At 38.7% G+C, this 144,179-nt stretch overlaps 2 protein-coding genes across 2 annotated transcripts in view; both read right to left on the bottom strand.

Moving 5' to 3' along the window:
• The window catches only part of msmo1 (methylsterol monooxygenase 1), a 17,427-nt gene extending 1,560 nt beyond the window's left edge, over positions 1-15,867 (bottom strand). Inside the window, exons 1-5 of the mRNA XM_028805000.2 lie at positions 15,613-15,867; positions 13,901-14,049; positions 7,823-7,949; positions 5,400-5,554; positions 1-330 (exon numbers count right to left, since the gene is read on the bottom strand). The exon at positions 1-330 is cut by the window's left edge and continues 1,560 nt beyond it. Coding sequence (XP_028660833.1) covers positions 141-330; positions 5,400-5,554; positions 7,823-7,949; positions 13,901-14,049; positions 15,613-15,867 — 876 coding nt within the window. The 3' untranslated portion in view covers positions 1-140. The remainder of the gene's footprint in view (positions 331-5,399; positions 5,555-7,822; positions 7,950-13,900; positions 14,050-15,612) is intronic.
• Positions 15,868-34,217: 18,350 nt separating this feature from the next.
• klhl2 (kelch-like family member 2) lies at positions 34,218-138,829 on the bottom strand. Its single transcript, XM_028805002.2, has 15 exons — positions 138,403-138,829; positions 97,221-97,346; positions 90,175-90,281; positions 87,161-87,282; positions 69,377-69,539; positions 63,724-63,833; positions 63,348-63,464; positions 58,186-58,335; positions 55,355-55,472; positions 53,026-53,223; positions 47,247-47,348; positions 44,543-44,671; positions 42,481-42,621; positions 40,312-40,455; positions 34,218-35,375 (listed from the first exon to the last, which is right to left on the bottom strand). The coding sequence occupies exons 1-15, from the start codon at positions 138,462-138,464 to the stop codon at positions 35,347-35,349; spliced, it is 1,818 nt and encodes a 605-aa protein (XP_028660835.1). The 5' UTR covers positions 138,465-138,829; the 3' UTR covers positions 34,218-35,346.
• Positions 138,830-144,179: the final 5,350 nt, after the last annotated feature.

Genomic DNA, 144,179 nt, shown 5'->3' with positions numbered 1-144,179 from the left:
AGCAGGATTCTATAAACGTTCGATTTTCTTCTTCTTATATTTCCTTCCACTCGGTGAGCAATCAGTGCATCATCAAGAGTTGCATGTGCATTTAAAATGCATTAGACAAGTATTAAAACTTACAAAGTCTTAAAGAATGCTCACTCCATCTTCTTCTGTTCACATTTTTCTTGATAGGACTTGTACTGAGAATCTGTGCTGAAGATTTTATCCCACCAAGTAAAGCTAGAAGAGTAGTTCCCAACAAAATTCATGTGGTGAAAATCATGGAAGCGGGCCCCAGCATAGAAAGGCACAAGATGCAGTGGATTCATGGGGATATCATAGCCACTAAATCCAAAAACAAAACAATAATTAGTACTTTTAAAGCTGCACTATATACCATTCATATGTTCAGTGTACAAACCCACTTACTATAATACAGGGCGGCGCAGGGAAACGAGAAATTTTCAATTAACATTCAATGCACGAATAAACACATTACAAAATATATTTAATGATGAAATGTATTGTACAGGACATGCAATTAATGATGGTAATAAATATTAATTTTATGTTTTGAAGAAAACATCATGAAGGTGTTGTCCATTTCTCCATACACATTCTGACAGCCAGTTGTGAAAATTTTACATTTGAGGCATTTCATTTTGTTCAATTCTGGAACATTTCTTAAACACACATGGTAAATATTAGAAAGGCTTGTATTTTTATTACATTATGAATATATAGAAAGAATGAAAAATCTTTACAACTTCAAAATGTTAAAATTACTGCATACAGTGATGATCGGTATTTTTTGTCATTATGCAAAAGTTTTCAAAATCAAAACCTCTGAAAGTGAAATTGTATGAAATGAAAATCAGCAACCACAAGTGTCTCTCTTACCCACCAAAAAGACATTCTGGTGCTATTTCTCTAAAGGATGCCTCTCTTCTGGAAAGGTCTATTCTACCAGACAAGATATGAAATGAAAACTGTGGTGTGACGTTTCAGCCAGGGTTCCCCATGAACCTGGGGTTCAGAGGTCTCTTTAATGTCTTTTTTGTTCACTGCTATGTTCTGTGTGCGCCCCAAGAAGCAGGTCCAGTTTCCTTAGATTTATGTTTGCTAAAAGGACTGCCTTTTTTTAAGGCATTGCTGTATGCATCCTTTGTGCTCCTCTGAGTTTCTTGTTTGAAAACATTTTTGTAATAAATCAATTTATTTATAAAGATTACACATTTGTCCTTTTTCTAACTAGCCTGTGTCTAATGGTCTTGCTCCCTCTAATGGGCATTTTGAGTCATTGTTCCGAACTATGTGCTTACAAAATCTTTAGTTCGTAACATGTGGTAAGCTTATTATAGGTTTTCCCAATTATATTAGCAGAAGCCACTGTACATCTTTTTAAGATATGGATGGCAAAGGAAACCAAAATCAGTAGAGAAGAGGGGTATCTGGCTTTAAAATGCATTACCATTCAATACATTTATTATATTTACTGACTATACTGTTTCCATAGTTTAAAATAAAATATATAAAATGCACTATTCATGTCATGCTAATGATATATTCAAGAAACTGACAGCCTTAATAGTCAGCATTTCAGTCTACCCTCATATATACAGTATATATATATATATATATATATATATATACAGTATATATATATATATATATATATATATATATATACACACACACACAATATATATATATATATATATATATATATTATATATATACTGTATACAGTATATAATATATACTATATATACAGTATATATACATCCATCCATTTTCCAACCCACTGAATCCGAACACAGGGTCATGGGGGTCTGCTGGAGCCAATCCCAGCCAACACAGGGCACAAGGCAGGGAACCAATCCCGGGCAGGGTGCCAACCCACCGCAGGACACACACAAACACACCCACACACCAAGCACACACTAGGGCCAATTTAGAATCGCCAATCCACCTAACCTGTATGTCTTTGGACTGTGGGAGGAAACCGGAGTGCCCAGAGGAAACCCACGAAGACACGGGGAGAACATGCAAACTCCACGCAGGGTGGACCCGGGAAGTGAACCCGGGTCTCCTAACTGCGAGGCAGCAGCGCTACCACTGCGCCACCGTGCCGCCCAGTATATATACAGTATATATATATATATATATATATATATATATATATATATATATATATATATATATATATATATATATATATATATATATATATATTTTATATATACACATATACACACACACACATACATACTGTGGTACCCGGATGAGGGTGGTACAAGGCCGGGACACCCGAGAAGACCGGAGGAGGGCTTGTGCTTCCTCCAGACCTCGAGGGGGTGACAGCCCTGGGGGCCACGGGTACAGAGCTGGGAAGCTCGGCCCTGTAGAGGCCCGTGGTCACCGCCAGGGGGCACCCCAGTACCTGGAGGACCCTGGACCTCAGCACTTCCACCACACCAGGAAGTCCTGGGGGGAAGAGGAACAGGGACACCCAGAGTGCTGGCGGGGAGACAGCCGGCACTTCCGCCACACTGGGGCGTGTCGATGGGAGATTGCCGGGAACACACCTGGAGCACATGCGGGTGCTTATTTAAAGGGGCCGCCTCCCTTCAGAGATGGACTTGAGTCGGGAGAGTAGTGTGGATGAGGTATCTGGAGGGGAGAAGAAGGCGGTCTGAAGAAAAGAAGGCATTGTGTGTTGGCCAAGGGGGATATTGGGGGCTTGTGAGCTGAGTTTGTAAATATGGAAGACCACAATAAACGTGTGTGGGGAACTTACAACGTGTCTGCCTGTCGGTGTCCTGGTCATATTCCACAATACATACATACACAGTCATATGAAAAAGTTTGGGAACCCCTCTCAGCCTGCATAATAATTGACTCTCCTTTCAACAAAAAAGATAACAGTGGTATGCCTTTCATTTCCTACGAACATCTGAGTACTGCGGTGTTTTCCAAACAAAGATTTTTAGTGAAGCAGTATTTAGTTGTATGAAATTAAATCAAATGTGAAAAACTGGCTGTGCACAAATGTGGGTCCCCTTGTAATTTTGCTGATTTGAATTCATGTAACTGCTCAATGCTGATTAGTTGTAACACCAAATTGGTCAGATGAGCTCGTTAAGCCTTGAACTTCATAGACAGGTGTGTCCTTGCAAGTTGTCCTTCCCTTTGACTCTCCTCTGAAGAGTGACAGCATGGGATTCTCAAAGAAACTCTCAAAAGATATGAAAACAAAGATTGTTCAGTATCCTGGTTTAGGGGAAGGCTACAAAAAGCTATCTCAGAGGTTTAAACTGTCAGTTTCAACTGTAAGGAATGGAATCAGGTAATGGAAGGCCACAGGCACAGTTGCTGTCAAACCCAGCAGGTCTGGCAGGCCAAGAAAAATACAGGAGCGGCATATGAGCAGCATTGTGAGAATGGTTACAGACAACCCACAGATCACCTCCAAAGACCTGCAAGAACATCTTGCTGGAGATGGTGTATCTGTACATCGTTCTACAATCAATGGGATGATTTGAAGCAGGCTGTCCATGCTCTGCAGCCATCAAATTTAACTGAACTGGAGAGATTTTGTATGGAAGAATGGTCAAAAATACCTCCATCCAGAATCCAGACACTCATCAAAGGCTACAGGAGGACAGCGTCTAGAGGCTGTTAGATTTGCAAAAGGAGGCTCAACTAAGTATTGATGGAATATCTCTGTTGTGGTACCCAAATTTATGCACCTGTCTAATTTTGTTATGATGCATATTGCATATTTTCTGTTAATCCAATAAACTTTATGTCACTGCTGAAATATTACTGTTTCCATAAGACATGTCATATACTGTATTAAAAGGAAGTTGCTACTTTGAAAGCTCAGCCAATGAGAAACAAAAATCCAAAGAATTAAGAGGGTTTCCAAACTTTTTCATATGACTGTATATATACCTGTATATACACACATATATATATACATACATACACACATGAACATGTCTAACCACATCACAAATAACCAAGATTCTATGGCATTCTTTCAAAATTCTTGTAAAGAACTTTACTTGTACATACAGCATACAAAAAACTATTTTTGCGGTCCTGTTTTAAGCTTTTACTGTTTCTGCTCCGCCTCGCAGTTAGGAGACCCAGGTTCGCTTCCCGGGTCCACCCTACGTGGAGTTTGCATGTTCTCCCCGTGTCTGCGTGGGTTTCCTCCGGGCACTCCGGTTTCCTCCCACGGTCCAAAGACATGCAGGTTAGGTGGATTGGTGATTCTAAATTGGCCCTAGTGTGTGCTTGGTGTGTGGGTGTGTTTGTGTGTGTGTCCTGTGGTGGGTTGGCACCCTGCCCGGGATTGGTTCCCTGCCTTGTGCCCTGTGTTGGCTGGGATTGGCTCCAGCAGACCCCCGTGACCCTGTGTTCGGATTCAGCGGGTTGGAAAATGGATGGATGGATGGATGTTTCTGCTCCATACTAATTTTTGGCATGGGCCTTTCTGTTATCAAAGATATCTTCTTTATCTTCTTTGAACTGTTTTGTATTTAATTTAGGCTTCCCCTGAATTACAAACTACTGCTTTATAAAATTCAGGTATACAAAGCCTCTTTTGTCTTATGAACTACAGTGAAGCTGAATTTTCTTAATTATGAAGAGTACGGGATGGTTTTCAAACATTTTCTCTAACGCATTCTTTCAAGTCATTTACATTCATTCTATGTGCACCTTGCAGCAGACTGTAGAAAGGGGCAGGGCTGGATGTTGGTGATGCACAACAATAGTCTCAGTCACTCTTACAGCTGAAGGTGCATTTGTGAGTTGTGGTTCAGTTGGCTTGTCATGTGTGACGCTCACATCTTCTCACATTATCTTGAGCATCAGAACTTCAAAAAAAGATTGGAAATCACTGGAAAAGCCCAAGAAAGTTCAAATAGCCATTCCTTTGAATATGAAACCAAAAGTGATAAAGTATAGGTAAAGGGTTTAATTATATAGGATTTAATAATGGGATGATACCTTATTAGGGTTTGTTTAGATGTGTAATGCTATTATTAATCTTATTCTATAAATGTTTATATTTTGATGTTAAGAAACAAAGGGAGTCATTTTTTGGGGCCATAGCACGCTTAAAATTTCTTCTACTTAAATTGCCCTATTGGTAAAATGAAAATTAACCTTATGAAGCAGGGCTTCAGGAACAGTTAATCTTTACAAGGCCAAGGTGAGCCTGTATGTTTATTACATGATAATTTATATTTCCTTGAGGATAGTATATGAAAAAACACATTTATTAATTAACCTATTGTGTTGTTTCCCAAAGGTTACAACTAAATTATATCAGAGCTACTGTATAATCCAAGAATATGTTAAAATGTAATATAATGCGAATAGAAACAAAAGAGGCCTACCTGTGTACATCAATTGTTTCCAGAAGACGAACACATACCCAAGCCCAGAGAAGAATCATGTGATTACAAAATACCATAATACCAATGAAGAAACCAGCACCCAGAATAATCGTTTCTAAAGGATGTGCATATTCTGCTTGCATTCCAAATGGTGACTGCATAAACAAAAAGGAAATTCAAAATAAAGACAATTAAATCATATTTTTTTTACACAGTCTTGTAAACTTCTCCTTTGATAAAGTAGATTTTCTATTGAATATAAACCTTGTCCTAAATTGTCCTTAGTGTGTGTGTGCCCCGCGGTGGGCTGGTACCTTGCCCAGGGATTTGTTCCTGCCTTGTGCCTTGTGTTGGCTGGGATTGGCTCCAGCAGACCCCCATGACCCTGTCTTAATGGATGGATGGATATAAACCTTGTTAGAGTATGGTGACCAACTATTCCAGTCTTAAATGTCCAATTTGTAGGCCTAAATTAGAAATGTATAGCAAATTAAATCAATTATTAAGGCTGCCAGGGTTTATAGTAATGCAAATTTAGAAGACTTAAATGGCAAACTAAACTAGGACAGGTAGTGCTGAAAGGCATATTCCATATTTGATAGACTGAATGTTGTGTACAAACTTACAGTCTGCACCTAGATTACTGTGAGAAAAGTAGAACCCAGAGAAGAAAGAGGTTGGAAAGGGCTAGACAATCTTGATGTCAAAAAATATGCTGGCTTCAAAAACCAGAAAGTATACAAACGTTTCCGAGAATAAAAGAGAATTTAAATTAAAAAAAATGTAGCCGAGATTCTGAAGCCACACTAAAAAGAACTGAACACTAGCCAAAAATGAGGCAAAGTCAAACAATACAGTTCTGATTTTAAAATAATCCCAGGACTTGGAAAACAAGGACACTGTACTGCTGTCTTAAGTAGTTGATTTGGGATAACACTGTCTGTTGCACTGAATGTCACATGGCGATAACTGGAGTAGCTAGATGGATTGCGAACAGATTCAAAATGATGGCGGAAAAACGTCACCATCACGACAAGAAACAAAAGCAAAATCAACTGGGCACAATACACAAACAATAAGGTTTAAAACACTATGTTAGTTAGCATAAAAGCTAATAAGCTTTAATTAATTGAAAAAAATAAAATAAAGGGTTGATCTTAAAATACCATTTGATGAAAAAAAAAACAACACAAAATGGTGCACTTTTTTTTTTTTTTAACATGTGAGATCACATCTTTCAGTTTTTGCTTTACTTTGCTAATAAATAAAAGTGTTTACTTTGTCCTTAAAAGTATTGTTTCTAAGCATACGAAAAAAGTACAGATGGAAATTAAGACTTATTACTATTACAGTATTAGTATTCCAGAAAAATGATATAATGTGGCAAATATAAGCTGAAAAGGAAACTAACATGAAAATCTATCCATCCATCCATTTTCCAACCCGCTGAATCCGAACACAGGGTCACGGGGGTCTGCTGGAGCCAATCCCAGCCAACACAGGGCACAAGGCAGGAACCAATCCCGGGCAGGGTGCTAACCCACCGCAGGACACACACAAACACACCCACACACCAAGCACACACTAGGGCCAATCCACCTAACCTGCATGTCTTTGGACTGTGGGAGGAAACTCACGCAGACACGGGGAGAACATGCAAACTCCATGCAGGGAGGACCCGGGAAGCGAACCCAGGTCTCCTAACTGCGAGGCAGCAGTGCTACCATTGTGCCACCGTGCCACCCCAACATGAAAATGACTAAGATAAGAATTATTAAGTGAATGTGCAGAGTCTGGGAAGAAAAAGGAATGCAGAGATGACAGATACTATTGTTATGGATGAAAAACGGAAAATAAACTAAGAGGGTTTAAGCATGTGGTGAGCAAGGCAGAAAATGACTGGGTGAAAAAGTGCACAGAGAAGTTACTAGAAGGGTGAGCACATGAAAAAAGACAGCACTAACTGCACTAAAATTCCTCATTTTAATCTGCCTTCTTTATGAACTGTTTCTTCCTTTTCTTTCATTGTAAACTCCAAAAAAAAAAAAAACCCTACAATTTCAATTTATGATTATAAAAATGAGTGCTATTCAGAAAAGGTGACAAAAACACTTATATTTAAACAGGAAATGATTAATGGGTGCAGAAATATGCTGGAGACCCCAAATATATGTAGAAGGGAAAAATGCAAAATTCTTGTGCTATAGTTACATTTTTCATGTACTTGAAAAGAATAGTTTCACTGCCCAATGAATGGCGCTTTTTCAGAAAAGGTTATTATCCAATAAATAAAATCATTTACATTACACTAACAACTAAAACATGTGTCAAAGTATGTGCTGTGTAATACTAATACACCTTGAAAATATTTTACAGCTTAACAGTTTTTTTTAATTTAATCAAATTAAAATGCAACAACTTACTGTGAACTCATGATGAACTTTATGGATATATTTATATATTCTTTTATGGTGAAGAAGTCTGTGCAAGAAGTAATGCCATGCATCTTCAATTACTGCACAGCCAAAGCACTGAGCTAAAATGTAAGGCCTTGGGGAAAAAAAAAAATCTCATCAAATAATAATAATACATTTTATTTATATAGCACCTTTCCCATGCTCAAGGCACTTACACAGTTCAAGTCAATTGCACCCATGAAATATTCATACAATAAAAAGAAAGTGAACAATTGCAAAAAGTTTAGGTTTAACGCTAATTTTAATGAAAAGTGTTGATGAATGGGAAGAGCGGCAGCAACCTGTGTGCGCCAGCATCCCCTCCACATTCAAAAATTATTATAAAATTACCCATTTACATCATCATTTTCATATGGCATATTCTCCATCAGCCTAACAGTGAAACAGTGTATTTTAGGAAAATAAAAATGCCACTTTTTATGTATTTTATTACTTGTCCTATCTAATAGTTCATTTTCTATTTTTAAAAATTTAATATAAGAATAATTAGCAATGAAAACACAAAATTTAGTAGAAGGTCAAACATACAGACAGGTACATTTTAGCTTAAAATGAAAACCAGATGTATAAGCAGAGCTATAGGAATTTTATTTGAAATGCTGAAAGAGAAAGGAAACAAATACATATTAAAAGGCTGTACTCAGGAAAGGTTTGAATTATATGGCCTCAGTACAACTGCAATTTTCGAAATGGGTTTTGAAAAAAGTCATTTGGAGGTGTGAGTCAACCCCACTAATCATAAAGACTGAGTGGGATACAATTACCAGTTTCAGAAAAGAAAACCAACACCTTGTATATATGTTTTTTTTGGTTACGTGCCTGCAGACCCACTCTATAACTTTTTGTGCATTGCAAGGCTTTTTTTAAAATAAAAATATTCCTCCTAAACTATTACCTAGTATATTTCATTTTTTGTAATAGATGTGGCTCCAGAAATTCTTCAAAAAATAATACAAAAAAAAAAAAGGTCTGTCATACTCATACAATCAAAAATTAGAATAGGTATACAGATTTTAGATAAAATGCAAAGCCATAGGCTCCAGGCCAGAAGAGTGTTTAACATATCTTAAAGAAGTGTGGACTTTTTTCCTAATGATTGTCTACACAAACGGAGTAATTCCCTGCAGTTCTTTAGACTTTTTTTTCCTTCCCTAAATTAACACAATGCATAAAATCGAAACAGTTACGAAGATGCCACATATATTGCATCCTAAATTAACACAATGCATAAAATCGAAACAGTTACGAAGATGCCACATATATTGCATCCACAATATGGTTATGCACATTTCAAAATCTCAACATGAGGCAGACAATGCTTTTAATCATAACTGCAGTAGTGTAGATGTAGCCTTGAACAAACCCCACAGTTATACTGACACAGACTGGTTTACTGAACATGCAACTATTTGGGAATGTGTGAGAAAAACCTATTTAGACCCAAGAAGATCAGCCAAATTCCACACAAACAAACCACCAAGTTCCTGAACCCCTACAGTGGAAGCTCCAACTACAGTGCCTCCATGACTGATCTTGGACAGCCTTGAAAAAAAAATGATAAAAAAAAAAAAACAATTTTAAATGGTGATTGAGAAAATCTACTCATCAATTGACAATACACTGCAAAAATAAGTGTGCCTATGGCCTTCTTAATGTTCACCTCAAAACCATTTAGAATTTCAGTAGGTGGTATAAAGTCCATTATTGCTGAAGAGTGGTTTTAGTGTGCCATGTACAGTAAATATTTCCTCACATGCCTATCTCTATTCTCTATCCCTTATCCTCTCCTATACCTCTCTTTTGCTCCTAGCTCCTCCCCTCTGTTGCTACGCAACAATTATTGCACAGTGTGCAAACCCAGCCACAGGGGATGCACAAACCAGTGTGTTTCTTCGTGCCGGTCCCAAGCCCGGATAAATGGGGAGGGTTACGTCAGGAAGGGCATCCGGTGTAAAATTTTGCCAAATCAATATGTGGACAACAATACAAATTTCCATACCGGATCAGTCGAGCCCCGGGTTAACAACAACCGGCATCAGTACTGTTAGCCAACAGGGTGCTGGCGGAAATTGGGCTACTCTTTTGGTGAGTCGTGTCCGGAGGCAGGAGGAAAGTAAAGAGAGTGGAACTGAGGGTAGGAACTTTGAATGTTGGCAGTATGAATGGTAAGGGGAGAGAGTTAGCAGATATGATGGAGAGAAGGAAGGTTGATATATTGTGCGTGCAAGAGACTAAATGGAAGGGGAGTAAGGTCAGGTGGATCGGAGGTGGATTCAAATTGTTCTATCATGGCGTGGATAGGAGGAGAAATGGGGTAGGAGTTATTCTGAAGGAACAGTATGTCAAGAGTGTTTTGGAGGTGAAAAGAGTGTCAGGCAGAGTAATGATTATGAAGCTGGAAATTGGAGGTGTGATGATGAATGTTGTTAGTGCATATGCCCAACAAGTTGGGTGTGCGATGGGTGAGAAAGAAGATTTTTGGAGTGAGTTGGATGAAGTGATGAATAGTGTATCCAAGGGACAGAAAGTTGTGATTGGAGCGGATTTCAATGGACATGTTGGTGAAGGGTGCAGTGGAGACGAGGAGGTGATGGGTAGGTATGGTGTCAAGGAGACGAATGAAGAAGGTCAGAAGATAGTGGATTTTGCCAAAAGGATGGACATGGCTGTGGTGAATACGTATTTTAAGAAGAGGGAGGAACATAGGGTTACATACAAGAGAGGAGGAAGATGCACACAGGTAGATTACATCCTATGCAGAAGAGCTGATCTGAAGGAGATTGAAGACTGCAAATTGGTGGCAGGGGAAAGTGTAGTTAAGCAGCATAGGATAGTGGTCTGTAGGATGACGTTGGAGATCAAGAAGAGGAAGAGAATGGTGGAAGTTGAAAAAGGAAGACTGCAAGGTTGAGTTTAGGTAGGAGGTGAGACAGGCACTGAGTGGCAGTGAAGAGTTACCAGGCAGCTGGGAAACTACAGCAGATGTAGTAAGGGTGACAGCAAGAAGGGTGCTTGGCGTGACATCTGGAAAGAGGAAGGAGGAAAAGGAAACCTGGTGGTGGAATGAGGAAATACAGGAGAGTATACAGAGGAAGAGGATGGCAAAGAAGAAGTGGGATAGTTAGAGACATGCAGAAAGCAGACAAGAGTACAAGGAGATAAGGTGCAAGGTGAAGAGAGAGGTGGCGAAGACTAAAGAAAAGGTGTATGATGAGTTGTATGAGAGATTGGACACTAAGGAGGGAGAAAAGGACCTGTACCAATTGGCTAGACAGAGAGACCAAGCTGGGAAAGATGTGCAGCAGATTAGGGTGATGAAGGATAAAGATGGAACGTACTCACAAGCGAGGAGAGGGTGTTGAGCAGATGGAAAGAGTACTTTGGGAGGCTGATGAATGAAGAGAATAAGAGAGAGAAGAGGTTGGACGATGTGGAGATAGTCAATCAGGTAGTGCAATGGATTAGCAAGGAGGAAGTAAGGACAGCTATGAAGAGGATGAAAACTGTAAAGGCCTTTGGTCCAGATGACATACCTATGGAAACATGGAGGTGTTTATGAGAGATGGCAGTGGAGTTTTTAACCAGATTGTTCAATGGAATCTTGGAAAAGATGCCTGAGGAATGGAGAAGAAGTGTACTGGTGCCGATATTTAAGAATAAGGGGGATGTGCAGGACTGCAGTAACTACAGGGGAATAAAATTGATGAGCCACAGCAAAAAGTTATGGGAAAGAGTAGTGGAAGCTAGGTTAAGAAGTGAGGTGATGATTAGTGAGTAGCAGTATGGTTTCATGCCAAGAAAGAGCACTACGGATGCAATGTTTTCAATAAGGATATTGATGGAGAAGTTTAGAGAAGGCCAGAAGGAGTTGCATTGCGTCTTTGTGGACCTGAAGAAAGCATATGACAGGGTGCCTCGAGAGGAACTGTGGTATTGTATGAGGAAGTTGGGAGTGGAAGAGAAGTACGTAACAGTTGTACAGATATGTACGAGGGAAGTGTGACAGTGGTGAGGTCTGCGGTAGGAGTGATGGATGCATTCAAGTTGGAGGTGGGATTACATCAGGGATCGGCTCTGAGCCCTTTCTTATTTGCAATGGTGATGGACAGGTTGACAGACAAGATTAGAAAGGAGTCCATGTGGACTATGATATTTGCTGATGACATTGTGATCTGTACCGAGAGTAGGGAGCAAGTTGAGGAGACCCTGGAGAGGTGGAGATATGCTCTAGAGAGGAGAGGAATGAAGGTCAGTAGGAACAAGACAGAATACATGTGTGTGAATGAGAGGGAGGTCAGTGGAATGGTGAGGATGCAGGGAGTAGAGTTGGTGAAGGTGGATGAGTTTAAATACTTGGGATCAACAATACAGAGTAATGGGGATTGTGGAAGAGAGGTGAAAAAGAGCGTGCAGGCAGGGTGGAATGGGTGGAGAAGAGTGTCAGGAGTGATTTGTGACAGACGGGTATCAGCAAGAGTGAAAGGGAAGGTCTACAGGACGGTTGTGAGACCAACTATGTTATATGGGTTGGAGACGGTGGTACTGACCAGAAAACAGGAGAGAGAGCTGGAGGTGGCAGAGGTAAAGATGCTAAGATTTGCATTGAGTGTGACGAGGATGGACAGGATTAGAAATGAGAACATTAGAGGGTCAGCTCAAGTTGGACGGTTGGGAGACAAAGTCAGAGAGGCGAGATTGTGTTGGTTTGGACATGTGCAGAGGAGAGATGCTGGGTATATTGGGAGAAGGATGCTGAAGATGGAGCTGCCAGGGAAGAGGAAAAGAGGAAGGCCTAAGCGAAGGTTTATGAATGTGGTGAGAGAGAACATGCAGGTGATGGGTGTAACAGAACAAGATGCAGAGGATGAAAGATATGGAAGAAGATGATCTGCTGTGGCAACCCCTAACAGGAGCAGTCGAAAGAAGAAGAGGAGCTCAAATGAGCACTAGGCATTTCACAGCATATTGTACTGTTATGTATAATTTGTATGCAACAAATAAAATTTGATTCAATCTGATGATGGATGGACAGAAGACATAAACTAGGGTAGCTTTGATGCTGTTTTGCTTGAACACTTTTAAGATCTGCAAAAGCCCGTCTGGAGATCTACTTGTTTAGCAGTTTGTCTTCCTTGGTTAGAGTTTTTGACCTTAAGCCTTACCTTTTGAGACTGGTTTATGAATTTGCTTCAATTAGTGATCTCTTGCCTGTTTTTTGAATACAGTTATGTAGATTTGTTCACATTGCTTGTCTACTAATTTGTGTATAACCACCTCCTTGTTTCTTTTTGGATTATGGACTTGTGTAGTTAAACTTTGATAATTTTATCATATGTATGCACCTTCTATAGCATGTCCTAACCTGTATTATTATACTGGTGCACGCAGCCAGCTGTGCTTTAGACAATCGATGTATGCACAGCATTCTACCAGCCCTAGCAGCTCCTGCCACAGGGTCACACTGCAGACCTTCCAGCTCCTGTCTGGGCAGTGAGTAGGCATACATCAGACAGCCATGATACAAGGTAAGTGGAAAAAAATTATAAAAGTGCAATAAACTAATGATGCATTTCAAACATACATAATTTTCAAAATGAAGTATTGAAATTTGAATTGAAAATTTAAAATAATCTAAAAATAATTCTCTAACATTTTATTCCTATCAGTTTTATGTTTCCTACAGAAACTATAATGAGAAGAGGCGGATGTTTACTTTGGCAATTTTTCCTTTAAACTTCTTCTGCAAACAAAAAATTTGATTTCAACAAGCAAAAAAAAAAAATATCTAATGGAAAATAAAAGCACTGCGGATCAATTCACCCATTAAAGATGTTATGTTTCATAATAAAAAGGCCTAGATGGTTTTTTAAATGAATGGGAGATGTACTGCTGTGCACATCTGGCAGAACTACAGAAGCACCTTCTGTCTTGATTGTACCAATTTAACTTTTGTCGGACTTTAAAAAGAGAGTAACAAAATTAATGCAAAATCTGTTTACAAGTGAATGACTACAATAACTTTACCATCGAGGCATTGTATCCCAGTCATAAGGAATGCTGAAGAACTCAGTAAAGTGGTAAGTGCCACATATCATAGGCAGCTGAATGCAGAAATGGTTGAATAGCAACATTTTGAAGCACTTCCACTGTTTTTCCCAAGTTTCTGGTTTGTCCTGAAAAAGAGTATTTTTTTAGAAAGACAAATAGAAAACTGTAATAGTATTACCTATTTTCACTCTACAGAACATTTTTAACAATAGATTTAATTTCCTTTCAGACAGCAGAGGTTTTGAATAATTTGGATTCTTTCAAATGAGGATTTATTAGGGATCATGGCCTCCAGGCCTTCACTTCTCCTAGTGCAGTCCCAAATCTTGAAAACATGACCATTCAGGACAAAAAAGGGACATGGCTGATCATGATAGGATGAAGAGTCCTGGTGATGTAGTTTCAAGTCAGATTTAAATGTACACTTAGAATAAAGAATACACAGAGACAAGGTCCAAACAAATGAAGTGCAACGTATTATGCAGGTTAAATCAGGAAAGACGTAATCTAACGAAAGACAAACAAGATCATCACACAGGTTGTGGCAAACACCAAAACGTAATGCCACATATAGGATGACTCACTTTTAGTGAAGGCCAGAAGAAATGATCTCATGAAGAAAACTCACATTTGCAGGATATGTTCAAATCTGGTAAACTAGCCTGAGCAATTAGCAGACAAGGACTGCTAGAATGCATTACTGTTGAAGTACTTTTATTGAAGACTTAGAGCCTATTCAGGCACATACCATAAATGGACTGGCACCTTGTCCAGGACCGTTTTCTGCCTTACACCTAGTTCTGCCCTGACAGACTTTGGACTTACCTGTACATGACACTAAATTAGATTAGGCGGTTTGACAGTATTATCTTGAGGTCTTCACTGTTTGGGTTTCATGAGCTTCAGCTTATAGACAAAGCATATTTACTCACTAAATGACACAGGAGAGAACATTTCCAATTTCTTCAAAATATTCAGCTAAGTAAAATGAAGAATGTGCCACTGTCAATTATACATTATTTACTACCACCTACATTCAAAAGCCTACATTGCAATATGACGATGCAGACGTTCTTAAATCTCAGAAGAGTAAGAAAACTAGCTAAAGGCTCAGCCATTAACACTATAGGGTACCCAAACATTGAAATGATTAGAAAAGACACACTGGTCGGTGCATTTAAATCAAGACACAAGAATAATTATTCACGTTAGAGCCACTGTGAAGTTTGTGTCTTATTGCTGTCTTACATTACTTTTTAATAAATTTTAATAATTCTTTTAATCATACTAAGTCTTCCCCATTTTCTTTCTCTTTGCAGTGACTATAGTAGAATTTAGACCGCCCTGAAGTGGATGCATTGTGTCATATAATGGGCCAGTTCTATCTGAATAAAGTTGTCATTGATTGCTTATAGAAAGATCTTTTTCAGAATGCAGCTGTCCTAAGACATTTGGGATTTGACTTAAAACTGTATTTTTGAATATTGCACAAGGTTTCTCTGGTAATGTTTCTCCAACATATTTCACGGTGTATACTTCATGTCTTTTTTTTCCATCCTACATTTGTAACCATGGTTTAGAGCACTTGCCCATAAAGTGAAGTACACTTGGTAAGAATAAACTGAATTGAACTGATTATGGTCTTTTGGCATTAGATTTAAAAAAAGAGAAAGAAAAATGTTTCTCACCGGCTGTATTTTATACTTCTGCATGTAAGGAATAAACTGGAAAATGAATCCAGGCAAGCAGAACAAAAAGTAGATGAGTTCATGGACTATTAGAGAACCCCAAGTTGCGATCTGAAACTTAGTGTAATTGTTGAGCATGTAGTTCCACATATGCTTAAAGGACTGCTGCAGTGGATTGTCTGGCAATACTGAGTCCACATACTCGACAGCAAGGTAAGCAGAGCTCAGAATGCCAGCACTGCTGTTCACCGCCATCTTGTGTGTCTGTCAATTGTCCCGAATACTTAAAGTTCCTAAAAGAAAAAAAAAAAAAAGAAAAATTGTTATTGTAAAGTACTTTTTTTGATTCTTTAATGACGAGACCATGTAGTAAAAGCTATCAGTGCAACTCCCAATCTCATGTAGTAAAAAGTTTGCAGTATTTACTTCTAAAAGGCAGTACTAAAGATGAAATAATGTAGCTCTTTTGTACAGTACTTATTTTACCATGGATTATAAATTAGCTTACTTATTTATTTTCTATTTTTAATTACAGTTAGACCAGTAACAGCGCACTGCACGATAACGTGCAGAGAATACACTTGACTTATAGTTTTCATACTTTTTCTCTGTACGTTTACCATTCATTTGCTCAGAGGTTGATGCGCTTGCTGCTTCCTGAGCAGCTCCTCTTTTCTCCACCCTAGCAGCCCGCTTCTTCTCTTCCTTCATCGGCATCTTTTCACATTAAAACTGATTAAGTCATTGTTTGTGTTGCAATTATTTAGTATTTTTTCCTTAATTTTTCACTTAAGCTGGCACTTCAGTCTTCAATCTGCCATAAGAACGATTTAAGATATGAAGAGGTAGGGGAATTAACAGCGAAGGAGGTAGGGATGAGAACGGCGCCCGTACACATGCACTACACGGCTGTCCTGTTGGCCACTGCCGAGAGTTGATTTTACAATAACATAAAAATAAAGAGTAATAAAAATCATCACCCCGAAAGCGGATAGTAGACGTCACGTAGTATATGTGTACCATATTTCAGGTCAATAGTTCAAACGGTTTTGCAAGCTACAGGTGATTTAAAATCCTGGACAGACAAACAGACAGCCAAGGTAGCGTATTATATATAAAGATGGTAGCAATTTAATTATCATTGGCAGTCAAGTTGATTCCAGGATTAATAAATTCAATAGGTACTACAGTTAGGAAGTGTTGAAATTAATCGCATAATCGATGCACTGCGATACAGATGTGGACGATTCTGCATCGATGCAGTGGCAGAACATAATCGATTATTTCATAATGACATGCTTGGTGATTTTCTGGCAGCGGCATAAAAATTCTATTTAAAAAGTAGTCCCGGTAGTGACTGTGGCTGCCTGATCGGAGTACAGAGCTGCTCCGTGTAGAAGTAACTCGTCTCACTGATGTCACTCACTGCATACACGTCGGTAGAGCATGGCGGAGCAAGGCAGAGAGATTAAAAACGCTCCAAACATTTTAAAAGCTAATATCTGGACTCATTTTTGATTTTACGAACTGATTGGGAAGCATGAACTGGACAAGTCGTATGCGGTGTGTAAAGTCTTTCACACAAAAATTAAATATGATGGGAACATTACCAACAACACCACCCGCCAGAGAAATCCCAAACCCCGCAACTCCAAGAATTTACGTGACTCTGTCCACAATACCATCTAACTCTGAGAAAGGGAAGAAAATAACCCAGGCTGTGGCAGCCTTCATAGCGAAAGATTTACGGCCATATTCCGTTGTGGACAACGCCGGGTTTCAGTACCTGTTAAAGATGCTGGAGCCGCGGTACAAGGTCCCGTCGCGCAGCCACTTTACAGAAAAGGTTATACCAGCTCTTTACCATGAAACCAGAGCCGAGATAACACCGTCAATGAGCAAAGCTAGTCGGGCAGCAATAACGTGATTCATGGACTTCAGTGGCAATGGAGTCTTATGTTACACAACAGCACATAACATTAGCAAGGACTGGCAGTTATGTCCCATGAGCTGCAGACGAGAGCTGTGTTTGAGTTTCATACAGGCGCGCATCTGGCGGAGCTACTGTCTCATGTTGTGGAAGAATGGCAGCTATCAGATAAAGATGTGGTGCTCGTCTGCGGTGGGTTGGCACCCTGCCTGGGATTGGTTCCTGCCTTGTGCCTGTGTTGGCTGGGATTGGCTCTAGCAGACCCCCGTGACCCTGTGTTCGGATTCAGCGGGTTGGAAAGTGGATGGATGCTCGTGACGGACAATGCTTCAAACATGTTGGTTGCATCTCAAGTCGGAAAATTCCAGCATATAAGATGCTTCGCCCATACGCTGAATCTCGCCTCTCAGTGGGTGCTTAAAGTGACCTCACTTCTGGGAAGAATCCAACGTATATTGACATTCTTCCATCGCAGCACTACAGCCAGCCACCTTTTGAAAGTGAACCAGAAATGCATGGACTTAAAAATCAAAAACTGCTTACTGATGTTTCAACAAGGTGGAACAGTTCATACGACATGATCCAGAGGTTTCTGGAACAGCAACCTGCAATTTGTGCCACCTGGCTATCACCAGAAGTTCGAAGACAAGAGTCAGACCTCTGCACACTGAATGAAACTGACGTGTCAAAGGCAGAGGATGCTGTGAGGGCATTAAAGCCAATGAAGGATGTGACCACGCTGATGTCTGAAGAATGTAATCCAACGTCTCTCTCATTACTCCTCTCATCACATAACTTCTCTAAAACGAGACAGACACCATTACAGACTCAACCATGACTCAAGAGATTCAGAATGCTGTCAGAACGGATCTCATGTACAGGTACACCAGTGATGCAGAGAAGAAGATCCTTCTACAGCCTCTGCCCTGGATCCTCGCTTTAAGGGATTGCCTTTTCTAACAAAGAAGGAGAGATTGGATGTATACAGAGGAGCCAGCATCCTTGGAGGAAATTAAATCATGTATATTGTGAAATTTATAAAATTACTAGCTGATTACCCAGTGGCTTCACTCACTGAGTGCAAGGGAAAAAATCAAAATGTAATCTATAAGTTATTAAACAGTAAAACATTAACATTTAAGAAGTAAAGATACATTGAGCACTACTGGAGTGGTTTTGGGTAAACTACATTTTAAAGGCGGTAAAACACAACAGGTAAGTAGTACTAACAGCAGCTAAAATGTATTTGGATCATCTCTCGGTAGTAGATCCCTTGTGAAAGGCGCTACACGACCGCTGTGGTATAGCAATTACATTTTCTATGTGATCGTCCAAATTTCTGCCTGACAACCTTGCACTATGTGCCTGTGATTTAAGAGAAAAATAATTCTGATAAATGTGGACGCTGCCCTTCCGTGCTTAACGTGCAGAAGGTCCAAACAATTCCAACACTTTACATGAAGAGGTCTGTACATCTTTTTAGATGTAAACTCTCCATCTTCTTAAAATAATTGATCACAAAAGCAACCTTGAATGTTGTGGGGTTTTAGTGACCCAAACTCACCTTAAGGGACACTAAGTAATCATGTAGGGCAATTTACAAACAGAGTCCTGCTTCGATGGCGCTGATTACACTCATTTGCAAAGATTTCCATTCTCCCAGGAGCCGACGGGGCACTTGAAGTGTCACAAACAGTGCGAGAAGAGAGGACGCTGCCCGAAACTGTGAAGCTCTCGACCTGGCGGAGCAGCCCGACATTCCGCACCTCCCAGCGTCCACTTTGTTCTCACGACCCCTCGCCACTGAAGGCGGTCTCGTCTTCACATTGTTTACAGCTCATGCAGTTAAAAAGTACAAAGACACAAAGCTGTTTTCTTCATCTCTTCTACTATAAAAGTACTGCCAACTAAAAAAAAGTTACAATGTGGCAGTTTCCGCGACAGTCACGTGGACGAATAAATAAAACTTCTCTGTCAGAACACGCCTGGCGGCGGACACCTGGGAGAGGGTGACGCGGGGTGCACTTCTATGGGATAGATCGGCATGTTTGTGTTTACTTCTTTTTCAATATCAGTAAAATAACTCTCACACAAATAATAACAATTCGTAAAGACGATATAAAAATGGCGTCCACAAACAAACTGATTAGTTCCTGTATTATAATATGTTCTGTGGTCATACGTAATTTCCATATCATGTGGTCATACATAATTTCCGTTTCAAACGCGAAAAGAATTATATATATATATATATATATATATATATATATATATATATATATATACACACACACATATTACACACACACAGTAATCCCTCGCTATATCGCGCTTCGCCTTTCGCGGCTTCACTCCATCGCGGATTTTATATGTAAGCATATTTAAATATATATCGCGGATTTTTTGCTGGTTCGCGGATTTCTGCGGACAATGGGTCTTTTAATTTCTGGTACATGCTTCCTCAGTTGGTTTGCCCAGTTGATTTCATACAAGGGACGCTATTGGCAGATGGCTGAGAAGCTACCCAACTTACTTTTCTCTGTCTCTCTTGCGCTGACTTTCTCTGATCCTGACGTAGGGGGTGTGAGCAGGGGGGCTGTTCGCACACCTAGACGATACGGACGCTCGTCTAAAAATGCTGAAAGATTATCTTCACGTTGCTACCTTCTGTACAGCTGCTTCCTGAAGAGACATGCTGCATGGTGCTTCGCATACTTAAAAGCTCAAAGGGCACGTATTGATTTTTGATTGAAAAACAAACTCTGTCTCTCTCTCTCTCCCTGCTCCTGATGGAGGGGGTGTGAGCTGCCGCCTTCAACAGCTTTGTGCCGCGGTGCTTCGCATACTTAAAAGCCAAACAGCCCTATTGATTTGTTTGCTATTCTCTATCTCTCTGACATGCTCTGCTCCTGACGCGCACTCCTTTGAAGAGGAAGATATGTTTGCATTCTTTTAATTGTGAGACGGAACTGTCATCTCTGTCTTGTCATGGAGCACAGTTTAAACTATTGAAAAAGAGACAAATGTTTGTTTGCAGTGTTTGAATAACGTTCCTGTCTCTCTACAACCTCCTGTGTTTCTGCGCAAATCTGTGACCCAAGCATGACAATATAAAAATAACCATATAAACATATGGTTTCTATTTCGCGGATTTTCTTATTTCGCGGGTGGCTCTGGAACGCAACCCCCGCGATGGAGGAGGGATTACTGTATATATATATATATATATATATATATATATATATATATATATATATATATATATATAGATAGATAGATAGATAGATAGATAGATAGATAGATAGATAGATAGATAGATAGATAGATAGATAGATAGATAGATAGATAGATAGATAGATAGATAGATAGATAGATAGATAGATAGATAGATAGATAGATAGATAGATAGATAGATAGATAGATAGATAGATAGATAGATAGATAGATAGATAGATAGATAGATAGTGCCTTTTATTTCTATCTATCTATTTCATAGATAGATAGATAGATAGATAGATAGATAGATAGATAGATAGATAGATAGATAGATAGATAGATAGATAGATAAACTGATTATAACAGTATTATAAAATGATATAATACACTTATAAATGATCATAACAGTAAAAGTTTTAAGATTGAATAAGAACACAAATAGGTGTGAGCTGTCACATTATTGCTTTTTTATATTTTCTATGTTTTTGGTCCAACACAGAACGAGTGTATTCTTACCGGGGGGACAAAAATGGTTGAAGTGCCTGAGGGAACAGAAACTCTGGAAGAAAAAAACACCAATGCAAGGCCCCAAAAGAAAGGTCTCATCACTTCTTGTGAGTTTGCTGGGACAGTTTTTAAGCGATACTGAAGGTAAAGTAGAACCCAAGACCCCCTATGCAAGGGCTGAAGAGGAAATGAACAGGTACTACAAAGCCTCATCCCTGCCTCTGACTGAGGACCCCTTGAATTGGTGGCAGGTACACAAGGTCACATTTCCCCCTCCACTCTCGGCTGTTAAAAACGATACTTATGTATCCCTGGTAGAAGCGTATCTGCAGAGCGTGTTTTCTCCATTGCAGGAGATGTGGTCAGTGTAAAAAGATCCACTCTCAAACCAGAGCACGTAGATCAAGTGGTGTTGTTGCACAAAAATCTACAAAAATCCCAAATGCTAAAACCAGTGCTTGTGATGTTTTGCACATTCAAAAAGTGCCCAAATGTCTATATCTACAATAGTGTGTTAATTAAGTTAGTGTGTGTTTTAGAATAGGCTCTTAGCTAGCATGGACTGAAAGACCCATTTAGATAGATAGATAGATAGATAGATAGATAGATAGATAGATAGATAGATAGATAGATAGATAGATAGATAGATAGATAGATAGATAGATAGATAGATAGATAGATATTTACAGTTTGTAAATAGGACAGACATACAGTTTTCTGACCGTTTAGAAATGGTTCAACTCTATGAGCAAATGTAAAGAATGAAACAACATAGACAAGCTTTAAACAGAACTTTTCTTAAACAAGAACTTTTCTTTTCTTTGCTATATTGATTTTTGTGTGAACTGTTTTACCTTGAATTTTTACTAAAGCTTTTAAAAACGAAGATATTTTGCCTGTGGAATAATTTCAAGGAATCAAGCTATTGTCAGAATCCCATGAAGCAAACTAAAGCTGCAGAACTTTGGTAAGTTTGGGTAAACGCAACTACACATACATAAATATATTGTTGTTAATTGTGTGTACATATATTGTGGCGGCCCAGCCAGGATGCCTGGAAGGACCGGGAGAGGGACTACGCCTCCCCTGGACCACGACAGGGCAGCCGCCCAGGTTTGTATGGTGGCCACAGGAATTGAGCATGGAAGCTCAACCCTATAGGGGCCCGTGGCCACCGCCAGGGGCCGCCCAGACGATTGTGGAGCTCCGGATGTCACCGCTTCCACCACACCAGGAGGTGCTGGCGGAAGGAATACCAGGGACACCCGCAGTGCTTCCGGGTGCTCATGCGGCACTTCCGCCAGTTCATCAGAGGGCACCTGGGGCACGTCCCGGTGGGAATGAAAGAGGCCGCCTCCCTCCAGTCATGAGCCGGAGTCGGGAGGAGGAAGACGGAGCTTCTGGGGAGAGCAGTAAAGGCGGCAGAAGGATTCAATGACAGAGAGAGAAAGAAGGGACAGAGTTTGGCTAATAGAGCATTGTGTGGTGCTGTATAGAGAGAGGAAAGCAATAAACGTGTGTTTTGGACAGTTGGTGTCTGTCTGTCTGTGCCCAGAGGATGTCTTTCCACAATATAAAGTATACATATACATACACACACACAATTTAAATTGCAAGTTTTCAAGTTAATGTATTAGTTTACAAACTAATGTTTTCACGAGTTTAGAAACTAATACATTTTAAACATTGTATATGTTAGCCATTCCAGACTGGACCACTTTCAGAGTGATGTCTCACTCTCATTGTATCATGATGAGAGTCTGTAGATATAATACAAAAGTGAATCACTAAATCTTAAAGAAACCTGGTGCAGTTATTAGCACTGAAGAAGGTTCTTAATTATGTGCAAAAACCTCCAGCACACTTTGCTGTACAAAGATAATGAGGTCTACCCAATGTATGCCTGCTCTGAGGCAAAAAGCAAAGAAAATGAAAATATTTTTTCCAATACCATGCAATTTTGTACACTTAGTTCCTTCCACATTAGTGTGCATATTGGCCTGTAGTATTTCACTACTAAACTCACAGCTTTATGAAAGGAAATTCATGTGTGACACATCTCTTTTTTTCGTATTGCATGGTTGTGGTAAGCAAATTTCTATTCCAGCCGAGTCAGGCACATGGCTGCCACCCATCATGGATGAGAAGGAAACCACAAAAAACAGGCTTAAATACAAGCAGAGACGGTCCTGTGAATCAAACCTATACCCCTGCATTGTGTATGTATAGAAGTATTAACTACTTTGACACTTCAAAAGAACATATATAACAATATATATTATTTAAAAAAATAATAATTACCATTAACAATTCTGTTTGTTAACCAAGCCTACGAATTTCAGGGTCATTGGTGTTTATCCCAAGAGTATCAGGTGCAAGATGGGACCAAAACCTGGATGGGGAGTTCGTTAATCACAGGACACACAAACCTGCACTGGCTCAGGTTGGAGCTGCCAGTTAAAATAATGGATATAGAAGAAAAACTGGAGGACCTAGAATAAACTTAACACTACCACGTGGAGAACATGCAAACTGCACACAGACCGTGGCTATGCATGGGATTCCGACCCTTTACTCTGGAGGTGTAGCACAGTGCCACCCAATGAACAATCCGCTCTCCTATAGATGACACTTTTCAAGGTTTGACAGGTTTCTACTGCAGAAGCCTTGAGCGACATCACCATTTAAGCAAAAAGAAAACGTCCAAGTGAGGCTCTTCATAGGGAAAGGCAGGCTCTGCATACAGAACGCAACATCTTGACAACTAAAGAAACTGAACAACTTATTTATAAGTCAAGACATCATTACTATTAACACGGAGAGAAAGCTAATAAGCTTTTAGCTCAACAAATCCACAAGCAAGAAGTTCGCAATGCAATCCCAGTAACCACCAACACAAATGGAGATGAAATCATTGACCATAAAAATATAATGCACACATTTAGAGATTACTATAAAATCTTATATTCTACGGAGTTCAAAGAAGACAACACACAATCTAATGCATTTCTGGATACATTACAGACACCACAAATAGATACTTTAAGTGCTGTGGAACTGGATAAACCTCTGACCCTATCAGAATTACTAGATGCTATAAAGTCACTTCAAAGCGGGAAATCAGCAGGTCCTGATGGTTACCCTGTAGAATTTTATAAGAAATTCTCCACTCAGCTAGCTCCCCTCTTATTGGCATCATTTACAGAAGCTAGAGACAATCAAATTCTACCTCAAACTTTTCGTCAAGCATTAATCACTGTCTTTCCTAAACAAAATAAGGATTTGTTACAATGTGCATCATACAGACCAATTTCACTCCTGAATAATGATGTTAAGATACTCTCAAAAATTATAGCTAGAAGGATGCAGAAAGTGCTGCCTTCGGTAATATCACAGGATCAAACTGGATTTATTAAAGGCCGACACTTATCTTCCAATCTTCGACGCCGGTTTAATGTAATATATTCACCAGCAAAGTCAAACACCCCAGAGATATTATTATCATTGGATGCAGAAAAAGCATTTGATAATGACTGAATGGAACTACCTTTTCACTGCATTAGAGAAATTTAGGTTTGGCCCAAATATTTGTGCATGAATCAAACTACTCTATACCAATCCAGAAGCTTCAGTTTGTATTAACAACATTTGTTCAGACTACTTTAAGCTAGAATGTGGCAGCAGACAAGGATGCCCCTTGTCACCACTGCTGTATGCAATCGCTATTGAACCACTGGCGGTCCACTGTCGAAATTCTTATCAGATAAAGGGGATTATCAGAGAAGGACTGGAACAGAAAATTTCTCTATATGCAGATGATATGGTTTTATATACAGTATATCAGACCCAGAAAACACTGTGCCTGCAGTTTTAACAGCACTTACAGAATTTCAAAAGATATCTGGTCTCAGAATTAATCTGAATAAAAGTATACTCTTTCCAGTGAACTCACAAGCATATAATATTAGATTTGACACCCTACCTTTTACCATAGCTGATCAGTTTAAATACCTAGGGGTAAATATCACAAGTAAACATAAAGCTCTTTATCAACAAAATTTTGCCGTCTGTATGGAAAAAATTAAGCAAGTCTTGCATAGATGGTCAACCCTTCATCTCACTCTAGCCGCAAGAATTAACGTTGTTGAGATGAATATCCTTCCTAAACTTCTTTTTTTTTTATTTCAAAACATTCCAATATATATCAATAAATAATTTTTTAAGCAATTAGATTCAACTATAACCTCATTTATTTGGAACTCAAAACACTTGCGTATCCGAAGAGCGACCCTACAAAGACCTCAGGCAGAAGGTGGCATGGCTCTACCTAATTTTCAGTTTTATTACTGGGCAACATACATACAAGCCATAAAAACCTGGACACAAATATATGAACATACACAGGCTTGGTCCGCAGTAGAAGTAAAATCCTGCAGTACTTCTTTATATTCCCTGCTCTGCGCTCCAATAAATGCAAGTTTTTGCAAATATACTAATAACCCAATTGTGCTTTAGTCACTCAGAATATGGAACCAATTTAGAAAGCATTTTAAGATGGAAAATCTTTAATCTGTGGCACCTCTGCAGGAGAACCACCTCTTTCAACCCTCGCAAACATATCCAGTTTTTAATACCTGGAAAAGATTTGGGATTAAATTGCTCAGAGATCTTTATATAGACAATATTTTTGCATCCTTTGAACAATTACGTTCCAAATTTAACCTCCCAGCTACACATTTCTTTCACTATCTTCAAATTAGAAACTTTTTTAAACAGAACCTTCCCGATTTTCCTCATCTCATACCCTCCACCATGCTGGAAAAAATACTGCTCAATTTCGAGAAATTAGACACCATTTCCGCAATATACAAAATTTTATTAGAGTCCCTTCCTTTCAAAGATCCAAGAGGACAATGGGAAAAAGATCTCTTAATCAATATATCAGAAAAGGAGTGGAAGGTAGCATTGCAGAGAATTCACTCGAGCTCCATATGCGCAAAACATAGAATTATTCAACTCAAAATTATATATCGAGCATATCTGTCTCGCTTAAAACTGTCCCAAATATTTCCAGGGCAAGTTCCAACCTGCGAACGCTGCAACCAAGCTCCTGCCTCACTGGGTCACTTGGGCCTGCACCAAATTAACATCATTCTGGACCAAAATTTTTAAGTGCCTGTCAGACAGCCTTGGGGTCACAATCCCTCCTAACCCATTAACAGCTGTGTTCGGTGTTCTTCCAGACGGACTTGAAGTGGAGAAGGACAAGCAAATGGTGATTGCATTCACTACACTTTTGGCACACAGATTTGTTTTGTTAAATTGGAAGAATCCTAACTCTCCTCTGATAAGTCAGTGGGAAACTGATGTTTTATATTATTTGAAATTGGAAAAAATCAAATTCTCAGTTAGAAGATCTGTACAGAATTTTTTCAAAACCTGGCAGGATCTAATCAATAATATTTTAGAATAAGAAGAAATAATTATTTCCACATTTCTTTTCCTTCTCCATTTATTTTATATTATATAATATATATATAGATTTTTTTCCCTATTAAACTCAACAATTTAGGTACGATTGCAAGTATTAAGCAATTCTCCTTTAGCCATGCTCTCCTTCTCAGGGATGGGGTTTGATTTGTCTTCAATCTTATTTTTTGTATAAATTGATCTATTTGTACGGAATGATTACAATAAAATTAATAAATAAAATTATAAAAAAAAAAAACAGGAATAAACAGTTACCTTTTAAGGATGTTACTGTTTAATAACATTATTCTTTCTATACAATTAAACCAATCATTTTAACTTTATAGACATATGACCCTGGTGCAAAATTAAATAATTTACCCTGAAAAGGAATTTTTTTTTTTTTAAAGAAAACAAGACTACAACTAAAAATGAACGTACTACTTTTAAATGACAAAAGAATGAATTACATGGTAGCCATCTTGAAAGTGTAACCACTTCTCAGTGCTTGGAGAGAAGTTTCATTCCTGTCTAGCATGCCTTCGGTGTGAAGCCTTTCATTTTTCCCCCCTGACTGAACATGTTGTGTTAAGTTGATTAGTGATAATATAGAATAGACTTCCAGTTATTTTGTTAAAAATCAATAGTGCTAATTACAACGTCAAAGTGGCAACGGGTTTCAAGTAATTAACTCACTGTACTCTGTATCTGTGACAATAAAGACCCCAATAAACCTACAAATTATGCCAGTGTGGCCCATCTAAGGCTTGCTCCAATCTTGAGTTTACTGCAGAACTACAACAATTCAGAAGAATTTCTAAAAGCACTTTTATTATATGTCAAATGTACAGTGTTTTAAGTTACCTAAAAATGATATTCTGGTTACTTTCAAATGCATTTCACAATATCTTAAAATAGCAATGTGCATTCTGTAACTGAAGTGCATCTTTAAACTTTTTCAGAATGACTTCCTGTACAATTTCAACACGACCTCCAGTTATTTTAAGATATTTGTTGGGACGGGCACCAGCGCCCCACAATCCTACACTACAGTAGATCAAGCAGGTTTGAGAATGTTAAATTATTCTTTACAATGGCAAAATAAAACATGAAAAGGAAAAAACTTGTTAAAAGGAATGCTCCCTAAAATTTGACATAAAAGATTAATTGATTAAAAGTGTTAGGTCTAATTAAATAAATGTGTTCTTCTCAAAAATATGATTTAGTGTTACTTATCTAAAATAATATAATTAAATACACCATGCATAAAGAAAGAAAGAGAGAGGGAGAGAATACACCACTTCATCAGGCTTAACGTTTAAGACTTAAAAACAAATCTACATATTTTCCTATTACTTCTATCTATGTTATGCATGTGCATATTGATTTATTATCGACTATTTTTTCTTTATTCATTTTTATTTTTTTCTAATCTGTTTTTCTTTTGCTGTAATATGTTTTAACATCCTGTAAAGCACTTTGAACTTCACCCAATATATGAATGTGAAATAATTGCTACTGTTGGTGTAACTGAATCCTTTAGCTAAATTTTACATGTGTACCGTATCCACAGTTTGTAAAAGGGAGGTTTACAGCATTTCACCTAAATAGTGACTATCAGAAATAATTAAAGAATGCTAAAATTTACTGCCTTTAATTAGTAAAACATTTTACAATAAGCAGTTAAGTTTATTTTTTTTTTTACGTTTTCAGTTTCTCAAGTAGCGATGTATTCAGCAGTAAGTATTCATGTTCACGTACAGAATAAATGTCTAACACTCCTCTCAGATGTTTCCAAACATAATATAATTTTTACAAAGCCGAGTGTCAGTTACTTAGTATGAATTCATGAATTTAGAATTCCTAAAAAGTACTTAAGGGATTCGCTCTTTATTCTCAACTTTGATATGCTGCAAGTCCACATTTGCAAAATTCAATAGAAAGCCTACTTGTCATTATTCGCCACTCTTCTGAAATATACATTGCAAACAAGTCATCACGTTGCTAGTATAATAAAAAAAAGCTAAGAAACTGTATCCCTTGCATTGACAGAAAATCCAGTTCAGCAGACTTAAAAGTGATGTATCTGTTAGAAGCGTCTTCCCCGTTATTCGGTTTAATTAAACACCGTGTATCATCTTACCTGCTTCTGCGAGTGTAACATTTCACTACCTTTAACACAGCGAAGACGAGTCTTAGCTTCCCTGCTCGTTACAATAGCTGTCACCTTAAAATCATTAAGTTTAAACACGTAAACGGACCACGCGCACCGCTTGCCAGAAGAAACAAGTGCGGCACTCACCTTGACAGCACGACCGCTTCTACCTGAGAGTGGTGCTGTTTGCCAAAAATGTTTAGAGTTCTCGCCAAAGTGATTGGCTGCCGCCGGATGGACTGGTTGACGTCACGACAAAGCGCCCGTTCTCTTATTGGTAACCAGGATGGAGTGATGATAGTGAGACGGTGAGACTCTGGAGTGGTAGCCAATCAGCGAATGGAGACGGCACGGCTGTTCCCGGCTGCTGTATGGTTCTAGTTTGTTGGGCGATTTGTAGAGGAGCGTTTTGGGCTGTCGCGGAGAGTTGCGTGTTTTTGCTTCGATTAAAAATAACTGATTGTTGAAACGGTTGTGCGGATCCTATACATGTGTAGTTTCCCACTTCTGATGATACCGAAGCCGAGTATAAACAACATGAGAGGACAGATCCAGACATGCAGAGTCAGTAGTAGTGTATTTTCATTGACACCCTTGTCATTCTACCGTTTTTGCAGATTTTGCTTAAAATAACGCGTACCAAATACAATGCTGCAGTTAATGTCAAAAGCAAGCGAAGCAAAATGTGGCAGACATTGCTGGCAGATCGCTCCTCTGCCGCACTGTATAGGGTGACCAGATTGTCAAAGTCCCACACCAGGACGTATGTACGTATGCCCCTGCACAATGCCCATCCTCATTTGTTTAATGCCTGCAGTTCAACATCAGCAAGACAAAAGAGCTCTCGCGTGCAATGGAAAATTAAGTTTTTTTTGTTTTTTTTGGAGTTACTAAGTCTTTCCTAATGTTATTAGGTAGTGATGATGGCCAGATATGTCTTCATTCCGGTCATAACACGATGGAAGAAGCTAATATGCACACAATTTTTTACATATGCTCCAGGAGGCGCTTTCTTGGGGTACTTGTAGCCACAGGCTGATTCCACCACGGTGTGCTAAGAAGACCTCTAGGGGTCTTGTCTGCCTGCTGCTATCAAGCAATTCAATGCTTCCTCCCGATGTACTTATTACGTTCATTTTGAAATATCTGCACAATATACATTTATATTTTTTTATTTATTTATTGATTAACTATATTATCTGTCCTGTGAGTCTGTATACATCTGAGTTTCCCCATGGGATTAACAAAGTTTATCTGATCAAAACTAATCGTCATCACAGAAAGGATCGGGGCAGGGGAAAAACATTTGCACAAATAAACATGCATGCTTCAACATCAAATCACTGCACATTTTTTGAATTTAACTTTATATTTCATAAATATTTGTGATATTCCTTTAAACATTTCAGTGCATTTAACACATTTCATTAATGGACAAACTGTGCAATTTTATTTTTTATTTTTAAGGGTCTCTATTGAATGGTCATGTGCAATCACATGCATTGAATTACATCCTTTTCAAAACAGCAGGTTCATTTGTTAGCTTAACTCACTGACTTGGTGTGTTAAAATATTTACCTGAAGAATGGATGCTCCTCAAGAGCTTTTTGTTTTGCAGGAGCTCCTTATAGACGTGTGAACACGTGTAGTCCAGGTTCTGTCTTGCGGCGAGTGAAGCCTTCAGTGTTAGTTTCTCTGTGTGATTCCACTCATCTGTCCAAGTATTGTTCATTATGGAGACGATCTTCTGTACATGTACATCAGTGCCCGGTAAGCTCATTGCAGATTGAATTGGGAAAGAAATGTTTTTATGTGGGATAAGCTTCTGACCGACAGTGTTGAGTAGATCCACCCCAAGTTCTTCAGCTGGGATAGATGCACTGTTACACTCCTGCAACTTCTCCCCAGCATACACTGCTGGTCAGAAATTTTAGAACACCTCACTTTTTCCAGCTTTTCTTTAGATTGAATCAGTTGAAATGCAATGAATGACCTAAAATGGTGAAAAGGTAAACAGTAAATCGCCAGAGGTTTAAAATTTAAAGTTTAGGTTAGCAAAATCTGAAAAAAAATCAGTTATCAGCATATTACAAATGGGCCTTCTTCAGGGAACAACTAATAGATTACAACCTCCAGATGTTCTGCAGGAAGGCTTGCAAGGTGAAGCAAACAATTTGCATAGGTGTCCCATCTTCTGTTGATTACTTAAAAAACCCCTCTGTCTTTCTTAAAGCAGAGTTGGAACAGACTGAGTTACTACACCATCTTAAGTACTACTTGAACAATATCCCAGTGATAATGACAAGAAAATGGCAATTGACACAAGAAATGGGACAGAGCGTTATTACCCTTAGAAGTGTAGGCCATTCATTTTTAGAAAAACTGCAAGAAAAATAAGAGTGTCAGTGAGTCCAATGGTGTCCTGCGCAATCCAAAGGCAATTGGAAACTGGAAGAAACTCTGATAGGAAGAGATCTGGCAGAGCCAAAGTCACCAGCCAATCAGCAGACACATTTCTAAGGGTCCCCAGCTTGAGTGATCACAGACGCCTGACAGCACAGCAGCTTGACAGTGCAGGTCGACAAAAGCAAGTGTCAGTTTGTACTGTGAAGAGGAGACTTTGTGCTGCAGGTTTGACAGGGCGAGTGGCAGGAAGAAAGCCATTCATTAAAGGATAAAACAGGGCCTTGGAATACCAGCTGTGGGTTACTGCAGACTGGACAGTTGTGTTTGACAGAGGGACATTTTAATGTTGCATTGCTTTAAGTACACCTACTATTCTGTCCCCGAACGCCATATTAGCGAGACTTCTCTCCCAAGACCCAGTCTGTACGGAGTGTGCGTCGCCCCACTGGTTGTATTGAACGTGGACAGATAGTTTACTCACCAAGAAGGCTGAGAATCCGTATACTTTAATGTAGATTTCTTGCCAGAAGTAATTCATGTATTAGGACGTAAAACCATTGATAACTTGAAGGTAAAAGGACGATAATTTCCTTAACCTAAATACAATATGGTGGGAACTAAAGTAAAAACAAAAGCAGCGCCAATAGCAAAAAGGGAGCTAGGGACATACCAAATGTATTAATTAAATGGGGGTGGAGTTAGGAATGTACCAAACAGTTTAATAACAATATTAACACGGGGTGCTGTAGATAGATAGATAGATAGATAGATAGATAGATAGATAGATAGATAGATAGATAGATAGATAGATAGATAGATAGATAGGAAAGGCACTATATGATAGATAGATAGATAGATAGATAGATAGATAGATAGATAGATAGATAGATAGATAGATAGATAGGAAAGGCACTATATGATAGATAGATAGATAGATAGATAGATAGGAAAGGCACTATATGATAGATAGATAGATAGATAGATAGATAGATAGATAGATAGATAGATAGATAGATAGATAGATAGATAGATAGATAGATAGATAGATACTTTATTAATCCCAATGGGAAATTCACATTCTCCAGCAGCAGCATACTGATACAATAAATAATATTAAATTAAAGAATGATAATAATGCAGGTGAAAAACAGACAATAACTTTGTATAATGTTAAATGTTAACGTTTACCCCCTAGGGTGGAATTGAAGAGTCGCAGATACAATAAATAATATTAAATTAAAGAATGATAATAATGCAGGTGAAAAACAGACAATAACTTTGTATTATGTTAAATGTTAACGTTTACCCCAACCCCGGGTGGAATTGAAGAGTCGCATAGTTTGGGGGAGGAACGATCTCCTGTATCTGCTGTAGCAGCACACCTACATAATAAACACATATATTCATATGAAATTCAAATAACTATTTCTCATAAATTAGTAGACATGCAATAGGAAATATCCCGCCCTGACTAGTAATATGAGGGAGTGCTGAGGAGTCATGGGAGTTCCCTATTTGACTAATTTTACTGAATTACCTAACTTTGAAATATTTGCTCTTAAAAGGGAACTCAGCCAAGCAAATTTATGATGACATTTCAGGTCCATTAGGCGATATGCACCCTTACTTACTCCACAGTCAAAAACTGGGTTTCTAAATTTAGGAGAGGACATTTCAGCCCAGAAGACAAAGAATGTTCTGGGAGACCAAATGAAGTGACAACGTGGATGACATTCAATCCATGATTTTGGAGGATTGAAGAATATCTGCTTAAAAAAAAAAAAAAAAAACAGAGACTGGATCCAAGTTTCATCCATAATAATAAGCCGATTCAAAAGTCCCATAGGATTCCATCTAAAAAAGGTCCAAAATGGCCTGTGAAGCATCCACTGAATCACAATTCTGGTCTGGGAAACCATTTGGTTTTGAGTCTTAAGTTCTCACGAATGACGTAGCCTACACGGGGTCTCTGCTAAAATTTGTAAGGTCAATCTAAAGGAAAATATTTGGTGAACAAGATCACCGGTGAATACAGCATATTCCCTATGAATAACACTTTGGTGAATTTCGCCGATCAGCACTACTACCTTCTTGTGACACGGTCAGTATGTTTAAGAAGCATTTGAAGACTCTCCTGTTCGGTGAATTTCTGTCTGTCTGATAGCAGGTAGAGATTGTGACTCGCTTGTATTTTGTGGTGAGCTCTTCACTTGTGATGATCAGTTTTGTAACCTTGTCCTGTAACACTTGGTCCCAAACAGTCCTCCTAACTGATGTCTACCTGATTAAGGTGACATCTTTTGCAAGTCACTTTGAAGAAAAGCATCTGCTAAGCAAATAAATGAAAATGTAAAATTCAAAAGATATACAGTAAAATGCACCAATAAATTAAGAAGATGAAAAAACTAATTAATGAAAATTCATGAATAACTCGAGAAGATGAAAAGATTTGCTTGGTGTGGCTGAAGCTTTTACACCAGACTAGAAGATGAGGAGTGACCAGTGGGATCAATCATGGTTTAAATGTCTCATCCTTATAGAAAAATAAAAGAAATTCAAACACATCTTCATAAAAAGCCAAGTGCTGAATATATGGAGAAGCTGTAAGCATGTAGATTTTTCTCATTGGTGAGATTTACTTTCTGACACTAACTTGGTTATTTTACTGTACTGTACAATCCCTTTCACATTTTTGCCTTTTAATCATTCAAATTCAATCAATCACATACAGAATTAAAAAAAAATTATATTAACAAAAAAGGGTCTTCGGCCTTTTCCGTCTTTCTTTGGGGTCAGCGCTGTATTTTTTGGAGAAATATTGCACAGTAATACACTGCCTCACTCCGCGTCATGTATGTGTCGTCTTAAATCAGGGGTTTTTGTATAAAAAAATGTAAATAAAATAAAAGTGTACACCTGATGTGAAGTACAAGAAGCATATTTATTTTTTAAAAAAAACATTGGTTTATAGAGCATTTCACAACATTCTTGACACTTTTGCAATAATAATAATAATAACAATAATAATAATGGAAGAAATCAGAAAAAGAAGTCTTGAATGGAAATTGGTAGTGGAGATTAAAGAAAACTTTGGTCATTTTTCAGAAAAGATTCAAATCTGCACCTTTTTTTGTTTTTAATTTTTTTTTTCTACATCACATTCATTTTTCACTCATATTACAGTAGTTTAAAATCAGCAGCTAAAATGAATTGGCCGTTATAAGACATGCAGATTTGTATCAAATCCCGACAACCAAGTTAAATCTGCAGCATAATTCATGCCATTATCATTCTCATTACCTAAAAGAAAGGAGTGCATCAAAACCTGGAAAAGACTTGAACGGTTTGAAATAAATAAGTATAAAAATGCAAACACTGAACTGCCTTTCTGGACAGTTTTGGCATTAGTTCGATCTGGAGTGTGCTGTTTCTGTTATTTTTGCTGTACAAGTGGCTTTAAGGATAGGCAAACTTTAAATAACTACAAATAAAAATACATTATTTATACAGGATAGACAGATGACATTATTAATATTACCGAGCAACTCTTAATCAAAAAAAGTCCAGAATTTGGACAGAGCAACTTGCAATGGCAAAACGTTATCCATGAAACCACACAAACTGGCTTCGTTTGACTATAAATACTGACACAAAGCAGTCCACCGAATGTTTATTAACATGGTTATGTCCCTTGATGGTTTAATATCTCAACCCTTAAAATTTTCTGTAAGTGATCCTCTTTCATAAATTAAATCTGCGCCGGCTCGTCACAATGCCTTGTTTCGTCTTTTAGTGTTTTTCTTTTAATTCCTTATACCTCAATTTCCTTTCAAACTAAACAGGATTCTCTTCAAGCAAAGTAAATGTCTGTGCTAAATTTGATCCCAAATAGTGCTCCTTTTAAGTGCAATATCTTGCAGCATCATAGCTCCTCATCTGACGTTTTAAGACAGTGTCGTCTTCTTCTGCGCTGCTGGAGAACAATGCAGCTCACTGAAGATGCAGCCGCCAGATAGCTTCAGATTCACAATAGCAGTAAATCAATGCCTAGTCATAATGGCTTGTCGATTACAGTAACACCTGAGAAGAAACAAAGGCAAATGTTTGACCTTTTGTTTATAGACATCATAATCAGAAGAACAAATTAAGGCAGTGTAACTTGAATTTGTACTAGCTGTGTGACCTGTCTAACATGAGTTGAAATCTAACTAATCAATTTAGATCACAGCACATTCAGCATTAACATATGCATGGAACGTATTTTGGAATGCATGTAGTTAATACATCATTGCATTTTTCATTTCAACTGATGGTGCATCACAAACATTAGCACTGCTTTTACAGATCCTATAACAAATGGCATATAACAGAGACCATAAGCAACCGTACAGACGCACAGTTACACAGACTTACACACAGACATTTGTTTTTTTATTAAGGTAGGTGAGCTACCCACCTAAGATGGATTGAAATCTAAGTAATCAATGCAGGCCACAGGGTTCTTGCAGTGCACCACCTATTGGAACATACTGGTAAAATTCCGTTACAACGAACTCCCAGGGACCTAAAAAAATATTTAGTTGTAACGAGATTCTGTATTTGTTACTATAGTGCTTTCTTTAATTTGTATCCAGGCATTTGCAATCATTTCAAAAGCTTCTTTCGCGTTAATTTTAATCTCCTCCTGCCTACAAGTTATGCTGATGAGAATTTTTCTCAGCATTTCCTTGCCATAATACACTTTCAGGGTGCGAATGATGCCCAAAACCAATGGCTGAAGCACTGTATATATACTGTATATTCTGCCGTTCTTTATTCTGTAAGTGCCTTGAGCATGGGAAAGGCGCTATATAAATAAAATGTATTATTATTATTATTATTGGGTGGGAGGGATTCAACGCGAACATTATCTTAATGTGGAAGCATGTTGTGGGCTGCACAGTTATCAATCAGGAGCCGAATCATTATTTCTTCGTCATATCTTGAGGTTTCTGAACTCTTTTGAGACCCCCCCACTCCACACCCAATGGGAACGACACGCTGAAGTGCATCCTGAAGCGAGATTGCAGCGTCTGTGTAAGATTGTTTGTCCGTTACTGGGGCTGGGCAATAGGAGGATCACAGCGCTGCAATGAAGCGCCACAGAAGCAAATCATAAAAGATCGTGGTCGCGCTATAAGTCCCTGTCTTGCACCCCAAAACACGAGGCTTAGTCTCAGTACTTTAGCAAAACCAGCTTTATTCAGCTTGAAACAGGAACGGCACAGCTATTTATTGTAGCGTGATCTGCCACTCTGCTATACACAGACACAGCAGTCAAACAGAGTCGTGGCCAGGTCAGTGATCAAGTAATCCTGTTACAGTATCTGCATTTACAATTTACGTGCTCCTAACCTTGCATCACCCCTCGAGATCTTTTCTGTTGTGACCTGGGGGGCTGATTGCACCCCTACAGGTTAAAAAAAGAGACGCTGAAAGACTACCTTCACATTGCTCCCTTGCTGCTGGGCTTACTTGCGGCTGATCTATCGCGTGATCCGCGCGGTACTTCGCAGACTTAAAAGTCCAAAAGCACCCGTCAGTTGCTGATTGTTTGTTTGCCTTTCTCTCTCTCTATCTCTCTCTGTCCTTCCCTGCTCCCGACACACACTCTTTTGAAGAGTAAGATATGTTTGCATTCTTTTAATTGTGAGACGGATTTGTCATCACCGTCTTGTCAAGGAGCACATTTAAACTTTTGAAAAAGAGACATGTTTGTTTGCAGTGTTTGAATAAAGTTCCTGTCTCTACAATCTTCTGTGTTTCTGTGCAAATCTGTGACCCAAGCATTCTTTGGCGGAGAGACGCAGCATATCTGCTATTGCCCCGTACAGACGCGGAGATCGCACTTCGGGACGCTCTTCGGCTTGCTGTCCAGTTGGGGGAGGTCCCAAGAGAGTTTACAAACCTCACATTTTCTTGATCGAGTGCCGCATTAATAGGAATGTTTCTTGAACGAGAATCACTGAACCACATAAAAACGGCTTTTTCGACGTTTTCAAATGCAGCAGTTCACATACATTTGCAACTCGAGATTTTTCTACTTTTTTTGCTCTGTCTTTCAAGAGAGTTGACAGCGTTGATAGTGATGGTGAAATTCCGAATTCACTGGCAACGTCTTTTTTCTTTTGCCGCAATCGAAAACTGCAAAAATGTAAAGTTTTTTTTTTCTAATATGAACGGTTATCGTTTTTTCGTGTCTGCCGTTTCTACAGGAGGGTGACAATGAGTTAAATTCCAATGGATGTTTTTCAAATGTTGACGAGCAATAAGTAAAAGGTATCACTGAAAACCGCAGGAAACAAAAAAGGGCAAAAAAAAAAACAAAAAAAGAGTAGGGCCTACGAGGAAAGTTCAAAGAAAGAAAAAAAAATTAGAATGTTTCTGTTTGGGGATCATTGTGCATAACTGAGCTGCGGCCACAGAACTAAGTGCTCTGTGGATGATTCATTCAAGCATTTCAAGGTCTTTTGTGCACTTCGTTGTAATGAAAGTATCTACTGAATGAACTTCGTAGTAACGAGATTTCTGTAGACTCGTGTCATATGGGGAAGCTGTTGGGACCATAAAAATATTTCGTTGTAATGAAAATTTCGTTGTAAAGATATTTGTTGTAACAGAATTTTACATGTATTTTGTAATGACTGTAGTAATAAATGCATTGCATTTGTCATTTTAATATATGGCACATCACAAACATTTGTAGTAATAAAATCCATTTCAATTATCATTCTAACAGTCGGTGTATCACAAATATCTGTAGTAATAACATGCATGCCATTTGTCATACCAACAGATGGCGCATCACAAGCCTTTGTAGTAATAAAACACATTTCAATTGTCATTCCAACAAATGGCACATCACAAAGATTACCAATGCTTTTGCAAATCCCATACCAAATGACATATAACAGAGACATAGGAACCGGACGGACACACAGATACACATCCTTTTATTAAAGTAGATTATCTTGAACCTGAAATGTTCAGTGCCAATAAAAAGGATTCACCTCTTGGAAGTTTCCACATTTTATTGGCATAAAACACTGCATCACAGTGGCTTTAATTTGGCTTCTTAAACAATGACAAAAAGAAAAGGAATTTTTAATGTCCAAGTGAAAACTGATCTCTGTTATGGAGTGTCTAAATTAATTACAAATATAAAACATAAAATACCTGATGGCTCAAGTGGTCCCTTCCTTCAAGTCAGTATTTTGTAGATGCGCCTTTAGAAGCCATGAAAGCCTTGAGTCAGGATTTCATCCTAATGCTGGATTTTTCATTGCTGCCACTAAGACTTTGGTTTAGAAAAGAGCTCAAAATCTGCAACCTGTTACTTTTTGTATGCATATGAATTTCTGTGCTGATTAATGATTTGTAATTCGTGGTCTGTTCTGCACTGAACTATCTAGTAATATGAAAAACAGATCTAAAATAAAGTTGGTTTTATTCACTGTGCTCATAAGAATTGCTTAAGAATGCTTTGAAATCACTTCAGGTTTTTGTCCGGCACCTCCCAACTCACACACGATATACCAATCAACTTGTCCTGATGTCTAGTTATGCAAGTTCTTGGAACTTTTTGAGGTCCCCCACTATTTTTGGTCCTCTAGACCCCAAATTGTTGGACTATATTTTGTGCAGGAAATTACACCCTGATGATTAAAAGTAAACCAATAGGTGTGTTCATCTCCTAATGGGATACGAGCAGTCAACTCCTTAACAAAACTTCAAAAAATGAGGAGTAGTAACATAGACACGTGGAGTATCATTTTATGTAAATCTGGAGATTATTGATCCCAAATATTTTAAATATTTCATTCAAAAAATGTCGAAAATGACAGATTTCAAACAGAATTATGTGGGGTATCATTTTAAATAATTCCAAGGTCTGTGATTACAAATAGGAGGTTATGTTTGATTCTTTGCTGGGGATCTAACCCTCCACGGACCTCTATGACAAATTTGTATGAGAATCAAGAATATTTGGACTTTAAACATTTAAATTGAAGCACACATGTTAATATTTGAAATATGTGACAATTATCCTGGTTTATTTTGTACTTCTACCTCATCAAGCAAATCTTCAGATTTCTTACACCCCAAATTAGACTGGCTTACACTAATTTTGACTTTTTAAATAGTTGGAACACTAGATTTAAGCAGGTTAACATGGCTTTGTCAAGAGAATTAAAGAGAAGATACAGACATTTCAAGCAAAAATATAATTTTTCATGATACAAGTTCCACTGTACTAGTAACACATTCATTCATTTTCTTAACTCACTCCGTAGAATACAATTTTAAAGACCTGCAATTTCATCCAACTAAGCACACTAGGTGGCACTGTGGTTTATTTTTTATGCAAGTACATTAGTACAAAGAAAAAAAAAAGCCACAGTAAGTTTCATTTCTCGAGTTATTTAATGAAATCATTTATTTAAAAAAAATGAATGGAATCAAACTTGCAGGTCAACTACACTTAGTTTCGGTTCGGCCTCACTGTTCTTGAGAACTGCATTTGAATCCAGCCTTCCCAATGCCTTCATGTCTGAACATGGATTGATGGAGAGATTGTTTTGCACATCCAGACCTGGCATGGGTTGACTTTGAGGCTAACTGAGTAGTTGGGCAGAACATTCCCATTAATCCTGCAGTATGGTGGAAGCAAAGACTGCATTCTGGGTCTAACAAAACAAAACTTTATGTAACGGAGTTTTGGATTTTTATACAGCAGTGCTTTTAGTTCATCTGCAAGTATGTGAAATATACTGTAAATGATATTGTCCAGTATCCACATGAATTTATATATATACAGCCATCATCCCTACATCCTACCAAGATCAAATATGGATATATTTGTAATTATAGTACTATATTTTTTTTAAACCACAATTTTTGTATTACTTTGCTTATTATACATTTAAATCACGTATGAGAACACTTGCCGTAGGACTGTACATATTTCCCAGCTTACCTGCATAACTCCTTCCTGTGCTCATGCATGAAGGCAATAGGGTCCACTTATCAGTCACTGGATTATAATGTTCCACAGAAGACAGGTTACAAGATCCATCATCCCCTCCAACTACATACAGAAGACTGTTTATTGCACAGACACCTGCAATAAAAATGATACAGATGTCTGCATCATTCACACTTTAAAATCTCATTAACTGTAGTTGACTTTGCTCCCTCCCCGTGGCTGTTTCTGGTCATTTGCCCAATGCTGCTTGGGTTGGGCCCCAGTACCTTTGACTCTAAATTACAGTATATGAAGAGGTCTTGAGATGATTATGTTCTGCTGAAATCCGAATGCGTTTTTAAGCTATTAACCCCTGCAGACAGAGGGGCACTTTCCATGCCACTATTTTTACCTTACAGCCATTTGATTTCTATAACTCCCTCTGAGATTTGCTGCTACAATTTGTTGTGAATAGTTCAAACTACAAAATTGCTCCTTTTCAGTTTTATTTTTATCTGCTCTGTTAATGGTATTACACTGATAATTTGATACGGCAGAATGTTATAATTCTGTTTATTATGTACATACCAGTCCAGTAGAAAATGCTGTAAATGCTGCAACAAATCTAATATGACAGAATCTGTACAATTCACAGAGTGGAAGAATATAAACCTCTGTATTATGTAGAAACCAAACTGACGATATATATGTATTGTGTGGTCCCAGTGACATACTGGTCAAAACTGAAGCTTCGCAGCTTGACGAGACTGGGCTGAAATCCTAGCTAGGAAACTGTTGGCATAATTTGTTGGTGGAGGCTTTTCTGAGTGTTAAAATTTTCCTACCACATATTAAAGACTTAACTCATTAGGTGTTGGATTAATTACATTTCCTAAACTTACTTCTAATATTTTACTGATATTTCTTTCAAAAATTAATTTTAAAGATTCAGTGCAAAAGTAATTAACTGAATGAGGAGATTGTGTTCTGTCAGTGAAATGTGTACCTTCTTTTTGGTAACGCTTTTTTCAAAGGAAAAACGACTTAACAAAACATAACCTTCTCAAACCCACTTAATCCATTTCAGGGTCACTTGGGCTAGCAGCATAAGGCAGGAAACAACAACGTAGAGCGCACAAGTCCATTGTATTGACCACTCACACACTCACATACACGCGCGCGCGCACACACACACACAAATTCACAGCTGGATCATTTAGATGACCAATTAAACTATTTTTAAGCAATAATGGATAAAATAAAAATCAAAATTAAACTAGTAATGAGCATAAAGGAAGTCTGGTATGTTAAAAAGCATGACAATAATATGCTGATCAAATTACTTTCTGTATCTGCTAATCCACATCATGGATAAACAGCCCACCAAGCGAGCGAGTGAATAGTTGGTGCAAAATTTATTAAAAAACACTTTGCCAGGCTTTGATCTGTGATACTGGTAGACCAAAAGATTACTACTCCATTATCTTCTGATTAGTCTTTGCTCAAGTACAGTAAGTGTACGAGACCTGCAAAGTTAGTGTCTTGGGCACCTTCTTATTTCCTCTATAAAAATGTGTATGGTATGCAGATGAGCTGGTGCTGAACTCAAAAATGGTCTCTGAATGTAGTATGGGATTATGGGTTGTTCACTTTATCTCTATTTCATAACAGATTTTAGATACACAAGAGTATTAGCCTACCTGGCATTAACCCGGAATATGATTCAGGCTTGGAATTCTATGCAACTGTGGTTAACCCTGAGTCAGATTCTGGGTGACGTGTAATGATCCACTTTACATTTTTAAATCGGAACAACACAAGGGACAATATTCTGCTGCCCTCTAGTGGATGAAATAACATAATGCTGCAAAGTCCTGATTGCAACATCAAGCTGTGCATTGGTGATGGTCTTAAAACGTACCATACAAAGGATGTGTACTAAATCTGCATTATTACAGCACTGTTTCTGTTACAAGTAGTAACATTTCTTCTTGTTGAAAAATATGTAACATTTTTAGCTAATTTTTCCCAAGGTAAACGGAATGCTAAGTTGGTTACAACCCAATGTTTTAGCAATGCCTGTCGGAAACTCATTCCGTAAGAAATTGGAAGGATCAGTGGTAGTCAAGATCCTTGATCTTTCAAGCCCATTATATGGAATAAAGTGTTACATTTTCTTACCCGCATTTCTTCTACACATATTCATGTCGGCGACTTGCTTCCAAGAGTTTGTGGCAGGGTCATAAACTTCACAGCTCTTTCTCACTAAGGGGCCATCATGACCACCAACAGCATACAGCAAACCTTTTAAAACCCCAACACCTGTGGACCAAAGAAATCAATCAACATAGATAGAACTTTATTTGTTCCCTGGGGGAAATCTGGTAAATAACAAGTGATTTAAGAAAATATGTCCTTTTGGAGCATATAAATTATTAGGTAATCAATAAGATTCAAAGAAAGCAAGAAAGGAAGAGTTTTAATATAGTTTCTATGGAATATAAAAATGTATGCCATAATAATTCACATTACATTTTTATTAAAAGTATTTAGGGTTTCTGGCCTTTGTATTTTAATACACAGAAATGACTGCTGTTTAAAAAGCCACAGAAAAGTGGGGCAGTGCTTTGTGTTCGCTCAGATGCTGTCAATATCGACTTTACAAGGGTTATCTCCAGTCATGTAAAGGGATATTCTGTTAGTTTAAATGTTGTGTTTAACTGTCCTGGACAGTTTAATCCTGAAGCTCAATGCTGATGTGGTGAGATCCTGTGACCCTAATGCTATGTCCACACTACTACTGTACAATTTCAGTTAAAAATTGAGTTTTTAAACCAGTACATACAGGCATACAGATGAACACAATAAGTGCCATGGAAAGCAACTCTTCTAATTTTGCTCTGTTGGAATATGGTTTTCTTCAATGAGGGGTGACCAATCATGAAATGAGACATTGTAATGTGACGGATTTAATCAGGAAAGGGCTACATAATAAGCAGGATCAAATCAGTGTGTGATTTCACCCGTCCACATTACAAAACTGAGTCAGAATTTTCATAAGTTTACAACTCTGAAATGTGTTTTTTTTTTTTTTTTAAGTCTGTTTACAGGGGAAGAAAATGGCAGCATAGTGTAGAAAAAAAAGGCAAAAATATCTGCGTTTTTAAATGAAAACACAGTAGTGTGGGTCGGGCCTAATTGAGAATCAAGAGGTTAACAAGTGTCTTCCAAACAATAGACCACAGTGTCTAAAAAGACACTTTGGTGACTATGGATTATACTACATATACGGCTTGCATTAAAAGATAATTCAAGATAATTGGATTTTATATCTTAATAAATAAAAATAATAATAATAAAAAAACCAACTCATACATTCAGATTAATGACAGGAGGCCCTCATTTAACCAAGAGAAAGCTTTTCTGGGAATTGTACATCAAGTAAAATCTATATTTCACGTGGGGAACTTTTTTATTTCAAAACACCAGTAAGACGCACCAAAAATATGATAAATGGCAAATATGCATCTAAAGTTTATGTAATCTAATTTGTAGGGGGTCGGAAATGGTATTGTTTTCCATGGTATAGGATAATAAACAAACAAAAAAAATGCAAATATCTACCTTTCCATTTCATCACTATTAAAGCTGCCACTTTTTAAAACTTAAGTTTTGATGTAATTTTGAGCAAAGCTAAACTATACTGTACACAAAGAATGCTGACAGCTGAGTGGCACTATAAACCCAAACAATGACTGGAGAGACAATTTTCTACACTATGCAAAAAGATGTCATTCAACAGAGTCTGGCTTTTAAAAAGACAGACCACTACTCTAGTCTGCCTGACTCAAGGTCTGCCCCCACCTTCCAAGAGGCACATTAGCGAAAACACCCCATAATATCCAGTGCTTTCAACATTTCTGGTCTGATCATCGCCACTCTTGCAGCGATGCCACTATGTTGTACTGCCATGTGGCACCAGCTGCAAAGTTGACTGTGAGAGTCAGGTGCATTGTCAGACAAAAGAGTGTAACAGATTCGGACACTTTCAACCTTATGTATAATTCCCTTGCTTACAGTAAAAGTTTTTTTTTCCTCCAACAGTCTATAAAAAAAATGAATTGGCCATGGCATTGTTGTGCATCTGATTTTTCAGTCTGAACCCTGTTTTGTATTCCCACCCTACAAAAGACAGAAATCCAAATCATACATTAAACAATAAAAATAAATGAATAGTCCTGACCTGCCCCACTTCGGCGTGTGCTCATCTCAGCCACATAATTCCATTCATTGGTATTAGGGTTGTATGCCTCTACTGTGCTAAGACATTGCCGGGAAGCACCATCATATCCACCTACTGCATATAGTAGCCCTTATATACACACAAAAAAAAAAATTACATATATAATTTAACATCACATGTATTTCTGTTTTAACAATGAATGAAACATATATCAGTGACATGAACAGAGAAGAAGGTACATTTTATATCTGTACAATATGAGAAGGTATAGAAGATCTTAAATATTAAAAAGGTAAAAACACGCCAACCCTTTTTTGACTGCACTAGGACCAGATTAATCTTTGGAATACTGTAGAGCAAAATGTTAAAACTTTTAAATTATCTATCAACAACTAACTTAAACCATTTCAGGGTCACCAAGGCTGGAGCATATCAAAAGTTATGAAATTTTTGTTCACAACAAGTTACTCTTTTAATGACGCCGGGCAAACCCATTCACTTCTTCATCCCAAAAAGACAAAATAAATAGGCACACCGATTTACAAGATAATCTGTGACTGTCACAATTCTAGGCACAGCCCAGTGGTGTCCAGTTATGTGACCTCAGGATCACGTCTGTCCTTTTTGCAGATGATGTGGTCTTGTTGGTTTCATTAAGTGGTGACATCAGGTATGCACCGGGCCAGTTTGTGGTAGAGTGTGAAGAGGTGAGGATGAGAATCAGCACCTCCAAGTCAGAGATCATGGTTCTCAGATGGACAAGTGCCTTCTACAGGTTGGGGAGAAGGTGCTGCCTTAAGCGGAGGAGTTTAAGCATCTCATGGGAGCAAGAGATTGATCAGAGTGATCACACTTTACCAATCCAAAAGAATTGAATCATAGAAACATGCGGTGAAAATGACCTTCCTTCAGATGGTGTCTGGGCTCAGCCTTTCAGATAGGGAGAGGAGTTTAGACATTCAGGAGGAGCTTGAAGTAGAGCCAACTGCTCCTCGCATCAATAGGAGCCAGTTGAGGTTGTTTGGGGGATCTGATTAGATGCTTCCTGGACACCTTACTGTTGAGGTGTTTCAGGCATGTCCAACTGAGATGAAACCTTGGAGAAGATGTAGGATGAGATGGAGAGATTATATCTTCTAGCTGGCCTGGGAACACCTAGGTATCCACACCTGGAGGAGTTAGAAGAATTGGAAGCAAAAATGGACATCTAGGCATCTTTGCTTAGATCGCTGTCCCTGTGACTTTAATTTTGTTTTTTTGCAACAATGCTACATGTCATTAGTGTCAGGTTTTGATTTACTCCCTTTCCTAGCTTTGTACACTTTTAGTTTTCTTTATTGTTACCCAATATCCTCATTTTCATGTTTACCTTAACCACTAAAGGGCAAAGACTTTAGTTTTGCTGTGGCAATCAATAGTGCAGTCACCTGAAGGAGATTTAAGAGCTGGCCCTTGATGCAGTTGTGGCATTGCCTTTGGCCATTCTACACTTAGATTTGCTTTCTTTCTACTTTCTTAGCTTTTCATTTAAGTATACCTCATGGTTAGTTACTGCTGCTCTCTTGGTTTTATACTCCTTGCTTTGTGAATTTAGGATTTAGAAATACTGCAACTGGATATTGTTCTGGATTTTTGACCATTATCTCCATCATTGGGATTATGCTTTTGATTTAGTTAGTTAAAAGTCTTGCTTTAGTTTATTAGTTCTACATATTTATGTGATTCTTTGAAGTTTTGTTTTGCTACTTTCTTATTTTTCCTTTTATTGTTACACCTTTGTTCAAACTAATTATTATCTGCTCCTCATTTCTGTTTATGCATCTTCCAAATCCACTTTTATTCTGAGCAGGGCTGTGGGAAAGTTTGTATTGTTTAGTTTTATTCTGATAGTGATTATTTTATCATTCCCTAATAAACATATGTTTTATCTTTTTAATTTTATAGTTTTAGCCTACTTGTTATGTTTCAACATAACAACAAGGGAGGTAGGTATATACGCAACATTATATGGAGTGTTTGGTAAAATGTTCATAGTCGATATCTTTAAAAGAACAACGTGGATACATCTGTATTTAGTCTTTAAATGATGAAAGACTTTGTTTAGTCCTGACTCTGAACATTGCCTAGCCTTTTTGGTTTAGTGACCGATTCTAGAACCTTTGGTTATGATCTTCTCCCGATTCTGACTATTCTTAGTCCTTTCTTTCCAAAGCACTTTCCGATTCAACCACTCCTAACCACAAAAACCTTTGATCCTATTTTTATGGAAAAACTGAATTGGTTACAACAGTGCAAAATGTCTTGTAAATGAAATAAGGAGGATGGCACTGCAGTTCTAGCAGTGTTCCTTCAGGTCTGGGGGCATTGTTTAAAAGAAAATTTTGTAAATGATATTATGTTATGGAAAAATCGCTCGTAATGTCTGGCTGTGTAAAGGTGTCTGTATGAAATTACCCTCTATGAGTAACAGGAGAATTAATGGACAAACAAATAGCCTTGAAAAGGTTTTTGTTTATATGTTAATGGTCAAAAGAAATTTAAGGATAATTACTAGGCCATGGAAATTCTATTTTTTTCCTTTTCTTCATGTGCGCGATATCAAAGCCTTGGTATTGGTATCACTGTAGCAGCCCCGAGGCATAGCAACACTAATGTCAGAGTCAGACTAATCAATTATTCATGCACATATTCTACTTGTAATCACCTCCGACAACACCAACTCCTACGCTGCTCCGCCTGGTGTTCATTGGAACAACGTGAAACCATTCATTTGTCTTAGTGTTGTATGCTTCGACAGATGATAAACCTGAAATGAAAAAGTAGTCTCTTTAATTTAAAACAAAGAAAATTTGTGGCAAGACAAAAAATGGCAAGTTGCACTGCTGGTTGTACTTGGATTATGGTTCATTATATGGCTTCTACCTTACTTTCTACAACTGATTGCAATGGCCTAAGAGAGTCCAACAAATCATAATTTTACATGATCTCATTACATGACAATTTCATGGTGTGAGGGAGTGGATTGAGCGTACAAAGTTATTGTCTGTTATACCTGCATTTTTATCACTCTTTAATTTAATATACAGTACTGTGCAAAAGTTTTAGGCAGGTGTGAAAAAAATGCTGTAAACAAAGAATGCTTTCAGAAATATAAATAATAATTTTTTATTGTTATCAATTTACAAAATGCAAAGTGAGCGAACAAAAGAAAAATCTAAATCAAATCAATATTCGGTGTTACTACCTTTTGCTTTCAAACCAGCATCAATTCTTATAGGTACACTTGCACAAAGTCAGGGATTTTGTAGGATTATTTTTTTTTTTTTTTTTTGTTCTTTATTTCGCCTTATACAATTTCTTGTATTAGGAATTTGGTAGTTTTCGCATACCCCTTGAGGTCAGAGCGCAGGAGCAATTACAGGTTAAGGGCCTTGCTCAAGGGCCCAGCAGAGCAGTGGCCTTTTTGGCAGTGACGGGGATTCGAACCGGCAACCTTCGGGATACCAGCGAAGCCTCAGAGCCACCACTCTGCCCTATATTATAGTCAGATATATGATCAACCAATTCTACCAACCAGGTGTTAATGATCATCAATGTCACACGTAGGTTGAAACACAGTCATTAACTGAAACAGAAACAGCTGTGTAGGAGGCTTAAAACTGGGTGAGGAACAGCCAAAATCTGCTACCAAGGTGAGGTTGTGGAAGACAGTTTCATGTCATGGCAAGAATGCGCATAGCAATAAGACACAAGGTAGTTATACTGCATCAGCAAGGTCTCTCCCAGACAAAGATTTCAAAGCACACTGGGGTTTCAAGATGTGCTGTTCAAGCTCTTTTGAAGAAGCACAAAGAAACGGGCAATGTTGAGGATCGTAGACGCAGTGGTCGGCCAAGGAAACTTAGTGCAGCAGATGAAAGACACATCAAGCTTATTACCCTTCGAAATCGGAAGACGTCCAGCAGTGCCATCAGCTCAGAACTGGCAGAAACCAGTGGGACCCAGGTACACCCATCAACTGTCCGGAGAAGTCTGGCCAGAAGTCGTCTTCATGGAAGAGTTGCAGCCAAAAAGCCATACCTTCGATGTGGAAACAAGGCCAAGCGACTCAAGTATACACGAAAACATAGGAACTGGGGTGCAGAAAAATGGCAGCAGATGCTCTGGACGGATGAGTTAAAATTTGAAATACTTGGCTGTAGCAGAAGGCAGTTTGTTTGTCGAAGGGCAGGACAGCGGTACAATAATGAGTGTCTGCAGGCAACAGTGAAGCATGGTGGAGGTTCCTTGAAGGTTTGGGGCTGCATTTCTGCAAATGGAGTTGGAGATTTGATCAGGATTAATGGTGTTCTCAATGCTGAGAAATACAGGCAGATACTTATCCATCATGCAGTACCATCAGGGAGGCGTATGATTGGTCCCAAATTTATTCTGCAGCAGGACAACGACCCCAAACATACAGCCAAAGTCATTAAGAACTATCTTCAGCGTAAAGAAGAACAGGAAGTTCTGGAAGAGATTGTATGGCCCCCACAGAGCCCTGATCTCAACATCATCGAGTGTGTCTGGGATGACATAAAGAGACAGAATGATATGAGGAAGCCTATATCCACAGAAGATCTGTGGTTAGTTCTCCAAGATGTCTGAAATAACCTACCAGCCGAGTTCCTTCAAAAACTGTGTGCAAGTGTACCTAGAAGAATTGATGCTGTTTTGAAGGCAAAGGGTGGTCACACCAAATATTGATTTGATTTAGATTTCTCTTTTGTTCATTCACTGCATTTTGTTGATTGATGAAAATAAATGATTAACACTTCCATTTTTGAAAGCATTCTTTGTTTACAGCATTTTTTCACACCTGCCTAAAAGTTTTGTACTGTATATATATTATATATATATATTAATTATCAATATGCTGATGCTGAAGTATGTGAATTTCCCCTTGGGATTAATAAAGTATCTATCTACAATATAGGTTAATGGCATCCCCCTGCTTGGGCTGATTGCTAAGCCCATAATTAGGATACCCTTCATGTGACTGTGATCTCTATCTTTATATTGTTTTGCAAGGTTTCCCAAAAGCACAAAGTGAGAATTCAAGCAAAATACACCTTTTATTGGCTAACTAAAAAGATTACAATATGCAAGCTTTCGAGATAACTCAAGCCCCCTCGAAAGTTTGCATATTGTAATCTTTTTACTTAGCCAATAAAATGTGTCATTGTGTTTGACTTCTCACTATATCCATAATGGCTAACACAGTATAATACCCTAGTACTCCAAAAGCACAAATAGAGATAAACAATGGTATATTGTTATACAGTATTTTGCAAAGTGAAACACAGGAAGCTAATCTATCAGATACACTGAAGAAGATACTTTCATCATATTCAGGTCCATTAAGGCCAGGAATATCTTTAAATACAGTGAAAGACAGGGGATGGTTCAGAATTCCTAACACAAAATGATTACAACTACCCAAATACATACAAATATACAAAGTGTTTACTAGAAAAGTAATATGGGGTAGACAAAATTCAAATCAAGCAAAAATAAAACGCACACCTCTGCTGTCTCACTAGATCTAAGTAAATAGGTAATCACATGTCTACCAGTTTGGTTGGCTACCTATTTATCCAGCTCTTTATGCACAAAGCATTTCCACTATCACATTTGTCTGCTTCGTTCCCAAATCCTTGTCCCCCTTTTCCAGCCAATTAAGCCCCTGCCTTGGCTATTCTCAAGATTCCAAATTCAAAGTGGCTGTGGTTAAGACAGTGTCAGTCGGTCCTGGAGCCACTTACAGGGTAATCCATGCAATGGCTTCCAGGGACAGGACAGGATTTTGACTGCAATGAAGTAGACCTCTTATAGCCCCCTTTAGTGTCCACTGGTGCTCAATTTTAAAGAAGCCTGTTCTCCCCAACACACAACATGGACCCTTAATGATCTGGAAATTGTTAATTAAATGATGCAACTGCTACTGCCACTTTTAAACACCTTCTCCCTAAAGTTACCATTTTCAAAACCAGAGGTGGGTAGTAACGAGTTACATTTACTCCGCTACATTTACTTGAGTAACTTTTTAAAAAAATTGTACTTCTAAGAGTAGTTTTACTGCACCATACTTTTTACTTTTAGTTGAGTACATTTGTGAAGAAGAAACGCTACTCTTACTCCACTACATTGGGCAACACTCGACTCGTTACTTTTTTCTATTTATACATTAAACTATATTTTTGCAAGAGAGAAGTTGCCAGTGGATCTACTGCATGACTGCTTCACCAGTCAGACGTAGCCATGCAGTCACATGACCACACACAAACTTCCTGTGTCTTGCAACCTGTGAGAGACTTTTTAGTCATGCGGGGCTCCTGTTCACTGTTAAATGGTCACAGCTTCACTGCAAGAACCAGATCGTCACTCCCAAGCCTGCCTTTCATGTCTTTTAACCTCATGTCTTTTCTCCTTTTCTTTGATTCCCCCTTCTTTTTTGTGCTGACCCGTATATATATACACTCCCGTCTCCGTGGGCCTTAATCACACGCCACAGGAAGCCAATAAATCAATTGAGAATGATCGGACCTGCACGTGTAGGTGTGACTCGCTCCAAGTACCTCATTAACTCCCCACGGTCGTGCAATTGCGCCCACGGAGAATGACACAGCTTTACGGATTTGAAACTGGCCTTTTTTTATTTTTGAAACCGCGGACCCGCTACACCACAAAGTGCATATGCAGTATTATACTGTCAGTGTACAGGGTATCTCGTCACTGTAAGTAGTTTGCACTGTTCAAACATACATGTTACCTACTGTAGGTATTGGCTTCAAAAGATTTTTTGTGAAAAACTGAGATTTGGAACTTTGTGTTATTTGTGCATCTTTATTTTGTAAAGATGTGATTTATTTGTACTCTTTTTTTATTTTATTATTTGGAAATAGCAGAATTTGCACATTATTTTATATTTTTGTCTGTCTTATTACAACATTTCTAAAAAATAAATCATTTATTATGTTCAAACAGTTACTCAGTACTTGAGTAGTCTTTTCACCAAGTACTTTTTTACTCTTACTTGAGTAAGTTTTTGGTGGACTACTTTTTACTTCTACTTGAGTAATATTATTCTGAAGTAACGCTACTCTTACTTGAGTACAATTTTTGGCTACTCTACCCACCTCTGTTCAAAACACATTGGAATTGCCACACTTTATTACTCTTTTGATTTCAAGTCCTGGAAAGATTCTACCTCCATTTTGTGGCCATTTGTTTCATTTTAAATTCCAGCGTAAATACAGTGTTTAGATTTTCTGTGCTTTGTATATTGCAGAGAAAAAAAAAAGAAAACCATATACAGTGCCTATAAAAGTATTCATCCCCTTGGACGTTTTCACAAGATCCAAAAAGAAGTCTTTCTTAAGGTCTTGTTATACAAGAGTAAATGAGTAATAATTGTACTAGCAGTAGTAGATGCAGTAACTAAAGTGTCACCTAAATTATTAATTGGAAATCCATGATGAGTATTTTTCAGCATCATGGAAGCTTAAAAATTCAATGGGGTAGAATTCTGTGACCCCAACAAGAACACTTTGCATCCCTCCATCAGCAATCTGTTAAATTCAGTTTAAAGGTCACTAGGCCTATCACAGAAGAAGTGATTATTATAATTATATTTACCGTGTGCAGTTTTTTATTATGATTTGTTAATCACATAATTCCTACTATAGACATAAAATTCAAGAACAAAGTGAGACAAACATGATGCTTCAGTACAGTCCAAGGGCTTCCTAATGACTGAGTACACCAACATTACTCAGTGCAACTTAACTTCAGCGGAATACAAAGTGGATAACAAAGCAACATAACGAAAGACAGCAAACTAAAATAATGCAGTACAATATATACTGTATTATTATTGAACATTTATTCCCTTGAGAATAACTTTCAAACTGCAATGTATTGTGTGTGTGTCTTGCTTCCAAAAGATTGATTTATTAAGGTAACATTTTTATCTATAGGTTGGTCCAGATCTAACTATGCAACTTGTAATGCAATGCAATGCAATAATTGCATAATTATCTGACCTGGACCAGCCTGTAGATTGACTTCCATATCCCAGTGCATGGTTTAAATTCTTAAATAACTGGAGACAACTTCCTCAGGAACACACAGTGAGTCAGGGATGGGACTGCACTTGTTAGTTACAGTTCAACACCTTAACCTCTAGGCCCAGCATCCAATAGCCTAGATCAGGAGAATTTAGGGAAAAAGAGTTTCAACATATTTAAAGTCTTACAAGGAGGAATAAACTGTCTGAAGAATAATGGAAGTGTTAATGCAGTTTTCATTTTGTAATATATGTTTAGGTTTCATGTTTATGAAAATAATTGCTTTATTCAAGCTATGGGTCTGGCATAGGTTTTCAAATTGATAACCATTCATAAAAGACTGTGATCATCTTTTCATTACTGTAATTCACACACCTGTGCTGCCATCAAAACCTCCAACAGCATAGAGAAGACCGTTTAATACTGCTGCTCCCAAAGTGCTTCTTCTGTCCTGCATACTGGCCACACATAACCACTGGTCTTTGACAGGATCATAACAGTCTACTGTGCGTACTCTTAACGAGCCATTAAATCCTCCAACTGCATAGACAAGACCACTCATATACACAACACCTGTTAAAAATAATAAGAGCATTCAGATGATGCACTGGAATAAAAGATATGGTTACAAAAACAAAGTCAAATACATATGTGCTTGCACTTCTGTATGTTGAACCACTGTAACACAGTATCATACTACAGATAATATTCAATAAACACAAAGCAAAGTGAAATGTTGAGAAAGATCACTAGGACATTTTGTATTTATTCCAATTTTACCACAATAACCACAATAAAAGTCTCTACTTGATTTTATTCTTTTAAGCCAGAGATTCTGTTACATCTATATTAGTGCTCAGATATTATGTGTATCACTTCTGTGATTAGACTCTTTTGTCCTTTTAGTTTACAGTATATTGTTATGTCAAGACACTCATTATGTGCGGTGTCTCATTACTTCTCCCCGATTTATGTTATCTTGTTTTCTAAATTGAATGCATTTGCTGTTCAGAATTTCATTCCAATAAGCTTTTTAAAGTGTCTTGTAGTGACTCTTGCTCTGAAAAGGCACAATGTGAAATAAATATAGATCAATTAAAAAGTGCCAAAAGTGAAAATAAAACCACTATCTAAGAGGATGAGCAGAATCAAGTAAAGCTGTTGCTCTTCCATAATCAGCTATACTACTGCATCACAATGAACAGCATATTTTTTATTCTAAATTAAAAAGCAAGTTTCAAAGTGTGCTTTTCTTAACTTTTTATTTGTATTCTAAATGTATTAAAACATTTTGAAAACTACATATTATAGTTGATCCTAGCATCTAGTACCTAATACAGGTTCAGAGTAAGGCATAGACAGACAGACAGACAGACAGACAGACAGACAGACAGACAGACAGACAGACAGACAGACAGACAGACAGATAGATAGATAGGAAAGGCACTATATGATAGATAGATAGATAGATAGATAGATAGATAGATAGATAGATAGATAGATAGATAGATAGATAGATAGAACGTACTATATAACAGACAGATAAATAATAAATAAATCTTGTCCAACCCTCAGACATCTCCACACTTACAGGAATACTCCACCCCAAAACAGCATTTCCTATATGTTACTTACTACAGGTATTTTATAAGGATGACCGAGAAGACAAGAAAGAAGATTAAATGTTTAATAGAATAAGCATCTACAGTGACCAACACTGTACAACAGCATGAAAAGAAATCTAATGCTACTTGTGTCGAAATATCCATTATTCCGACATATACTCATAATGTGCTAAACGCACACATTTTTTGTTAAAATATTGTAAAATAAGCATTTCTGGAAAAAAAGTGCAGGGCATAAATATGAAATACATTAACATGGAACTGAGCTTTTGAACTGATGACTCATGACCAACTTGCTTGCTTGAGGGAGTGGCAGTCTGAGCCTGAGCTAGAATGATGGGAATGGGTGGATCTTGACCAATGAATGAGGAGGAATGGACGGATCTTGACCAATGAATGCGGCAGTGAGTCAGATCTTCAATTCAAAAACCTCAATCACATGTGAATGAGTTTCCTGTTTATGCCCTTCACTGATTTTTCCAGCAAGAAATTCATCCATTTTGCAAGCTAACATTGTTTGCCGTAGTACAGCAGTGAACACGAGAGAAGTATATTCTGTCAAAAACCTTTATTTTTTGTCCCTGGTCTCCATGAAAACATGAGGTTAAATTTTTTTCTTGGGCACAACTACAAAACACATGGGAGTAAGTAAAATATATAAAAAATATATATACCTCTTGGGTGGAGTACTCTTTTAAACTATTGGTAGTTTTATTTTTTGTATATAAATTTATTTTTAGCATATAAATTCTGCCAAAACACAATGAAAATTAAGATCAATAGATCCTTACTGTAAATTCCTGATAGAATTCTGCTCTTATCGGTATTTTAACATACTGTATTGAATGACAGTTATGAATTCCTGTTCTTGTGCTCCACCTATTGTAGGGTTTTCTCAGTTAATAAAATCCCCAATCACTATAACATCCTCCTCTAAGTTTGGTATTATTAAAAACGTGTACATTATATTAGGAATGCTGCCTGTGTTAGGGATCCATAACAAACTCCAAGTACATTGCCTGCATTGTATCTTGTCACATCAATGTAAGAAATGCAGTTATTATATTATCTATTTGTACCTGCTCTGCATCTTCTGGAGGGCAACTCTGCCACTTGGTACCATTTCTCTTCCTTGAAATCGTAGCACTCAACACTTCGGATAGCTTTGGGAGCCTGTCCTCCAACTACTACCATTACCTACAAAACAAGAAAAAAATGCTTTAAAAATGTGTATATTAAGAATACTGTCTGTGTTCGGGTTCCATAACACACTTCAAGTGTCTAAATTTGCAAACCATTCTGTAAACATGTTTTTGTCTTGTCATTTTGGGCTATTGAGAGTAGATTGATGGGCAAAACTGGCAAATGTATCCATTTACAATTAAATCTACAACCTGCAAAGTGTGCAGAAAGTGAAATGGTTAGAATACTTTCTGAAATCACTGTACAATGGAGTGACTACATTTGCAGTCGGCAGAGAAATAAACTTTTTCAAAAAACACCATCAAATTAAATGAAAGCAATAAAGCATAATTATGTATTAACTAATGAAATATATTATGCTTATTATACTGAATTAAGCATTTAGAAAAAGTTGGTAGTGATTGATGAAGATTAAAAGAATGGCAGCAGGACAAACATATTTATGTTACAAATTAAAATTTATCCATCAAAGAGATCCCTGTTCTTCCATTCATCTAGCCATCTTAAATTCCTGTCTTATCCATTCCAAGGTTGCCTTCAGCCAAATCAGAAGCAACAGATGCAAATCAGGAACTAATCTTGCATGATTAACATGCATCACAGGAAAATTAATGGAAGGAATTATTAAGGACAAGATTGAGCAACACCTGGCAAGGACAGGAGTTATTCTGAACAGTCAGCATGGGTTCAGAAGAGGGAGGTCGTGTTTTTCTAACATGTTGGAATTCTATGAGGAGGCAACAAAAGGATACGATCACAATAGACCACATGATATTATTTATCTGGACTTTCAGAAAGCATTTGATAAGGTGCCACATGAGAGGTTGAGCATCAAATTAAAAGAAGTGGGAGTTCAGGGTGATGTTTTTAGATGGGCACAGAATTGGCTCAGGCACATAAAGCAGAGGGTGATGGTGCGAGGAACCTCATCAGAACTGGCCGATGTTAAGAATGGTGTTCCACAGGGGTCAGTGCTAGGACCGCTTCTATTTTTAATATATATAAATGATTTAGACAGGAATATAAGTAACAAGCTGGTTAAGTTTGCAGATGATACCAAGATAGGTGGATTAGCAGATAATTTGGAATCCGTTATATCATCACAGAAGGACTTGGATAGCATACAGGATTGGGCAGATGAAATTTAATGTCAGTAAATGTAAAATATTACACATAGGAAGTAAAAATGTTAGGTTTGAATACGCAATGGGCGGTCTGAAAATCGAGAGTACACCTTATGAGAAGGATTTAGGAGTTATAGTGGACTCTAAGCTATCGACTTCCCGACAGTGTTCAGAAGCCATTAAGAAGGCTAACAGAATGTCAGGTTATATAGCGCCCTGATGTGTGGAGTACAAGTCACAAGAGGTTCTGCTCAACCTTTATAACACACTGGTGAGGCCTCATCTTGACTACTGGGTGCAGTTTTGGTCTCCAGGCTACAAAAAGGACATAGCAGCGCTAGAAAAGGTCCAGAGCAGAGCGACTAGGCAGAGTCCAGAACTACAGGGGTTGAAATTATGAGGAAAGATTAAAAGAGCTGAGCCTTTACAGTTTAAGCAAAAGAAGATTAAGAGGTGACATGATTTAAGTGTTTAAAATTATGAAGGGAATTAGTACAGTGGATCGAGACTGTTATTTTAAAATGTGTTCATCAAGAACACGTGGACACAGTTGGAAACTTGTTAAGGGTAAATTTCGCACAAACATTAGGAAGATTTTCTTTACACAAAGAACGATAGACACTTGGAATAAGCTACCAAGTAGTGTGGTTGGCAGTAAGACGTTGGGGACTTTCAAAACTTGACTTGATGTTTTTTTGGAAGAAATAAGTGGATAGGACTGGCGAGCTTTGTTGGGCTGAGTGGCCTGTTCTCGTCTACAGTGTTCTAAAGACATCATTCTACTGCAAGACGCATTCAGTCACAACAGGCCACTTTAGAGCTACAAATTACCATCATGTGCTAGTACTCGGAACTGGATTGGAAACTATAGTAAGTGGTGAAAACATACATAGATGGGAAAAGAAAATTCAATTTACACAAAGGCAGTGACTCAGGAATCATAGCCTACCTAGTCCGTAGAGGAGACAGTGTTAACCCTAGCATGCTGCTCTTCTTATTTAGCAGCATTTTAGTCTGATAATATTAAGCACAAATCCATCCAAAAAAGGAAATGTAGTCCACACACCACAACTAGGTCATCTTAGTTAGATTAGACTTCCAGCTTCATTCTGGCATTAGGATGCAACCAGGTTCCAGGAGGACACCAACATGGCCAGAATGACGGTACTTAAACTGCAACAAAGTGCTCTGAAACAACAGACTACCTGCAGCAGTCTACAATTCTGGATAGCGTACCATTATGACACAGGTCATATGCATGCACAGACTGACAATTTAGAGTCAACAATTAACCTAATATGCACTTCTTTAAGAAATGGGAGTTTCTGGAGAAAAATTCACATGGCCATGGAGAGAGCATGTATAGTGCACAACGCAGCGATGAAGCAGCAGCACCAAATACTCCTACCACTGTGCTGCCCGAGGACATTTATTTTAGTTAAGCTTAAAAAAATTCCATTTTCATGTACCTGATGTAGGCAAAAGAAAACAAATTTGTAAAGATGATTTATGATGCTGACATTTCCTTAAAATTTCAATATTGCTTGGAGTGTTTAGAAAGCACACTTCTCCTACGCACTCACCTTTGGAAGACTGACAGGCGTCCTCATTCTGGTTCTAATAGTTTTCATCATAGCCCTCTGTTCAGCAGGAAGAAGGTGATATTTCATAGCTTCAATAAGATAATCTTTACATGCACTGCTGTTTTTAACAAGGGATTCTTCTTCTACTCGCTGTAAAGGATAAATGTAATTTGTAAAATGCAAAAAAATAAAAAATAAACTTGGAAGACATATGAGACAATGCAAGGGAGTACAGCACTTAGAGGTCTAACTGGAAGAGGGGGACAGGGTAACTGTGGGAGGTGCAGCAGGCAGATCTTCGTATAGCAAGATTCATAAAACCAACAACGAACAAATTATAAATTTAAGAGCCAAAAAGATAAAGGAATACATGCACTATTCCAATGATTCGTTTTTAATGGAAGGTAAAGGTACTACAATGCTGGAAATCCTTTTATGGGATTTTTTTATTCTTTGCTTTGTCAGCTTCAGCCTAGATTGTTAATTATCCAAGGTGAACAAATTTAGGCATAAGGCATGAAGATATTTTCTAGTATCTATAGGCATACTTATGTAGTTTTTATTTACGCCTCTAGCATTGTTTGGTTTAAACCCATCTACTACATTCATAAATCTTAAACATTACAATACATAACTCATGACAGCAGGTCTAAAACAACAATTTATTCTATAAAAAAGTGCGACATAATTGAAAAGAAAATCTATATTGCTTTTTTCGTTGTTCAAAGGGAACATTAAAAATAAATAAATAACTCAAATACTCTAGGACACCAGTGGAAATCAAGGAGAAGTGCATTTAAGATCGAAGCCAGTAGAAACCATATTTTGACTTTATTTTAATTTTTCTGTAGCCATTTCTTGTTAAGCTGTTGTTTTGGTGGTTTTTGAGGTCAAGGAATTCAGAACTTTATTTTCTTTTGATTCATTTTAATGAATGTTTCTTTTTAAAATGTTTCTCCCGTGATGTTATTTTTTTGTTGCTGGCATTAATGCCACCATAGTTGCCAGGCTTAATAATCAGAGTTTGTGTCACATAACGTCATTGCTGTGATAGGATTAAGCTGGCCGTCACATATTTCTGAATTGGTTTATTATATTATTTTGATCTCTTGGTTTTGACTCATTTTGTTTTCCTGACTTTGATTCTTACCTCTCTTGTATTGGTTACTGAACAGTACTTGATTTCTTGACTCCCGACCCTCTCGCTATATCCTTTATAACCCAGATTTCTGTGTCTATTTAGGGATCTCTTTAAAATACTTTTTTACTAACTGGTATTGACCTTAGCCTGCTTTTCTGACGTTGTTTCCTGAACCTTAACCTAAAACCATCTACGACTGTTTCTTCATGTGCAGTCATTACAATCTTGAGCATTGGAAACAGACTTCAGATGATAACAGAATTATAGATTTAAATATTACATACAATTTTCATGAACTTTTACAATAAAAAATTTTAAAATTGTGAGGCACAGATACTGTATAATCTAAAAGAAACATTTACTGAAGAAAAATGTATTTTACACAGCTCCTTTCAGAGTGAACATTGGCAATCACAACTGGAAACTAAGCAGAAAAAGAGACTTGCTCAGTGTGTCAAAGTTTACATTCACCTTGAAATTCATCCAATTTACTTTTCTGGCTTGTATACAGTGTTTTTTTCTGCAACTATTCAAATTAGTTTTTGCAGGAAACCCAAATTATATGAGTATGTACAGACATCAATTCTGATTGTGGATGGCATGTGCTCAATTATTAAAAACAAATATATTAAACAGCTGCAACTAAGAACTGTGAATGAAGACCCTTTCAAATATCACATATCACCTTATTGCTCCTTTCCGCCCGCCTAGAAAACTTGTAGTGTATTTTTAATACTGTATATGAATTGCACAAATGAAGGGCAATTTCTTTCTTTTACAATTTTATCATATTATGATTTTAACTAATTGTGTTATTTTTATTATGCTTTGTTATTATTACTATTTTAATAAAGTATTATTACTTTTATTACTGTTCTTATTCACATTTGACACACGTTAGGAATGCTGTTTCCTTCATCGAGATGACTGACTGTATGGCAGGTGTTTGCAGTGGAGGTCAATGCATGTATTTTGTAATACACAAGAAATTGGGGTGCTATTTGCATTATACTCCACCCCATATTCCACCATTTCCCGAAGATAGGTAAAATAAAAGAGGAAAAAAATTGAAGATAAGAACATAGACTAAATAGAAAAAAAATCCTTTCATTTGAGCACACAGATGGAGACCAGTCACAGTGAAATAGAATGTCGAAGGGGGGTATTGGGATTAATAAAGTATCTATCTATCTATCTATCTATCTATCTATCTATTTGAATACTTAATACTTGCATATACATATACACACACATGTATATATATATATATACACATACATACATACATACACACACATGTATATGTATGTACATATACATGTGTATACTGTATATATGTATATATGTGTATGTATGTACATATTTACATATACACATATATTGTATATATCTATATCTATCTATATATATATCTATATCTATATATCTATATCTATATATCTATATATATCTATATATATATCTATATATATATATATATATATATATATAAAATTCTTTTCGCGTTTGAAACGGAAATTACGTATGACCACAGAGGAACAGGAAAAACATTCTTAATAAACCTGATTCTTGCAGAGAGAGCGAATGGTGACATAGCTCTGGCTATAGCGTCATCGGGAATTCGCTTTTACAGTATTAGATGGAGGCCGTGCAGCACATTCGGCATTGCAATTACCATTAGACCTCACTCACGACGAAAATCCAATTTGCAACATACGCAAGGGCTCTGGAAAGACAAAAGTCTTGCAACATTCAAAGATAATAGTTTGGGATGAGTGCACCATGGCACATAAAAGAGCTTATGAAGCCTTGAACCGAACAATGCAAGATCTCAGAGATCCTACCAAAATAATGGGAGGTACTGTCTTTTTACTCGTAGGAGATTTTTGTCAAACATTACCAGTTATTCCATGAGGGACACCAGCAGATGAACTCAATGCATGTTTAAAATCCATGCTTCTCCCACAGTCAGTTATATGTCGTGTGTTCAAGGGTAGGTACTCCAAAAAATGTATACATTTATGCACGTAATGGGCAAACAAAAAATGTAGTATACCTGAAAGCACTGCAGTAGTACTCAATGTATCTTTACTTCTTAAATGTTAATGTTTTACTGTTTAATAATTTATACGCTTCTTATATGTTGTTCAAATTCTTTTATCAAAATACCAGTAACGGCGCAATACACTTGACTTGAGCATTCATAGTATTCATCCTCTTTATCTGTACGTTTATCATTCGTTTGCTCAGAGGTTGATGTAATTGCTGCTTCCTGAGCAGCTCTTCTTTACTCCACCCTAGCGGCCCGCTGCTTCTCTTTTATCTTTTCACGTTAAAACTGATTAAGTTAGTTTTTGTGTTGCAATTACTTAGTACGTTTTCTTTAACATTTCACTTAAGCTGGCACTTAAGTCTTCAATCTGCCTCAAGAATGATTAGCGAAGGTGGTAGGGAATGAGAACGGTGCCCATACACATGCACGCACGGCCACCCTGCTGCACGTTGCAGAGAGTTGATTCTACAATAAAATAAAATAAAAATAAAAAGAGTTATTAAAATCTTCACCCCGAAAGCGGATAGTAGACGTCACGTAGTATATGTGTACCAAATTTCAAGTCAATAGGTGAAACGGTTTGCGAGCTACAGGTGATTTAAAATCCTGGACAGAGAAACGAACAGCCACGGTAGCGTATTATAGAAGAAGATTTTACTGTTTAAAAATTTTTATTTATCTGCAACGTGCTTCTTATATATTACTTCATATTCTCATATGATAAAGATGTTAATAATGTTGTTTATATTGATTTCTATGTTATTGTAAATGCTCTTTATTTGTTGAAAAATAAAATTGGCAATTAACAAACTTATTTTATAAATACATTTTATTTTTTTCCCTTGCACTCAGTGAGCGAAGCCACTGGGTAATCAGCTAGTATATATTGTGATGGACAGCCAGCGGTTCAGTCCGGCCGAGACGTCCATAAAAGAAAATAATGGAAGAAAGCAGCTTTTTTGGGACACTGCCTCCCCCAGGTCGCTAGTTGGAAGCCCTCCCCGGACAGCAACGGTTCCCCGGATTCCCTCAAAGCATCCTGGGATGTGGAGTCCGCTTCCACAGCCCTGTTGGGTGCTATGGGTGCCGCCAGAGGGACCTCATAAAGAACCTGGGGACTATTACTCCTACAACAACCCGGAAGTACTTTGGAGTCACGGGGACGAAAGCCCACAGTACTTCCGGGCTACTTGAAAAGGATGATGTGGCATTTGACCCAGAGAAGGAACACTTCCAGGTCATGGACTATTTAAAGGACTTTGGGAATCTCATCAAAGAGAGCCGGAGTTGGGTGGTAGAGTGACGGAGCTGCTGGGAGGAGTGGAGGATTGTGATTATTATTGGAGAATTGTGGCGAATGTGGTGGCTTTGTGCACTGTATTAAAGAAAATTATTATTAAATTCTTCTTGGTGCTTTTATAAGTGTGTCTTGGACGTCTGTCTGGTGGGTTTCACGGGGCAACAGCACCTCTAGCGTCCACAATATATATATGGGCAAATTGAATTATAGTTGTAACATTAAAAACAGCAGAACTGCTTTAGAGGTACAGCATACTGCTGTCTCCCTGAAAACATCACAGTGTTTAGTTGATAAGCTGACAATGAATGCAGTGTTACTTTACATTATGTAAATTTACTGTATCTCAACCAAGCGATGTGGAGAGGCACAAAGACACTAAAAAAAATTAAAATCAACATTTGTTTTAAAAATCTTTTACTGATTGGACTTATTGGATAAAAATGTAATCAGGGATGGAAATAAAGCTTATTCTGGCTAAAACCCCTAGAGATAAGCTACTGGCTTGATTTATGTTAATTTGAGGTTTTTTATGACGTTTTCTCTCCCTCTCGGTCTGTCTCTCTTTTTCTCCAGTTTAGAACAGAGCAAATGTCAAAGTAGATTAGCGTACTCTACATCTGTCAGGAAACACAACAATAATGAAGAATTCTGACTTTACACAAGTATACCTGTACCAGATATTCTCTGGAGAGCAGAGGCAGCCTCACATGCTCCATGAGATGAGCCATATGCTCTTGTCGTACATCTTTGTCATGATTTACCCAGGCAATAACCGCTTCAAACACCTGAAATCACAGAGTGCATACATTTAACACGATGTTCACAATGAGCCAAAAATAGTCCCACCAGTACAAGATTATATGAAAATAACATAAAATGTGTGGTTTATTTCATTAGTGAGAAGGATGTCCCATTTCATTGTTAAACACTTATATGAACTCATTTTTAAATTGAAGAATAAATATAATTTGTTACGGTAATACAATAAAAGAGCATGTTCCAATGCACAAAAGTAGCTCTTTTTTATGGTTTTGGAAACCTTACCTTTTCCTCTGATGGTACTGTAAGCTTGTCACTGGCTATGAGACTGCAAACTTGCTCTATTCCCAAGTTCAGAAATTCTTCACCTTGTACTACATCAGCAAAGTGTTGCTCTGTAGAAAGAAAGAAAGAAGAAAAAACAAAATAAGTGGACTTTTTCAACTTTATATCTCTCAACTTTAGTATATGGCTATGACTCTCTTTTTAAAAGCCTTTCTTCAATAATCTTTAACAGATGACAACTCAAACATAACAAACATAAGGACTTTTCTAACCACAAAGCAGAAACTAACTTAGAGTTTGGAAGTACCTTCACCTAAAAATCTCTGAAATCATACAACTCAGGGCACTGATCATCTTAATTGATACCATATAAGTGAACAATAATAGAAATTCTCTGAAGCCACAAAATTAAAATACCTGAAACCACACTGCACTATTTTCAGTGAATTTTTATTTCCAGTAAATATAGAATTTCACATTTTCCTCATTATCATGAGGTTTGGAGTTCTGAGACGCCTCCTACAGGCCACTACATACAGTAATGAGCCAAAACATTATGACCACTCCATATAAAGCGAATGATGTTAGCTATCTCATAACAACAGCACAAATCAAGGACAGGGAGATACAGTATTAGATGGTAAGCTGACATCAGGTACTTGTAGCCTATGTGTTGAATGCGGAAGATGTGGGCAGGTGTAACAACCTGAGAGACTTTGACAAGGGCACAATCAATATAGTCAGACAACTGTGTCAAAGCATTTTCAAAACAGTAAGGTTTGTGGGGTTTTCCCGGTAAGCTGTGGTGCGTACCTACTGACAGTGGTGAGAGCAAGAGAAAAAGAAATCACAAACTGCTGAAAGGGTGTTCAGTGGCACAAGACTCACCGATACAAGACGTCAATGAAGACCATTCCATCTGGTATGAACAAACAGAAGGGCTACTGTGGCACAAATCATCGATAATTTTAATGGTTACAGGAGTAATGCATTACAGTACACAGTGCATTATACTCTGTTGCGCATTGGACTGTGTAGCCGCACGGAAGTCGGCGCATCCAAGCTAACCCATATCTACCATCAAAACGGCCTACAATGGGCATGCCAGTGTCAGAACTGGACCTTATATTAATGGAAGAAGGAGACTTGAGCCAATAAATCCTGTTTTCTGTTGCATCATGTAGACAGCTAAGAACATGTGCGTCATTTACCTGGGGAAGAGATGGCACCAGGACACACTATGGAAAGAAGATAAGTCAATGGAGGGAGTGTGGTTCTTTGGGCAATGTTCTGCTGGGAAACCCTGGGTCTGGGCATTCATATGTACATTAATTTGATGTGTACCACCACACCTAAGCATCACTGCAGACCAAGTACACCCCCTTCATGGCAATGGTATTCCCCAATAGAAGCTGGATAATGCATCCTACCACAGTGTATGAATTTAGGAATGGTTTGAGGAACCTGAAACTCAGGACAACATTTTGAGCTCTTCTTTAAGTTCCCAAAATCTTAATTCAACTGAGCATCTTTGGGATGTGTTAGAATAACAAGACCAATCCACAAAGACTCTGCCTCACAATTTACAGGAATTAGGGGATCTGCTGCCTCAGATACCACAGGACACCTTCAGAGGTCTTGTAGTGTCCATGCTTTGGTGGCTCAGAGCTGTTTTGAATTCACAAGGAGGAGCAACTTGCATATTAGGCTGAGGGCCATAATGGTTTGGCTCATCAGTGTATAACATGGACACAAAACAAAGATTTTTTGAAGCAAATGTCTACATTAAGCACAATTTTCTCTTCAAGGACTCCTAGCCTTTTACTCCCTTTCAAGGCCTGGCAAAACGCCCAGAAAGGCTGTAACAATTAGATTACACATAACACCTCACAGAGGGCCATATCAAAATGTCAAAGCACAGCTTTATGTAAGAGTAAAACAAAGAGTGAACTCTGGATGTGATATAGTGCTTTGTACTATAGTACATATTAATAAAACATAGTATACTTCAATCAGTTTCCATCAGGAATGCTAAAAAAGAGTGGAATGACATCCCATGGAGAGTATCCAGACCTTCACTAACTCAATGTCAACTCAACTGGTTTAAGTGGGTCTCTAATTTAGTGGTGGATGAACTGAATTTGTTATTCCAAATCACTGAAAAATTGTCCCAGAACCTTGCTTGTATTTTTATACGTGGAGATTCACTTGAAAGAGGGCCCTGAATATTCTGTTGTAACTCCCGTTAGAATGAAGCAATCTGAACCAAAGAAATATGCTATATACCTTGACGTATGTGTAATCGATTGCATTACATGCAATGCTGGAAGTGGTTTCTGTTTTCTGACAGACACAGTGCGACATAGCGTTCCATGTTCTTGAATGTATAAGCAAGTGTCTCAGGGAGAGGAATAGCAGCAATTTTATGCTGGATGTTTTTCCTCAAATCTTCCACGGTGCGAGGCTTGTTCCAATAGACATTTCCTTTGAGCAGACCCCAAAGAAAGAAGACTGGCGGTATCAGATCCGACAACCATGGTGGCCAAAGCCCCTTTGAAATTACCCTATTGCCGAAGAAGGACTCAATTTCTGCCATGCTCCTTGCCGATGTGTGACACATTGCCCCATCTTGCTGGAAGTAACCTTCCGTTAACTTATAATCATCCAGTTGACTCTGACATTGCTTAAACGAATTGGTAACCCAACAGGTTCACACCCTGAAGATGCGCTGCTCATTACTGTACACCACCATCCTGATGAGAAGTCGAGTGATTTGAGTGAAGGGGTACGGGTGGTAAGCACCCAAAAGTTGCAAACAGAGGTTAAACATCGTAATGGTTGTCCGACGCCTACCTTATCGCTCTGATGCAGTGGCATCCCAGCTTGTTCAAAGCCTAATATACTGAGGAGCACATTGCATGTTGTTTTGTTCAGATTGCTTTGTCCTAGCGAGAGTTCTTACAGAATATTCGGGGCTTCTTTTGAGTGAATCTCCCTGTATTATTGCTGTGAGAAATATGGGGCTGCAGTTTTCATTGTTCCAACTGTACTTACTATTATTATCATTAAAATAAATGACTAAAAGAATAGTTATTAAATAATATCAAAAAGGCACACATCTTTCTTGCCTGCATGAACATCTGCTATTTATCTCACACGATTTAGCTACAAAACATTTAAGTATAACCCAAATCACCCTTGCCTTGCAGAGTTTCTGCTAAAACAACAACCACAATTTATTTCTTGCATTGCCCAAAATCACACAATGGGCTTTAACAGGCCCCGTTTTTTTTTTTTTTTTATATAAACAGTCCCCACAGCCTCGACTCCCTAAAAAGACATGAAAACCAAAAGCCACCATATTACATTTGCAGACTTATTCTAGGTATGTTGAGGACATAGATGTTTCTTCAGGAAAAGTGCTCAAAATAAATCCAAACTTTGACAGTTAGCTTTAAAGAAAAATAAATCTAATGATCCCTGTGTACGTTGGGATTATATACGAAATAAACAGATCCCAAGAGATTGTAAATTAACAAGATCTAGAACAAAATGCAGACGTTTTCCAAAAATAAAGAATGAAAGAAAAAAAAATCTCTAAAAGCGTAGGACCCCACAACTAAAGTAAAACACATCTGATTAATTGCAATAGCTTCCTTGAATTCAGACAAGCTCCCACCTAGAATGCTATGCTGATCTGGCACGGCCTATTATGCTTTACAAAGTACAGGAAGTAGGAGGTTTTCACATACAGCAAATGTATGAAGGGAAAGGTTAAAGAGTGCATTTATTCTGGAAAAGGAATCACTTTTCTCCCTTAATTTATTATAACAGTGGCTTTATCGCCTCTTGATTAAAACCTCCTTACTGCCATTTTATAATCACATAGTCGTCTGGCAAAAATGATTTTAAGGACACAAAATGGTTCAAAACAAACCATTAAAAGGCAATTTGCCATTGTCTTTAGATAGTCCAACTTCATTTACTTCTTATTAAGACTTTGGCCTTTCCTTATTATGTAAAGCCCTGAAACTGAACACCCCACTATAATTAGAAAATGTTGCTTACCCCGAAAAACTGAAATCTTCATCTCTCAATTTCAACAAGGTGTCACAACAAACTTAGCAAAGTGCTTTTACAAAATTTGTGTCAAGTGTTGAAATCTAGTACCAGCGTGTACAGTTTAGAGACACAGTTCTTCTCTACTGTCTTCTGACAATGGCATTTATAACTAACGGGATTTAGAAAGTATTCAAACTCCTTTAAATAAAGTTCCTGCAGCACCGAAGGTTTCCAAGTGTGCAGATACTTTCATAATTCTTAAACAAAAGAAGTTTGGAACAACTAAGATTCTTACTAGAGCTGTCTACCTGGCCAAACTCAGCAATCATGGGAAAAGGGCCAGGGTAAGAGAGGCAGCCAAGCACCTGGTGGTCATTCAAGCTGAGCTTCAGAGAATCCGTGTTGCAATGGGAGAAACCTTCAGAAGGACAAACATCACTGCAACGGCCCACTAACGTGGGCTTTATGGCAGATTAGCCAGACAGAAAACTCTCCTTAATAAAAGACAAAAGGACTTCTACTTGGAGTTTGTAAAAAGGCACCTAAAGGACTCACAGATTGAAAGAAACAAGATTCTCTGTCTGATGAAACCACAACTAACATGTTTTCTGGTGGAAACCAGGCACCACTCATTCATTACTTGTGCAATACCAACCATGGGGATGGCAGCATCATGAGGTTATTTTACAGCAGTAGTCACAGAGAGACTAGACAGGGTGGAGGGAAATCTGAACAGTGCAAAGTATAGAGATATAGTAATACAATGAAAATCTGCTCCTGAGTACTCTAGACCTCAGACTGGACTGAAGTTCATCTTCCAAAAGGACAATGTTCCTAAACACAAAGCAAGACAACACAGGAGTAGCTTAGGGACAACTTTGAGAGTGTTTTAGAGTTGCTAGGCTAGAGCCCAGACTTGAACCCAATGGAACATCTCTGAGAGGACCTGAAAACAAGAGTTCACTGACAGCCTCCATCCATCCTGACAGAGCTTGAAAAGATCTGCAGAGAACAATGTCAGAAGGCTCCCAAAGAACTCGGGCTGTGACCGCTGCCTAAGGGGTTTCAACTATCTACTAGGAAAAAGTCTGAATACTTGTGCCAATGGGATATTTCAGTTCTCTTACTTTTAAGAAATTTGGGAAAAACTTCTAAAATCTTTTTTTTTTGCTTTGGTGTTCTAGGGTATTGAGTGTTGTAGGATGTGGCAAAAAATGAATTTAAACGATGTTAGCACAAAGCTGTCTGGAACAGACAGATAGATGGATAGAGAAGGCACTATATGATTGATTGATTGATAGACAGTTTGATAGATAGGAAACTATCAGATAGAAAGACGCACTACATAATAGATGTGGAAGGTACTACATGATAGCAAGATAGCTAGCTAGACAGACAGCTACAGTATATATGAAAGGCACTATATAATAGATAGATATGAAAGGAAGTGTTGAATAGATAGATAGATAGATCTATCTATCTAATTATATAGTGCCTTTCCTATCTATCTATCTAAGTCCTTACAGCATCTACATGGAGGGAAGTGCAGCTGTCCATCAGAAACAGAAAACTGTGTCAGTGTTACACTTGCCTGCAAATGTGTTGGCTTGGTTCAGTAGCTCTGTGCATGCATGCATGTCAGCAAAGGCCCGAATCCCTAAGCAGTTGGTGGGGTGAAGCTGAGACTCCAAGAATTCACAACATGCCTTTTTCACATCCTGGAGCTGCAAGAGTCCAGCTGCTGGAAGCAACACCTAAAGAGATGTATAGAGAGACAGAAAAATACAGACACATGTAAAAACACTAACGTTTTCAGACAGGCATTAGTCTACTAATCATTATTTTCTTGTGTATAGCTTCACAATCACAACGTAAAGACTAAATCATGCACCGATAATGTAAAAATAAGTTCAAGAACAAACAGGGAAAAACATCTACATAAAATAGCAAATTAGTATAGATCCAGTAATGTCTTATAAATATCCAGACAAAGAAAATCATTTAATTATTATTAAGAAGAAGCATTTATGCTTTTAGTGCAATGTATCAACAAACCCTGTTGGGTGTCTTGGATACGACTTCACTAGAGAAAAAAAGATTGAAAATTACTTTCAAAATATACTACTTTTTAATATTTCAAATAAGTAAAGACAATTAGTTAGTGTTCACAGTCATCCATGGATTGTTATTTTTTGTATGCATAAAATATGTAGTAGGTTGAAACAGGGTCAGATATATATTTAGAAAACACCACTGTAACTCTCATGACTACAAGGTAATTTTACTTCCAATAATCATCTGCAGCGGGGAGCAGAACCAACCGATGATGCAGGTAGTGAAAGGTCAATGCCTCTCAAGGTGATAAAAGGGAATCAATTTACTCTCTATAAAAGAAGACTCAGAGAGTCACAGAGAGGGACTTTTCTTTTTGTCTTTCATAAATGCGACATTGAAGCCGTGCCAGAGGGGAAATCCAAGTTAAAGGAAAATTCACTGCTAGAGGTACGCAGGTCAGCTTGACAATTAAGATGAAGTAAAAGCCCTTACTCCCTGTAGTGTGAAATCTCTTTTAAGAGTGTCAGCTGTATCTCATGTATAATTTCTACCCACAGTGCAATAAAGTTTACTGGGTACATTTTATTGGATGACAAGACACTTACATTAACAACAACATCTTGTGAAGGACCTGGTATGAACAGAACTGAAAATGAAAAAATGATGCAGCTTATATTCTCCAAGTATGAATGCCTTTTTTTAAAAAAAAATGATTTACTGGCCCAATGATGTCACAGTGAACTCTGGAGCACCAAGACTGAATTGGATTGACAGTTTGATAATGGATAAATGATTTGAAAGTTATGTAATGTTATCTAACATTATCAACTTTAAGGCTCCTCTAGATGCAGTATAAATATATCCATATATTTTCTATTACCACTCTTTATCAAGCAACAGGAACAAGAAAAGGGACCATTCTTGAGCAGGATGTTTTTAGACTGTGGGAGTCCCCAGAAGAACCAATCCAAAACACTGAGGGAAAGTACAAACTATGCTGAGAAGAACTGCCTCCCAATAATTAAGTCTGTTTCTAAACACCAATAAATGGGGTCCAAAAAGTCACACTCCCTTACTGTAATTTCATATTCTGCTGATGTAAAGGCTGAAATCATGGCAGACCTTTTTCAACCTTGAACAAGAAATTCTGTTTTTGAAACGGAACATAGGATATACACCTAATTTAAGTTTTTGTGTTTACAAGCCAAAGTACCCGGTGCTGCCTGAGCATATTTGTATAATGGGTTAAGGTAAGAAAGCAAGCGATCACATTTTTTAAATGATGACCCTTTTGCTTTTGCTGGCTGAACTGTTAAGTGTCTCATCCAAAATCTAGACTACCTCTCTATCAATTTCTGTGCGCTAATGAATGTAGAATTTGTTCTTTGTGTACGATTGTCTTTATATATATATATATATATATATATATATATATATATATATATATATATATATATATATATATAATATAATATTATATATATATATATATATAAACGTCTACGCGTGGAAGTGTGTGTGTCTGTCCAGCCCGGAAATGAGAGGTGAAATCGGGGTATGGGCTCCACCTCCAAGGAAACAGAAAACTAAACGTCTACACGTGGAAGTGTGTGTGTCCGTTTGTACAGCACGGAAGTGCGAGGCTACTACAGCATGAAACTCAGAGAGCTGGCAAGGCAGCCCCAAGTTAACGAGTCAGAAGAAGAAGAAAGCCACTCTGTTGCCAAACGGGGCGGAATGGTGGCTCTGAGGCTAAGGATCTGTGCTGGTGTCCAGAAGGTTGCCGGTTCGAATCCCCATCACTGCCAAAAGAGATCCTACTTTGCTGGGCCCTTGAGCAAGACCCTTAACCTGTAATTGCTCCAGGGGAGCTATACAATGGCTGACCCTGCGCTCTGACCCCAAGGGGTATGCGAAACCTAACACATTCCTAATACAAGAAATTGTATAAGGCAAAATAAAGAACAAAAAAAATTAAAAAAAACAAAGTAAAACCACAGAGAAAAGAAAGAAACTCTTATTCAAATGAGACAAGCACATTAGCAAAACGATCCCTTTTACTTTTCCCCCCCGCTGCTAATGCACAAGCAATGCGATCATGTCAGCACAGCAAAACCTAGGAGAGAAATGCCCAGAGTAGTTTCTTTCAATTACCTGACATTTCTACATTTCAACTTTTTTTCTAACAATTTCAATAGTTTCTAGGATCCCGTGCTGTCTCATAATTAGGGTAGTTCCTTGCTGGGCTGGAACCAAGAATGCTACTTCTTTGCATTCCCTGGTTTGCTGCGGTTTCAGAAATACATGTTTAATCACACAATAATAAACTGGATGGGTTTGTTGAATACAGTAATTAAATCACTGATAACGGCATGTAAGTTGGCCACAAGTACCAGTTTTAGTCTTGTTCATTCTTTCAACTGATCCAATATTCAAGATGAAATATTTAAAACTCCATCAATTCTATATTTTAAGTTGGGTTCACTGAAATAAATAAACAAAATTCCATGAACATCCACTCACCTGTTTTTGGAGTAATGTTTGGTTTCTGTGGAGTTAACCCCTCAACCCCCACGATTACAACAATGGAGCCTATATTTTATACAGCATAAACAGTAATGTAAATACAAAATTTTGTAAATAAAACCATAGCCGGTTTTGAGTGATACATGATTTTTGTGTTGGTCCCCTATTGCACAATAAACTCTTATGTCCACTGAATTGCCGACGTGCAATGTTGCTGTCAATTCATGTAGGGACAAATCTAAACAATATGCCAAATTCGTTACCATCAGCTGAACTGTTTTGCCATGATAATGTGTTTTCGATTTTGTGCCCCATGAATGTGCTGCAAATGGAGAGGCAGCAAGACAACCTCTATAGTGTACAGTTTACTGGAGCGTTAAATTCACCTTTCTTGCTCAGAGCTGTGCATACAGTACGCTGACTTATAAAAGCAAGGCTGTTAGCTTTACAAATAAAACCTTTTAATGCATGTAAAAAAAAGCAGAAACACATTAGGTCTAGAGACAATTGCCTTTATTCTGAAAAGTCCAGAGGTCAACTGCTTTCCTAATGTTTTGCAAATGTTTCAATTTGAAAAGCACCTTCAGGCAGTGTGGGTAAGAAAGAGCGTTCATAGTCATTCCTCTCCTCAAATGAATTATTCAATACAATGCCAGTAATCTAAAGGCAAGGTGTAGGATGTGACAATCCATTCTTTATGACTATAGGTAAAAAACTAAAAATACAAGGATGATAATGTACACATGGCATAACATTCAGGTGCATTCGGAAAACTTGGTTAGCCGGTTTAAAACTTAGAGCATTTTTTAAAGCTTCGAGTCCCTTCATCAAAGAGTTTGTCATCACAGTTTTGTTTATTTTTGTGACAATGAGTCATATTCAAAAATAACAGTGGTAATTACATATATTAGCAGTGTATATAAATTAAGTTTTTAATACTATCTATTAATTTTTGGTTGAAATTGCTTTCATAGACATCAGATTCCACCTCAAGAGATGAAAAGATTCATGTGCTCTTATTAATTGTTGAAGGTGGCAGATCTGTAGCTAACTGTAGTTCAAAATTATTCAAGTTTTTCAAAGAAATACAGAAAGAGACTTAAAATCTGTGCTGACAAACATGATGATAGGTAACAGATCATTCTGGTGCTTTATTGATACATTACAATCAGAGAAATACTGAATTAATATAATCTCTCTCTATATATGCATATAGCATAAAATCCAACGTCTGTCTGTATATCTGTCCACTTTTCACGAGAGAACTACTTAACGGATTTAAATCGGGTTTTTAACTATAATTTGCTTGAACATTCCGGTTGATTTTCTCTCACCGCGCTAAGTATCATAGTTCACTGGAAGGAGCAACATATTCGATCTAATCTGAGACAGAGGCTACGGGCTGAGGGGAGGGGGATGCATGACGTTAGGAGTGGGGAGCCAAGAGGGGCCGTCCTCACTTACGCACCAGCCTCCATTCAAATCGGTCTACCTCTGGCCACGTTTTGGAGTGTACCTTGCCCCCGCTTAAGATAGCGGTACCTGTTTGTTTATTGATTTTTAAAGTTTGTCCTGTTTCAATACTTCACAGGTGGAGTCTGCGGGGGACAGCTAGTCTTTACATAATGCAGCTATGAGGTTATTTTTAGCTTAAAGCAAATATGAAGCACATATTTAGTCACTGTATCATAAAGTGTCACCGAGCCAGCTTTTATACATTTCTACATAAGTTAAGTCACTTGCATTTCATTACTTTTTTTGGACATTCAAATCATCTCACTTACCCAATTTGATTTCAAAGAGCAAGAGAAGTAACAAACTAACTAATAAATTCCTAATACGAGAAATTGCTTAAGGCAAAATAAACAACAAAAGTGAGTTGCAGCAACTGAGGTTTGCACAGTGTGGCCCGTAGTCACAGAGATGAGTGCATGATGAGGTTGAGGCAGAAGCAGACTATTAGCATGTGGTGCAATAGGGATGGTAATCACCTTGTATGGAGATGAATAAACAAATAATATCATTACTGCCACACTGAATAAACAAACACCATCATAACTAGTGAATTGAAATGCACACCTAATTTCATACCTTTCTTATTAAGATAATACTTGGTCATCCAGTCCCGCCTATATCTGGCCCCACCCCATCTCTTGTCCTGCAGCAAGGTGTACCTGCTTTAGTGCACATGATCGCAGGGGTGTCAGCAGGAGTGGATGTCGAAGGAGTTTGCAAATTTGCCAGTTCTTTTCAAAAATGGAGATTTTGAAATTTCAAAAATGTGTACAGTGTGCTGTATTCAAAATGTCTCAATGAAAATTTTACTGAAGAATAAGTGGGGAAAAGTTCAACAAAATTAGTTCTTTTGGAGCCGAGTTGTTCCTTATTTACACACAGATCAACAGCCAGGACTATTGCAGTAGGAGCTTTTCACATTATATGCAAACACACCGAAAATGGACCCTTTGAATTTTACCATCCTGGAGTTTCTTAACCTCAGTACACAAGGTTCAATAGCTAAGCTATTGGTTCACTAGGTGCAACATGCTGCAAAAACTAAGCTGAATCATGAGTAGATCAAAAGCAAAATGGGGCATTTGCCAGACTGTACATCTCTACACAGCTGTCCTTTCCTGCCATAAGCTTTCTGCCTTAGACATATTTGATTTCACATTTCTGGGATAGCCAAGCATGTATATACGATGCAAAGTAAATGGACTCAGTCCATCTGGGACCTGCCATATGATTAATTTTTGTACATTAAATACGTTCCATCATGGTCTATCTCATTTAATTTTTATAAATAAAATCATAAAGCCTTGATTAACTAGCGTTGTGACTCCATTTGCGCTGTGTACACTATATTTTTTACTATACTATTATGTTTTAATGGTACATTGTATGCTTGTTGTAGTCATATTCTCATTGTATCTGCAGATTCCTCCTACTCCTTCTTTCATGCCTTTATATCAATTTTTAATTTGCTTAGTGAGAATGCAACAATTGTTATTATAATACACTAATTAAGGTTACACGGTGTTGCAGTGGTAGCGCTACTGCCTTGCAGTAAGGAGACCCGGGTTTACTTTCTGGGTTCACCCTGCGTTGAGTTTGCATGTTCTCCCCGTGTCTGCGTGGGTTTCCTCTGGATGCTCCGGTTTCCTCCCAAAGTCCAAAGACATGCAAGTTAGGTGCATTTGCGATCCTAAATTGTCCCTAGTGCATACTTGATGTGTGTGTGTGTGTGTGTGTGTGTGTATGTGTGTGTGCCCTGCGGTGGGCTGGCACCCTGCCTGGGGATTTGTTCCTGCCTTGCGCCCTGTGTTGGATGGAATTGGCTCCAGCAGACCCCTGTGACCGTGTGTTAGGATATAGCGGGTTGGATAATGGATGAATGGATAATTAAGGTTAAGGTAAAAAATGAGGATAAACACATAATTAACTGCATTCCAATAAAATTGTAAAAATGAAAAAACAAAAAGCTGCAAGCAATGTCTTTTGAAATGTTCTACAAGAACTGATAGCCAAATATATAAATTTATTGCCTGGGGAAAATAATCAATTTGCCAAAACTGATAATGTACTACTGACTAACCAAATGCAGAGTCAAAGCTTTGATTAAAATAAACTGATTGATATTTTACTCTCCAATGGGCCTCATCAAACACTCAATGGTTTTATGGAAAAGACTGGAAATCACTGGTGACAAATGTATTTTGCAAGTAGCAGAGACTGCAAAAGATCTTTCAATTAGGTGTTGGCAGGACAATAATCTAATAATAATAATTCTTTGCATTTATATAGAGCTTTCCTCACTACTCAAAGCGCTTAGCAATTGTAGGTTAAGGGCCTTGCTCAAGGGCCCAACAGAGCAGAGTTCCTTTTGGCATTTTACGGGATTCGAACCAGCAACCTTCCAAATGCCAGTGCAGATCCCTAGCCTCAGAGCCACCACTCCGCCTACTAATCTAGGACGTTAGCCAAGTCAGTCCACAACACTTGTTAAACATCTTTCTTCAAGTTATTACCACTGAACCAGAATCCAAATCTCAGATCGAAATAGAGTCAAACCAGATTTTTTTCCCCTTAAATGCTCTTTCTTTTGGTTATTGTTGGTGTTCTAGTCCCTAAATACAGTTAAGTCATCCTTTTTTGTACTCACACTTCTGAGGCCTTGCTGTACACACTGCCTTCTTTTATGGTGTAATCGTGCCTGCACAGACGCACAACACATTGCTTGGCTACATGCTGCGTCTGTTGCCACAAACTAGCAGCACCCATTGAAAAACACAAATTAAAAAAGGCAAGTAATAAAAATTAAAAACACTTCAGAACAAAATGAAAATGTCAAACTCCGACATTAATGAAACAATAATGAAAGACAATAAGGAAATAAAAAATGTGAAAATATCAATTAATGCACATAGGGAAAAAAAGAAAAAAATATATATGTTTCTGACAAAATTAAACCTTTCTTTAACCTAAAAGCTCCTTGGGTGCATTTACACTTAATGAAAACAGATGCAGTATAAAACTCTTGTGATCCAAACAGAAATAATTCTTCTTGCATTATTGTAGAATGTGATCTGACGCAGTGGAAGTACTTAACCAAATCATTTCCCAGCATGTCCTGTAAACTCCCTGAACTTCTTTCGATAAATATAACACCTAACAGCCATCCCTGGTCCTCTTGAAGAAACAACGGCGACAGCCATAAATTCCCTTTGGAGAATCCCTGACACAGCTATTATTAGAGGAATTGCATTAGCAGAAACTAACCACGGCGACACATCACAAGACACTCCGCAAACCAAAAATCAGACAACATGCGACCCACAGTGTAAGAAACTATTGTCTAATGAATTTGCCAAAAGAATTGGAGAATTGCCACTATGCAATTAACCATTTTAACAGGACGTTCTTAAAACAAATTATTCATTTATCTCAATATCTGTCGCAATAGAGCATTGCCTTATTACAAAGTCTGCATAAATGCTCAATTAGTTTTTGAAAATGTGTGCCAGTTATAACTAAGTGCCTGGAGTCAAAAGCCTAGATAGATACTGGTGCCAAAACAAGGAAACGTTTATATTCAGCTCTTCTGAATAAGGATTTGTTTCTGTGCATGGGGCAGAATAAAGGACATTTGTTGTGATTATCATGACACAAAAGGCTCAAAAAAAAAAAAAAAAAAAAATGGGTGCAGGAGTCAGAAATCCACAAAAAGAAAGACCTACCCTCTTCTCTTTTCAATGCTATCTGGTATCTTCCTTATTGATTTCAGCAAGTCTCCTGTGATCCCTGTTCTCAAGGAATCCTCTTTCAAAGTATCTGCCACCAAGAACTACTATGCTGTCTACCTTTGCATTCTAAAGTCTTGCACAGGAATAGCAAAAGTGCACTAACAACTCTGCTCTTTGCTCTGTTTCCCGATTCCACAAAAGTCACACCACCAAGACAGCACTGCTTTCAGTCACAAATGTTCTTAGGTCTCCTTGAGATGCTTCTCTTTCCTCTGTCCTTATCCTTCTTCACCTTTAATCAGCTATTAATATTATTAAACACTCCTTGCTTATCTTTTTCCTCAATAATCTCTGTTTCTGCTTTGGACTGGTTCAAGTCTCTATTCTGCCTCTGCCTGTCTGCTCCCCCTCTTGGCAGATGCGTGAAGACTGGAAAACAATTCTCTGGTCTTGCTTGAAAACTGTGGATTGATCTCCCTTTGTCAGTGCAATTTACTCATGTTCACACATCGTTTGAAAATGCACCTTTTCATGAAATATTTTGGAACTGCTTAGTTTCTATTCTACAGAATAGCTGCTGCTGTACTAATAAAGCATTTAAATACTATTTTTTTTAGTCTGCCTGCAGGTATACATTATATAATAGTAGTAAGGCTACACTCTTTTATTCAATTTTTATGTTGTTCTCTGTGGCTTTTGATGCAGCACCTTCTAATTATTTTTGTATATATATTATAACTTGGGGCGGCACGGTGGCACAGTGGGTAGCGCTGCTGCCTCGCAGTTGGGAGATCTGGGGACCTGGGTTCGATTCCCGGGTCCTCCCTGCGTGGAGTTTGCATGTTCTCCCCGTGTCTGCGTGGGTTTCCTCCGGGCGCTCCGGTTTCCTCCCACGATCCAAAAACATGCAGGTTAGGTGGATTGGCGATTCTAAATTGGCCCTAGTGTGTGCTTGGTGTGTGGGTGTGTTTGTGTGTGTCCTGCGGTGGGTTGGCACCCTGCCCAGGATTGGTTCCCTGCCTTGTGCCCTGTGTTGGCTGGGATTGGCTCCAGCAGACCCCCGTGACCCTGTTTGGATTCAGCGGGTTGGAAAATGGATGGATGGATGGATTATAACTTGCTTTGTAAGTCACCCTGGATACAGGTGTATGGAAAATTGATAAATAAATAAATAGGCCTTGGTCCATTGGTTAGACATCAACCCAAGCTGCCTAGCCCCAAAATCAGATGACAGGCTTCAGTCCATGCAGGCCCAAAAATGGTGTTCTAAAATGCCTTCTAAGGTGGACAGAAAAAAAACATTCAAAAACCTCTGGTCTACAGGGCAAAAAAAGCTATTTTAATACTTAAAGAATGTACTTACTTAAAGAGAACAAAGAGAAGCAAAGCAGATCAAATAAAGAGCAAAAAGTGTTTTGCATGAAAAGTAAAACCTAAGGGCAAGTAAATCTCAAAAGTCACAAAATCAAAAATAGTGCCTTAAACAATAGCCTGAGGGGTCAAAAAACAAGAAACCCTATCATAAAACAACAAACCAAAAACAAAAATCTAAAAACAAACATGCAATGCCAATATAGCAGTGAGCACTGCTGTCTGTCATTTTATGCAGCTAGAGCAGTCCCTGAGCTATATTATTACGTTTTTCCAGTCTCTTTGAGCTCACCATACAGGAGGCAGGGCAGATAACACAGAAAAGTAACATACAGAAACTTGACATAATAAAAAGTAGTAAAATATTATAATAAATAACTAACTATAATAATAGTTAACTAAAATATAATATAAAACTATAATAAAATATTAAAAAAAAGGATTACATAAGCCAAAAATAAACTTGAGCCAGGGAAACAACCCCAGCTATGCTATATTTGTGTACCAGTAAATACGTGACTTGAAGAAGAATCAGTGGCACTCATGTTAAAAACATGCATATGAATCGTAGGACATTAGATTGAGAACTTTGTAAACAATATCAAGATATGGGACACATATTGAGTTGGTCTTTTGCATTAGGAGCTCATACCAAATTACAATTGAGTCAATAACATTGCGACACTGGGGCAGCTGGATTCGGTGACTTTGCAGACAGCATGAATTACATAAGAGCAGATGCTCTTTTACTCTCCACTCACTACAAGATATTCTACAGTTCCAAGAGTGGTGAGAAAGAGACTTAGACGGGTTTGATTAATTAATGACAGAGATAGACCTTCAAGTAAGAAACAAGCACTTCTGTGTTGTTGGCGGTACAGTACAACTAGAGAGAGAGAGAGAATGATAAGTGTTTTTATTTAATGGCATCTCCAAGGTCCTGAAAACTGGAGATGAGGGTAATGTTGCACCAGAAGAGCAGATAAAGGTAACAGTACCTGAACAGAGGCCACTTCCGCATCCATTCTTCTGAGCCACAACAATATTTATAATGGGGTATGAAATATCAAGGTTCTCACTCTGACATGCCACCATTTTCTTTTTATTCAACCTTTTCTGTGGGGTTTTCTTTCTTAAACCTATCCAAATACTGAGAGTTAGTGACAAGCAGTGCAGACACAAGTGCACATGACACACTGAATTCTAAAAGAGAGCAGCTATTTCAATACAATGTTCATCTCTTCATTTCATCTCATCTCACCATCCGCATTTTCCAGGTGAGGGTTGCAGTGTATCATATTCATATCTGAACAAATGATTAATAAAAGGCTTAAAGGAATACTTACTAAAAAAAGATATTATTTTAAATATGTTATAGACTTCAGTTACCCCGCAACACTACCATGGATAAACAGGTTAGGAAGATGAAGGGATGAATGGAAGTTATTTACAACATGTAGTTTGTATTATTGACCATGAAAAACTTTGTTATTTCTGTTCTGCAGGAAAATATGAAAAGTTTCTGATAGAATAGGTGTCTAGGGTAATTAAGTTGTACAGCAGCAAACAATTTCAGAACCGTTTATAATAAAAAAAAAATCCACAATTCTTGAGCCACATAATCCATATGTCATATCACAACATCCCAAAGACATGTATTTTTACTAAAATATTGTTAGGCAAACCACTTCAAGAATACAGGGGCACAGTTGGAAATTTGCTAAGGTACATTTTGCACAATCATTTGGATGTTTTTTTTTTAAACCACAGAGAACCCTAGACATATGGAATAAACAACCAAGTAATGTGGTAGACAGTTGGACTTTAATACCTAGTTGAGTTTTGAAGGTCCCTAGTTTAGAAGAATTAAGTGGATAGCATTAGTGAGCTTTGTTGAGCTGAATGGTCTGTTCTTGTCTTGATTGTTCTAATGTTCGAAACTTCTGATAAATGTTCTCTTGAACAAAAAAATGGAAAGCACTTAGACATGAACAAGCATTTGAATTGTAAACTCTCTGCTGTTGCTCCATTTATATTAATATCTACAACTGGATTACTTGGAGATTATTTATCTGCAGTCTGTGAAACCACATAAGTGATTTCATCTTCTGCTTGTTGAAGCATCTCAGATACGCACAAGTTCAGGGAATATTCTCTTCCCGATATTTTCACTTACTTTTCTTTAACTTTTAAACTTTAGTTGTAGTCCTCCCTTAGTGAACTCTGCAGTGTTGATATCACCAGAAGCTCAACACTGGCTAACGAATAAGCAGTTACGCGGCTGGACTCATGACCAATGAATGAGGAGGGAAAAGTGGATTCACAATTCAAATGCTCGGTCACATTTAGACAAAATGGTAAAAAGATGTGTTTGGGATGCTGTGAGCATAGAACTGCATGGCCTGACATGGAGATTATGCAACATGACTAACATGAGATTTTTTTTTCCATGAAGGTTTTCATATTATGACCAACACTGGGCAACAGCAAACAACAGACACCTGTTCTATTGTGAAACCTTGTTATTTCTGTTCTGCATGAAAATTTTACTTTAATCACTACAAACTACATGGGGTAAGTAACATGTAAAAAATATAATTTTGGGGTGAAGTAATCTTTTAAATCCATTGTTCTCAAGTTCCGTCCTATGGACCAACTACTTCTTTTATTAAGCAAGCTGTTATTTCCCGTTTACTGCCTTTTTCGGTCAATCCACAATTTAAAAAAATGGGCATGCTAAATTTTCACTGGAATGTAGCAAGCATTGGCATTTATTACACTGAGGGGATTTATTTTACTTTCCCTTGCTTTTCAGAATTTTGCTCTTTTTTGTTTTGTGTTTATTTCAGCCTTTTCTTACTAATTAGCACAGAAGTTAATTTTACACTAAAGTAGCTGCTCCTCCTTAGCTTTTAATGTGATTTGCATCCATGTATGTTCTGCTTCTCACTAATTGTCATTACCTGAAAATAATTAACGGAGCACACTCCACAGAACAGTGAAATAAACACAATATGGCAAAACAAATGTAACATTTAAAGCTACAGCTATTTAAACTACTAGAACAATTAGAACAATTTGTGAAATTAATTGGAATGAAAACCTGCAGCTAAGTACTGAACTTGAGAACCGCTACACTACTCCATTTAGTTTTCTAATGAAGCCTTACACAAGATTGCTATTTAAAGAACATTTCAGAACAGCTCTAATGTTTTGTACATGTGGTATTATTAATATATGTGACAAAGGCAGAAATATAATTCGACCGACACAGAGGCTTTCCGTGGGTGAGTTAAAGTTAGACTCATAATTCTCTGCCTCCAGATACAAATTTTATGCAGACTCACTATCACAAGCACACGACGCTCTCGGTCTCTTTCTGCCTGCCTGACAGTTTAAACCTCCCACCCACACACTCAAGCTGTAGTTTCTAGAATTAAATTTGCTTCAGAAACAGCTGCAGAAGCAGCACTACATTGTAAGTAGAGACCTTGAGACAAGATATCTGATCCTCCTGTAACCAAATTTCAGTTATAAAGCAACTTTTGATACTCTTCTGTCCAATTCTCTGACAAGTGCATTGACACCAGCTTCCACAGTTTATTGCAGTGCTAGTGAAATCAAGCTTGGAAAAACAAAAAACACTATAGTCCATTTCCAATATAGTTAAACTCAGTTCAATTTACTCTTATGTAATGCTTTTGATTGAAGACTGTAGTTTACAATGCAAAAGAAGCACTTTAGAAGTCAGAATAAAAAAAAAAAATGTCTCCCTGAAATATGTAAGTGCGTGTGTGGACATCAGTATGTTTATTACTTACAATAACACAACTGACTTTACCAGTCAGCTCATAGTGAGATGTGTATACTACAAAATGTGTACTTTGTTAATGTAAACCTGGAGAATAAAAGCGGACATAAAACCAAGAGCAAGGAAGATGTGTACAGTCTAATTAGAAAGTCTTCAGACCCCTTATTTTTCTGCACACTTTATGGTATTGCAGATTTTATTTTAAAGTGTTACATTTGCCAATTTTGCTCATCACTCTACACTCAATAAGCCATAATGATAAAGTGAACACAAAATTTTCAGAAAGGTTTGTAAATTGAGTAAAAATCTCAAACTGAAATCTTTCATTCATCAAAGTACTCAGATCCTTTGCTGTGGCGCTACAAACTGTGTTCAGGTACATCCTATGTGTTTTGATTTTCTTTGAGATGCGTCTAGAACTTGAATGGAGTCCACTTGTGGCAAACTGAATTGACTGGACATTGTTTAGAAAGGAACAAACACCAAGCCATGGAGTCCAAGATACTCTGTAGACCTCTGAAAATTGTGGTGAGGCACAGATCAGGGCATGGGAATAAAACCAATTTTAAAGCTTTTAGTGTTCCTTGAAGCTCAATGACCTCAATAATTGTAAAATGTAAGAAGTTTGGAACAACCAGGTATCTTCCCAGAGGCGGCTGTCCAGTCAAACTGGGTAAACAGGCAAAACGAAAAAGCGGCATGGTCAGGGAGGTAATCATGAACCCAATAGTCACTCAGAGCTGCAAAAGTTCTCTGCTGAGATGGGAGAATGGGAGAACCTGTTGGAAGGAAGATTATCTCAGCAGCACTCCATCAATCAAGGATTTATAGGACAGTGGCTAGACCAGTGGTTCTCAATCTGTGGGGAGGGCCCCCCTAGGGGGGCGCAAAGATGTGAAAAAAAGAAAACAAGAATCGAAAATATGAAAAATACATCTATTGAAAACAAACCAAATTAAATTAAACTACATTCTGATACTTGAAAAATAAATATAGAGTTAGAGAAATGTCGATAAAAGTTAAGTAGGTATAATAAAATATGCATCTATGATATATCATTAATTAAAAAAGAACAAATTGGTATTAGTGGACTCCTTTCAAAAAAAACATTAGGGGGGTGCGATTAAAACTGTTATGAAAACTCGGGTCGCAAATACTTAAAGGTTGAGAAATGCTGGGCTAGACGAAAGCCACTCTTCAATAAAAGGCATATGACAGCTAACTTGGACTCGGAATATGAGCAAAAAGCAAAAAGTGAACTCTTTGGTCAGAATTCCAAGCACGGCGAATACGAGGCCCTGCTCATCACCTGCCTAAGCATGGTGGTGTCAGCATCGTGGAATGAAAGTTCTTTTCAGCAGAAGGGACAGGGAGGTCAGTCAGGTCTGAGGGAAGGCTGAATGCACCCAAATACAGAGAAGTCCTGAGTGCACGTAGGCTCAGACTGGGGCAATGGTTCACCTTTTAACATGACAATGACCAAAAGCAAACAGCCAAGACAACACTGGAGTGGCTTCAGATGAGGCTTCTTACTGTCCTGCACTTTAGTGGCTCAGCCAAAGCCCAGATGTAAACTCAATAGAACATCTGCGGAGAGACCTAAAGATGGCAGTTTACTGACACTTCCCATCCAATCTAACTGAGCTGAGCTTGACAGGATCTATCAGGAAGAATAGGATACACTGCCCACATCCAGGTGTGCAACACTTGTAGATACTTAAAAAAATGAAGATTCAAAGCTGTAATTGTTGCCAAAGAGACTTCTACACAATATCGAATTAAAGGTCTGAATATTTATAAAAAAAAAGAGCTTTCAGTTTATGATTTTTAATAAATTTGCAAACTTGTTTTCAATTTGTCATGGGTTGCTGAGTGTAGATTGATGGGCAAAAATGGCAACTTTAAACTTTTAAAATTAAATCTACAACACAAAAAAGAACGTGAAGAGCGTCTGAATATTTTCTGAATCCATTGTATTAGAGCCTGGCAATGCATAAACTCTTAGGAGTGGGACTATGGGCACACATTACATCCCATGCTGTCTTACACATTTCAAATGAACCAGTTACCAGAAAGCAAACTATTCAGGGGCACTCAGCCTGTTGACTGGTTAAACAGGTCTTGTGATATTCAGAATAGCCTACCATCAACAAAGGCATGATTTAAACCAATGGCAATTGTGTGGATTCTCATTATCAAGAATATTTGTATTGGATGAAAAATCAATAAATGTAATGCCATGTCACTGACAGAATTTTAAGGAATATCCCCATTTTTGTAACAAAATGATTTTTAACTAATAAAAATGTACACCGGAATAAAAACTAAAACATAACAATGTAATCAAAATTGTATTTTTATAGTGATAGTCAAAAAAAATGTAAACATATTCCTTAAAAAATTATTTTCTCCTTATGCAATTATAGTCTTGGTAAGTATAGGGTGTAGATTACGAAAGGACTGCTTTTGGTTTCCATAGAAACAGTATAGCGTTTAACAATCTTGACAGACAAAACACAATGTGAAAATTAAATGCTGCTCAATTTTCCACAAATGCTGTCCAAAGAAATATGGTATAAAACCAAAATACTGGTAAAAAAAAAAAAAAATAGTACATTCATGACTGGATGAGACTTGGTGGGGGGTATTGGGTTATAACAAACAAAAATCCCTTCAGTTTTTACACATTTTGTTATATTGCAATATATATGCAATATACAGTATACTGCCTTGTGTTAAAATCATTTAAATAACACTAAAAGAAGATTTTAGACATTTTTGCAAATGTATTAAGAAATAAACAGAAAAAAAAAAAAAAATCAGATTGACACAAGTATTCAGACCCTTTATTAAGCCCTTCATTCAAGCACCTTTGACAGAGATTACAGCCTGGAGTCTTCTTGGGTCTGATGCAACCAGCTTCACACACCTAGAATTGGGGAGTTTCTAACATTTTTCTCTGCAGATTACCTCAAGCTCTGCCAGGCTGTCTCCAGAGATGATTAACTGGGTTCAACTCTGAGGTCTGGCTGGGCCACTCAAGAACATTCCCAGAGTTGACCCTAAGCAGCTCCTGTGTTGTCTTTGCTTTGTGTTTAGGGTCAGTGACTTGTTGAAAGGGGTACCTTTCTGAAGTCACTGTATATGCTGTTGTAAGGGTATTTGGCAAGGTATGGTAGGCACCATGTTGTGCATATGACAGAAGTTCACAAGAACCCATCCAGATATGAAATCAAAATTTTCTGAAATTAAAAAATTTAAATTAAAATGTAGCCCCAGATTTCAGGGTAAACATCATTAGCAGATGTTTTTCAGGGCCAGAGTCAGCATTCATTCTAGGACTTGCAACTGTAAAAGATGGTCTTTTATCTTCAGAAACGCTTAAAAAATGACCATTCGTGGGCTCTCCATTGTGATTGCTACCTTATTTTTTTTTTTTACTCTTTGGCAAGACATCATTAAATCAACGCTTTATCTTGTCTTGTCTTGTCTTATCTCTTCACAACATGCACACATGAATCAAATAATCTAATATCTTACAGGTGACATTTTCAAAAAGTGTAAAATAAAAGTGAACACATTTGTAAAATGAGGACTGGATCATATTTTTAAATTCAAATCATATTTGGGATATAGAGTGATGTTTATTTCAGAGCTGCGTTGAAACGTGTATATTTTTCCATCATCCAATAAACCTCCTCTAGGTTAACACATTCTTTATTGGCAGGCATCAAAAAGAATATAAATAGCAGACAATTCAACTGAAAAAAAGCATGGAAGAGAAACTGTTTTGCAAAACTACGACAAAACATTTACAAATACTGTATGCAAGCATTCAGTAGGAATTGTAAGCAAATTTGAAACACAAAAGAAAGAGTATGAAAAATAATGAAATCCAAAAGCATGCCAACCTTTTAGGGCCACCCCATCCCCATCAATGCACCCACCACTTAAGACCGAAGCACAATAAAAATAAAACAATGTCTGACCTTAACAAGAATTTATATTTTGTCCTCAACAACATTGACCGCTGGGCAGGCAGAAGTGATGTACTTTACTTAGCAGCACAAACCTTCATAAAATGGATGTCGTACCTCACTAGTGCTCTTGTAACATTCCAATTTGCATTTAATTGTTTAGGTTCATCAGTATAAACATGTTGCCATATCACACATTACTGAAATTTCTAAGCATATTCCATTGTAATAGCTAACAGTCAGAAATACTTCAAAATTCTAAAAACAATGCACAGACCAACAAGATGTTTAACTATCAACATAATTAATTTAAGAAAAAGTTGAAAAACAAATAAATAACATGACACAAAACACACTAACATACTGGACAAGAGATGAAAAAGGACCCATACCTGTACATTCTCCTCTGTGACCTGTATTTCAGCAGTATAGACATAGTCAATGAGAATTCCCAGGGTCCAACCGTCCATTTCCTTAATTCGGACACGTTTGGCTTTGCTCTCACTCATCTCACCTAGAACAAAAACAGTAATATCAAGCAAAATGCCATTCTAAGCACTGCTTATTTAAAATAAACTTTAGAATGTAGCAATTTAAAACAACCAGGGGCTACAGGGGAATAAATTATGAGGAAAAAAATCAGAAGAGCCAAGCCTTTTCAGTTTAAGCAAAAGAAGATTAAGACGAGATATGACTGAAGTGCTTTAAATTATGGAGGGAATTAGCCCAATGGATCGAGACTGTGAACAAGACGACACAGCTGGAAACTTGTTAAGGGTAAATTTCACACAAACATTAGGAAGTTTTTCTTTACACAGAGAACAAGAGGCACATAGAATAAGCTACCAAGTAGCGTGGTAGACAGTAGGACTTTAGGGACTTTCAAAACTTTTACAAGAATTAAGTGGATAGGACTGGCAAGCTTTGTTGGGCTGAATGGACTGTTCTTGTCTTGATTGTTCTAAACGTCTGATAAACGTTCTCTTAAACAAAAAATGGAAAGCACTTAGACATGAACAAGCATTTGAATTGTAAACTTGCCTCCCATTGCTCCATTTATATTAATATCTACAACTGGATTATCCATCCATCCACTTTCCAACCCACTCAATCCGAACACAGGGTCACGGGGGTCTGCTGGAGCCTATCCCAGCCAACACAGGGCACAAGGCAGAAACCAATCCCGGGCAGGGTGCCAACCCACCGCAAACAACTGGATTATCTCGAGATTATTTATCTGCAGTCTGTAAAACCACATAGACAGTTGGACATTAGGGACTTTCAAAACTAGGCTTGATGTTATTTTACAAGAATTAAGTGGATAGGACTGGTGAGCTTTGTTGGGCTGAATAGCCTATTCTTGTCCAGATTGTTCTAATTAATCAGTATACCTGTTCATAATTCCAAAGTGTAAAATCCTCAGTTTAAGCTTTCTGTCAACAAATCATAGATCACTAGAAATGGACCACAATTCATTGGTTAAAAAAAAAAAAGAAATAAACAAATATACTCATATGTACACTCGCCGAACAAATTATTAAAATACATGAACACCTGCTTATCCAAGCATTTACTGTACCTAATCAGTCTATCATGTATCAGCAACACAATGCATACAATCATGCAGATACAGGTCAGGAGCTTCAGTAAATATTCACATCCCACACCAGAAAGCGGGGAAAAAAGTGATCATACTGATTTAAACCGTGGCCATGATTGTGAGAGTGCTAGACAGGCTGGGTTTCCTGACCTCCTGGGATTTTCACACACAACTGTCTCTAGAGCAGGGGTGGTGAACACCAGGCCTCAAGCACCGCAGTGGCTGCAGGTTTTCATTCTTACCATCTTCTTAATTAGTGACCAATTTTTGCTGCGGATTACTTCTTTTAATTAACTTGATTCAGGTCCCATTGTTGTTTCTTTTTCTTTAATTAGCAGCCAAACAATAATGAGACAAAAAACAAGCCACCACATGACCAGCTCCCCTATGCCCATTACATAATATCTGAAATTAAAGAGAGGTTATGGTCTTATTAAGTTTGATCTCTCAGATCACCAAAACATTTTGACGGTGCTTTTAGAAAGAACAGAAAAATACCAGTTTTCGAAATGTGTGTTGTGGCAGAATGAGAGCAGCAACAAGCCGTGGAATTAAATAACAAGTTTAATTAACAGCAAGAATTGGCTTCTCATTAAGAAAGTGATTGGAGTGAAATTGGTTGGAGTTTGAAGCCCCAGTTTAGCTGGTCATCTGTTAGCTCATTTCACATCTCACTTCTGCTTGGCTTTCATTTAATGAAGAAAGGAATCAATTCAGAGGGCTGAACTCTTCTAACAGGGCTATTAAAGTGATGGGGGAAAAGTTAATTAGCAGTGAAAACTGGTCACTGATTAGGAAAAGGGTTAGAATGAAAACCTGTAGCCACTGTGGCACTCCAGGCCTGGAGTTCGCCACCCCTGCTCTAGAGTTTACTCAGGATGATGCAAAAAAACAAAAAAGCATCAATTTAGAGGCAATTCTGTGTACGAAAACGCCTTGTTCATGAGAGAAGCTAGAGGAGAATGTCCAGCTGATAGAAAGTCTTTGGTAACTCGGAGAACAACTCTGTGCAACTCTGGCGAGTAGAAGAGCATCTCAGAATACACAACATAGCAAACCTTGTGGAAGAAAGGCTCCAACTACAGAAGGCCACTTCAGGTTCCTCTCCTGTCCACCTACAACAAATAGCCAAGGCTGTTGTTGGAATAGGGCTTACTCAAAATGAACAGTTGAAGACTCAAAAAATTTGGCCTGGTGTGTATAATCTGCTCTGCTGCTGAGGCACACCGATGGTTGGGTCAGAATTTGTACCCAAGAAGCACACATACTGGTATGCCAGTCCCTTGCAGGGCTCAATTCGCCAAGTCAAGCAGAAAAAGAGTATGCTGCGTGCAATGCAGTATCAGAAACCTATAAGTGAAGTGTCAGTTTATCATTAATCCAGCTATTTGCTAAAGACATGGTGAAACAGTGTGATCAGGTGACACAACGGCCAGTGTTCATACTGTGAATAATCGGTGGTTCAGGTCGAGGATGTAAAAAGGGGATGGACGTTACTTACTTTATAGCACATGAAAAAGTACTAAACGTAATTATAAATCACAAGCCAATTCTCACTGTCTTCAAGGCTGTTTTCAGATTCACAGCAAATGATGAGGACATTTAACTTTTTTGGTGCAGTTTCATGACAACGGAGTGTTTTGCCAAAGAAGAATTCCCGAGGCATCCTTGCACATGTAAACCTTGTTTTTTTAATTAACCAGGTTTCTGCCTTAACCAGGTTACTTACCTAACCCTGCTTTTGTGTGTGCATGTAAACATAGACAAAGTAACATACGTAAAAAAAGAAATAATATAATACCATACCTGTAAACATGGCATGGAAGTAAGGGCTACAAGCAGCCAAGACCACTCTATGTGCTGCAATCTCCACATCTTCTGCAACAATTGTCACGTCACACAAAAGTTTCTGACTGAAAAAAAGAAAAACAATCTAATTAAAAATTTAGTCATTAGAATGCCTAATTAGTCGATAACAGCAAGGACTTTTATTTTTCTGCTGGAATGAGATTTTCAGTATACTGTACAAGTCAAAGGAAATAAGGAAATGATGGCAGTTTTAAAAAGTGGCAACCATCCACCTCAATAAAAGGACAAGCGTCTGTGTGTCCGCCTGGTTACTATGTCTTTTTCATTCCAACAGATGGCATACATCACAAACATTTGTAGTAAAGTATTTCATTACTACAAATGTGTGCCAGATGCGCCATCTGTTGGAATGACAGATGCAATGTATTTTATTACTACATGCATTACAAAATTCACTCCAGTTGATAGTGCAATGCAAACGTTAACACTGACATCTATGTTGATTACTTAGATTTCAACTTGTCTTGGATGAGTAGCACAGCTAGTGTTTAATACTGACAGCTGACTAGCTAACATTGAAATAAGAATAGGAGGAGATTTCATATTCTAACATCTTAATAAACTTACTAATGGTTGAGATATATTTTTGTGTACTTTCATGTTTTAAATAATTTTTTTAATTTTCAAGATTAGCTACAGTATGTGGTATTTCATTCTAATTTTTTTTTATATTTATTTAGACAATCTAGTTTCTTTAATTACCATGAAAATAACTAATTAATGCATATCATCAATCCTAATACAAAATATTTTTAATTATGCACTAGCTAAGATAACACTAACTGGTTATTTAAGTTCATATTTGTTATGTATTCACCATACCATTGTATACTTACGTGTTTGTCCCCCATACAGAACTGACAAATTTGTACAAGTGAACACAACACTTACCATTAATTTAACATCAAATGACACATACAAGAAACACTAATGCATTTGTCAATATGAGAAGCTCTGTGACCTAATGTGAAAAACAGTCCCTGAATTTAACATTACGAGTGCCAATGCTCCATTTGCCACAATTCAGGAAGAAAGACAAGGGCCTGTGCAGGACAGCCATGGTCTTCAATAAGAATGGTAGCCATTTGAAGGCAGCAGGTGTTATACTCTGTATGTCTTGGACAGAAGGGTGCTATCTGCCAATAATATTCTCTTCTGCCTTTACCACCTTCTGTAGTGCTTTGTGGTCCTCAGCTGTTCAGGTGCGATATCAGGATGTAATGCAGCCAGTGACAACAGATTTCACTGTGCATCTATAGAAGCAGGTAAATGCAGATGAAAACATGAGGGTTTCCTTGGACTTCTATTAAAGGCCTTGGTACACCTTCTTGATCACAGCCAAGTTATGTTATAACCAGTGTCACAGGAGGCTGGGGGACAGACCCAGCCGGGATGCCTGTCCTCCGGGCCACGAGGGGGCAACCACCCTGGATCGGGAGAGGAGCAAGGAGGGTCAAGCCCGTTGGGGACCGTGGCCACCGCCAGAGGGCGCCCCGAGCCTCAGAGAGCCATTCACTTCCGCCACACCCGGGAAGATGAATGAAGAGCCTTCCAGGGACGCCCAAAGTGCTTCCGGGCGCAAGGGCAGCACTTCCACCACACCAGGAAGTGCTGCCGGAAGAGTGTCACCAGGCACCTGGAGCACATCCGGGTGAGAATAAAAGGGGCCGCCTCCCTACAATCAGGAAGCTAGAGTCGGGAGTGGGAGCAGGACAAAGCTCCTGTGAAGAGAGGAAAGGCGGCCCAGGGACAGGGAGAGAAAGGCCCGTGTGCAGGGTGGTCAGTGCTGGGAGCACTGTGTGCAACTTAGAGAAAATAAACGTGTGCTTTTTATAAAGATGTGGTCTCAGTCTGGTGGTGTCCAGGCACATCTCACACCAGTTAAGGTGATTCTTGTTGGTTATTATTTACAAAAGTTAGCAGGATTTTCAACTGTCCTTTTTCTTTTATTTTCACCTTCCTTACACCAATGTCATATTACACAACTTCTAAACTTGATGACTGCAGTAGCTGATTTTGTCATATTACAAGGCAATACATCTCAGGGTATGACAAATTAGACAACTATACAATGTCTTTGCAGGTCAGTTTCACATTTTGAAAGTATTGCAAGCTCACCCATTTTTCTGACAGCCAATAACGTCCTACCTGACAGAGCTGGCTCCCAAGGTATAGAAACTTTTTTTTTTTTTTTAATTCTCTTCCATTCTGCCATGGTATGTAAAGCATACAACATCATACAGATGAGTCTTTCTTCTGTTTGACAGATGCAAAACACCCATGTTCCTTATTCGTCTTAGCTGCATTTAATGCATTGTACTTGCAGGTAAACACTCTTTGGTTGTCAGCTCTCAGACACACACACCCACCCCTAAGATTTAAAAATAAATTCAACCTGCTTGAACATGTTGCTGACTGGCTGGACTTGGGTGATGGGTATGTCAGACTACATGACTGATAACCTTGTGCCAAGACTACCTCCAAATCAGTAAGAGATTTTAAAATGAAGTCTGCATTTGCCACAAATGTTATGTAATGTGGCGTGGCGTTTTGAGGACGGACACAGTGTTTTCACGTTGTTTGTTACCACCTCCATCCATGCATTCCTGGGCCTGTCGTGGTCCCATTCCATATTGCTTACCCCGAAAACTATCAAACCCAGTTATTCTCAGCCTTGCACCTCATGTACCTAACATGAGTGCAGTAAATCAATTTCTCTGAACCACAAACTATTTGCTTCCTAACCAATCACTTTCTTAAAAATGCACTCATCCGTCTCTTCCTCGACAATATTACAAACTTCCATTTGATCATTGTAATTGGAGTTCTTTTCTAACCTGTTTCCTGATTCAGTTTCATTTGCCTTACCTTATTCCTTTACACAATAACTGGTCATGCATTTCAATGCCACAAAGGGGCCTTCAGAAGGAGGAATGGTAGACAGTTCTTAAAATTCAGGCTACGGCCACACTACCTTGTTTAAATTTAAATTTAAAAATTACTTTTTTTTCCCCCCAAACAAAAATGATACATGTCCATACTAGCATTTTAATATCCTTTACCAAAGTTTCTCCATCCACACTAAAATGATCAGAAACGCATATGGCACAGACATTTGCCTACACCAGGCACATTTACATCAGCCACCAGCCTAGGAACTCATTCAAAAACTGTAGTGACAGGAAAATTATTTGCCTTTTGTGCATATATGTAGCATTCAGACTGTACAAAACACAACTAAGATGCATACAGGCAAAAGAACAAACATCACAGAAAGCAACTCCACAATGTCTACATTACGATTTTCTTCTTTGAATAGTGGCCAATCTTGGAATGAACATTGTAATGAGCAGGATCCAATCAGGGATGGGGCCGCGTAATAGCATGAGCCAATCAGAGAGTGATTAGAGTCTTTGTTTTTAAAAACTGGAATTTTCGGACATCCACACTGAAAAACGAGTCAGCGTTTTCACAAATATATGGATCTGGACAGCAGTTTCAAAAGTATCCGCTTTCATGGGTTGAAAATGTTGGGGTAATAAGGCCAAAAGTTGAAAATGTAGACCAAGGTGTGAATTGTTAAAAGAAAATGTAGTAGTGTGGACAGAGTCTCAGTTAATATTAAGGTTTTGTTAATCAGCAATTCCTTTACACCTTAGCTGAGCACATTTTTGCCAGTCTCACTAATTCCACTTTGTAAGACTTCAGCTACCTAGATCATCTCCAAAACTCTGTATTTGGGCTCAAAGCTTTACTGTTCATTGGCTTTAGAACTGCAAAGATGTGGTCTTTTGAGAGTCTTCAGGTAATCCTATCATAACAATCCTGATTTTCCATGACATTACTTCTTTATTATAACGTTTCCTGTTGGCATTTTTCTATCAAATCATTCCCATCTTCTAACATTTATTTTGCCATTTCAAATCCACTCATCCTTTCATCCTCATTCTGCAGGTCATCTAAAATCTACTGTCTTTTAGTGTTTTGTTCCTGCACCATCGTTTTCCTAAAATCTGCTTTACTCCCTCATATCTGGCATGTTGTACTCCATGTTTTGCTGTTTTTCCCGATCTTTTTTTTTTTTTTTTTTTTAAGTATTTCTGCTTACACTTGACTGCCCTCAATGCCATCAAAACTCTGTGTATGACAAAATGTCATCCGTCACTTTCAGCCATTTTTCCATTTAACTACTTTTTGAAACCTTGTTTGCACTTTCAACCAATGGATCAGCAGATTTTCCGGTTGCATCCTCCTCATTTAGCTTCCAGATCTTCAGCGTTCAGTACAGAATTCCTCCAACTTTTCAGTGGCCTCTGCTTAAAAAATATCCTCCTAAAACTTAATGCACATCACTCTTCATTGGCGCATCACCATATTTTTCACCACTACCTCCATACTAAGCAGAACTCTGTCAAATGTCTTACACTGCCATCTACACTTCATTCATCATGTTCCAAAACCATTTATTCAAACAAAGACATAAAGGGATAAAGTCTATTTATTTATAAAGCACTTTAAAAGCAACATCAAGGCTGACAAAGTGCTGTACAATCATATCAGACACACAATAACCAAAGGGTAAATGAAACAGAAATACATAAAATGCATAAGAGCTGAAGAGATTCATAATAAAAAGTATACAGACAGCCAACATATCATACTGGGTTAAAAGCCAGAGAGTAAAGGTGTGTTTTCAAATAAGATTTACAGACAGCTAGTGAAGGAGCCTGCCTAACGTGCAACGGAAAATCGTTCCAGAGTTTTGGGGCTGCAACTGAAAAAGCCTGATCACCTCAAAGTTTGCATTGTGCCTTGGGAACATGTAAAAGCATCTGGTCTGCTGACGTGAGAGAGCGAGACAGTACATAAGGGTGCAGCAGTTCCGACAAATAAAATGGGGCATGTTGTGATGTGAGATTTGCATATAAGTTGATAAATATTTCATATGTCTTTATTTGTAACTTGTAATTTGTAACCCCCCATCCCGACCAGGACTGAGTGTCTTTGAATTTTACGGCAAAATCTGGGGGAAGTGCCTGAAACAAGTTTGGTAAATGTTTCTCTGAAGTCTCTCAACTCCCACACAAAGCCAGGCTGCCTAACTGCCAAGCTTTACCTTAACATATGGTTTTGGGGGATGGCAGGTGTTAAAATGTTCCTTGCCCCAATGGTCTGAAGTATGGCCGTTTCGGACTGGCTTGTATCAGAAGCCTTTAAGTACCATGACGTCCTATTGGCTCTAGGGGTAGGACAGAAAATCTATAAATTTGCTTACTTACCTCACACTCTCTCTCTTACCAAACTGCTGAATGACCATCTCACACCATGAACTGAAAAGGACAACACAATGAAGAACACAGCTCAGCAGCCATATTGAGACAGACAATGCGGCCTGTTCTGAAGAAAGCTGACCACAAATGATGCCACAACTAGAGACATTTTTAAGTAACTAACAAGTCTGTGTGCCGCCTGAAACTACACATCACCATTTATCAGGTTGTATGGTTGCCAATATTCAAATGTACTTTGCATATTGTTATTATTTATGAATATTACCAATAGTACATTGTTTAAATTGTAACTTAACTCCTGCTTGTCTTTTACTACACCTAATTGCCTGAGGTTATAGCTGGGGAGGCAGCATTAAGAAGAAGGATGCCTCATGCCTGGACAAACTGGTGAGGAAGGCAGGCTCTATTGTTGGCATAGAGCTGGACGGTTTGACATCCGTAGCAGAGCAACGGGCACTCAGCAGGCTCCTATCAATTATGGAGAATCCACTACATCCATTAAACAGTGTCATCTCCAGACAGAGGAGCAGTTTCAGCGACAGACTGCTGTCACTGTCCTGCTCCACTGACAGACTGAGAAGATCATTCCTCCCCCAAACTATGCGACTCTTCAATTCCACCAGAGGGGGTAAACGTTGAACATTATTCAAGTTGTTGTCTGTTTTTTACCTGCATTTTTTATTACTCTTTAATTTAATATTTTTTGCTGCTGGAGTATGTGAATTTCCCCCTGGGATTAAAAAAGTATCTATCTATCTAGAAGGAAAGGTGGGGAAAAGTTATATACTATAATACCTTATAAAGAGTGGTAAGTCTGTGAGATCTGAGGCATTCTGACAAAGGCTACATATTAATAATACAAAAGGGGAAAGTAGAGCAATATATTACTCTACCAAGACAAAACAGGGCACAACCATTAAAGGATTTAAAAACAAATACAAGGATCTTAAAATGGATTCGAAAACGAACTGGAAGCCAGTGAAGGGAAGCCAAAAATCGGGGTAACATGCTCATGCTTTCTTGTGCTAGTTAAAAATCAAGCAGCAGCATTTTGCACCAGCTGTAGGCGAGCAATGGAGGCCTGGCTAATTCCAAAAAGAAGCGCATTGCAGAAATTACCCCAGAAACCCACCCTGAATGGGACACAAATCCACTGCAGGACACCACTTCCAGCACTGAGCCACCATGCAAATTCAGTCTTTAATTAACCCAACATTCCTATTTGTGGGATGGGGCAGGCAACTAAAAGAATCCACATGACCAAGAAGAAAACATGTAAATATTACTCTATTTATGCATGAAAATGGACTTTTGAGCTTTCCTTTGCTGTTAAGAAGCACACTGTGTATGTCAGGAAGAAGAAGAAAAAAAAATCTGCTGTGCACAGCTCCTTCTTCGCTTCTTCTGTATTAATAAATGCCACTGCACACGCTGGCTTCATGAAGCCCATAGCGCTGTTAATATGGTATTTGTTGACACTGAATATTTGTGTGTCTTTTAGAGTCGCTATTGAAGAAATGTTTCTGGTTATGCTACCAACATAAACCCGAAGGAAAAGAAATGTATAGAAAATAAGTGTGGCATTAAGTTTTAATTATTTGTTAATCCCGTGACCCTAGGAACAAGTCAACCTTGATACAGGATCTTAAAAAACAAGAATTTCACAAAATGTGGATAAAAATGCTGGCTTACCTGCGTAGCTCATTCATCACTCTAAAGGCTTTTTTCATGTGACGTGGATTCACTGTGACAGGACACTGCTTCTCAGATACATCATCCTTTAGATCATGGGGCTTATGATGGCACAGCTTTGTGCATCTGCAAATAAGCAGAAATCATTACAATTTAATAGAGAGCTCACATATGAAGAGTGGAACGAGAAGTGTAAAGAAAACACAAACAGTGGACAGTCTGAAGTGAATTACGTCTGTGCCACCAATACATTTGGAATATTATTGCAGTGTCTGACAACAACCGACATCAAATAAAGAACATTTTTCTAATGTAAGTAATGACATTTAGCTGTACTTTGAAGGATATGAGATTCCTCTAATCTGGGTAATTAACAGATTACTGTATATTGCTAGATCTTACATTTACTTATTTGGTTGACCTCTCCAAGGAGGTTTACCACATTTAAGAGGTACAGTTGGTTACACTTTTTTTTTTTTTTGTTTTTCCATTTAGAGCACAGGCAGGTGAAGTGACTTGCTCATGGTCAAACAGCGTCAGTAACAGGATCTGAAAACAACAACCTCAGAGCTTGAAGTCCAGTGCTTTAACCGCAATGCCATTCTAACCGTTATTGTTTCATGCAGGGCCACATTTCCTTGCTGAAAATATATCTGTGTGTATTGATTGACATTCCCCTCAAAAAAAAAAAAAAAAAAAAACTAAACTAACATCAAGCTATAAATATTTCTTTTAACCATTACTAACTGCATAGCCATAGGCAATTTTCCAAGGTGCGTGCGCTCTGGCTGATTAATTTCTTCAGTAAAGCAGACTGTGCTAGAGAAAAGACAGGCACTGGAATGAGCACAAGCAGGGAGAAAACAGCAGAGAGCAGCTTCACCACAATCACATGATCCGAACCATTAAAAGTCTGCAGACTTTAAGAGACAAGACATGCAGGGAGCAGTGGGAAGAATTTGCTTAAGCACATTACAGCAATTGGTTACAGTGTGAGGAACCAGTTAAGGTCAATTGGGGTCCTGCAGGGGTCAGTGAATGCCCTGCTTCTCTTTTTACAGAGCATTCTAAAATCTGCTTAATCCAACTCAGGATCATTGGCAGCACAGCATATCCAGGCAGTACTAGGTGTAAGGTAGGGGCTGGTCCTGGACAGAGCACTCATCCCTTGGAAACACATTATTTTAACATGGTCTTCTCATAATTTCACTGTAATTTAATCCTGATACTCTGTATATCCAATTCATTGTAATAACTATCCATGGTAGCTCTAAAATCTGTACTAACTCCTATTCTCTCTTCTGTTTCTTTTTGTGGTGTCCTTTTGGTGGTGGCTTTCACCACCACCATCTGCTCAAAGCACCATGATGTTCCAAGAGTGAAGAATTAAAAGCCAGAAGTCTGCATCTCCATCATCATCAAGTCCTTCCGTGAGAACCCTAGACACAAGAGGACTATTTCATTTCTGTTAGGTAGAATGCCCAGAGGGGACTGGGCTGTCTCATGGCCTGGAACCTCTGCAGATTTTATTTTTTTCTCCAGCCGTCTGGAGTTTTTTTTTGTTTTTTCTGTCCACCCTGGCCATCAGACCTTACTCTTTTCTTTATGTTAACTAATATTGTCTTATTTTCATTTCTCATGTTGTTATATTTTTTTTTATTTACTGTTCCTCATTATGTAAAGCACTTTGAGTTACTTTTTTGTATGAAAATGTGCTATACAAATAAATATTATTATTATTATTGTGTTCATGATCGATAGATAACACTTCATTTATTCAGAAGGATACATTTTCCTTTTTACAGAAGCTCAATAAATAAATATTATTAAATTATAACAACAGCAGCAACCACACCTTCTCAAATACACACCAGAATGACTAAAAAGGAAAGAAAACTAAAAATGAAAAAGAACCTCTGACTTGGCTAAAGATTAAAAGAGCAGTCACAGTCAAACTGAGGCATTATACAAGTGTTTTGCTCTTGGTATTGAGCAGCCCCTTGACCATTTTGTTCTAGACACACTTCTGCTAATAATTGGTTGATTGGAAGTCCTCAGTGTTGGTATGTCAGAGAGAGGATGTGCAGCATTGTTCATAATGGCACTCAGCTTTGTCTTCATTCTCTCCTTCGCTACGACCTCCAGTGAGTTGGGAGAGCATCCCATAACTTGGCCTGCCTTTTTATTTAACTTGTTCATTCAGGGATCCCTGCTTGAAATGATGTTACCAGCCGAAAACACCACAACACAGAAAAATCATACTGGTCATCACAGTGAATGAGGCACATTACCAGCATTGTGTATGAGCGTTAGTTACAGCACTACAGCCATGTGGTGCTGTTCCCTGAGGGTGATCCAGCTTGTAATATCCTCATTGTTAAGGACCTGAGTGGCTGGACCAGATCAAGGGGTCGCCCACGTAACACCTGGGTGCGGCAGATCGAGGGTCATTTCCGGAGGGTGGGACTGGACCATGTGTCTGCCTGGGGGGTTGCCAACCGGGATCCCGAGCTGTTTTGTCGTGTAGTGGGTGCGGCAACGCACTGTACCAATGCATGTTCCCCAACTTGACTTGACTACCCAAATTAAAGTAGCACAGTCTCCTAATAAAAATGTAAAGAGTCTGGTCTGCTCTTTCTTATATAGCTCATCTGTCCATCCATCCATCCATTCATTATCCAACCTGGTATATCCTAACTACAGCCAATCCCAGCCAACACAGGGCACAAGGCAGGAAGCCAAGCTCATCTGTCTTACCAGTCCAACCTGTTGTTGATGTGGACCACAAAGTAAGTACCTATAGGAGTACACCACCTCTACATCCATCCTTGAATAGTGGCTGGACATAGAGGCTCTTTGGTGTGGCGAAAGTCAATGACCAGTTTTGGTTTTCCTGATTTTAAATTGTAGATAGAGAACTTTGCTACCTGGTGCAGAAAGAACTACCTGACTCCTCTCCTCTGTCTCACCACTTTATCAATACACTTCAAAAGTGAAGAACGATCTGAGAATTTCTGCAAGTGACCTGCTGTTATATTTATAATCTGAGGTGTACAGAGTGACAAAAAAAGGAATTTTCCTTATGGTTCTCCACTGTTACCCCCAACCAAGTCAGAGGCACAGACCTCAAGTCTCATATATTACGGTCTGCCTGACAGATAGTCCATTCATTATCCAGGACATCACAGGCTCATCCATCTGCATATCTCCGAGTTTACCCCTGAACAGAGACGGTTGGATGGTATCAAAAGGGACAGGAGAAATTTAAAAAACCATCATCGTCACAGTACTACCATAATTTTTCAGGGCCTATTTACTAATTTATCTAACTTGTACATCCTTGTGAATATGGCAGGAAACCAGAGAGTCTGGAGAACAAACAAAACATTCAGAGAACATAAGTCCACAGGGACCAGGACCAAGCACTAGACTCAAACATTCAAATGGGCACTTCAAACCTTGGATGCGTGATATTGTTGAGTTACAGCCAGGGTTTTTCTGTTTAATTGTGGTTTTTAAATTATTATTTTTCACATTTTTATATAATTTTTGTTATGTTGGTTTATTGTTTAATATTTATTTACTTTGCCTTTAAAGTAACTCCATTTCCTGTACTTTGTGGGTGGAGCCATAGGGCCACCCAGACATCACTTCTGCTGGGCCCTCCCTCTGCCTTTATATTTGGTCAGAAACCGAATCCCAGTAGGGGATCATTGCGTTTGTTATAGGAGTTTTGTGAGTATTGCTGGTCTTTATTTTCTGGTTTCTGTAATCTTGTGCTCTGCTCATTGGATTTCCACCTTTTGATTGTTTGTTAGGACATGCTTGCTTTAGATTTCCATTTAGGCAAATCCTTTCTGTCCTTTGTCTCTGCTTTTCTAATTTTTGTACTTATTTTACTTTTCTCCAATACATTTTTTATATATAAACATTTTGGTTTTGGGATGCATCAGGAAGTCAAGAGTTTTATGGTTTTCTCTTCATTGTACAGGAGGTCATTTTTTGATACATTTTGTGACTTTCTTCACTTTTTGAACTTTAAGCTCCCTATTTTTGGGCCTGCCTGTAGATAGTAGTTTGACGCTGGCTGCCTAGGGTCGAGACTCCTACCCCAACTATTGACACCCCTTGCCCCATCTTACAACGCAGATAGGTCATTTGATTGTATTCAGTATTGGCACGATTAACTCGTGGCCTTGAACTGAAATGCAATACACCCTGAGCAGCCGCTAAGCAAAATGCAATACGTTTGCTTTACTCCTAGTTAACACACATGATCTATAGATATGGATTAAAATGCAATATGATTTTTTTTTTTTTTTTTGCATTTTAAACTTGACACGAAAGTCTCTTGACACAGTGGAAGACAATCAATCATTTGGTTCATAGGTTAAGTATGAAGTGATAAAACTGTGCCAAAATTGAATGCACCACATGCACATGTATTGTGCTGCAATGTAGTTAACATGCTGGATTGCATTTGATTTTGGTTTAAACAATCTTCCATACTATCACAAACTGCTAAAGAGTAATGGACACCAATGAACAAGCCCTTATAGTCAATATAAATGAATCAGTAAAATGTTCTTTATCATCTATGGCAGTATAAATAATACCAAACTATAACATTTCAAATTTTTATCTCTGCATAACAAACTGACATTTTCTTTTTGAAAGTAACCATATCCGGAATGCTCCCAAACTCTTTCCGAGGCCTAGAATGTGATGATGTACAGTTTCAGGGCAAATTAAAAAAAAAACTTTTTTAATGAATTAATTTGAAGAATAAAACATACATTCAAAACTTATTTTGCTTCAAATAAAACAAAAAAAAAAATATATAAAATGCACACATTGCGTAACATTCAGGGACTTGGTTAGATATCTGTTTGGAAAAGTGTTTTATTTTTTTATTTTTGTTTACCTGAAATATATATTTATTAAATAATTTTCTAACAATAAGTAGGAATGGGTGGTAAAGCCAAAATGCTACTATCACGTTATATTTCAAAATTCTGACAGTTCCACTTTACCAGTAGAATATATTTGCATTAAGAATTTGAATAAAAAAAAAGATTACACATTTGGCAGATTTGAACATACAGAAAAATGACAAACATGTTAACACCTACACCCTGCCTGCTGCCCCATTTCACAATCCATTTTACAGAGAAAAATCAGATTTTAATATAGCTTCCTTGTCAAACTGCATATCGATGCTACAAATCAAAATTGCACAACTGAGCCAAGTCAAGTATTATAAATAGCAAAATGACCTCCGACAGACCAGGTAAAACAGCTGGCAAAACCCTTACATGTTGGTCCTCCTGCTTATGTGCTAATGGTGAGAACTGCTAATTGCCGATGCACCGGCACATTTTATAACACAGACACTGAAGCAATGCTGAGGTTATAGTCAGGCATACAAAGTACAGTGAAAGCTTGAGACTGAGATACTAAAGTGTGTAATATGGGCACACCAACGACAGAGCCTTTCATGGATTTAAGACACAGAACATTAGAACAATCTAGACAAGAACAGGCCACTCAGCCCGATAAAGCTTGTATTTCTTCCATAAAAAACATCAACTCGAGTTTTGAAAGTCCCTAAAGTCTTACTGTCTACTACACTACTTGGCAGCTTATTCCAAGTGTCTATTGTTCTGTGTAAAGAAAAACTTCCTAATGTTTGTGCGAAATTTACCCTTAACAAGTTTCCACAGTACTTTGAGTATCAGGATAAATCAAAAAAGGATAGGCAATTTGAGAATTATGTGGTAACCACAATGGATAGAAGCCGACGCAATACAAAACTACTGTGATGGCTTATGGGTAATTTGAATATGCACAGCACTCTGTCATTAGTCTACCTAAAGCCAAGGTCAAATGAATATGCACAGTCTTGTGTGGGACTGCACCACTGATGAACAACACGCCGTAGTGAGATTTTTTGGGCACAGAGAGCTCAGACTGAAATTAGTCAAACATGGTATAAAGGAAAAAAAAAAAGAATATAAGCTACAGTGACTAATACAGGCCACAAATGGATCATATTACAAGTCCAATAGCAGGGATGAAAATAGCACTGGTCTGTTGATGATGCCTGCCAGGACTAAATAAACCAAACAGAAGTTCTTCCTGAAAAATGGCCAGTTTGTGGACTGGGTTTTGAAGGATGGGTGGCTACATCAACATTATCTGACTGAATGTGGTACAGAAATAGAACAAGACCATAAGTGCCAGTAAGTGAAAAGTTAATGTGTTTCAAAAAGAAATCATTGAGTGTTCCATTGAGGAGAATGTCTCCAATAATTATGTTGAACCAAAGTGAGCATGGGAGGTGGAATAGCACATCGCCAGGATCTTTTCAAGACACAGTAACTAATTGTTGACAAACATAAAAGCAACAGCTTTAAATGACACTGTGGTATATAGATGACACTGACTGATTTACTGACTCATTGATAATTTTAATGCATCCTTAATCCTTGATAAAAAATTGAGTCTCACTGGTTAGAAATAACATATGGGTACATTTTCTTCACAATTTAATTTAAATGGTTCAGCCTTCAGGTTTCAAATGCTGTATCTGCTCACTTTCTGTGTGGAATTTAATTCTGCGTCTACGCGGATTTGTCTCCTACATTAGTGATTGGTGATTTGCAAATTGATTCACAAGCAACAAATCCGTTTATCAGAGCTCAAAGGGAGTGCTGAAGTGCACAAGTGATGCCATCTCCTCATTTGTTTAGATGTATAAAGTGTATGTGCAAGTAACACCCATCCGATTCATAATTCTATTTCATTTCATTTATTATTCTTTCTAGAACTAAGTTATCAGTGAGTGACAACTTAGTTTTTGATGATTCTCTCATTCATCATACAAGTACAACACAGTAACAACACATTGTAGCCTCTAGGGGGAGTACAGCACACAGTCCTTTTTGTCTTTCTCTTCAGCACCCCTCTCTGCCTCCACTCCTCCCAGCAAGCTTCGTCTTCTCCTTCCCAACTCTGGCTCCTGTAATGAAATGAGGCTTCTCCTTTTATGCTACACCCAGGAGCACTTCCAGTGACCCATTAGCATGGTCCAGAAGCACTTCTGGGTGAAGTGAGAGGTTGAAGAAGGAGGGCTCAGGTGTCCATGCAGAATCCGCTGGCAGCACCCACGGAACTTAACAGGGCAGAGTCGCAGAACTCCATCCCATGTTGCCCTGTGGGAATATGTGGCACTGTAGCAACTCAGGGGGGCTATCATGTAGCTATCTGGGTGAGATAATGCCCTCTGGATGCTCTCTCCTCCGGTCCTTCCATTATGAAAGCATCCTGGAAGGGTAGGGCACTGGCTGTCTGCCACAACATTTATATTAGAATGTTTTCATTGTTTTGTACAATGAGTTAGGGCACACACTTTCTATTGCTCATCGAATGCACTAAGCATGTATCACTCTCGTTTTTTCGGCTTCAAACTAAATCATTACCAAGATCAAAGCACACAATTCTCATTCATTTGATTTGCGAACTTGTCTCAAGATTATTTATTTGACTTGTGAACTGAATCATTACTGAAGAACAAGTCACACGATTCTCTTTTGTGAAATCACTGAATCATTACCCGAGATTGAGTCACACAATTCTTGTTTGCTTATGATTCTCAAACTTAATGTCTTATTTTAATAGTGCATTTTCACTACATTGTCATGCATTATGCTTTCAAAGAGGTTGATATTATACAATATTAATGGGAACAAACAAACAAAAATAAACAAAGTTGGAATCGATGCAGAAAATTAAATTGAGAGGAGAAGGAGGGAAAAAAAAAAAAAAGACAAATTTGAAAACTGTGATCCACACAACACAAGTCAAAACGGTTATGTTCCTGGCTGGTCAAAGTTCAAAATTTACCTCTTGAAAACACAGTATTGAGGACTCATAATATATAAATACATTTTAAAGTCCCTCCCTTTCAAAGATCCCAGAGTACAGTGGGAAAGGATCTCTCACTCAACATCTCAGAAAAGGAGTGGAAGGTAGCAATGCACAGAATTCACTCGAGCTCCGTATGCACAAAGCATAGAATTATTCAAATTAAAATTATATATCGAGTGCATCTGTCTCGTTTAAAGTTGTCCAAAAGGTTTCCAGGATCCAACCTGCGAACGCTGCAATCAAGTTCCAGCCTCACTGGGTCACATGTTTTGGGCATCTACCAAATTAACATTATTCTGGACCAAAATCTTTAAATGCCTTTCAGACAGCCTTGGTGTCACAATCCCTCTTAACCCATTAACAGCTGTGTTTGGGGGTACTTCCAGATGGGCTTAAAATGGAGAAGGACAAACAATTGCCTTTAATTACCGTTATTTCACTATTGGCACGCAGACTTATTTTGCTTAACTGGAAGAATCCTAACTCACCTCTTTTAAGTCAGTGGGTAACTGATGTTATATATTATCTGAAATTAGAAAAAAAAAAATCAAATTCTCACTTGGAAGACCTGTACAAAACTTTTTCAAAACCTGGCAGGATCTGATCAATAACAATTTAGAATAAGCATTTCAATTGAGGAAGTGGATTCTCTCCCCTCTTTTTTATTCTATTTATTTTTATTCATCTATTTATTTACATATTTTTACTATTATTAAAGTTTTATTCTGCTGACCTAGCTTTCTCAAGGGTGAGGGTCAACTGGTTTCGAATCCTAGTTAAACTTGACTTGCTTGTATGGGATGTTATTTTAATACAATTAATAAAATGTTAAAAAAATATATACAGTACACCCCCAAAATTCACAGGGGTTACGTTCCTAGAGCACCCGCGAATTGTGAAAAACCGCGACTTTTGGATGTGGTTAAAAAAATGCCTTTTAAATGCCTATTTTTATAGTTTCAACCCTAAATACAGTATGCCCCCAAAGCACTTTAATTTCGTTGCTAACTCAGCTTAATACATTACCTAAAAAATTACCTAAAAACAGAATGTAAACATAAACCCGTCTACTGTACAGTACTGGTATGTCTCCCGTGGTGCTAGAATGTAAAATACCGATGTTACCGCTATACGTACTGCAAGCGCGTTTTCTTTGGTATGCACTGTCATTTTCTTTGCTATAAGTAGAGTAAATACATAATTTCATTTAATTAAAATACAGTAAAATGTACGGGTACTCACCAATGATGAATGATATTGATGATGATGATGAAGTAGCTATGCAGTACGATGCACAGGATTTAAAACTCATCGGGTGACACCTCTTCTTCAGGCGCTTCAGGAGGAGTTGTATCTTTGGACGGGTCTTCTTCTGGTGGGGTTTCGTGCGGACTTTTCTTTATAGGTTTCAGGAACATTGTGATTGGAAGTTGCTTCATTGTCTCCTGTAGCGAACTGCAAGTACAATTTCCGTGCTTTCTCACGGATGTTACCATCCAAGGGGATGTTCTTCCTGCAGTCAGTGATCCACAATGCAAAGGCAGATTCCATCCTGACGATATTTTTATTCCTTACGGTCGTTACCTTTTTGGCACTATCACAGAAACTTTCAGATACAGTACTCCAGATCACTGCTTCGTTCTTCTTCATGTAGCATACAGTGCTTTCATTAATGCCATAGTGGCACGCTACTGCAGCCTAACTTCTTAGTTCCCGGAGCAAATCCAGTAGTTCAACCTTCCCCTGGAGTGTTTTAAACTTCTTCTGGTGCTTAGGCTCAGTTCCAGAAGCCTTAGAAGGGGCAGAGTGATTCGACGACATCGTGTGCGTTTAAAAATAACAAAACAATAACAAAATGTAAAACACGAGGACACTCAGCTGGAGACGCGTCACAAAGCAGCAGTCAATCAGCAGCAAGGAGAAATGAATAACGCTCTCGGATTGGCTACTTTCACCATCCCAAACCACATTTCCTTCGGTGGTGGTAAACCCACTCACCAGGAGACGTGTCACATGGCAGCAGTCAATCAGCAGCAAGGAGAAATGAATAATGCTCTTGGATTGGCTACTTTCACCATCCCAAACCCGTTTCCCTCAGCGGTTGCTTCCTGTTCTCTCTACAGCACAGTATTGCCACAAAAAAAGGCATAAAAATTGCGGAGGATATTTGTGCTTTCCGCTAACAACTAATAGTTAGGTTCTAAGGAAACATCCGCGAACAACTGAGTCCACGAACCCTGAACTGCGACTTTGTGGGGGTCTACTGTATATATTAGTGGGGAATTGTCAGACAATTGGCCAATGGAAAGTCGGCACTCTTCATTATAGTTATTTTGGCCCCTTGATTTGATACTTAGTTTTTAAAGATGGTGCTATAATTACAATTCAAAGAAATGGACATGATGTCCACTCAGATCGGGAGTCTGAAGGTCCTCCTGAGGTTTGCACAGGTACTCCAACATCCCATGAAGTGCATTCTATATTAACTACCAACTTTAAATTGAGTATATTTGTGTATGGACATTTATTTTGGTTTACTAAAGGGTTACATATTGCCTTAAAAAAGAAAAAAACAAACAGCTCTACTGGGAAAGACTCTGGTCAAGTAAAGGCCCATAATAAGCAATAGTGAACTCAAAAAAAACTGATAGATGGATAGATAAATAAATGACAGAGCAAGCAATTGCTTATAAGATTCTTTTCATTACTATATTGTGCACTAGCCAGATGTTGGAATTTTTAAAATTACAAGTATCTATATTCATCTTTCTCTATGAGAGATAAAAGTAGAACAAGCACCCAGAGATACTGCAGTGCCCTTAAGGGTTGGAGTTGTGCAGTTCTGCTGTAAACAGTAACAGATGCCAGAACCCACAAATCAACCGCCCACAGGCCATCAGCACTGCAAGACACAAAACTCAGATCAACCTCTTGCAGACATTTGCGAAAACTCAATGAGATGGTTATAAACTGTCATGGGAGCCTAATCTCAAAAATTAGTCATATGTGGGTAGTCAGGAGAGCTTAAATCAAACAGATCGGAAAATCTGTAGACCAAAGAGACCAAACAAATTAATCAGCCTCAAACTCAGTCACCGGAAACAAATGTATAAAACTTATAGATCAGCTTGCTGGCACACAGTCACAATTATTAAGCCTGTGAAAGTAAAATCACAGGAGTCAACTCTTATGATAAATCAGCACCATATCTCACAGGCCAAATATTTATTGGCATGATCATAAACTTGTGGACAAAAATACAAGTGTCATATATTATGTGAAAAACAAACAACTCTAGGAAAACAGAGCATGCAGCCAATCAGTACACAGGTGATCAGAAGGGATAAGCAAAACCTGAAGTCATAAATCAGAAGGTTTAAGCCAAAGAGCAATGTGAAAACAATGGAACACCTAAAGACAAAAAGCACTTATTACAAACAAATGACACAAGATTAAGCAGGAGTAATACTGCTTGGACCTGGTTATTAACAAATAAGGCATATTTTACGGCACAATATTATCACCTCAAAGAAGCCAGAAATAGCATGAGTACAGAGAGGTGATTAGGAGCAGATACGGTTGAGCACTCATGGTGCACATTTGATGATGAAATGCTCACAAGAATCAAAGTTAAAAGAATTCCTGCACTACAGCAACATAACCCAGAAAAAGGATTTTTTTTACTGCCCAGATTGAAATTTGGAAGACTTTACTGGTCACTTTACTAGGGGAAAACAAAAAAAAACTCAGAAAAAGTATGAGATTTTTAAAAGACAACATTGTCCGAGATTTTCAAACCTAAATTTAATATGGTTAGAAAAGCCAAGCAAAATGACACATTTTATTGGCTAACTAAAAAGATTACAATATGCAAGCTTTCGAGGCAACTCAGGCCCCTTCTTCAGGCAAGATGTGTCATTTTGCTTGGCTTTTCTCTACATTCATAATGGCTAACACGGTACAACACCCTAGTACTACAGATATGGTTAGAAGCAATGGTGAAAATATTAGTAATTACACAGCAATTATCTCTAGTAATGGTGGTAACACTATAGCAGACATTGGAACAGAAAAAGACCTCCCACTAATAGCAATTATCGATCCACTTCTGTAACTCTGGACATGGACTTTGTAAGTGTCCCATAATGTCAACATATAAACAAAAGTCCATGCTACATCATCAGAGATCTTCATCACAATTTGCTGTTTGCTGAATCTGCACAGGTTCTTTTGATAACTACGGTACGGGACCGTAAAAAATGAGGAATTTAAATAGAAATCAAGAGACACATAAATTCTTTGATTTTCTTAATTACATTTAGCCAATCAGATTTCAAAGTTTGATAACCAAATCAATAATGTTACTTAGGCCCAAAATTATATATAATTATCAATGACACTCAAACCTGTTAACTTTCCTTTTAATTTTCTTCTTTTGCAGTCATTCTGGTATGCGTTCAGCCCATAGTGTGCATGTATGTGTGTGTATATTTTTTATATATATATATATATATATATATATATATATATATATATATATATATATATATATATACAGTAATCCCTCATTTATCGCGGGAGATAGGTTCCAAGGCCGACCACGATAACTGAATTTCCGCGAAGTAGGGACACCATATTTATTTAATTATTTAACGTGTATTTGGACTTTTTAAACCCTCCCTATATTGTTTACAACCCACCCTTTACTCTATTAATAACAGGGACAACTGCTAAACAATATGAAATCGGTAGATAACTTTACACTTACTGTATAACGAAGTACACGTAGCAGCTTGTAGGCGATCATGACATCGTCGACCTTATTGCAAAGATTCCTAAAGCAGATTCCATCCAGACTACTGCCTTATCACGTCCACTTGCAACTCGTTTTGCGCCCTGGTTAAAAGGACACTGCGGCCGTAGATCTTATATGCTTTTCCTCCTTATTAAATAAAAAGAATCGTGGACTCATTGAAACTTTTACCTTTTCTGAAATCATTTGCATCTTCTGTTAGCGCTTGGACACGGCCCCTGAAGCAGTAGCACGTTAATGCTGAATGAGTGAGGTGAGACTTCCTGGTTAATGCAACACTCCGTCGCTGAGCCAATCAGCAGCACACAGGAACTTAACTGCGTGCTCTGATTGGGTAGCTTCTCAGCCATCCATCAATAGCATCTCTTGTATGAAATCAACTGGACAAACCAACTGAGGAAGCAAGTACCAGAAGTAAAAAGACCCATTGTCCGCAGAAACCCACGAAGCAGCGAAAAATCTGCGTTATACATTTAGATATGCTTACATATAAAATCCGCAAAGTCGTGAATCTGCGAAAAGTGAACCGTGAAGTAGCGAGGGATTACTGTATATTTATATATATATATATATATATATATATATATATATATATATATATATATATATATATATATATATATATATATATATATATATATATATATATATTTAAATTGTGTTGCAATTACTTAGTATGTTTTCTTTAATTTTTCACTTAAGCTGGCACTTAAGTCTTCAATCTGCCTAGTGAATGATTTAAGATATGAAGAGGTAGGAGAAGTGACGGCGAAGGTAATAGGGATGAGAATGGTGCCCCTACGCATGCGCCACACGGCCAGCATGTTGGCCGCTGTTGAGAGTCGATTCTACAATAAAATAAAACAAAAAGAGGTATAATCTTGGAGGTCAATCATCACCCTGAAAGCGGTAGACGTCACGTAGTATATGTGTACGAAATTTCAGGTTTGCGAGCTACAGGTGATTTAAAATCCTGGACAGACAAATGAACAGCTACGGTAGCATATTATATATAAAGATTTCTAATTATTTTATGAGCTTTTGTAAAAAGCCAAAATGTCCTCCTGGTGACAAATGAAGTTCTGTCTATCTAAAAGTCTCATTAACAGATATAAATGCCATGTTATTCTAGGAAGAGTCAACATCTGAAGTTTTAAATTCAAAAGCATGATCAGGCCAGGTATTCTGCCTACTATTCCATAGCTAATTAGGTTAGATAAAGAATTTCTTGAATCTAAAAACACTACCATATTGGCACATTGCGAATATTTTAAAATCCAGAAAGACCCGTTACAGTAATTAAGACAAGAACGCACTAAAGAACAGAAGAAAAAAAAAAAAAAAAAAACGATGGCTTTCAAAACTCTCTACTCGGTATACTTGACTCCATCAGGTTTACAGCCAAATTAACAGTTTCAGAGACTAGTAACCTAGACCCTGACCCCAGACAATGCACAACAGGATTAAACTGCAATCATGGATGACTCCAATTAAACAGGACATGCAGATGCTGCCAGATCACTCTTCAGCTACTCACCACATGGAAGCGGCGACCAGAACATGGAGCTCTGAGCTGTCCGTTTCCCCTCCTAAAGCCGGTGTCAAATTACACAACTTGACAACTGCAGTTGCCAATCTCATCACTTAATGATATCAGATTACACAATTGGCCATCACTGGGGATTACAAATTAGACAACTTCATGCAGGCTTTCCAGCCACAGTCTCGCATTTCTAAAATATCGAGAGCGCCAATAACCTACTGTCTGATAGAGACAGTGCTCTGTGCAAGAGAGGACAGAGCCAACAATACTTCCTTAGAAGGCTGGCGTCCTTCAACATCTGCAATAAGATGCTGCAGATGTTCTATCAGATGGTTGTGGTAAGCACCCTGTTCTATACGGTGGTGTGCTGGGGAGGCAGCCTAAAGAAGAGGGACGCCTCACGTCTGGACAAACTGGTGAGGAAGGCAGGCTCTATTGTAGGCACGGAGCTGGACAGTTTGACACCCGTGGCAGGGCGCTCAGCAGGCTCCTGTCAATCATGGAGAATCCACTGCATCCACTAAACAGGATCATCTCCAGACAGAAGAGCAGCTTCAGCGACAGACTGAGATCGTTCCTCCCCCACACTATGCGACTCTTCAATTCCACCGGGGGGGTAAACGTTAACACTATACAATGTTACTGACTGTTATACCTGCCTCACCCTCTCCACCTTGCATTTTTTTAACTTGCACTGAATTTTTATCACTCTTTAATTAATATTATTTTATCAGTATGCTGCTGCTAGAGTATGTGAAGTTCCCCTTGGGGATTAATAATCTATCTATCTATCCATCCATCCATCCATCCATCCATCCATCAACACACTTTACAGGTATGGCAAAGACAATCACAATCTCTGCACTTCTTTTTGTCCCATTCTTTCCTGGTATGTAAAATACCAGAGATCAGACACATGAGCATCTGTTTTGTTTGAGGGTCCAAAACACCCATGTTCCTTATTCCTCGTAGCTGCACTACATGAATTGTACTTTTGTGTTAGTGCTCATTGTCTGCCAGCTCTTGTATACACATTAGCCTGCCACTACAAGTTAAAGGAATATTCCACACAAAAATACCTTTTTTTAGATATTACTGGCCCCATGTAGTTTATAGTAATGGATGTGAACATTTCTTTCATCTCACGCCATTTGTGGAGAATGGAGAGGATAGAGTTTCTTGATCAATGAATGACAGGGAGAGGCAGGTGTTAGATTCAAAAGCTGATCCCAGCATGAAGGGGCTTCCTGTTTGTGGAATACTCTCTTTTATTTTATTCTTTTAAACAATATTTTAGCATTGTTATTAGCACTGGACTAGATGACTTGACAGGCACACATGTGATACAAGAGTAACGGGAGGTTTAATTATTGACATTTTTATATTGTTTGCTATTATCTAACGCTGGTCACCACTGGCTCTCAACCCATCAGTTTTGCATGAAAACATGAGATTAAAAAATGTTCTGGTGACATTAATAGGGACAGATAAAGTCTATCCATCTGTCTAATACAAACTATTCAGAGCAAGTAACATATAAAAAAAATACCGTTTTTGGCCAGAATATTCCTTAATGACAAAAATCAAACCTATAGTTTGGATGGATCAAGTTGCTCGGGAAGTCAATGTGCTCAACTGGCAGTCACAGACACGTGCCACAACTGCACCTGACTTTCTAAGATTACATAAATATAGTAGTCTGTGACTGGGGGCGGCACGGTGGCACAGTGGGTAGCAGTAAGGAGACCTGGGTTCGCTTCCCAGGTCCTCCCTGCGTGGGGTTTGCATGTTCTCCCCGTGTCAGCATGGGTTTCCTCCGGGTGCACCGGTTTCCTCCCACAGTCCAAAGACATGCAGGTTAGGTGCACTGGCGATTCCAAATTGTCCCTAGTGTGTGCTTGGTGTATGGGTGTGTGTGTGTGTGTGTGCCCTGCAGTGGGCTGGCGCCCTGCCTGGGGTTTGTTTCCTGCCTTGAGCCCTGTGTTGGCTGGGATTGGCTCCAGCAGACCCCCGTGACCCTGTAGTTAGGATATAGCGGGTTGGATAATGGATGGATGGATAGTCTGTGACTGAAAAAGAAAATGCTAGAACGTTTGTATAATGTAACAGTCTGTTCATTCAGGACACTGCTACTGACCGACTGATCAATAGGCAGATAAATAAGTAAGCAAGTAAATAAATAAATATGCATACACACTTTGGATTGAACACACACCAGAATGACTATAAAGCAAGAATATTAAAAAGAAAGAAAAGTTCTAACTTGGCTGTCCCAGCCACAGTAAGGCATTATACAGTCATATTACTTTTGGTACAAAGCAGCCCCGTAGCATTTCTTGACACTCTTCTACTGAAACTTTTGTTGGCTAAAAGTCCTCAGTGTTAGTGTGTCAGAGAGCAGATGTACAGTATCGTTCATAATGGCACTCAGTTTTGTTTTAATTCTCTCCTTTGCTATCTCCAGGGGGTCCAGAGTGTATCCTGCCTTAACCTGTTAATTCAGTGGGCCTCTCTTGAAGTAATGTTACCAGCCCAGCACACCACAGCATAGAAAAATTTCACTGGCCATCACAGAGTTATAGAAGATGTGAAGGATGTCACTTCCCACATTAAAGGAACACAGTTTCCTAAGGAAGAAGAGCCTGCACTGCCCTTTCTTATATACAGTAGTTCCTCTGTGTTCCAAGACCAGTCCAACCTGTCATTAATGTGGACCCCGGTGGACCACCTCTGCATCCACTCCTTGAACAGTGACCAGACGTATAGGCTCTTTGGTGCAACAACAGTCAATAACCAGTTGCAGACAATTTTCTTGTCTTTGGACAACAGGAGGAAACCGAAGCACCCATAGGAAACCCACGTAGACACGGACAGAACATGCAAATTCTGTGCCTCTCTCTGTATCACGTACGCTCTAAAATACACTGCCTTTCATATTGCTGCCAAGGCAGTCAGTATCTTTTAAAAAGATATTAATATATGCACTGCCTGCCTGGTTGTTAGATACTTTATACCACAAAATGTTTAATCTCTACATACTGCAGATTGTGTCCTTTGAAGCGTGCTGCATTTTTGCTCATAGCCAGGCAGTCCATGTCTTTTGACTAATGAAGACTTTATGCTTGCTGTCTACCATAATCCTTTTTGTATAAAACGTGTTTTAAAGGAAAAAATACAGTGTTTTATTAATCAATCTGTTACCTGCAAATACAGCAACAATAAATAGTTTTAACCAAACACTAGCACTGACACGGTTTCTTGTCAGTATACATGCAAACAGATTACTGAAGCCAGAGAGAATAGGCAAATCCAGTTCATAAACACACAGGCAAGCAAATACAGGAGAAAACATAATAAAAAAAGAGACCATGGGATTGAACAACAGCTGAAGACTCAACAAGGCTTAATTACAGCATACTCAGAATTGCTTAATAAACAAGAAAAATGTGCTAGGGCTGATGGCCGTTGCCAAGCAGCCAAAGATGCCATTAGAAGTAGAGCAGAGTATTGCAGTGAGAGTGAGAGAGTACCACAATGTCCAAATATAAAAGAGAGCAGGTCACAAAACTTGCACACAGTCAAAATCTATCACTCGGCACATTAGCTGAATCTCATGAACAGCTGCTGAGGAACCAGACAGAGATTCCTCTTGGAGTCTCCCAAATAAAATGACAATTGCCAATATTCTAAAGATTAGAGCCCGAGGAGTGCTGCTGTAAAAAGCATGTTCGGACTCGGCCAGTACTTGGATGGGAGACCTGTGACAGTGCGGGTCGGCCCCACGTTACTGGCTCCTTCAGGTGAGCCACTTGAACCCGCCATCGCCGATAACGTACCTGAGGATGAGCTAGAGGATGAGGACACAGCACACAAACATAGCAAGGTATAGGTGTAAAAGTGCTCCAGTGCTTTTATAAAAAACAATCAAAACAGTGTCAAAAAAGTGCAGTGCTCTCTTCAATCAATCAAGAATTCCTAAAAAAATTAGGCAACAGTCCATGAGATTAAAAATGAGAGTAGACCGAACAGTCATTGGATCCTTCATGCTCTGTCATACAAGCCCAGCGCAACTCCCTTTTCATCTCCCCCGCTCACCCATTGCTTGCTCAGCTGGCAGGGACACCAACAGCCGCAGTCCTCACCTTCCGACCCCTGTCTTAGCGGCCTCAAACGGCGATGGCCTGACCTCTTTAGATCAGTTGTCTTTCTTCTCGCTCCCCTTGGATCCCTGGGGTAGGACTCCCTCTCGATCACACCCACACTCCACCAATATTTAGTGGGGATGATCCGCTCCTCAAGCGTCTATCCTTCTCTCCTTTGTGGGGCTCACAGCCGTGTTGCCCTTAACTGCACTGGATGGCTGCCTCATCCCGCCTCTGAAGATGCTGCTCTCATGGCTCTGTTCTTTCTTTTCATTCTTATTTTTCCATGCTGGCTCCCCCTTATATGTCTCCGTGGGCACAGCACCTCAATGACACACCGCAGAAAGCAATAAACAAATTGAGGCAGACTGCGCCCTCACATGTATGAGCATCTCGCTCCAATTACCTCACCAACTTCCTGCAGCTACGTGAGCACACACACCCACAGAGACAGAGCAAGCCATTCAATTATTTAATTAAAAATGGTCCACTAATTTCTCAGCCGTGGACCCGCTATTCCACAAGACCATCTAGGAAAAGCTTGGGTTGCTGCTGGAAGAGATGTTGGCGAGGCCAGCAGGGAGTCCTTACTCTGTGGGCTGTGTGTGGATCCCAATGCCACAGTCACTGATGGGGACACCATGCTGTAAATATGCCATCCTTTGGAAGAAACATAAAACCAAAGTCCTGGTTCTCTGTGATCATCTTTTGTAAAGAGTTGAGTGTTTCCCAAAGTCCTGGCTAATATGTCCATCTGTATCTAGCAGGGGGCACTCACTCACTCCATGGGAATTAGTTTTTTGTGTGATTGCGGCGTGTTACTTAACACAAATTTATCTCGATACCCCTCCCTAGTGATATGGCGGTAAGAAATCACATAGGAGAAATAACTTATCTTTGTTTAATGTCGGCTTACACTGCAGATAGTACAAACACGAATGAAGCCAGTGACATGACCCAGGTGGGAGTGGGAGCCCGAGGAGTGGAGTCTGTCGGTGTCATCACTGCAGAGGAGGAACGCGGATGCATTTTTAGGAACAGATGTCGACATCACCATTACGGCCTGGTCATTCTGGCCTCCTAATCATCCCCCCCCATCTTTAATTGGTTAGCCAACTCTCTGACCCTTTCACCACCTAAAACTAATGTGTGGCAAGCGTACTGGTGCAAAATGGCTGCCATTGCATCATCCATGTGGATGTTGCACATTGGTGGTGGTGGAAGTGGCTCCCCCTTACTAAATACAGCACTCGGAGTGTCTTGAGAAGCACTACATAAATACAATGTCATCTTCTTCTTCTTCTTGTATTCTATGAGGCTTAACTCTCAAAAGCCAGAGTGAAACTGAAGAGCATTCATAATGTAGGATGTAGAATCAATACCATGAAAAATGAGTACTGAAATAATTTTGTAAATGTTACAAATCAATACTTAATGAAATTTTGATACTTTTGATAAAACTAATCAATTAGACAGAAATCTACCGAATGAGAGTCTTCAGATATTTCTTAAACACACCGAGGGAGTGAGCAGTTCAAAAAGGAAGTGTGTCAGCTAATTCCACCAGCTAAGAGCTACACCAGAATATAGAGTCTGGATTGAGATTTGATGCCTTGGCACCAACAGACGCCTTTCACCAGCAGACCAGAGTGATCGCGAAGGACGCATAGGACTCACCACGTAGCTTTGAGATTAATTCAATGATAACAACCAGCTTTAGAATAATTCATACAAATCACCTTGTTTTTTCTGAATGGCACTGTCTGGGAAATGCTGGATGTGAGAGTGAAAAGCTGGAAAAAACAGATTGGGCTGAACCTTTCCATGGCAACAGATACCATCTTCTTATAGAGGTTAACTAAGTGTTTCAAGAATATTTTAAATTTGTTCTAGGTTCATATACTAGGCCAGTGGTTCTCTATCTGTGGGGCGGGCCCCCCTAGGGGGGCGCGAAGTAACAAAAAAGGGGGGAGGGTGCGAAGATGTGAAAAAAAGAAAACAAGAATCAAAAATATGAAAAATACATCTATTGAAACCAAAACAAATTAACTTAAACTACATTCTGATACTAGAAAAAAAAATAGAGAGTTAGATAAATATCGATAAAAGTTAAAGTAGGTATAATAAAATATGCATCTATGATGTATCATTAATTAAAAAAGAACAAATTGGTATTAGTGGGCTCCTTTCAAAAACACATTGGGAGGGGGGTGCGATTCAAACTGTTATGAAAACTCCAGTCGCAAATACTTAAAGGTTGAGAAAAGCTGTACTAGGCTATGTTTTAAATATCTACAATGGGAGATATATCAGTAGGCATTATGACAGGTGGCCAAACATTTAACGAAGTTGCTCAAGTGGTCTGGAAAGTCACCTCTGTCCAGTTTCTGTCTTGGTGTGATAGCCAGTCTTCTCATGTCTTCCACTACCACATACATCTCTGTTTTTGACTTGTCACTTGCATCGTGACACAGGTGGAGGGCATAATTCCAACTCCAAGAACTGTGGGTAATGAGCCATGAGGAAAGATTGAAGTAAACAGATTAAGAGGTGACAGGACAAAAGCGTTCAAAATTATGAAGCATGGATGCCAAATGTTACTTTAAAGTGATCTTATCAAGTAGACCACAGGAGACACAGATGAAAGCTAAACATAAAACACACAATCGAAGTTACTTGGAATAAGCTACCATGGAGTGTGTTAGATACTCTTCCTGTCTCAATGGCATTTTGACTATACGGAGATGAATCGTCTGTTGTCATGACATTTTTTGCAGGTTATTATGTTCCACTTCACCTGGTCATCTTTCATTTTGGTGCCACTACTTGAACCCGTTTCTCTTCACGAAAAGAATTATTACCAACAGCCTAATCATTTCTCTTAATTCAGCCCTTGTCTAAAATTTTACATAACCATCTGACTAAGATCAAACAAAGCCAATGATTTCTTTATTAGATAAAGCAAAAAAAAAAAAAAAAAATTAGTAGTATCCATTTTCATGTAGGCCAGAAATAACACCTATTTAGCTTAGATGTACATTTCAAGTTCAAGTAAAACAAAAACTATACTGGCAGTTCATTGTACTTGAATACATGTGACAGAGTACTAGTTGACATTTGTTTTATTTTTTTTTCTTCTTTTTTTAGAGAAGGTAAAATGTCAAATTAAGCAGATACATAAAAAAAACCTGCTATTAAATGATCGAGAACTAATGAAGTACTTACCGTATATACTCGCGTATAAGTCGGGTCTTGAAACCCAAAAAATTCGATCATAAAATTAAACCCCGACTTATATGCCCATTCAAAAATACGACACTTATTTTTTACATCTTCTTGTCTCCTCCAATCTCACACCAGTTTCTCAGATACATCAAATTTTGTTGCAGCAGCGCAGTTACCAATTTCTTTTGCCACTTCAACAACTTTTAATTTAAAACCAGCTTCATATTTTCTTCTGATCGAAAGCTCCATCGTAGATAAATGATGCTCTTACGATAAAGGTGTATGAGGGTGCGAGATACAAAAAACACAAAACAGTGCAAACGTCGCTTCGGAATAGTTTGGGTATTACCATGTGGTCACATAGACACAATACATAGAAAAAAAAAGGCAGTGTGGTCCGTGGTTACTCTCTCAGGTGGGCGTTAGCATATCATATATCATATCATCATTTCTTAGAACAATAGCGCGAGTTTTCCATTTTCAACTTCCACGACCGTCATTCTAAAATACCGGAAATTATACCTTAATATCAAGCCCCGACTTATCCACGGGAGAACTTAAACACGAGTATATACGGTAATTGTCTACCATTAAAACACAGACCTTTGTGCTGCTTACAAACAATTTAATTGTTGCAAAACCTTTATTTAACATTTCAACACATGCTCTTTCACACCAGGTCAATGTACTATGGCCAATCCACCTAGCCTGTTCTGAATACAATGTGATGAGAAACCAGAATACAAGGAGAGTGACCCAGCTAGGAGTCAACCCCTCACCACTGGAGCTGTGAGGAAAAAACACTAGCCACTGTGTCACCAAGCTCAACATCACTGCCTGGATTTCATTTAGGATTTGAAATTAAACTGAATATGTACTGCTATGCATTTGCAAATCACACTCTGCAGGGATCTCTGACAGCAGTGCAGCATCCCCTACAAAGAGGCCAACACCAGCACTCGCACAAATGAACACAAAGGATGCTCAGTTTCAGAAGACGCAGTCTACTCTTTTATTATAGCTTACACATTTAAATTGCACTCATGAGGCCAAATTTAAAATAAAAAAGTATAGTGGAAAAAAAAAAACATACTTCAGCTCTGGATCAAAATATGGAAAAAGGCCACAAACAAACATCAACACCACAAAGCTGTTAAAATAGGGGCAGAGGTCTCAGAGAGAACAGAACAGACCTTCTCCCAGCATATGCCATTGCAGAAGGAGATGTTTCAGAATTGTTTTTCTTTTATCCCACAATTTTAGTATTGTAGTTCCCACAACAAAGCTCATTTTAAATGTACTGGCTTTTCAAGAGTAGTTAAAACTTGGGGCTCTTGGTAGAAGATTAATCTCTCATTTTAAGCATAGGGTTTATACTGATGTATCTCATAACTCCAGAGTTCTGGGTTCAAATCCTGGCCTGGGAGACAACTACGTGGAATTTCAAACATTCACTTCAACTCCAATTTTGTTCCTACAGTTCAAAGACATATGTGTTAGGCTAATCTGCTGTTCCAAACTGGCTTCATCTGAGAGTGTGTGTGTGTGTGTGCGCACATGCGCGCACACTGGGATGGACTGCCACCTTGTCTAGTTCATGCATTACACTTTGCTACTTTCTCGAAGTATAGGGAAAGTATTGTAATCATTCAAAGATTCGATGTCGAGATTTTAATGAATCTCGACGTTTTAGACCTCCCTGACTTTCTCATATACAGTACAGAGTATACGGAAAGTATTGGAATCCTCTAAAAATTCCATTTTGAGATTTTGATGAATCTTGACGTTTAAGACCTCCATGAGTCCGAAAATACCATTTTTGGAATTATGTCCGTGCATGTGTGTGTATAAACACAATAACTTCAGTACACTTTCACTTTGGTCAACCAAATTTTGCATACAAGCATTAGGTACAAAACATAGATTTCTATCAACTTTTGAGCTACTTCCGTTAACCAGAAGTGGTACTTTACCCTTTATTCATGCAGCTGCAGAATCAGATTTATTCCACTTTACTTTTACAATAATTGTTCAATATATTATTAATTTGATTTGATTTGTTGTTAATGGTTCTTTAATGTACATAATGTGTTTGAGCTGAATACGGGAGACAAACAATCAGAAAATGAAACAACGTCGAAAGCCAAATGGGAGTCATAACCAAAAGGACAGCCAAAATAACAAAGCTGAAAATGCAATACATCTGAAAATACATTTATCCATTTTATGTGCCAGTGCCCTTTTCCCCCATCATGGGGCTGCCACACTTTGTATCTGTCCATGCCCAACATACGTCCATCACTTATGGCTGTTCATGCATCATTTAATCGCTATTAAGATGATCCTTTTCATTGCTGCAATGCTTGTTCACAAATCAATATTCTTAGCCTAATGGTATACCAAATGTGGTATGATGGGCAACACTACTGTGTCACGGTGCAAAGAAGCGGCGCTTGAATCTTGAGTCACTGTCTGTGTGGAGCTTGCATGTCCTTCCCACATGACTCTACTTCAGGATTCCTCCCACATGCCAAAGAAGTACAAGTAAAGTTGTCTGGCGACTGTGCGAGTGTGGGTGTGAACATGACTGTACACTGCAGTGGACTGCCATCACAACCGGCACTGGTCTCTCCCATTCTTCCTGACAAATCCTCTCAAGTTTCTTTAGACTGGTTGGGAAGCATCTATAAACTGCCATCTTCAGGTCTTGCCACAGATGTTCGGTGGAGTTTATATCGGAGTTTTGGCTGGGCCACTCAAGGATAGTCAGACACTTGTTCCCAAACCATTCGAGCATTTTCATGTCACTGTAGTGCTGAAAGGTGTATCGTCACCCCAGTCTGAAGTCACATCCACTCTGGAGCAGGTTTTCTTCAAAGGACATCACTGTATTTGGCTTCCTTCAATTGTGACCAGTCTTTCTGTCCCTGACACTAAGAAGCACATCCATAATGTGATGCTGCCACCACTATGTTTTACCATAGGGATGTGGTGTCTGGTCTTTGCCATACAAAGTGCTTGGAGTTCTGATCAAAGAGTTAAATTTTTATCTCTTCAAACTAGTGGGTCATTTCCCTCATGCCATCATATGTCTTTTACTCAAGAGTGGCTTCCATCTAGCTGCTCTACCATAAATATCTGATTGATGGAGTGCTAGTGAGATGGTCATCCTTCCAACAGGTCCTCCCATCTTAACAAAAGACTTCTGAAGGTCTGTTAAAGAGAGTCCATTGGGTCCTTGGTCACCTTCCTAACTAGCTTAGCTAACCCAGCTAGAACAGATGTCAGCTTTAGAAAAAAATCCCAGTTCTTCAGAACATTTACCATTTCATAATACGGAGGCCACTGTGCTGCTACAAACACTCAAAACTTTAAAAAATTGTTTTATACTGTTGCCCTGATCTTTGACTCACCACAACCTGATCGTGAAGGTCCATAGAGAGTTTCTTAGACTTGGCTTGGTGTTTGTCCAGACATACAGTGTGAATTGTTTGACCTTACATACAGAGGTGTGTTCATTTCTAAATTATATCTAGCCAACTTAGTACACCACAAATAGACTCCAGTCAAGTTCTAGACCGACCTTAAGGATAATTAAAGCAAACAGGATGCACCGGACCACAATTTTGAGGGACACAGCAAAAGGTCTGAACACTTCAAGAATAAGAGACTTCAGCGTTTTATTTTTAATAAATTTGCAAATCTTTCTGAAAAGCATGTTTTCACTTTGTCCATATGAGTGTAGATCGATGAACAAAAATGGCAAACTTATCATTTAAAATGAAACCCACAACACAATAGTGTGCAGAAAGTGAAAGAGAGTGAATACTTTCTAAACCCACTGTTTGTTGAGTCATGCACCCAAAAAATTCCTAATTTAGAATCACAAATTAATCTAACATCCACAATATGGGAGCAGGGTTTTGAGGATTTATGGCAGTTATTTTTGCATTATTATCACCAATTTGAGTTTTTAACTCTTATTCACCGATCTACCCCAGGATGGCCATTTAAGATGACAGAGAAGAAAATGAAAATTAAACAGAGAAAGAAACATGTGTGCATTCCACATAGACAGTTGACCAGGCTGGGGTCTCTGGAGCTTTAAATCAGCAATGGCAACCATTTTGCTGACCTTCCCAACAAAAGCAAACGTTACACTAAATTCTCAAACTCACTTAATCCAGTGGGGTCAGGGCAGAGGAATGGTTAAGAAATTACTAGACAGGAAACAGCCATGGAAAGCACACTGTTAAAATAAAAAGCCCACTCCCACACACACACATTCACATTGTGCCATTTCTTAAACAAACAAGAATAACTTAAAAGTCAGTTACATGTGGTTCATACAGAAGTTACACCACACAGAAAGGTAAAAATTCAAAAGATCAGAGACATACAAAACTCACAGACATGAAACCTTCATCCAGAAGCGATCTCACAGATGAGCCAGCTGTGCAAAATCTCAGTGGGACAGATCATATGCTGCCAGCCAGGCACAGAAGTCAAGTCAAATAGATAATCCACTGGTGTGCAGGCTCCGAAGAGGAATTTCCACCGTCAGCTGCTTCTCATACAACAGAGTCAATCACCACAATCACACAATAAAGCGTTTTTTCCAAAATAAAACTCAGCTTCCAAATACTGTACTCATTTATGAAGACAAGTCTAGATGCTGCAGCTCCAAAACTGCAGTACTGTATACGCTTTAAACGCATTAACCTGAAAAAATGTCAGACTAGTCAGAAAATATTCACTAAATAAGACAGAGTGCAAACAGAGAATTTAGCTGAGCATCAGGTAAAAGACAAATGAAAAAAAAAATCAGAGTTGCATAACAAACCACTCGTGCAAAGTGGCAGATCAGATTGACTTGGTTTAACGTGGCATTTTACAATTTGCAAGCCCACTTAATCAAGGAACTGAAAAGACGCAAGCAGGTCCACAAATAAAAAAGAAAAGAAAATGTATGCTGGGCATAACAGGTGTATACACAGACTTGGTTAGTTAGATTGAAAAAAATTTAGAGCATTTTAACATTTTCGAGTCTCTTTATCAAACAATGTGTTATGACATACTTTATAACAGCGACAATAAAAATCTAGCTACATGTACTAGACGTGTACCATAAAAGATTGTTAAATATCACTTTACAATATGATTTGGCTGAAATAGCTTTCACAGACCGCAGATTCCACCTCAAGTGAGGAAGAAAATCATGTGCTGTTGCTAGCTGATGGATGTGAAGGGTCTGTGGCCAGTTCTAGTTTACATTTCCTAAACATAATTTTTTTGAAAATAATCACCAAATCCAGACTTAAAACCTGGGCTGAAGACTCAAGCTAAAATTGTTGGCTGCATTTGAAAATGGTAGAGAGAAGATTATTGTGGCAGTCTGAGATAAATAATAGTGTCCAAGAAATATTGAATCATTATAATCTTCAGATTATGAAGCTATGAGGTTGTTTAAACGTGTATTCAGCATTTCCTTTACACTAAAGTCACTGTAGAATAAAGTGTCATTAAATATCTCATTTTTTTAAATAAGCGGCTTTTATTTTTTTATTTTTGTGGACGTCAACATCATGTCACTTACCTGCTTCGATTTCAAGGAGCAGGAGAAGTGACCTGCTGTGACTGAGATTAGTGTGGGAGTGGGGGGAGGCAGAAACAAGACTGTTAGCAGGACTGAGCCCTGCATTTTGGTTAGGGATGCTTCGATGAGGTTTTATTTAAGGCCAACACCAATCACCAGTTAATGTTACTTGATCAGTATTTTTGGGTTTCCAACTCTAGCTGAATGCTACATTCTAACATACTAAGATAAAAAGAGAAGGAAAACCAGCCACGTAACAGAGGATGTTAAAGCAGTTAGAGATTCAATTTCAGGTAGCCAAGTTAACAAGGTACTTTAACTCTTTCAGGGCTGATGTCGACTTTTGTCAAAAGGAGGAGTTGTCGATGGTAATCAACTATAAACTGTGACAAAACCAACCGTTATGTTTTAGTTGGACTCTTGTTGCTAGAAGGAAAGTTAGATTCATTGGTTTGACCGAGATCTCCCGTGCTCACATTAGTAGCAAGGCGCAAACAACGGCAAAAATGGCACTGACATTTGGCGAGAGATCAAAGCGAGTGCATAAAGCAAAATACTCCGTGGACGACGTTTTGCCTATTATGTCTGAACTGGACTATGACTTGTCAGACTCAGATTTTGATACAAGTGATTGAAAACGAGTGTGAGGTTCCAGCTTCAGCTGATTGGTCCCCAGCTAGTCATTGTACTGACAATGCTCGCCAGGGAGGACTGCCACTTAACAATAATAAGGAGGTAGAAACCAGCGCTGCTGCCTCGCAGTTGGGAGATCTGGGGACCCGGGTTCGCTTCCCGGGTCCTCCCTGTGTGGAGTTTGCATGTTCTCCCCGTGTCTGCGTGGGTTTCCTCCGGGCGCTCCAGTTTCCTCCCACAGTCCAAAGACATGCAGGTTAGGTGGATTGGTGATTCTAAATTGGCCCTAGTGTGTGCTTGGTGTGTGGGTGTGTTTGTGTGTGTCCTGCGGTGGGTTGGCACCCTGCCCAGGATTGGTTCCCTGCCTTGTGCCCTGTGTTGGCTGGGATTGGCTCCAGCAGACCCCCGTGACCCTGTGTTCGGATTCAGCGGGTTGGAAAATGGATGGATGGATAGAAACCAGATTGCAATGCACCGCAACTTTGTCCCAGGCACACAGACAGCCTGGCAGCAAGCCTACCACACATTCTTGGCAAACTGGCAGCCACAGCATGCAGCAACAAAAGTTTAATGTTGATTTCTGTGTGAAAGCATTGCTTTTCAGAAACTATGTTTTTTGAAATAAATATTCAGCCCTCAAAGAGTTCTCCTACTTCCACACCAGTATTCTATAGCTGAAGCAGGGTGAAAACCGTGTATGAGCACCACTGAAGAAAAGAAAGTCCCGAACCTGTGTGGCATCTAAAGCATTGTCCAACAAAAGGTGACGGAGATAAAAGTAGACTTGTGCAAAAAACAGGCAAATTTAAAATATAAAATTGTTAAAACTTCTATCAATTTAGAAATGTTCTTGTTTAGGGATGTTAATGATTAAATGTTCCATAATTAATGTTTGAGTTTTAACTGACTGATCTTACCAATAAATTTAAATCTGCAGTAAACTTTCAACATGTATCAATAAAACTGAACTTTGAGTTAAATTGCCTTGCTGCAGTGTTAACAACTAATACGGTCATTTAAATAGTCGCAAGGGCAGTACGTAAGCTACAAGTTAGTTATATAGTCTGCTTTGGGATTAAAAACTGAGTAACTGAAATGTGCTAAACGTAGCATGGTTTGGGAAGCATTCGGAGTAAAACTGCCAATACTGATGCTCTGTGTAAGAAAGGACAGAGCCGACTATACTTCCTTAGAAGGCTTGCGTCCTTCAACATCTGCAATAAGATGCTGCAGATGTTCTATCAGACAGTTGTGGCGAGCACCCTCTTCTACGCGGTGGTGTGCTGAGGAGGCAGCATTAAGAAGAAAGACGCCTCACGCCTGGACAAACTGGTGAGGAAGGCAGGCTCTATTGTTGGCATGGAGCTGGACAGTTTAACATCTGTGGCAGAGCGACGGGCGCTCAGTAGGCTCCTATCAATTATGGAGAATCCACTGCATCCACTAAATAGTATCATCTCCAGACAGAAGAGCAGCTTCAGCGACAGACTGCTGTCACTGTCCTGCTCCACTGACAGATTGAGGAGATTGTTCCTCCCCCAAACTATGCGACTCTTTAATTCCACCCGGGGGTGGTAAACGTTAACATTTAACATTATACAAAGTTATTGTCTGTTTTTTACCTGCATTATTATCAATCTTTAATTTAATATTGTTTATTGTATCAGTATGCTGCTGCTGGAGAATGTGAATTTCCCATTGGGATTAATAAAGTATCTATCTATCTGCAACCCATTTAATACAGTACAATGCTAAAATATAAAATCAGCACATCTAAAATGCAGGTGGAATGGTGGTGCAGTGGTAGCATTGCTGCATTGCAGTAAGGAGACCAGAGTTTGCATCCTGAGTCCTCCCTACGTGGAGTTTGCATGTTCTCCCCGTGTCTGCGTGAGTTTCCTCCCACAGTCCAAAGACATACAAGTTAGGTGAACTAGTGTGTGTTTGGTGTGAGAGAGAGTGCGTGTGTGTGTGTGTGTGTGTTTGTCTTGCAATGGACTGGAACCTTGTCTGGGATTTGCTCCTGCCTTTTGCCCTATACTATCTGGGATTGGCTCCAGCAGACCCCTGCGACCCTGTTCAGGACTAAGCGGGTTATAAAATGACTCATCTGAAACGCACCATCATTTACAAAGCTCACTACAGCACCTACCATGTCAACAGCATTTGCAAAGAAAGATCATCAGCAATCAAGGGAAAAAAATCAAACACAGGGGTTAATATTGATAGATGAATAGTGACATGTCTTACAGTAAATATGACAAAGTGCTTTTAGCAGCTAATTAGTTTCTTTGAAAAAACAGAAACACATAACTTCTTGAGGAACTGCCACCAGCAATATAGAAAAACACATTTTCCAAATTGAGTTGAGAGCCCAAGAGTCTGCTCACTTTGGTTTGGAGCACCATACAGCAACACACTTTTCCAATATTCACCCCCATGGCAAATCTCCATCTCAAGTAAGCTGACAGCACTGTACGTGAGAACATGGACTTGTGTCCCTTTCACAAGAAGGAAGTAAAAGCTCAATGATGATTGGGGCAATTTTCATGTGGTTCCCTTTCAAGCAATATCTACAGTAAGTATCTAGCCATATTACTTGTTTAATCCAACCACAAAACTTCCAGTCTAAAAATAACAAAGGTGGCTCAAGTAGACCGGAGGTTAGTAAAGACCACGTGGGCTCTAGTAGCAACAACATTTAAGATCTGCTCTCTTTGGATTGAAGCACACTACACCGTAGATCACCTGATAAACCCAAAGTCACCTCACAGTCTAACCCCGTACCAAAACCCATTCTAACTAGGTTGACAGCTCTGCAGAGATGAACACAGATGTGGAAGAGAAGTGTCAAGGTTTTTCAAAAGATGTTGCAGTCCCATAAGGGTTCAGTTCAAACTGCTGTTGATTCTACTTCAAGCACATCAAACCACCTCAGCACCACAATATTCTAAATACATTCAAAAACCATGTGTTCAGCAGGATAAAGGTAGTTCAAGTGGATCTGAGAGCAGTAAGGCCAGCATGTGGGCTCCAGTAACAACAGTGACAAAGACGTTAACTTCAGGGTTCAGTCTGGAATGCCACACATCAGACCAATATTCCTTTAATATTATCAAATGGCAGTTTTTCATCTAAGCCAAAACGATAGCATTATACACCTGGGCACAGACATGCAAGAAAATGGCAAGTGTCTGAATTACAAAAAGAGGCTTCAGCTCAACTGGCTCTCCCTTAATATCAAAACAGCACCCACAATGACCCCGAAATCTTCAGTTCAAGCAAGATGAAGTCCCAATCAAATAGATCTGAGGTTTCAAATGACAAGCAGCGGATTCAGAGAATATTCATACCCTTTCACTTTCTGCACACTTTACGGTCAGATCAGGTTCAGGTCAGATTGGGGAGCATGCACTGGTACAGCACCCACCACACGACGAAACAGGATCCCGGTTGGCAAATCCCTGAACAGATGTGTGGTGAAGCCCAACCCTACAGAAATGACCATCTATCTGCAGCAGCCAGGTGTTACGTGGGCATCCCCTTGGCCTGGTCCAACCTCAACAATGAGGATCCTGCAAACCGGATCACCCTCTGAGAATTGTGCCACATGGCCGAAGAACCGTAAATGACGCTCCCTCACAATGCAGGAAATGTGCCCCACTCAGGACTCCATGAGCAACTTTTACTTTGATACAAAGTCAAACCAGCAGTACCCAAAGATTCTCCGAAGAGACACAGTACCGAAGGAGTCCAGTCTTCATTTCAAGTCACTGGATAGCATCCATGTCTTGCAACCATACAGGAAAACAAGAAGCACCAGGACTCTAAAGACTTGGACTTTTGTCCTTTAGTAGAGATATCAGGAACGCAACACACCACTTTCAGGCGACCTCATGACCCCTATGCTCTGCCAAGCTGTCTACTGACTTCATAGGAAGAGTCACCAGAGACATGAATGTCACTGTCAAGGTAAGTAAACCTCCTGACGCAGTCAATAGTCCCACCACAGACAGACACACAGCTGATGGCTGTTCCCAAGAGGTCATTAAAGGCCTGGATCTTGGTTTTTATCAGGACCCTCACAATCCCAGAATCACACTCCTCACTCAGTCTCTCGAGAGCCTCAATTGACTTTGCAAGTATCACAGCACCTTCAGCAAAGTCAAGATCGGTGTGTCTTTCTTCACCACCCAACACCCAGGCCATGCAACCACTGAACTGTGTAGGAGCAGAACATACCACTGACGAATCCCAGAGTTTCGGCCTCCACTCTGCACAGCACTCACAGTACCAGTGTACAGGTCGGCCATGACATCCAGCAACTTTGGGGGGGTTCCTGCTAAGTCTCAGAATGTCCCAAAGGGCAACTTGATCAGCTGAGTCAAACGCTTTATGAAAATCGACAAAGGCTGCGAAGAACCTCTACCGATATTCCTGTTTTCACTCAATGAGAAACCTCAATATCAGGATGATATCGATGGCAGCCTTCTTAGGAGTAAAATCAGACTGTTCCAGTTGCTGGTAGGTGAGCAAATGATCACGGGTCCTATTGAGGATGACCCTGGAAAGAACCTTACCTGGTACCATAAACAGTGCTATCCCCCTGTACTTGCCGCGATCCAGGCAATCAACCTTCCCTTTTCAGATAGGGATGACAAGTCCTGTTCTCCAGTTAGTTGGGATGATGCCCGTCTCCCAAATGGAAGCAAAGATTGCCTGCAAGGACAGCCTTACCACCAGCCTGGAGAAGTTCACCCTGGATAAACTTTATTATGCTGTAGATTTAATTTTAAATGGATAATTTTTGGGATTTTCAACCGTCAATCTATATTCAATAACAAAGTGAAAACACATTTTCAAAAATTTTGCAAACTGATTAAAGATCAAAAACAAATTTCTCATTTACATAAGTATTTAGACCTTTAATTCAGTACTTCTTTGGCAGCAATTACAGCTTTGAGTCTCCTTGAGTAAGCCTCTACACACCTGGATTTCAACAGTTTATACCATTCTCTCTGGCAAATTACCTCAAACTCAGTTAGACTGGATAGTCAGCTCAGTTTTGGGAGCATGGACTGGTACAGTGCGTTGCTACACCCACCACACGACAAAACTGCCCTGGTTAGCAATACACTAGGCAGACACACGGTCCAATCCCACCCTCTATCTGCCGCAACCAGGTGTTATGTGGGTGTCCACTTGGCCTAGTCCAGCCACTCGGGTCCTCAACAGTGAGGATACTGTGAGCTGGACCACCCTTGGGGAAATCGCACCACATGGCCGTAAGTGCCGTAACTGCCACTCCCTCAGAATGCTAGTAATGTGTCTTATTCGGGACTCCGTGAGCAACCGCTCATTCGACACAAAGTCGAACCAGCAGTACCCAAGGATTCTCTGAAGAGACACAGTACCAAAGGAATCCAGTCTTCGTCTCGGGTCACTGGATAGCGTCCATGTCACACAACCATATAGCAAGACAGGAAGCACCAGGACTCTAAAGACTTGGACCTTCGTCCTTTTGCATAGATATCGGGAGTATCCATAAACGGTCATCTTCAGGTCTCTCCACAGATATTCTATTGGGTTTAAATCTGGGCTTTAACTGGATCACTCGGAGACTTGTCCCGAAACCACTCCGGCATTTTCTTAGCCACATTTTTTGGGTTATTGCTGTGGTGAATGGTGAACTGCCGCCACAGTGTGAGATAGTGTGCACTCTTATGGGTTTTCCTTCAAGAACCATTCTGTATTTGTTTGCATTCATTATTTCCTCAATTTTGACCAGTTCTCACTGTCCCTACCACTGAGAAGCACCCCATAGCGTGATGCTGACACCACCATAGGGATGGTACCAGGCAGGTGAGAAGCAGTGCCTGGACTTTACCAAACATAGTGCTAAGTGCATAGTTCTAACCAATCAATTAAAAATTTGTCTCATCTTTTTTCTTAGGTACTCACACAAGATATGACACTAATCAAGATGACTGATGACAAAGGCTTTTGTCAGCCTATCATTTTTTTTTTTTTTTTTAGACTATGAACCACAGATCATCGTGAGGGACCGCCAAAAGCTATAGAGAAAAACATTTTCCCAAAAAAAAAAAAAAAAAAAAAATTGTTGAAAACTCAGCTAGCAATACAGTGGAACCTCAGTTCACGAACGTCTTGGAACACGTACAAATCGGTTTACGACCAAAAAGTTCGCCAAACTTTTGCATCTGTTCATGACCACACACTCGGTATACGAATAGCGCACCGATGATTTCTGCATGTGTTCAGTCTCTCCCTGTGCAGCGAGCGAGACAGACTGACACGCGCGAGAGAGAGAGACAGAGACAGACAGAGACAGAGAGGGCCGGCCACATAAGGGCTTATTTTTAAAGAGACAAATCCCAGCATTGTTTTAACCTCACTGTGTTTAATGAAGGGGTGGCACGGTGGCGCAGTGGGTAGCGCTGCTGTCTCGCACTTGGGAGATCTGGGGACCTGGGTTCGATTCCCGGGTCCTCCCTGCGTGGAGTTTGCATGTTCTCCCCATGTCTGCGTGGGTTTCCTCCGGGCGCTCCGGTTTTCTCCCACAGTCCAAAGACATGCAGGTTAGGTGCATTGGCGACCCTAAATTGGCCCTAGTGTGTGCTTGGTGTGTTTGTGTGTTTATGTGTGTACTGCGGTGGGTTGGCACCCTGCCCGGGATTGGTTCCTGCCTTGTGCCCTGTGTTGGCTGGGATTGGCTCCAGCAGACCCCCCGTGACCCTGTGTTCAGATTCAGCGGGTTGGAAAATGGATGGATGGATGGATTAATTTAATGAAGACTTTTTTCTATTGGATTTTAACCTCCACTTCACTTCTGTTTACAGCCATCGGTTTGTAGCGTGCATTGTTGCAATGTTACTTTTCTTGGTGGTTTATTAAATTACGGATTTTTCAAATGTTCATTTTTTTCCCTGTGCTTAAAACTCATTTAAAAAAAAAAAAAAAAAAAGTGTTTTTAGCGAGCAGTTCGTAGTGCTATAGCGCAAACTCTTGCAGTGTTAGTTTTCTCTGTTGTTCAAGGTTTTCTCAGTGTTATTCAATGTTTTTACATTTAGTTTACTATTACGCTGTACATTATATGGTATGATTAACTATACTTGTGCTTAAAAATCTTTAAAAAAAAAAAATTTACATACAGTTTGTACGTCTGGAACGAATTAATTGTATTTACATACAATCCTCTGGGGGAAATTATTTCGGTTCACGACCAAATCGGGTTACAACCAGAGTTTTGGAACGAATTATGGTCGTGAACCAAGGTTCCACTGTAACCAATAAACTTGCTTTCACTCTTAACCCTCTCTCAAAGATATTCTAGCCAGACAGACATGGTGATTTACATGCAAAGTGGTTCTGTATGTTCATGATAACACAAAAATGTCATGGCTGCTGATTCACTCAACCCTATGACCTGTCCCTCAGTAGCAATTTAATTTTGCAGTCCTTTAAATGCAGTTTAGCAAACTACAAGTAAGAGGTAGCCACTGTAACATAAAACCTGACTGGTGGCATGTTGCTGGAATCATCATCCTTGTGACAGGTTCTCCCACCTCAGCAGATGACTTTAGAATATTAGAACAGTCTGGACAAGAACAGGCCATTCAGCTCAACAAAGCTCACCAGCCCTAACCACTTAATTCTTCTAAAAAACATCAAATCTAGTTTTGAAAGTTCTTAAAGTCCTACTGTCTAGCATGCTACTTGGTAGCTTATTCCAAGTATCTATGGTTCTCTGTGTAAAGAAAAACTTTCAAATGTTTGTGTGAAATCTTCCTTAGCAACTTCCCAACTGTGTCTCCTTGTTCTTGATGTGCTCATTTTAAAATCACGGTCTTGAGCCACTGTACTAATTCCATTCAGAATTTTAAATACTTCAGTCATGTCACCTCTTAATCTTCTTTTACTTAAACTGTAACGGCTCAGCTCTTTTAATCTTTCTTCATAATTCATCCCCTGTAGCCATGGAATCAGCTTAGTCACTCTTCTCTGGAGCTTTTCTAGTGCTGCTATGTCCTTTTTGTAGCCTGGAGACCAAAACTGCACATGGTACTTCAGATGAGGCCTCACCAGTGTGTTATAAAGGTTGAGCAGAACCTCCTGTGACTTATGCTCCACACATCAAGGCGCTATATAACCTGACATTCTGTTAGCCTTCTTAATGGCTTCTGAACACTGTCTGGAAGTCGATAGCTTAAAATCCACTACGACTTCTAAATCCTTCTCATAAGGTGTACTCTCAACTTTCAGTCCTCCCATTGTGTATTCAAACCCAACATTTTTACCTCCTATACAGGTATGTTACTGACATTAAACTTCATCTGCCACAAATTTGCCCAACCCTGTATGCTATCCAAGTCCTTCTGTGATGATTTAACAGATTCCAGATTATTTGCCGATCCACCTTTCTTGGTATCTTCTGCAAACTTAACCGACTTGTTATTTATATTCCTTTTCAAATCATTTATATATATTAAAATAGCAGTGGCCCTAGCACTGACCCCTGCTGGTCACCACTCTTAACCTCAGCCAATTCTGATGAGGTTCCTCGCACCATCACCCTCTGCTTCCTGTGTCTGAGCCAATTCTGCACCCATCTAAAAACATCACCCTGAACTCCCACTTCTTATAGTTTGATGTCCAGCCTCAGCCTCTCATGTGGCACCTTATCAAATGCTTTATAAAAGCTCTGTTAAGAGTGACCACTAGATTCATGATCACCTCCCTGACCAAGGCCTTTCTTGACCGGGTACTCAGTTTGGCTCAACAGCCAGCTCTAGTAAGAATCCTACTGATTCCAAACTTCTTTTGTTTGACAGTTATAGAGGACACTGCAATTCTTGGGAACACTCAATGGCTTTAGACATGGTTTCATACCCATGCCCTGATCTCTGTGTTGCCACAATTTGATCATGAACTCTTAGACTACAAGGCTTTATTTTTTTTACTGACATAAGAACATAAGAAATTAAGCACAAGACCATTCAGTCCGTTAATCTTATTTGTTTAGCTTATAGCCAAGATGTCCAAATATCTCATTCAGGTACTTCTTAATAGTTGTCAAGATTTCCGCACCAACTCCCATGTCTCGATAGTTTGTTCCAGATTCCTAAAACTCTTTGCGTAAAGAAGTGCTTCCTGGCTTCAGTCCTACATACAATTCCCACCAATTTCCACTGGCGTCCTCATGTACGTGATTAACCCCTTTTTTATATTTATTTTATTGATTTTATTAAAATCAAATAACATTCCATACAAATAAGTCAAGGTTCGAAAAAAATCAACCCGCTCCCATGAGAAAGAGAGCTAGGCCAGCAGAGTAAAACTTTAAACTAGTAAAAATTAATAAATGAATAAAAATAGAATAAAAAAAGGGGAGAGAATCTGATTTTTTTCCAATAGTATATAACGTCAGTTACCCACTAACTTAAAATAGCTAGGATTCTTCCAGTTGAACCAGATATGTCTACGTGCCAATAGTGTAGTAAAGGCAATTACAGTTTGTTTGATTCACCCTTAAGATGAAAGAATTCAGCTGGATCAAGTTTGTCTTTGTGAACTTTGAAGATTTGGATGAGGTCCCAAAGCAGCCTCCTCTAATCGAGACTAAACCGATTTAATTCTCCGTGTCTGATAGAGTACAACATGTCCTTAAGTCCTGGGACACACCTGGCCGCTCTCCTCAGCACAACTTCAAGTGTTGCTGTGTCTCTAGATACGGCCTCACTAGAGTATTTTATAGTCTGAGCATATGTCCCTTGATTTATATTCAGAGGGCTTATGAGTTGGAACATAAAGCCTTCGACTCCTCAATTTCAGGTGCCACCAACTTCAACTCCTCTATTTGTAATTAGACCAATACCTTTACTATGATGATTGTAGGCACAAAACATACAAGACATTTCATCACTGCCAGCATGAATCATCTGCTACTTTGCATGACTCTGACCTGTTAAAAGTTTGTGTTTAAATTCTGTACAGATGTTATTGTTGCTCACAAACATAAAAAATAAGACTAAACTTACAAAATTAAAAAAGAAGCTATATTTTTATCCAAAGTCTAAAAAAATATTTTAATTTGAATTAGTATGTATGATATTGGAAATTTTAACACATTATATTAGAAATTAAATTTGAGTCTGAGTCTGTACTCTGACCTGTTAAAGTTCAGGTTTAAAGGCTGTAGAGCTGCTGTTATGGCATACAAACATTAAACATAAGCCTAAACTTACAAAATAAAAAACGAAGCTATTTTTTTATCAAAAGTCTAGAAAAAAAATATTTTATTTTGAATTAGTCTATGCGATATAGGAAATTTTACCACATTATAAATTGCATTTAGTCAGAGTTGGAGCAAGCACATTTTTAACCCCAACTCCAGTAACCCAATAATTTACTTCTCACTCTGACCCTGACTGCACAGCTCTGGTTTTTACAAAATAACCTAACATTTTATTTGCCTTTTTAATTGTTTCTGCACATTGCTTAGACGACGACAAGGTGGTGTCAACATAAACCCCTAAATCCTTTTCGAAGGTTACTTCCTGCACGTCGGCGTCTCCCGTCTTGCATTTATAATTGACGTTCCCTTTGCCAACGTCGAGCACTTCAAACTTTTCTCCGTTATGCACTGCGAATTGTGGGACGTTATATACACTGTTACACGTGCACCTTTCTAAACAATGTCTAATTAATTTGTCACTGGTGGACTCCATTACAAGTGTTTAAAATTATGAAGGGAATTAGTCCAGAGGATGGAGACGGTGACTTTAAAATGAGTTCATTAAGAAGATGGTGGCACAGTTGGAAACTTGTTAAGGGTAAATTTTGCGCAAACATTAGGAGATTTTTTTTCTTTTTACAGAGAACCACAGACACTGTGTGGTAGACGGTAAGACTTTAGGGACTTTAAAAACTAGACTTGAAGTTTTTTTTAGAAGAATTAAGTGCATAGGACTGGTGAGCTTTGTTGAGATGAATGGCCTGTCCTTGTCTAGATTGTTCTAATCAAGGTCTAGTCACATCAAGGAGAATGAAAGCAAACAGGATGTACCTGACCACAATTTGAGCTGCAACAATCTTAAAACTTATATGAATGAGAAAATTCAGTTTTTAATATATTTGTAAAACCTTTCTGAAGATAAGCATAGATTGATAGATAGTGACAAAAGCACTATATAAAAAGGTAAAGAAATATCATTTATGGGCAAAAATGCTACATTTATCAATTTCAAATGAAATCTACAACACAATAAAGTGTGCACATTGTGAAGGGATTTGAATACTTTCTAACATTTTGATCAAATTGGTATATGTGATATTGGAAATTTTAACATATTATTTTATATTACAAATTACATTTAGTCAGAGTTAAACCCACCATATTTTTCTATCCAACTCCAGTAACCCAATAATTTTCTTCCGACTCCGACCCTGACTGCACAGCCCTGGTTTTTAGAAAATAACCTATCACTTTATTTGACTTTTTAATTGTTTCTGCACATTGCTTAGATGATGAAAAGGTGGTGTCAACATAAACCCCTAAAGCCCTTTCAGAGGTTGCTTCTTGCAGGTCAGCATCTCCAGTCTTGTATTATAATTGACGTTCCTTTTGCCAGCATCGAGCACTTCAAACTTTTCTCCGTTTAGCACTGTGAATTGTGGGACTTTTTTTTGTTCTTTATTTCACCTTATACAATTTCTTGTATTAGGAACTTGTTAGTTTTCGCATACCCCTTGGGGTCAGAGCGCAGGGTCAGCCATTGTACAGCACCCCTGGAGCAATTACAGGTTAAGGGTCTTGCTCAAGGGCCCAGCAGAGTAGGATCTAAGCGAAACCTAAAAACTCATCTTTTTAGAAAGTCATTTTGTTAAAGTATTTTATAGACTCTTCTGTTCTTTTTTATTTTTTATTTTATTATTCTATTTTTACTCTGTAGCACTTTGGGATTGCTAAAATATAAAGTGCAATATAAATAAAATTTATTATTATTATTATCTCTTTTGGCAGTGACGGGGATTCGAACTGGCAACATACACAGGTACACGTGTGCCTTTCTAAATGATGTCCAATCAAATTCACTTTATCACAGGTGGACTCCATTTTAAGTGTTTAAAATTATGAAGGGAATTAGTCCAGTGGATGGAAGACGGTGACTTTAAAATGTGTTCATGAAGAACATGGCGACACAGTTGGAAACTTGTTTAGGGTAAATTTCGCACAAACATTAGGAGGTTTTTCTTTACACAAAGAACCACACACAAAGTGTGGTACACAGTAAGACTTTACGGACTTTCAAAACAAGACTTGATGTTTTTTGTTTTTAGAAGAATTAAGTGGACAGGACTGGTGAGCTTTGTTGAGCTGAATGGCCTGTTCTCATCCAGATTCTTCTATTGTTCTAATCAAGTTCTAGTCACATCAAGGAGAATGAAAGCAAACAGGATGTATCCAACCACAGTTTGGGATGCAACAGTCTTAATACTTATATGAATGAGAAAATTCAGTTTTTGATTTTTTTTTTTAATACATTTGTAAAGCTTTCTGATGATGTTTTCAGTTTGTCATTATGTGTTATTTAGCATAGATTGATGGATAGTGGCAACAGCACTATATAAATGTAAAGAAATATTATTTATGGGCAAAATTGTGACATTTATCTATTTCAAAGATAATTAAGTGTATAAAGTGTGAAGGGATTTGAATACTTTCTGAATCCACTGCATTAGGAGTCTTCCAACCATTCATTTGAAAAGGTTGCTTTCAGGGCTGGGCTCATTTCAGCCTGGAGGGCCAGGTAACAACCTGATTAAGCCATAGTAACCACCAGAGCCAGGCTGCACGCTGAACATGCAGCTCAGCGAGGCTGAACGCTCGGTCCCCGCAGACGCAGAGGCGAAAGTGAAAGAAACTGGCACTTGGAACTATTAAGATATAAATTGGAAGATGTGTTAGGCTACCACATTAACAATTTCCACAGCCATGTAAACATACTGGATATTCCCCGCCTCGTTACCCATACCACACAAACAGGCGTACCAAACACGATGAAAAAACGAGCTGGAGAGTTCGGCCATGCCGGGTTAAACGTAACATCTTTGTGATCCATCCCCGCAAAGCCCACGTAGGTACCAATCCATTAAGAGACACTAACACGTTAATGCAATTCGGAATTCACCTTTAGGGTGCGATCCATTTCGGTTCTCAGTAGCTTCTAAGCCCCCCGATCACCCCCGCAAAGCGCAGAGAACATGCGCCGCTCACTTACATGGGGTGTATCTCCATGGCGCTGCGTGTCTTCAGGCTCTGCTGTCCGCCAGTCTGCACCATTCCATCTCAGCACAAAGCGGGCCTTCGGAGCCCATTCATTTTAGAGGGACTCCACTCCCGTCCAGTCCATCCTGACGGCTACCCTCTCGCGCTTCACTTCGTCCCGGTGAGTCACCTCCGCTGCAAACCAGCTAGCTCTGGGCAGGAAAAAAAAAACGACAGCGGCTCCAGCCGCGCTCCTCCCTCCGCCTGCTTTCAATCACACCTCACAAATCCGCGGCAGCCAGCGACTGCCGGCAGAGCGCATCACGATGACAGCTGCCTCCGGGTTCAGGGGTTTGGCGGACTTTGGGGAACACCTGCCCAGAACGCCTTTTGTGGTCAAAATATACAAACAAGGAGACTGCGGACAAGACCGCCTTTCGTTTGGGGACCGGAGCGCTCACACAAAAGAAGCAGCTCCCCCTGCGTGTGGAAGACTTGGCACGAAACGGAGAAGCAAGAGGCTAAGAAACTGGTGAGCGAGCCAAGTCAAACTGGTAAAGTAAGCACGGGGCTGGCAGCGATGCCTCCAAATGATAAACCCTTGTGCTCCAGACAAGAACTACTTTTAGGGTGTTACGAAAGTAACACATTTAACTGTAATTTACCAGCCGCTCACGCAGTTTTTAACTTTTAAGGTGGAACGGAACGAGAAGTAAAGCAAAATGACGCCTTTTATTGGCAAACTAAAAAGATTACAATATGCAAGCTTTCAAGGCAACTCAGGCCCCTTCTTCAGGAAAGATGTAATACAGAAAGTGGAATTCCATGTGTTTATACAGACACCAGGGCAGATACAGCATTGGAAAACTTTTAAGCGGGTCATCTTAAATGTAAAAAAAAATATCAGATCTCTCCAGGCTAAAATTCATTTAGCGGGACAGGAGAACAATGTGTAGTCAAGATCTTTTGATAAGACAGATAACTGTCCAACAAAGTCTTTTGAAGTTTTTGATGAGTTTTTCCTTGCAATGTGGATCTGTAGTCAGGCTGTCTGGGTCAGCCCGAGAGATGTAAATAATCCTCATATCTGGTGGTAAAACTCTTTTCTCTATTTAAGCCATGTTGTAATGTGTTAAATTTTAACATGAGTTTAACTTCCCATTACTTTCTGTCTTGTTGTGTGTTTTGAAGTTGCCCATCCAGGGGTGTCGAACTCCAGGCCTGGAGGCCCGCAGTGGCTGCAGGTTTTCATTCTAACCCTTTTCCTAATCAGTGACCAGTTTTCACTGCTGGTTAACTTCTTTTCCCTTCATTTTAATAGCCCTGTTTTTAAGGATTCAGGCCACTAAATGTATTCCTTTCTTCATTAAATGACAGCCAAACAGAAATGAGATGTGAAACAAACCAACGGATGATCACCTAATTTGGGATTTCGAACTCCAACCAATTTCAGTCTAAACAATCTCTTAATGAGAAGCCGATTCTTGCTATTAATTAAACCCGTTCTTTAATTCCATGGCTTGTTGCTGCTCTCATTCTGCCACAGCAGACATTTCCAAAACTGTTGATTTTTCTGTTTTTTTTTTCTAAGAACACTGTCAAAATGTTTTGGTGAGCTGAGAGATCAGCCTTACTGAGACCTTCACCTTTCTTTATTTTTAGATATCGTGTGATGGGCACAGGTGAACTTGTCATGTGGTGGCTTGTTTTGTGTCTCATTATTGTTTGGCTGCTAATTAAGGAAAAAGAAACAACTAAAGGGACCTGAGTCAAGTGAATTAAAACTAAAGCAAAAGAAGTTAATTAGCAGCAAAAACTGGTCACTAATGAAGAATATGGTTAGAATGAAAACCTGCAGTCACTACGGCCCTCCAGGACCGGAGTTCAACACCCGTGCATGACATAAGCACTGGGATTTTAAAGTCCTTCTCACAGTGTCCATTGCTGATAAAGTGAGCTCCTACAGGAACATCCCTATTGCCATGTTTCATGTGGGCTCTGTGTAAATCCGTTTTTTAGTGGAGTGTTTGTCCAGTTTCTTCTACATAGAGTGCAGTGTCAGGACATTTCATACAGAGAATTAGGTAGACCATATTAGATGATCTGCAGGAAAACAATCCCTTTATGCAATGTTCTAGTCGACAGTGCGGTATAACTACACAATCTGTATTAGAAATGTGAGCACACATTTTACATCCTTTCTATAGCATTATCTGTTGGTTCACTTAGGGAGCGTCTGAAGGAAAATCCAAGCAAGTAGGCAACTTCACTCTCATACTTTTGAAATCAATATAGAAGAGGTGGGCATCAAACCGAAGCAGACCCAGGCATCACGCTTTGATGGAAGGATAAGAGTCTAACTGTGGACGGGATGCAGATCCACTAAAGCTCATACAGCAATACAGACAACTGACAGCCGGTCAGCCATCTGACTGACTGCTTTTTTGGTTCGGAATCAAGTTAAACAAGCGCCACAATATTTATTTCTGTAGCACATTTTCATACACAGCATGTAGGTCAAAGTGCTTTACAAGGTGTCAAAAAATATTTACAAGAAAGGAAAAACAAAATCAGTTAAGAATTTCTCCATCTACTATACAATAAAACACTTAAGTGTTGTCTTAACAGCATCATAGGTCCCTGGATAAACATACGTGGGCATCAAAAACATCATGGGCACCTATGCCCATTGTGCCCATATGTTAAGACAGCCCTGACACTAAGCTCTTTGTGTCCAGTCCCTCTGACCAATCTGATTGGTCAGTTTAGCTTTAGTGTGATTGGTCAGTTTGGCATTGGTGACAGCATCAAGAGGGTAAGTGTGAATGCGATATATATGAGGAGGAACAAAGAGGCATACAAGGCACACTGAGCGTGTCACTTTCAAAGGCATCAAGTATAAAACCCGACAGCGGACATGAGGTGAGTAAAGCAACTGACTCCGCCCCTTCTCATCTGATAACCATAAAACACAGGCAGTCCCACAATCTGGTGCCTCATTTGAACCCAGTTTAAGAAAGTAAAAACTTTTTGTAAGTTGTGACCGGTGGACAGAATAGCACAAGCCACTTTGAAATACTGGGGCACCAGCCAGGCATCCCCATTTAATAAATCAAGGCAAACCAAAAACCGTGAGTGATGGCAAAGCAAAAAATACAATGTATCAACCCAACAAACAAAAAGTTTCCCAAGTTAGGGAGGCTTGGGTAACTCCATGGAGTTTGCTCCAGGTCAGGACTCCATCCTCCAGGGCACCGGTTTTGTAGAATTTTTTGCAAATGGCAGATATTCACTGTGGTGTAGTTCACTGATTTGTCAATGCAGGAGCTGTCTCTCACAGCTGGACTTTTTTGACATAGCAGGGCATTAAGAGGGCAAATAAATAGAAGCGCTATTGTGGCATCACGTTCAGCACATGATGGAAACTACAAATTACAACATTTTGGCTTACTTGTTAACACAGAGGGCCTGAACATTAGTTTTGCTGAATCAGCATGCAACATAGGATTCGTTTTTGACACTGATATCTTTTAGCAGTCATGTTACTCCACTATCCAAAACCTGCTTTTCCAGCTAGGAAATTGTTATGTTTAAGCCAGGGTTCCTATCCTGGTTTATGTTTAAATTTCTTTTTTTATGTCTTTTTTGGTCATTTTACTTGTTTATGAGTATTGCTTTTAATTGGATTTTATTTATTTATTTATTTTTGCATCTGTTTTAGGATTATAATTTAGTATTTTGGGATTTGTTTGTTTGTGGATTGCATGTTTGGTAACTCCAGTGTCCATTTTTTGTTTCTTTTCAGCATTTTATTGCATTTTTATGTTGTAAATAAATCCTATTATAGGATTCGTTTTAATCCAACTCTTTCCAAGCCAGGGGTTTACAGTAATCCCCTCCATTGTAGGGCATTTTTATCATATTTGTGGACAATGCTTATATATTTATGAGTGTTAGCCAATGCCAACCTGTTGAGTATCCACTTGGGCAGCAGAGGAGTGATATTTTTGTTAGGCAAACTAGTACAATTCTGGCTTGCTTTGTGGTAATATTTTGGAAGCCTCAAACCATGCTGAATGCTTAACAGAAATATAGCACGGGTCTGCAAGGCCAGTCCTGGAAGGCTATAGTGACAGCAGAGATTTGTTCCAACCCGATTGCCTAAATAGAAATCAATCCTTTCCAATAACAGATCTTATTTAATTTTATGGCTTGCTAGTGTTTTTATTCTGCCGTGTGAGGTTAATACATCATCAATTTTTTTCCAATTCCATATGATTTGTAGCCTGAAATGGATGAGTTATTATCAGGCCTTCAGTTTTTTAACTTCAGTTTCCTGTCAAATATTTTATTAAACCAGATAGTTCACGATGCACACACAGAGGTGTAAATGGAAACAAGTCAGATGGACGACTGGTGTCTCCTTTGGCATTTTCATGTTAATAATAAGGAGCCATTTAAAACAGTGATGGCAGCTGTTTTAGACTAAAATAAGCAGTTAAAGGATACATTTGGTATTTTCCAAGTTGAAGTTATTTCTTCATAAACATGGTGTACTGCATATGGCTTTGCTATGTAATATTGTGTTCCAAAGTCCAATGTTTTCTATAAATGTTTAACAATATCTTGCCGGACTAAAGATTTACATTGGAATTAATGGTGCACCAAGCACTACTGGAAAACAAAAACCTTAAACCTTACTGAATACGTCCATTTTTCAAGCCAAGACAGTTGTTAAGTATTGATCCTCATCTTGAGATTATACACACATTGTAAAATAGTTTATACTTATCAATTAAAAAAAATCCACTAATATTATGAGATTCATCCATTTTAAAAGAAAATCAGCTTGTGTGTGATACATCAATTGTCTGTACTTACATTTCACCCCAAATAGGAGTGGTTTCCTCTTGAATAACAAAAATCACAATAAACTGTTTGTGTCAACTATTTGTTGGTTGTGTTTTAATGTACTTCGGTATTTATGTGAGAACACGCACAAACAAATAGAAAACATATCCTTACCTCAAGAAAAGTAGTAACAGGAGTATGTGATAAATTAGTATTTCCGAATCGCTTCTGTTAACAAGGGAGTTCTGTGGTTTATATATTGCACAGCAGGAAGAGGTGGTGTCAGGGAGAACGGAAAAGGAAGTGATGTCAGTAGAGGTGGGTTCTGGACCGGATAGGACGTCATTAGAGGGTGTCGGAGGTGATGTCATCAGTGGGTGGATCAGAGGTGGTGCTACTGGGAGGTATGGTCTTCACTCAGTCTGCAGTAGGACAAAAGGACAGTGGATTAGAAGGTGGCGCCAACCCCTGGTCTGGCTGAGAAAAGACACTATTTGAGCCTGTAAGCCATCTGCCATGTGCACGTGTGTGACAGTTTTATTTTTAGCCAATAAGATTCATATCTGTTTTATGGTATGTTTGCCTTCATATGTGTGTTTATATTTGTAATATCTGTAATGTTTTATACTTTACCAGTTTTCTTTTATATTTATAGTGCCTTCAACCCATACTATAAGGGTGCAGACTGAATGGTATTGAATATATACAGTACAATAATTGGTCACTCTATTAGGTCCACCTATTTGTTAACTTAAATGTCTGGCTTTTCCAAACAGACACATGTGTAGCTAACACTCAATATACACAGCATGCAGTCGAGGTCAAGGGGTTCGGTTGTACCATAAACCATTTCTGCATGATATCAGATACAGTGAAAAATGCCATTCTGGAAAAACATGTTCAGTTTTTTTTTAAATAAGATATGTTTGTTTTATGGCA

The sequence above is a fragment of the Erpetoichthys calabaricus genome, chromosome 7 (assembly GCF_900747795.2).
Source record: "Erpetoichthys calabaricus chromosome 7, fErpCal1.3, whole genome shotgun sequence".
Taxonomy (NCBI): domain Eukaryota; kingdom Metazoa; phylum Chordata; class Cladistia; order Polypteriformes; family Polypteridae; genus Erpetoichthys; species Erpetoichthys calabaricus.
The sequence above is the reverse complement of the archived record's forward strand: the minus strand, read 5'-3'. Positions and strand labels throughout refer to the sequence as shown.

Excerpts from the sequence above, each read along its gene's own strand:
- klhl2 (XM_028805002.2), bottom strand. The coding sequence starts at position 138,464 with ATGGTGCAGACTGGCGGACAGCAGAGCCTGAAGACACGCAGCGCCATG. Across the intron at positions 90,282-97,220 it reads GTGATGAATGAGCTACGCAG|TCAGAAACTTTTGTGTGACG; the intron begins GTAAGCCAGCAT and ends TCTTTTTTTCAG. Across the intron at positions 63,465-63,723 it reads CAGTACCATCAGAGGAAAAG|GTGTTTGAAGCGGTTATTGC; the intron begins GTAAGGTTTCCA and ends CTGTGATTTCAG.